The sequence below is a fragment of the Pantherophis guttatus genome, chromosome 4 (assembly GCF_059756535.1).
Source record: "Pantherophis guttatus breed Tessera chromosome 4, ASM5975653v1, whole genome shotgun sequence".
NCBI classification, from domain to species: domain Eukaryota; kingdom Metazoa; phylum Chordata; class Lepidosauria; order Squamata; family Colubridae; genus Pantherophis; species Pantherophis guttatus.
The window spans coordinates 48,634,991-48,749,748 of NC_142066.1; the positions used below are offsets into that span (position 1 = coordinate 48,634,991).

At 39.0% G+C, this 114,758-nt stretch overlaps 3 protein-coding genes across 5 annotated transcripts in view; all 3 read right to left on the reverse strand.

Annotated features, from left to right (window-relative positions):
- Positions 1–734: 734 nt before the first annotated feature.
- KCNH4 (potassium voltage-gated channel subfamily H member 4) lies at positions 735–71,264 on the reverse strand. 2 transcript variants are annotated; one of them, XM_034415664.3, is made up of 17 exons: positions 71,036–71,264; positions 56,343–56,576; positions 53,089–53,220; positions 50,844–50,971; positions 43,268–43,511; positions 39,494–39,651; positions 35,918–36,119; positions 32,783–32,977; positions 32,175–32,374; positions 29,985–30,234; positions 27,458–27,672; positions 23,703–23,741; positions 21,614–21,984; positions 18,730–18,836; positions 10,150–10,220; positions 8,533–8,564; positions 6,095–6,181 (listed from the first exon to the last, which is right to left on the reverse strand). In XM_034415664.3, coding segments are annotated over exons 1-17 (2,655 nt in total). In that variant the 5' UTR covers positions 71,112–71,264; the 3' UTR covers positions 6,095–6,180. The 2 variants fall into 2 exon arrangements, with proteins under 2 accessions (XP_087748236.1, XP_034271555.2); XM_087892110.1 differs by lacking the exon at positions 8,533–8,564 and having other exon boundaries at positions 735–6,181.
- Positions 71,265–73,692: 2,428 nt separating this feature from the next.
- On the reverse strand, positions 73,693–81,074 carry HCRT (hypocretin neuropeptide precursor). 2 transcript variants are annotated; one of them, XM_034415666.3, is made up of 2 exons: positions 80,263–81,074; positions 73,693–74,305 (listed from the first exon to the last, which is right to left on the reverse strand). In XM_034415666.3, the coding sequence occupies exons 1-2, from the start codon at positions 80,278–80,280 to the stop codon at positions 73,898–73,900; spliced, it is 426 nt and encodes a 141-aa protein (XP_034271557.1). In that variant the 5' UTR covers positions 80,281–81,074; the 3' UTR covers positions 73,693–73,897. The 2 variants fall into 2 exon arrangements, with proteins under 2 accessions (XP_034271557.1, XP_087750652.1); XM_087894526.1 differs by lacking the exon at positions 80,263–81,074 and adding an exon at positions 75,200–76,032.
- Positions 81,075–89,989: 8,915 nt separating this feature from the next.
- The window catches only part of LOC117664594 (inactive phospholipase C-like protein 2), a 53,872-nt gene continuing 29,103 nt past the window's right edge, over positions 89,990–114,758 (reverse strand). Inside the window, exons 2-6 of the mRNA XM_034415669.3 lie at positions 104,432–106,918; positions 101,686–101,895; positions 99,390–99,465; positions 97,725–97,834; positions 89,990–91,687 (exon numbers count right to left, since the gene is read on the reverse strand). Coding sequence (XP_034271560.1) covers positions 91,502–91,687; positions 97,725–97,834; positions 99,390–99,465; positions 101,686–101,895; positions 104,432–106,918 — 3,069 coding nt within the window. The 3' untranslated portion in view covers positions 89,990–91,501. The remainder of the gene's footprint in view (positions 91,688–97,724; positions 97,835–99,389; positions 99,466–101,685; positions 101,896–104,431; positions 106,919–114,758) is intronic.

A 114,758-nucleotide genomic window follows, 5' to 3' on the forward strand; every position in this document is an offset into this window, starting at 1 on the left:
CACAGCTGTCCTTGGTGGATCATCTAACGGCCGTGACAAGGGGGGCTTTTGCACAGGTTCGCCTAGTGCGTCAGTTGCGGCCTTTCCTAGACAGGGATGCCCTCCACACAGCCACTCAAGCTCTCATCATCTCTCGGTTGGATTACTGCAACACCCTCTACATGGGGCTGCCCTTGGGGTTCACCTGGAGGCTCCAGCTGGTCCAGAATGCAGCCGCGCGGGTTGTTACAGGAGCTTCCCATTACTCCTGTGCAACACCTCTCCTGCGCGAGCTGCACTGGCTGCCGGTGGCCTTCCGGATCCGCTTCAAGGTGCTGGTACTTACCTATAAAGCCCTTCATGGCATGGGCCCGAGGTGCTTGCAGGACTACCTCCTACTGGCCTCCCACTGCCCAGTGCATTCTCATAGAGCTGCCCTCCTCCGGATGCCGTCGGCCAGACAATGTCGGCTGGTGACCCCCAGGATGAGGGCATTCTCTGTGGCCGCACCGACCCTCTGGAATGGGTTATCCACCGATCTCCGGACGGCTCCCGATCTCCGCACTTTCCGCGCTGGCCTGAAGACATGGCTTTTTCAGCAAATTCCCTGACCAGCTATGAGGTTTTAACTTGGGGGATTTTAAATTTGGACTGGTTTTTAGTATTTTATTGTTGTGGTTTTTATTGTGTGAGGTGCCCTGAGTCCTATGGGAGAAGGGCGGCATATAAATTTTAATAATAAAAATAAAATAATAAATATTTGTAGTAATGTTTATGTTTCTTTTTTACAAGTTGAACACTTAACAAAAAGTACAGAATCAGTTTCTTGAGACACTATAAACTCATCTAGAATTTAGAACACAAGCTGTATACAATATGTCATTGTAAATTCCTTGTAGTCTGGTATAAACCACAAGCATCTTTTGGTAAGAGAAATATATCTCTAGCCTATCTTTTTTCTGAAGCCAGAAAGATTATTTTTGTTTTTTGTTTGGTCAGTTGGTTTAGCATAATGTGGTTCCAGCAATCTTTATTTCTCCATAATTTAAAGATCATTATTTGTTTTGTTCATTCTGATGGTTGCAGTATTAACATATCTAGAAGCAGTAGAGAGAAAAGGTTTCTCCCATTTAAAACTTAACTGTTATTAACTGACAGAGAAATGAAGAGGTTCATTCCCAGCCACAGAGGATGTTAGATTTAAGAATACACCAGCTTTTTTAGTAGCTGCTGAAGGAGCTGCTGAAGGAGCCCCTGCAGACACTAATTGGCCTTGATAACATCTGGCAGACCAAGACTCCCTTGCTTTTTTTTTAAGCACTACATGATTCTTTGAAAAGTGTGATTGAAATCTTTGCAGTGTTTGTCCTAGGTAAATGTGTTTAACATCAGGATGCCATAGCACTTCAGTAGAAGGTAGAATCAAATAACATAGGAGGAGATACAGAGTTCTTTTTAAAGGATTTTAAAAGGAAACAAGAAGCTCTTTCTAAGGTTTACTAAAATATTTAGCCATACAACTACATCTCTACATCAGAAGATGTCAAAATGTGATCCAGCATGTCAGTCAGGTCTTTGGTCGAGCTTCCTCTGGTGATGGAATCAAGCTTGATGCAGGGGTGAAATCCAGCAGGTTCTGACAGGTTCTGGAGAACCGGTAGCGAAAATTTTGAGTAGTTTGGAGAACTGGCAAATACCACCTCTGGCTGGCCCCAGAATGGGGTGGGAATGGAGATTTTGCAGTATCCTTCCCCTGGAATGGGGTGGGAATGGAGATTTTGCATTATCTTTCCCCTGCCACGCCACCAAGCCACGCCCATCAAGCCATGCCTACAGAACCGGTAGTAAAAAAAATTGGATTTCAACACTGGGTTGATGGGAGTTGTAACTGAACACATCTTGGCTATAGACACTATTTTATTCTCCTCCCCCTTGAAATATGAAAAGCTAAGTGGGGAAGGCTGTGTGAAAAAGAGCACACAAGCATGCTTACCTTTTTCCTTCCAAAAAAGGTAACATGCAAATTAGCTAGATTTACAACATAAGCTATGATTCTTACTGTGCCCCTCTTTTTAATATCATTCTTTAAAAGAAAGAATGTGAAGAGGACAGAATAGATAATATGTGTTCCATCACATGCCTGGTGGTATCTAAAACCTTAGGATAATTCTGGTTTGTAGAATTTATCCTTCCTGATAATCTAGTTCAAATGCAATAAACCTGCATTTGAGATATTCCAATTTGAGGGGGAAGGGTCACATCACCAAATATTGCTCTATTAAAAAGACCCACAGTCTCCCACAGAAAGACCCAAAGAGTCTCCTTGTAGTGCTTATTTTCTATATGAAACACAACAGTTTTAAGATGATCACCCAAGATCATTGTATTGCTTCGGTAAAACTTGCCTCGAATTTAAGATCTAGAGTTGGAAAAACAGTTCCAGGTATATTTACCATGCAGGGGATTTACTTCTGTTAACATTTACACAACTGACACATAAAAGGCAATGGGATCAGATTTTGAAATATGTAGAACTAAGTTGCCTAGTTCAGAGACGTAACAGCATGTAATGATTGTTTCCCATATTAATCTGTTACTTAGTTTAATTCAGTGGTGGGTTGCTCCTGGTTCGCACCGGTTCTATAGAACCTGTAGTAAAACCAGCGGGAGGCTCTGCCCACTGACCATGATGTCATCAAAACGCATGCAGCCCCGTCACAAACTGGTAGTAAAGGTAAGTAGAACCCACCCCTGGTTTAGTTCTATATTATTTTAGGGGCATTTTTTCATGGGATGAACCTATTTGCTCATTAAAACAGCTCTTTAGGATTCCTTTTCTCAGTCTGTCTCCATAAAAGAGCAGGGATGGTTGTAATACAGGATCTTTCTACTGTGGCTCCATATCTATACAATTCACCAGTAGAACTGAAATTCTGGAGTGTAAGACAGTGGACGAATTCCTTGGCTGAGTTGCATCTGTATCTGTTCATATGGGCAAGAAAAAATCCCAAAGATAACAGTGCACAAAATGTTTCAAATTTCAAATATATATTTTGGCTTTAAGACAGTTGCTTTGCATTTGAAACACACTGCCTAATCATTATGAGACTGTTTAAACATTTGAAACAACTCTTTAGAATGAAAACACTTCAAAGCTGCTCAAAGTTCCTAATTTCAAACATAAGCAACAGTTTCCAACATGAAGAAGTTCAATTTCAAAGTAATTGCCTATAGAAATAAAGAATATTACTTACTCATATATGATTATTTAGAAATAAAGAGTACTAATATGTGCTGATTCTACTAAAGGCATAGTTACTGAAATTAGTTGAAAAGCTGGCCAGCTTCTTTCTGTCTCCTTGAAATCTGCTCTACGTCACATCTGCAAATATTGACTGGGTTGATAAAGTACATAAAATAGCAGTTAGATTCTTATTATACTGTAAGAATCTAACTTACAGCATAGTATAGCATACTACAAAACACTCATTCAGTCCAGCAAGGAGTATTCATGGCCTATAAAGATAGCTCAACAATAGTTATCAGTGTTCACATCCCAAAGAGCAAAACAGGAATACAGGAGCAAAGAACAGCAATATTCAAAGGGCTCAAAATTCCCATTCCTGACAAACTTTCTTACTTAATTTTGTCAAAATAGCTTGTCTTTTTAAGGAAATGCTTTCTTGCTACTTAGTGAGACCTTAAAGCACTTAATATATACAACATTTATGTTGTGCTCTTAGAGGATTTACAATCAAATATCTTGTGATGGTTTATGACAACACTAAAAAAGGTGAGTTTTATAATGCTCATATTATTAATTAAGGGCAGAGGCTGACTGAAGCAGCAGTTTCCCAGGGCCAGCTAGAACGTGAAGTTAAATGTCAACCTTCTACATCATTGGCACATTGACATTGGATCAAGTCAGCCCTCTATTTTACTTTAAAAGTGTCTTTTAAAATTTACTGTGCTCAGCTTTTTGTAAAAAACTGGACACATTGTTTAATTGATAGTGAACTGTTTTGAATGTTTCTGAAAACAAATCCCACATGAATAAGAACTAAATGTAACAAAAATGAGTTGCAATGAGTCTCATGGAAAGTATCAGAGGATGATGGAATACTGGCCTGATCGTAGACATTAATGGTTATATGCCAACTCACATATAGATCTTTTGAAAGTAGATTCATGTGTAGGATTTTGAGCAGGTAGGTTCAGTAAAACAGAGAGTGCCATTATGTTTTCCAAAATGGAGCCACCAGTATCTGTTTTTGGCCTCAGAACTACATTGGTTATATTGTCTTGATGAAAAAAGCAATGCTTTTTGTGTGCCGGTGTGTATTGATTATATCATGGGACAATCTTAAGGGCAACTACTTTCTAGAATTATATTCTTATGTCAGAGAAAATGCAAGCTATCTATATCTCTGGCATCTTTTGTTTTAAAAAAAGCACCGTGGATTTGCAGTTTAAATGTGATGAACTGTCAAAATACATTAGACCCTATGCAGGGGACAGACTGATGTTTCCTAATTAACTATTCTGTTCTCTCCAGAGTGGAAAAAAGAGAGAGGCCAATTTCCCAGAATGACCTCCTCAGCAGATCATCTGTTTTATAACAGTGGTGTTCAGGAATTGAAAACAGAAATCAACTATAATTGCCAGAAATTTAGAAATCATTTGTATACCCTCACTTGCACCTTTAAACAAAAGAGAGGAGAGAAAAGAAAAAGAAAAGAAAAGAAAGGTCAGAAAATAATTTAATAGAAAAAAGCCTTTGGCTCTTACAGCAGTCTTGAAAACATGCACACATATGCTCATATAGAATAGATGTAGCAAAGATCTCAGACTGAAGTTTTTTTGAGAAAAGAAAATAGCAAACTCAAGAAATAAACTTGACCAACAAAAAACAAATCTGCCAATTGATATTAATTTGAATCCACTTGGAGAAGTAATTCTACTCTGAAATGATAGGAGGCTTCAGAGAGTGAATTTGAGGTGCTATTCAGAGTGGTAGTGGGGGCATTGCTGATTCATAGACCATAATCCATTGGAAATCCTTCCATCCAAACTTCATCAAAATGAATGTTCACTGCTCTAGTGTTATTGTTGTCAACTCACATTAGTTTCAATGAGCCTTGCACTGGTAAATTTCCTGGTGGATTATGTGACATGCTAAGTAGAAGAGTGGGGAGTTCATTTATATTTTCACTGCTTTGGATCAGTTTTATGGTCCCTTAATTCACATATATGCAAGAATTTGAATATGTATGTAACAACATGCCCATTGGCTAATGATATTAGTCTGAGGAAAATAAATAGAATGTAACTGTTCTGATTCTGACAACACATTCATAACATTACTGCTTTGAAAATGTATCTACAGGATTTCTGAATCAATGGTTGATTGCATAACTGCTATTTATAAGGATCTTGAAAACCAAAATATTTGGCTGTCAGTGATAAAAGAATAACTTTTAAAAAGAAATACGATAATAATAATAATAATAATAATAATAATAATAATAATAATAATAATATATGCATTTTAAGAAACAGGAAATTTGGTGCTGGTGGCTGTGAAATCTAGGCACCAAATATCCTAAAAGAAGAAGTTGTGGCAAAAGGCTCCTTGGCATCAATTAAAGCTCTCTGGGCTAGAGCGGAAATAAAAGTTTGTTGGTGGACCGCCCTGTCCTGAACAGGTGGGGAAGGAATTTTGGGAGGAAAGAGAGGTGACAGAATAAAACATGGGTGAGCTAGAATGAGCAGTCATATTAACTGTATGTCCCGAGTGAGGATCACCATGTTCCTTGTCAGCCCAAGGTTGATCTGTGGGACTTACAGAATCACAAGAGGTGGATCCCCTCCTCTCCTGGGGTTCAAAGAGTTCCATGTCCTGGGAGGCAGTAGAAGGCAGAGAGCTGGTGAAGGCAGAAAAATCAAGGCTCGAGGATGCTGGCAGGCTGGGGAGCATAGGCAAGGAGGAAGCCAGAAGGCTATGAGGTGGCAGGGAAACTGAGGTCCGAGAAGAAGGCAACCTGCTTACAGGAGACAAGGAAGGCGAGGTCTGCTCACAGCTGTGAAGACAGACTGAGGTAGGGTTGGAGAAAGATTGAGTGGTAAACTGGCCGTGAAGAAGATTCATGAGATGCTGTAACTCTTGGCTGAGTTGGGAAACTTCCCGATTCAGATTGTTTATCTGTAGGGAGGCAAGAAAAATAAACAGAAAAGCAACATCACCCAGAATCTTTTTGGGGAATGTCATCAAAGCATTTTTACAATATGATATATTGGAATGATTATTTTATGCAGCAATAGTGGAAGATAAGTAGCTTGCCTAAGATCTTTATATATTAAGGGTAGAATATATTCTTCAATATTAATTACTGCAATTCTTCAGTCTATCATGACCGTCCATGTGCATCTTTTGTATCAAAGAGGGAGGACTATTTCCTAGCTGAGCCACATGATCATGCTGAACACTTCTCAACCTCATTTTCTTCCTTCTTGATTAGTGAAATAGAGCAGGTGTAGGAGTAGATTAGCTACTGAAAAGCCGACAACAAGTCCTCTCCTGTGATTCTTTTCTGGATGTTACAATTTTATTTTGTTCTCCAGTGTCTCTTATAGTGCATCTAGATCTTACCTCCTGTCCTATCTTATTTATCACTGTCAAATATAAGATTTTATTTAGGCATACTTACACATGCATAAACTCATATCTCTATATATTCACTTAATAGTATAATATTTAGATTGTAGGATTCTGGTACTGAATTTTACCCCTGAAGTCCTTTTATTAGTCATTTACTCACTTAGGTTCTATTTTTAATACAATATTCTGCTGTTCATAATTGTATTGTACTGCAACAAATGACATATGATATCTTAGAAATATTTCAGATCTTAAGGAATTTTACTGTGCTTCTAGATAACTTCAAGCTTTCCTCTCTATATTGTGGCTTTCAGTGCTTCATTTTTTAAAATTCTTTAATGATGTTGACAGTTTAATTTGATAGTTAGTGACTATAATAAAGATAATCATCCATAGAATTTGTTTTTTGTCATCCAACCTTCTTTCTTTTAATAAAATTCAGTGGGAGGCAGATTTGGCCACTTGTCTTCCTTTCCTTCCTCTCGTAATCAAATCCAACTCAGACAGCATCCCTATCTGTTTTAGCCAAAGTTCCCATTTTGAAATAAAATAAGAATTAACAGAGTATACAGTAAAGACAAATGCTTCTGAGCATGTATCAAGGATCCTTTGCACAATCAGTCATTCAGTTAATTTCTCTGCAGAGTGGGAGAGTTCTTTCTAAAACTAATGACAAGTTAACTATACATAACTGTTCAAAAATTAAATGCTGCCTTCACTTTATGTTGCTTGATGATATTTGAAGGTGGCAGCCTGATCAAATGAAAGGGACAAACTTTAAAATAGCAGCTGATGATATTAAAGCCTTCAATCTAATCAATTCATACAAACACTCTCACTTTTAGGGATACTGAATGCATTTTAAAAAATTGTCTCCTTTGTTTTGCCACTTGCACCTGGCTATCCTATTCAACAGTCTCAGCATAAGAAATAGGGAAGGCAACCAACTGAGAGAAAAAAATGGGGTGTTGTGGGGCAATCAGTGCCAATGATAATTTTCATGTTCAAAGTCGAATAAAGGAGTCAAACACATTTTAAAGTTATACAATTATTAAATTCTAGACCTGGATTTCTATTTATGTCATTCTCTGTTCTGATGTCCGTAAGGCAATTATGGACAAAAGAACCCCGAGGAAGGAACCCTAGAAAGTGAGGTCTGGTGAAGATGTGGGGACTCTGGATAATCTGAGTTTTTCCATAGAATGCAAAACACAAAGGCAATTTAGAAAGATAATAGGGGGAAAAAAGGAATGGGCAGGCTCTGTTGCTAGGTAATTGTCACCGAATTTAAATTTTAATTTAAATTTTAATTTAAACTCTTACACCCACAGTCAGAAACGCCAACACAGGGGCTGTCTATGCAATTTACAGTCTCATCTTTCTTCATCCTGCCAGGGCAGGAAAAAAAATACAACTGATCCAAAAAAACAAGTGTTGGACACAAGGAGTAATCTTTGGGGAGCATTTATTTTTTCCACAGCTTCAGGCATCAAGTGAGTAGAAAGGAGGAGGAAGGACCTTAGATCACAGCTAGCTTTGCCATTAGAGAGAAGAGGCAACAGCCTCAGGTGGCAGGTGCCAAAAAGCAGCAAAAACTGCTTGGTTTTGCTTATTTATTGGTTATTGGAGCACTGATCTATCTGCATCTTAAAAATAGGCAAGAAAATGGTAAAAGAAAACCTATCCACTCTAGATGAGTACAAATAACCAAGACCAAATAGATTATATTCCAGAGTTCTGAAGGTGCTGCCAGACATGATCTCAGAACTACTGAACCATATCTGTTAAAGATCCTGGAGCACCAGGGAACTACCAGAGGATTGGAACAGAGGTGATGTGGTTCCAATCTTCAAAAAGGGGTGGATGGGGGAAACTAGATCCAGGAAATTACATACCAATCAGCTTGACATCTATACCTGGGAAGACCCTGGAAAAGATAATTAAGCAATGAACTGTAAACACTAGAAACAAGCAAACCTATTGCTAGAAGCCAACATAGTTTGTCAAAAACAGATCATGCCAGACAAACTTTATTGCATTCTTTGACAAATTACTGGACCAGTGAAATGTTGTGGACATAATTCACTTGGACTTCAGTACAGCATTTGACAAAGTAGACCACAACCTACTTCTTGGTAAGATAAAAATATGTGGGATAGACAGCATCACCACCAGATAAATTCATAACTGGCTGACCAACAACACTCAACTTGTAATTCTCAATGGAACTACATCTACATGAAGGGAAGCATGCAATGAAGTACCCCAAGATTCTACCATAGTTCCAGGACTCTTCAACATCTTCATAATCTATTTAGAGGAGGGGATAGAAGGGGAACTCATCAAATTTGTAGATGGCACCAAACTAGAGGGAAGAGCTAACCCTTTAGAAGAAGGATCTTGACAGGCTTGAACCCTTAAACAATAGATCCTATCCAACAAAATGTAATTGTACTGGTGAGAAAAATAAGATTTTACACTTAGTCAAGAAAAATCAAATGCACAGGTATAGAAGAGGTAGTACTTAGCTTAATAGCAGTGATTGTGAGAGGGATCTAGATGTCCTACTAAACAACTACTTAAGTATGAGCCAGGAGTGGGCTGTAGCTGCTAAAAAAGCCAATTTGGTTCTAGGCTACATCAACAGAAGGACAGTATTAAGATCACATGAAGTGTTAGTACCGCTTGTTGCTTTTTGCTGTTTATACTTTATACTGCTTTGGTAAGACCACATTTGGAATACTGCATCCAGTTTTGGTTACCACAATACAAAAAGATTTTGTGACCCTAGAAAGAGTGCAAAAAAGAACAACAAAGATGATTAGGGGGCTGGAGGCTAAAATATATGATGAATGGTTGCAGGAACTGGATACTTTAACTAAGAGAAGGACTATAAGTGACATGATAATAGTCTTCTAATATTTAAGGGCTGTCACAGAGAAGAGGGGGTGGGGTGTCAACTTATTCTCCAAAACATCCAAGGGCAGGACAAGAAGTAACAGATGGAAAATTTTCAAGGAGAGATTTAACTTAGAACTAAGCAGAAATTTCCTGATAGTGAGAACAATTAATCAGTGGATTGACATGCCTCCAGAAGTTGTGGGTGCTCTATCACTTGAGTTTTTAAAGAAGAGATTGGACAGCCATTTTTCCAGAATGGTATAGGGGTTGTACTGGAAGACCTCTAAAGTCCCTTCAAACTCCATTATTCCATTATTCTTTACTTGCCTTTCTATATTCAACTGACCTACTGTATTCTAGTTGAAAGAACTTGCTCTCATATCACTAGTACTAAACTAAGATTCACCTGGTAATTCAGTTAACTTCTGTTATGTGTAATGCATATATATCAAATTTCTCAGATGGTAAGGTAAATGCACTTTGCACATATGCAGAAGTATTTTCATTTCAAATGTAACTTCATACTTTTTACAGCAAAGTTCTGATACAATAAACAGATTTTAGGATGAAGTGTTATTGACTCAGTCTGCAAATTAAGGCTTGTGTCTTACCTCTTGATTCAGCTTTCTGATGTTCTGCTTTACCTCATCACTTTCGGTAGCTAACACGAGATTGGTCGGTCCTGTGAAAAAAATCCAAAGAAATGAGGGATATAATTGTAAATTGTTCACAGGTTGGTTTCTCTAATATCTCTAATATCAAATTAAAACTAAAGTGACTAAACAAGAAAATGAAAAGAATAGGGTCGGATATCATTTATATTGAAATGCAACATCTCTCACATTGCATTATGTCTCACAAAATGCAATGTACTGTGCCCCACTGACCAATGTGTCTGCTTTGTTTGACTACCAATAGACAACTTCAAGGCTCTTCCTGCTTCTCTTCTGGGCTTGAACTGGGTATATTTCAAAGAGATCAGCTTTGAACAAAGAACTAAAAGTAGTTCTTTTAGTTCTTTCTTTCCCTCTTGATACTGTAATGAACATCTAGGCATAGTTCATATAGTTGTGTTATGTTTTATGTTGTGTTGCATTGTTATTTTCTAAATTTTTATTTAAAAAGAATTATTCTAATTCATTTTAAATAAAAAATAATGTCCCAAGAAAACATAAGGCTTACACAGGAGATAAGCCTGGTTTTTTGGGGGTGGGGTGGGTGGTGGGGCATGGCATTATGTCAGCTTTGGAGGGGATTTACAGGAATATACAAAATTTAAATCTCTATGCAGGGAAGAGGAAGAGAAAGTTATAGAACCAGTTTCATTTCTGATGAAGAATTGATATTTGGGTGGAACACAGATAGAAGACCTTTCAGTTATGTGAGCCTCCTCCAGCAGCAAAAAACTGGTACAGGCTGGACAGGATGTCAAACATTTGCAAAGAAAAATTGAAGTCCACAATCCATCTATACATTTTTCTATATATTTTATAACTTGTTGCCCAGAGTCACCTTATAGGAAAGATGGGTGGCATAAAAATTTAACACACACACACACACACACACACACACACACACACAGAGTAAAAATGTCAAGCAAGTCAAACTGCATACCTTGATTTCACTTTTTTAATGGGGAAGAATCAAGATCATGCTGGTACTCTTAACAACAGAAGACCAATAGAGCACCAGTTAGGGGAAAGCTAGTTTATAGTATTATTATTTATATTTCCTATTTCTTTGGTAGGAATAATAGGGTAACCTGGCATTCTATCCTATTTTAAAGAGAGTAACCTGCCTGATGACTTCTTCTGTTTCAAGGGCAATTTAATCTAAATCCCATTGAAAGATAAAGAACCTAGAAAGGGAAACCAGGGCTGTTGAAGTTGTTCAATAGTGAAGACCTAGGCTGAATATAGACTCATAGATCACGTCCATAATTTTCCTTATTATGCACAGTAGTTCAGTTTAAATTATATCTCATTTCAAATTGGTATATTACTTGGTATTTCCATGTATTTATTTTGCGATTTTGGGGCACTGACTATAAAGAATTAAACCATGCTAGTCAAGAGTTCAGCAGCATTAGTTTGCAAAACAGCATCCCTAAAAGAATATAAATAATGTATCCTTCACTAGACAATTGTGAAACAGATTGCAGACTACTTTATTAGCTATCTTGAAACCACTGCTCTCCAACCCCAGCTTGAGCGCATGAGGTAATTCCTATCAATTAGCATTATCCATCAATGCTCATTTAAACATAAAATCTGCCAGTGTCATTCAGGCTATTGAAAAGGCATTGCTCAAGCTTCTTGCATTTCAACTAACATATAGTTCCACAAACGTCAATGGTTTATTAGTGCCAATTAGCAAGCAGGCTGCATAATAGCTAGGTCATCTAACAACAGTGCCCACTACCATTTTGGCTATTATTTTTCTATTTCATTTAACAATGGTAAGCTAGGAAGCCAAAACAAAATCATCCATTAAAACCTCCTGTTACCAAGATATACAACAGTATTATATGAGGTTTTTCCTGGAATGCTATTTAAATCAAAAGAGCTCACTCTGTGGCCGGGACCTTGACATAGGTTTCACAAAGCAACAGATGGGAGGGCAAGATTGAAAAAATAGGGCAATATTCACATTTTGTGGAAAAACAGGACTTTCCTAAATAAGGCCCTTTTCTCAAAGTTTTCTCAAAATTCACAAATATACAATCTACTCTGATGATTTTTTAGGACAAACAGTCAGAAAATGATTTCCTGATGAGAAACCAACAAGAAGATAATAAAAATAAATCAATATACTATTAAAACAAATATTATGCAAATAATAAACTCTTTTACATCTATTCCTTAAAATATATAATTTCATCAACCAGATGCCTTTTGATAGATGCTGTCTGATGATGCTTATCAAAAGCTTAGGTGCTTATATAAAACTAAACATGGAAACAGAGACCTGACATAAAGAGTTACTGACCAGTATCAGTGAGTTCCATACATATGAAAGGAGGAGAAAGAGAACTATTTATGGCTATTGCCCTTTACAGTGACTATGTTGAAATCTAATTAATGGGTAAAACTTGATGGAGGTTTGTGGCTGTGGAATTGGATTGTGTGATTTTTGATAAATTTATTTTCTATATGAGTAGTTCATTTATAGTGATCATTCATGAAAGTATAATTCACATTTTATGTAAGTTCCAAAAGGTTTTGGTCACATATTTGCTGTCGTTAGTTTATATTCAATTTCATTTGATTTCGTTTTGGAACAAATATGTTAGCTGGCTTTCTAGTTACCCCTCATTTTTAATATTAAAATTAAAAGTCTTTAACTTGCATTATTGCATTTTTAAATATGATTATAATTTTCTTCCCCTTTTTGTTGTTCACAATAGCAGCAAACACAGAGAGCTAGCTGAGTAAGCCAAATGCAATTGGCTATATATGCCTTTGGTTTCTCCCTTTCCAAAACAAATAGAAAGTCTTCTATTGCTTATTGTTTCCTCTTTTATCAGATCTGTACAGCAATGAGGAAAAGATTCAAAATCAACCAGATTCAGGTAACCCATTGTCCATCCAATTTCATTTTTGTTCTCCAATCCACTCTGCCTTCAAAATTACACATCATAATTTGATGACAAATTGCTGCTTTTGAATAAGTTGATTTTTCATATCTGTGGAGACTAAATTGAGACTCTGCTCATGGACTTTTAGGGCCTTTATGGATTTTTAGGGTTAAGTATTTCCACCCATACACTTCACCTCTGATGTCAATATAAGATCAGTATTATGCTTCTTGAAAACATCGGAGCCAAACTTTAGACAGAAAAAAATGCAAACCAAGTCTCATCCCACTCTAAATTTGCTCATACTCATATCAAAGCATGGATGTTTCTAGATTTGGGGATCTTCGCATTGCTAATCAAAATTATCTCTATAGACAATTTCTCTTTTTCTTATTAGGGGATTGGGAACAGGAGAAGTTGATAAAAAAAAGAAAAATGTGAGAGATTTTAAAAAAGGAAATTATTTCTTTTCTAAACTCATTTAAAATTCTATGACTGAGCTAGGACAAAAGAATATTAAAAACCTAGTCCAAAAATGTTCCATTTTATATGGATAGTTTAATAATTAGGCTTTTTCCAGAGTTATTAACTGTAGTTTTTCAATTAGTTCAGTTTACTTAATTGAAGCGTTTCTTATGGGTCCTCACCAAGAAAAGAAAACACAAAAAAAATATTATCTGTTCATATCTTAGTTTATATATTTTTTAATCTGAACTTGTCTAAAATATAAACTGTACAACATTTCTTCATTATAATAATATCCTATCTTTTGCATGTAGATTCATGTATACTATTGCCCATTTTGAGATGCAATATTTTTGCAAAATCTGAGGTATCCCAACATTATGCTGAACCTTTACAAATAAACTACTAAAAGACAGCTACCTGGAATTAGAATGACTATTTCAGTCCAGGGAAGAAATGCTGAAGATGACACTGTGAAAAGTGGAGCCAACATTTGCAACTAAGAACAGATAGCTGATGAGTAGGTCACTGCTTCAAGTTCTTCTGGATTAAGAGAGATCATGAGATCACCCAAGCTGTGCTCCTTATGGTTTTGAGGACACTGCAAGGCTCAAAGGATGGGATGAGATAACCAGGAGCAAAGAGAACTTGCCATATTTACTCCAGCCATGAATGTAGGCTTTCAAAGGACTTTAATTTAGCAGTTCTCTTTCTAATCATTTTTGGAAATGACCTGTTAATTGCTTTAAAGAAGTTATAAACTTTCAAAATGATATGTTTGGATATGTTTGGTGAGTGCCTTCTATCCCTAATAATTGCATGAGATGTATCTTTATAATCTTTAAGAATTTAAAATAAACAGCAAAAAGCAAGACAAGGTTTTGGTTAGTTTTAGTTTAGTTTAGTTTAGTTTTATTTGATTTGTATACCGCCCTACTCCCGAAGGACTCAGGGCAGTGAACAGCCACAGGATAAAAAACATAAATACAAAATTTAAAACTGAATAAAATTGAATTAAACAATTTGGCCGAAGACAGATTTAAAACACCCCAATAAATTAAAAACTAGTTAAAATTTACGTTTTAAAAAGGGAAAAAGGGGAAACAGTTAGGCCAGGCCAACCTGATAGAATAAAAAGGTCTTGAGAGCGCAGCGGAAGGTGTGTAGATCCGGGATCCTCTGTATCTCTGGGGGGAGCTCATTCCAGATAGTAGGTGTTCCCCCTAGGGGCCGCCAGTCGACATTGTTTGGCCGACAGCACCCGGAGGAGCCCCTATGAAAGCATACCGGCCGGTGAGAGGCTACTGGTGGCAGCAGGCGGTCCCATAAGTAACCAGGTCCTAAGCCATGCAGCTCTAAAGGTGGTAACCAAGACCTTGAAGCGCACACAGAAGACCACCGCAAGCCAGTGCAGCTTGCAAAGGAGAGGTGTTACATGGGAATGCCATGTCGCTCCCATAACCACCCGCACAGCCACACTCTGCGCCAGTTGGAGCCTCCAGGTGCACCTCAAGGGGAGCCCCATGTAGAGAGCATTGCAGTAGTCCAGGAAGGAAGTGACGAGGGCATGAGGGACCATGCGTAAGGAGTCCTGATCCAGAAAGGGACGCAACTGGCGAATCAGGTGAACCTGATGAAAAATCCTCCTGGTCACAGCTGTCAAGTGCTCTTCTAAAGACAGCTGTGAATCTGGAAGGATGCCCAAATTGCGAGCCCTCTCCGTGGGGGCCAGCGATTTGCCCCCAATAGTCAGTGATGGCACCAACTGACTATATCAGAATGTTGGAAACCACAGCCACTCGGTCTTGGATGGGTTGAGCCTGAGCCTGTTTCTCCCCATCCAGATCCGCACGACCTCCAGGCCTGGGACATCACTTCAAGGGCATTGTTGGGGTGGTCCAGGGTGAGATGTACAGCTGAGTATCATCAGCGCACTGATGGTACTTCACCCCAAAACCACGGATGATCTCGCCCAGCAGCTTTACATGAATGTTGAACAGAAGGGGCAAGAGGACCGACCCTTGCGGCACCCCACATATGAGGCGCCTCGGGGTCGACCTCTGCCCCCCTGCCAACACAGACTGCAACCGGTTGGAGAGAAAGGAGGAAAACCACTGCAACATAGTGCCCCCTACCCCTAACTCTTCCAACTGGTGCAGCATGATACCATGGTCGATGGTATCAAAAGCCGCTGAGAGATCTAATAGGATCAGGACAGAGGAGCAACTCTGTCCCGAGCCCTCCAGAGATCATCAACCAACGCGACCAATGCCGTTTCTGTGCTGTACCCAGGCCTGAAGCCCGACTGGAACGGATCCAGATACACCGTTTCATCCAGGTGCTGGGGGAGCTGTTGTGCAACCACACTCTCAACAACCTTCGCCACAAAGCGAAGGTTGGAGATCGGACGATAATTAGACAACACTGCCGGGTCCAGGGAAGGCTTCTTGAGGAGAAGCCTCACCACTGCCTCTTTCAAGGTGGCGGGGAAGTCACCCTCACTCAATGAAGCATTTATAATTCCCTGGAGCCAGCCTTGCGTCACCTCTCGAGAAGCCAGCACTAACCAGGAGGGACACAGGTCCAACAAACATGTGGTCACGTTCAGTCTACCCAGAATCCTGTCCACGTCGTCAGGAGTCACAGGATCAAACTCATCCCAGATAACATTGTTAAGACCTGCCTCAGTCCTCCCCCCTGAAACTACCCAGTCGGAGTCCAGACCTTCCCGAATCTGAGTGATTTTGTCATGCAGATACTGTACAAAGTCCTCAGCTCTACCCTCCAAGGGGACCTCCCACACTCCCTGGTGGAGCAAGGAGCAGGTCACCCTAAACAGGGCGGCCAGGTGGTTATCTGATAATGCAATAAGAGCAGCAAAATAATTACACTTTGCTGCTTTTATCGCCACTAGGTAATTCTTAATATGAGATCTTACCAGTGTTCGGTCAGATTCAGAAAGACTGGCCCTCCAACTGCTCTCCAGGCATCTTTTTCAGCGCTTCATCTCCCTCAGCTCCTCAGTAAACCAAGGGGCCAAGTGAGACCGGTGCCGGGTCAGAGGCCCAAAGGCACAACCCAATCCAAAGCTCCAGCGGCTGCCCTGTCCCAGGGGGCCACTAGGTCTCCAGTCGGGGCATGAGCCTCAGGGAATGGCCCAAGCTCCATCTGGAACCTATCAGGCTCCATCAGGCGCCTGGGGTAGAACCATCTTACCGGCTCTGGCTCCCTGTGGCAAGGTGCAGCAGTTCGAAGGTCAAGGCGAAGGAGAGAGTGATCCAACCATGACAAGGGCTCGATGACTATGTCCCTTATCTCGAGATCACTCAACCACTGTCCAGAGACAAAAACCAAGTCCAGCGTGTTTCCCCCCGTGTGGGTCAGGTCCATAGCCATCATGGAAGCCATGAACTCCTGAGCCACCTCATACGTCTCACCCATGGATGGCAAGTTAAAGTCCCCCATAACCATAAGCCTGGGGGTGTCAACTGCCACCACGGCTATAAAGTTGAGTAGCTCAGGCAGGGCTGCTGCCACGTGGCAGGGAGCCAGGTACGTGATCAGCAAACCCATCTGTTACAGAAAGTTTTGAACAATTAAAGGCTCAGAAAACAACAGAATGTTGGATTTTGAATATTAAGACTTTGAAATTACTTTTAAAGAATAAATGCATTTTTGTGGGAAAGAAAAACTGGTTTTGATATTGGAGACAGAAAAAAAACAAGCGACTTATAATGGAGTTCAGAGACGTTTTTGAGGAACTGCATTAGGACATTGAATCAATAGTGTCAGAAGTGTTATGTCTTCTTGAGAACAGTCTGTTCCCAAAAAAAAGTGCTGCAAAAAAAGATAGGCAACAAAATTTTGAGAATAACATGAACAAAAATTTGAACAAGAATTTGTCATTGGACATTTAAAAAATTGGATGCGGGTTTAAAAATTAAGGAAATAAAATTGACAATCACAACAACTGGACTATGTATTTTGCTAGACTGTTGAAAGTTTTGAAGAAATTTGAAACAAAAATTAATAATCGTCTGAATGGATTAAAGAGTAACATTGTTTTATGTAAAAAGAAGGAATACAAACTTGGTTTACCTGATCAAGGTTGAAATGAGGCATGTTATTCTGGGTGGTTCTTTTGTGGCATCTGGACTATAAAAATATTGTGATTGCTTATAGTTACCATGGTGTTTAAGATTCTTTTCCCTCTTAAGTTACTTTAAGGATCTTATTCTGAATGCATCTAAAATGGCTTTGTATCTACAGTAACTGTCCTTTCATTTGAAGTAAGGAATTTTTATGCATTTGTTCTCTTTAAACAGGAAACTATCACTTCTTGTCATGTCAAATTTCAGCCTTTTGCTTATTCTAGAATATTGGGATTACATTATGTCTTCTAAATGTGAATTTGGTTATAATTAAGAACTGAGCTATAGAATATTTATTTGAATGGACATGTTATTGAGAATGGTTCTCTTTGGACTGCTGATATCTGAAATAGAAACATGTTATCTGTTGGATTTACTTACAGTTAACATGGTGTTTAAGCCTATATCCCAGGGGTGAAATCCAGCAGGTTCTGGCAGATTCTGGAGAACCGGTAGCAGAAATTTTGAGCAGTTCGGAGAACTGTTAGCAGAAATTTTGAGTAGTTCAGAGAACCGGCAAATACCACCTCTGGCTGGCCCCAGAGTAGGGTAGGAATGGAGATTTTGCAATATCCTTCCCCCAGGAGTAGGGAGGGAATGGAGATTTTGCAGTATCCTTCCCCTGCCATGCCCATCAAGCCACGCCCACAGAACTGGTAGGGAAAAAATTTAAATTTCACCCCTGCTATATCCCTATATTACTTTATCCTAAACTCGTAGCATTTAAATTGGTTTTATATCTAATTGTCTTTCCATTTGAAGTAAGGGATATTTATGAGTTATAGGTATGGAGCCTTCTTGGAACTGCTGAAAGGACTGTGTTTTTAGACTGGAGATAGATGATATCATATCCCCAGCTCTTTATTGAGAGAGGGCTCTTTGACATAAATAACCTCTTTCAAATCAATGTTCCTCTTTGTTCAAAATGTGAACTTTAGCTTCCGATTTAGATTTTGCTTCTGATCTGTAAAAACCCTCTCTTCAGTTGTCAAGGTTACCTGGTAGCATAGGATCCTGCACCAAAGTCTGCTGGGGTCGTTCCATATTAAAGCTAAATGTTTGGGTCTCTGATGCTTCGCTGTCATCTTCAATGCCATCAACAATTCTAGAGAGGTGGGAACAGGGAATCAACCAAGAGTTATGGGACAAAAAATAAAGCTCCACATTCAAAAGCTCTTTCTCTATGAATAAGAAGTTGAGGGTAAAGAACAGAAGCCACCTTTCTCCTTCTTACTTCCTGTGTGTCCCTTATAACAACTGGTGTTCTGCCCTTGTGCACAAAACACACAAAATTGATTTTCAACTCAGCTCTGCATTGCTAATGAAATGGATAATATATTATCCAAACCTGCATAATATGTAACCCACTGAGAAAAAATTATTCATATGTAGTTGGAAAGCAGACTTTAAATGGGGGCATAGCAGGGGTGAAATGCTCTTGGTTCGGCCCAGTTCGGCCGAACTGGTGGCGATGGCAACGGGTGGTTCGGAGAACCGGTAGCGATGGCAGCTCGAGGTCCCACCCACACACCTAGTTGTTGTTACTTCCTGGTTTTAACCAGGAAGTAACCTGTTTTTTATCTTCTGCGCGTGCACAGAAGTGTTTGCACATGCACAGAGGATCGGTGCATGGACGTGATGCGCGCAGGGCACATGCACTTCCAAATCGGTAGGGAAGGTAAGCAGATTTCACCTCTGGGGCATAGATATACATATCCACAATGTACCCACACAAAGAGATTAAAAAAAAGCTAGGCAATGTTGGCCCAAAATATTTGGCACATGTGACAGAAAATCCAAATGGTTCACTTTTTCTGGCTAATTAAAATGGAGCATGACCTAAGCAGGAGTGTCACACTGGCAGCCCACAGGCTGAATGCGTCATGCCACGCCCACCACTGCTCCGCAAAGGGGAAAAACATCACGAAACAATATGTGACACCGTGACAGGGCGAGTTTGATACCCGTGATCTAAACGATAATTATTAACGAACATTATCATAAAGGGCCACCTGATCAGGAATGAGCTCAATAGGAGCTACACAGGAGCACCTAATCATCTTTTACTAATTTCAAAAAATGAAGTAAAGCCATAAATGGCTAATATTAGACTGGGTGTTGAAAAAAAATCCTTGAAAAAGTAAGTGTCATTTCTATCCTGTTGTCACTACTACCTTGTTGTCAACAAAAGCACACCAGCATATCCATAGATTTTTTTTCCTTTCTAGCATTTTGTCTACTACCATAGAGCAGGGTCTATTTTTGGAGGAGGGGCGTGTCAACTGAGTGTTGATCCTTTGTTTGCACCAGGAACTGATTGACTCGCTTGTTGGCTGAGCCTGGCATTTGGAGCTGAGAGTGATTTCCCAAAGTCACCCAGCCAGCTTTCATACCTAAGGCAAAACTAGAATTCACAGTCTCCTGGTTTAACTCAAGAAAGTATGTATCTGTATTTTAGAGAATGATATACAAGAGTATGCATGGCATTTGGCCAAATCCCAAATTTTGAGAAATAGCTTCATTTTTAATAGGCTCTGTCCAGATTCAACACTGAGCTTCCCTGGTTCTTTGTTAGTGATCTAGAAATTTGTACTGGAACAGATCTGAAAAATAATACCTTTTTTGCCAAGCTGCTCATATAAGGAAAATGTAAAATCAGAAGTGGAAGGAGGCAGAAGAAGTAGTATATTTCTAACCCTTGAGTAAGCTAAGTTATGAAGGAGTTTATGGGGGCTCTCTGACTATTCTTTATTAATTCTACCAGCCTGGAACAAAAGTGCTTAAAGAATATTGCTGCATTCTGTGGGATCCATATCAAACCATTAGCTTGAACCTATGTTCATATTCTTTAAATCCCATCAACCATGATATATTACTATCTACAGAAAATAATTATGGGTTGTTCATCATAATTTCTGAATTTCCTATACATTCCCTTCTGAGATTTAGTAGGTTCCTATTGAGAAGCATGTCTAATAATTGTTTTGGAATTGGGCAATGCCAAATCAAAACCAACCAACCAACCAACCAAACAAACAAACAAACAAATATATATTGTCATTTTCATACAAACTGCCAACTAAAACCATAGAAATAGAATGTGATAAAACCGTCCCCGATATATACAATTACATCATAAATAAACAAACAGATCTCCTGAAATTTTGAAGGCTTCTTAAGGGCTACTTCTGCCATATTCCATATTTATAAAAATCTTTCCCCCAAGGCATTCTCTTTTGATAACCCACTCCTAACAGTAAAACCTGCTTGTTCATAAAGATCTTGAATCTATCAAAATTAAACTTGACAAGCTTGATCCTTGCTGAAGGAGGCAGCTATGCCTGCAAATTTTCCCTACTTTTACTAAACAAATATGGACAGCATTCATGAAAAAAAAAATGCAATAAAACCCAAAGCTCATTCACATATTTAACTGATATTTGGCATCTTACATCTGGAGTGAATTTCCCTAGAAATTGAAATCAATTTGACCAAACTATTTTTTTAAATCTTGGAAGTAATAGAATTACTTAGATCACGGGTGTCAAACTCACAGCATCACATTACCATCACGTGATGTATCGTGACATTTTCCCCCTTTGCGGAGCTGGGGTGGGGGTGGTCAGCGCACAACGCATCTGGTCCTCAGGCACCAGTTTGACACCCCTGACTTAGATTTAGACCATGATTTGCACTTGGGCCAAAGTTTCTAAAACTAAAGAAATGTAAGGTGCTAGTTGAAGTTAAAACAGAACTTTGTATTTGGATCAAATCTCTTCTACATATCCAATCCACACTAATGGAAAGTAGGCTCAAGAACATATGGTGTATTATATTTATATTTAATGAGTTAAATCAAGAACCATGATGAGACCCTCTAACCTGGGACTGAGGTCTGGAGGCCTGTACTGTGTAAGAGAGGGAATGAGGAGTTTGTTAGGCTTCATGTCAATGAGCCCCTCACTGTCAAAATGTTGCTCCTCTTTACGGCATCGTGGAGAAGGACTGCGGATTTGGTTGCAGCGTACTGGAGACCGACAAGTTCTCCTCAGGGCAGAGAACTGACGCAAATCATCTCCCAGAAGACTGCTGAGAGAGCCCCGCCTTACTGGGCTGTTGAGGTTGGGCAACATGATTTTTCGACGTGTGATTGTGGCAGGTGAAGGCTGAAAGAAGTCTTCAGAGTCCTCACTGTACTCCTGGATGGAGGGTAGGGTCTTCTCAGAAGCAGTAGCACAATTTTGAAGATGAGGCTGGCCAGATGAGAAGAAGGAAAGTAATGGCTCAGGAAGAAGAAGAACTTGTAGACTTGTAGCCTATTTAACTTTAAATTCTTCTCTCACACTAGCTGGGTTCATAGAACATGCTCAAACAATTTGCTGATGTTCTAAAGATTATATTTGTTGACTTTGGATAGCTGTTGAGTGGCTTAACATGAAGTATTATCTAAACATAAGCCAAGTTGGATACTTTTTGATTCAGTATACTATGGAAACCAGAAAATGATTATTTGGTCTGAATAATCAGAACCCAGCTATTGTGAATATAAGAAGTGTTACCGTATTTAAAATACAAATAATCTCCAGTAAGCAATTTGTGCATGAAAATGCCCTTAGCTTTCAAATGTTCATTTATCATTATATCCCACTTTTTATACCTTTTAAAGTTTAGATATTGATCTTGGAAGGTTAGCCAGTTTTTCTTCCCATTTTATAGCTTTTTGGTAACCAGGATGAAGATAAATAATTGTATGAACAAAACTAAGACTAGTACATGAAATAAATTGATATGCCAATCCGATCTTGAAAAAGAATTTTTATGAGAACAAAAGCAAATTTGTCTTTCAAATTTTTATTTTGGATGGAAAGAATAATTATGGGCAATCAAATTTGAGTTATCATTACAGTACAGAATCCATTACAGAAATAGGATAAAAAAGATTCCATGTGTGAATGCCCTCATCTATGTAGGTTGTTATGAGAGGACATTTTCAGGATATCCCTATCCTGTTCATCATGTGTCACTGTTCATCAGTCTGGAAAATCTTCTATGTCATTCTTCTGCAATTGGGTACTCTTTAGATGCACTGAAACTTTAGTATGGATTTCTACAGATATGGAGTTAAATTCAAAGGCCTAGATAGGATTGTAAGTACAAGTCTCTGAGCCACAAAGTAAACTCAAATTACCCCTTGCCCCCAGAATGAGGCTAAGTAACCCCATAGTCAATGCGACTGAGGACAGGCAAAGGAAATGGAAGAAAAGAGGCACACCATTTCTTCATTCTTTCTGTCACCACAGATATATATACCTATGTGGGTTTCTCCTCATATCCCTAGTCCCCCAAAATATTGCTTCCCCTCTTTTCCTTGCTTTCTGCCATCTAGTTCTTGCTTCTAACTCGATTGCAGGAAATAAGATTTCAGCAACAGAGTGGTCAATGCCTGGAATGCTCTACCTGACTCCGTTGTTACAGCCTCAAACCCTCACAGTTTCAACTTCAAACTGTTTACCGTGGATCTCACTCTCTTCTTAAGAGGTCCGTAAAGGGGGCGTGCATAAGCGCACCAGCGTGCCTACCATCCCTGTCTTACTGTCCCCATTTATTTGTATTTACTTCCTTTGTTTATGTTCATACCTATACTTGTTATCTTGTACATGTTTGACAAACAAACAAACAAATAAGTTAGTGATAGCTGACTCTAGAACAAAAACAGATGAGGTAGTAGATATGGTAGCTCTTCCATCACTTGTATCCTCTTACCTACTGTATGGGGGCTCCAAGATGGTTATCTTTACATTTTCACTATATTTATGTCAATGTGCCTAAATACAAATTCTGTAATTTTATTAGACTATAACTCCCAGTATTCCCAGAATTTCATTCACATCCACATACTCCTTCAAATTCATCATAATCCAATGAAAAAAACTTTGCCTACTTTTTTTCCTTATCATAAACTTTAAGTTACCTGGGATAAACGTGGGGATCTGGTAAATCGGAGAAGCCCCTGGAAGAAAAACAAAGACAAGAACATGAAAAGATTTAATTAACTACTTTTCACAAACCTATTCTCTCTCTCTCTCTCTCTCTCTCTCTCTCTCTCTCTCTCTCTCTCTCTCTCTCTCTCTCTCTCTCTCTGGGGGGGGGGTTATGGAGTTTTTGGCACTAGTATACTATGAAATCTCTTTGTCCTTGCCTGCTTTCATCTATGTCTGAGTTATCAAACACAACCAGTTTCTTCAACACAAGCTACATCAAAGTCAGTGCTAAGAAATCAAACAACATACCAATGATCTTCAGGAGAGATCGAGATAATTTCCTGTACTGGTGATGCAACAATTGTCGCAAGAGATACTGTAAACTGAGAGCCATAGTGCATAGGCAGAGATGTCACTTATGCCAACAACTAATTGGTTTCAGTGCCAGGAAGCACAAGATAAAGACTCTATTAAACCATGTGAAAGATAGGAAGGAGGAACAGGCTCCGACTCTGTTATCCTATGTGCTATGGTTAAACAACTGTAGGTATAAGATGGGAATAGCAGCCTTTACAAAAAAGAGAATTGCTCTTTCATTTGGCTTTATGTTCTGTGCCATCTATCTAAAATAAGTCTGAGTTTAACAACCAGATTAAATGATGTGAAATTAGGGGATTAAGATTTATTGTAAATTTGGCCTAGTCAGGGGTAGGATTCAGCCGGTTCGGGCGAATTGGTAGTTGTGACCTGCGGATGGTCATAAAGTGTTATGCCGTCCTATTTAGCTACATTTTTAAGCCATGTGCATGCGTGCAAGTGCGCACATGAGTAAAGCGCTTGCGCAGGCTATGCACATGTGCAGAAGATGTGCGCGAGAGCAAAGTGAGCATGTATATGTGCATGCTCACATTTTTGATGCTTAGGCGAACCAGTTGTTAAATTATGTGAAGCCCATCTCTGGCCTTAGTGAACCCAATATCTACCAGCTGAACAGAGATGGCATAACTGGCCAACAGTACAACCATAAGATGCTAGAATATTGTTGCTTCAGGACTTTGTATAAGCAACACTTTGCTGGAAGTTGTTTTGATTGTCCTGCTTGCATGGAAATGTCAGATACATATCAAAATATAACCCAATTATAGCAAACACTAATCTTTGCCTGCTAATCCTGCTTTATTTCTTTCCTTTAGGCCAGCAGTCCAAACAAAAAGAAAATGTTTAAATGTTTTTTTTTAATTATTCAGTGAAAACAATTGATCACCTAGAATAGTACCTTATTAGTGAAGGTGGCAATTCAGACGAGAATTCTACTAATCCACATATTCTTATAGAGTAGAAGCAGCAACTATGATTTAAACTCTCCCCTTCCGATAGAGGTTCTGTTTGTTCATAATAATGTACTGTACACAGAGAGTTTCTTTGCTTTGTTGAATGAACCTAGATTGAAGTTGCCATAATGCTAACTCTACTCTTTCCCCATGTGCATTTATTCTAGCTGAAAATATGTCTTAACAGGATTTCTATATCGCCAGTCTGCCTTTTCTGCTTGCAAATAGACAGGTTTTCTCTTCTCTCACCAATTGCTTTCATTCCTACCCAATAGCCTAATAGTAACACTTTTCTGGTTGGGAGCACAAACATGTACCTTGTCATCATACCAGACAGGCGAAGGCAGAGAAGAATGTCCATATGCTATATTAAAATATTAGAAGGAGTTAGAAAAAGGATGCTGGCAGTTGTGAATTACATTATGTTGGTCCTGTACAACTTGAACTGTGGGGGAAAGGCCCCACTGATAAATTAAAAATAATCATAGGCTTAAATTTCTGCTTCAGAGAGGTCTAAAATATAACAACCTAGTTTTTAAGAAAGGAAAACTGACCTGACATAAAGCAAACCAAAAGAGGTTAAGTGACTTTTGGTTGGTTGACTGGTCCTGGATCAACCTGCCTGCCCATAATCTCCTGGTTGAGAATAGTCCCCTTGAGTTGCTAGTCGGGAGCATTCTTGGGAAGAAGCCTTCTCAATAACATTCTCCGAAAGGCAAGGACAGTACATGCTAGTACATGGGGGCATGCTATTTCTTTGCCTTTCAGAAGATAGTGTAAAATGTTCTCTTCCAACAAGCCCTGGGGGAAGAGAGGGCTGGTGATTTGGTGATAATTGCCTGAGGAGGAGTAGAATTAGTTGAATTATTAAGAAATGCATCTTTTCTACTTTGACGTTAGTAGGATTTCATTATTTCCAATGTGGATGTTTTCAATGGAATATATGGAGTAGGTGACTTATAAGAGAAGGAAGGAAGGAAGGAAGGAAGGAAGGAAGGAAGGAAGGAAGGAAGGAAGGAAGGAAGGAAGGAAAACATAAAAAAGTTTCCCAAATTCAAAATATGCTCATTGGCTGAAAACAGTTAAAAACTCTGTGCTAAATCATTTTGATGCAGAATAAAGGTATTAAATATTGCTACTTAAAGATAACAATAGATTGTCATCAGGACAACAGGCAACACACCACTTGGAATATCAATATATTAAGAGCAACTGCAATAAAATTCTATTTACTTTATGTATACTTCAAACTAGCTGAATATATATTTTCAAATACTCCTAACTAGTCCATATTTAAAACCTTCTGACTTATTCAGGGTTTTCTGATTGTCTATGTAAGACTTACTCCCATTGATTAGATAAGTGATTCTATTCTCAGCAAAAGTTTTTTAAGACCATGGGATGCAGAGTTTAGGTATTTCCTAGAAATGAATTCTAAATTTTCCTGCTGCATGAGAAATTTGAGAGTTAGATGTTCAGATACAGACCTTGTTTTGGTATGTGCAAATGTTCTTGTAGGTAAAATCCTATATCTTGCATTAAAAGTTGCAATTGTCAGATTGATTTGGAAACTCTTAATGGCAACGCAAGGAGATTCAGTACTTAAGGGCCTCAGGTCTTATTCCTAGATGACCAAGTCTCTCTCTTCCTTCACTCCTATGATTTCACTTAATTTAAAACTACCATTGGAGCTTTAATTAGATGGAATTTGTATAAAGTGTATGGCTATTTTCAGATATAGCAGCAACATCAAATGTGACTATGCCAGCCCTGTGGCATTCTTACCTCCCAAACAAGAGAAGAAAAGTATGCTTAACATTGTTTTTGAAATCCTTGGTTGTAGGTTCATTTTCTTACATGTAATGAAGTAATGTATTAATCTGTGGATGTTCCTAGTCTCTCTGCATCTGATATCTATATCTGTAAATTGTGCATGAGGAAACAGAGCGGGCTATAGATCCTTTGCTCTGGATAACATAACCAGGAGGGAATGGACTTCTATACTGTATGTAATTTCTTTCCAACATGTTCTTGGATTGTGAGAATAGCAACCAAGAATATGAACCGGAGAATTTTGGATGCTGAAATCCACATATCACAAAGTTGTGAAGGCTGAGAAACGATGGTCTGCATAACTATGGTAACCACACTGGAACTGACATGGAATAAAATCAAATCCCCCTTTCCTGTTCTACTTCCATAAAGCTGTAAAGACAAAATATAAAGGAAGCAGAGAACTTCCTTTCCATTATACATAGAAGAGCCCTTTCAGAGTGGTCAGACTGGAAGCATGGGTCCTAATGGCTTGGACAAAGAAAATTCCTGTAGAAGTCAAATGTTCTTCACTTGGAATGACTCACTCTGCCAGAATGAAGAGCTAGAGTCATAGGGAAATGTCATCCATACCCACCTACCTCAATCTCACTACCCTCACGTAGGTTGAAAGTGAGGTCCTGCTGGATGTCTGCCATGAACTTGGCAGAATATTCAGGGTACAACTCCAGAACCTCAACAAGTCCACGTAGGCTGATGTATTGGAGGTCACAGTAGGTCAGTGCCTTAACGTCTGCATTGGTCTTGATGACTTGGTCTTTACTGGGCAGGTCAGCACCAATAAGATCTCCTTTACCTACAAAAAGTCAAGGTTTGGGATATGTATGAATGGGTTGGGAGGCAGAGAGGCTATTGCAGCCTCTGCCTTTGTATACTCAAACAATACTTCAAAGTCATAGAATGACTGGCTCACAAATTATGCAAAGCCATCAAATAATTTGCTTAGTTTTCATTTAGAGTTTTGGACTATCCTCTGTAATATGTAAATCATGGTTGATGACTTAATGGAATGTGTGACCTTAGGCCACTGTTGCTAAAGCATTCCATAGTTAAATCACAGTTTATCATGAAGTATGAATGCAGACACAGTCTGGACCTTGGGACAAAAAATTTGCCTGCTGAAGATGGATTGTTTTGTTATTCTTTCTTTTTGATGTTTATAATAATTGTAATAGCTCTAAATTGCCTGTTTTCTTAGTTCCTACCACTCTTTTCTATAGCTAGGCTAAACAGATTTACATTTGTGGGAAATATTTATTACAATTTCATTTTTTACAAAAAAGAGGAAACAAATACAAGAAACAAGTTTTCCTCAGATAACATTAGTTTTTTGTTCCATGTAATAGATCCCCAAAGCACTAAAAACTTGGGTAGGAAAATTTGACCTTCTTTTATTGTACAGAACGCTTTCCTAAACATGGCTTCTTCCCCCACCTGGCTAGGAACTCTGGACATTACTCTCAACACATCTGGAGACTGCTGGTGCTGTGAATCAATTCTGAAATTGGCCTTTTGCTAGATGGTGACTAAGTTCACACATCATGCTAGCTACAGCTTATTTAATGAAGGTGTATTGAATAAGCACCAACGAGCCGGATTCACACATCCATTTCTTGAAACTATTGCCCAACAAGCCACTCAGATTTGCTCTTTTAAATGACTTTTCTAAAGCTAGACAGATTTCCCAAGCCTTGTTCTGTGAGTTCTTGTACTTGTTAGAGAATATAAATGTCTAAAATGGATACCCGGCACCCACTTGTTGTTTTGTTAAAGAGCTCATCTGTAGTTTAACCATTTGCTGAACTTCACTTCCCAGCAAACCAACTCATCATTCAATTACATTTTTTATGACTTTCCAATGGTGATATTAATATGCTTTCTCCTTTCCTTGAACTGGGACGAAAGTATATTGATATAAATTATGCTGCCAACATAGATTACCATAACCATAGATTAACAATAAACCAAGTAATTTTGCTGCTTGGACACAATTTTATGCGGGATAGCTCCAAAGCAGTCTCAACTGTGCTCTCCAGTTGTCACCAGCTAATGGGAAAAACAGCCACCTGTTGTATCCCTGAACATTGGGAATTGAAGCCTTACTTCTTTTCTATTTATCTGCCCTTCATTTTTGTTTTCTTCAAAAATATCTGCATCCTTCTGACAGGATTATCAGTCTCCTTTGTGTGTATGTGTGTGTGCAAGAGAAAGAGAGAGAGAGAGGGAGAGGGAGAGAGAGACCATACATCTGATTTTTTCCCCTTCTCTTTATATAGGAATATCATACTCCCACAAGTTCTATAATTTTGTCAGAGAAGTGAGAGTGTCCTGTAATGATATCAAACAACATTTCCCAGCCCCAAACCTGCCTGAGTGATCAGAAGAGCAAATTTGGAGTACAGAGCAGAAGAGCCCAAATCCAAGAGATCTCAGGGCTGTTTTGCTTCTGGATCATCTTTTCCTTCTCCCTCTTGGAATCAATTTCCTCCATTAATCATTTTCGATGGTTAAAAAGCCTTCGCACTCTCTCCCCTCCCTTATCCCATGTTTATGGAAGTCTTTCTCACTTTCCCTGCCTTATGATCTCTGAAGTGCATGCACGCACACCCAGAAACATAATATCAGATGTAGCAATAGAAGAATTGCTGGCTGATCTCCAAAGAATTCAATATTTCAGTATAAAGAAAAAAGAGATCAGGTCGCAATCAAAGCCAAAAGAGCCAACAATTGGACGTGGAGATGTTTCTGCAGCAGTCTTGCAGGATCAAATGAACATTGGACCTAACAGTATCACCTGCAACTCCCCCCCTCCCCAAGGATAGATAGTCCACATGGGAGGATTTTGTATCCAAAGAAGTAAGAATACATTGCTTCTACATTGGAATAATGGAATGGACAGTGGATTTAATGGACTTAATGAGAGGGAGGCAATGTCATGAGGAAAATGCCCCTGGGAAAAGGTTTTGTAAAGTGTCTTTGTGCTAAAAGAAAATAAGAACAAGCTCCAAATCAAGACCATTGTTTAGTCCCCATTGTTTCCCCACCCAAGATCTATCACTCCCTGCCCAAATGAATGCTGTATTGCTTACTCTTCTTCCTGGGTCTTACCCAAAATGGCCAGCACAATGTTGTCTTTGAGGACTTCAAAAGATCCTGAGCACACAAAATAATTTGCTTGCAGGGCATCTCCCTGACGTAGTAAATACTCGCCAGGCGCACAGAATGAGGTCTTGATATGCAGGGATAAAGCCCGTAGGCAGCCACGGCTGGCACTTTCAAACAACGGCAATTGTAGGATGTCCTTGTTCAAATGCATAGCAATATCAGCCCGTAATTCATCTGGGAAATCATGGAGGAGCTACAGAGAAAAGGTGAGAAGGAGTATGGAGTTTCATGTCAATTACTTTTACTGTTACACCAGTGTTTCTCAGCTTTGGTAACTTTAAGATGTGTGGACTTCAATTCCCAAAATTCCTTAGTGAGAGGACTGGGGAATTCTGGAAGTTAGAATCCACACATCTTAAAGTTGCCAAGATTGAGAAACACTGCTACTCTGTAATCTCCCATATTGCAAAGCTTTAACTTCCATTACTTCCAGCCTGTTTAAACTATTAGTTGCTCTCTCCCATCAGTTGAGGCCAACTCATTCATTTATCAATGAGATAATTGATAGGCAATTGTCATATTTTTCTGTGGCAGCTGGAATTAGATGCAGGTGATTCCATCATTCTTTTCAGAATATCAGCTAGATCAGGTTCTTTCTTTCATTGAATCATATCTAACAGATAATGTTTTAAATCACCCTTTCCCTTCCCATGTGGCCATTGCTGAGAGTTGAACATACACGCACTAGGTGGGAAAATCTGATACACAAATCATTGTTACTCTTTAAGAACCTGTTCTTAAGCTTGATGGGTTCTATTTTTCATTTCCTTCCACCTCCCTCCTTCTTTTATACTGAGAGGGAGCTTTTTTTTAAAAAAATTTTTTGCCTTTAATCCATTTTTCATATGACAGATGGGATTGAAAGTGCTTTAAATAAATAAATAAGGAGCAGCTGATTTTATTCTCCCTTGTGTGGGGTTGATGAAAACTATGAAAGCTCAGGGACAAAAGCATAAGAAATGTAAACCTATAGTCCAGAATCCAAGAAATAGGATGGGGAAAATGTGGATGGGGATATAAATATTGGAGTCTAGTAATTCATCATGGGGAAAAAATGGCAGGAAAATCCTGGACAAATAGATTACATTTCTGAAGCCAAGAAGAGAATAATATGTCACCCATTCATCTCTTCACCTTGAAAATCTCTTTGTTTTGGAAAGCCCAAATATCCAAAGAGATGTGAAGCAGGAATGATTAGATTTTGATCAGAAGAGGCTTGGAAGGGTAAAGCAAAGAATTTGGAAAGTTTTGACTCCTCAAAAAATAACTGAAGTAGGGTGCAGGTATGGGAACAACTATTCTGGAAGAAAACCTTTTAATTCTTCTTTTTGCTTTTTTCCTGGTCTAAAATCCCTCTCTCAAAAGACGCTTCCATTCCAGGAAAAAAAATGCAACATTTCTTCCTCCATTACAATGCTCTAAGCCAATGTTTCTCAATCTTAGCAGTTTGAAGATGTGTGAAGTTCAACCCCTAGAATTCTGGGAGTTGAAGTCCACACATCTTCAAACCGCTGAGGCTAAGAAACACTACTGAAAGCAAAATTAAAGTCTATTTTGCATCTTTAACTGGGTTAAATCCTGAGATATGACAACTTCATTTCTAAGCTTTTTGTCTTCTGCTTTCATTTTCTCTCTCATGTCTCCAAAATTAGAGCTTTGTTTAAATTATGCTTGACTCAGACATTTTTAAAAAGCCAAGGTTCAGGTAGTAACATTTTCAAAAAAAAAAGTTTCCATTATCCAGACAGGGTTTGTTTCACAGTTACTATAATGCAAACTGATAGTATAGTCTGGACACATTAAAGGAGGCTAAAGATTGATGTGCTGATGTGGGAAGAAGTTATTTTGTGCAAGCTATATTAAAATAAACCAGTGATGCACAAGATAAGTAGTGCCTTTCTCTGAATTTGTATCATTTCAATAGCAATCCTTTATATCCTAAAGATTTCACAATTACGGACTCTTCCAACCCATCAAGCCCTATTATACTGACTTGATATTTGAGATTGTGAAACCTGCTCCTTCCTGCAAATAAACAGATCACAAATTCAGGCCTCCACTGTCCTCTTTAGCCATTAGACAATGTTCTCTCCCAATCTCCCTCTAGAAAATTCAGTGAATGAATTGCCCCACCTCATTTGCATCAATGCCATTGTTGACAGACCATGTGGTCTGAAAATATTCCAGCATACGCTGCTTGAGCTGTTGGGGCAGGTGGTGGACACGGATGAAGTCCTTGAGATCCTTCATGCGGGTATGATAGAGGGAACGTCGTGAATACATGCGTTGTATGATGGCTGTCACATTGCCAAAGACCACAGCGTGCATCAGAGCTGAAGCAAGGAGGAGAAGGGAAGATATTTGGATATGGTGAATGATCCTTCTAATAGGAGCCTTGTTTCCAAGAGTTACAAGACCTGCTTCAAGGAAACCAGCCTTTAAAGATGACAAGAAAGCCCTTCCCTATTTTTCTTCTCATTGCTAAAATAAAGTTATAGAATGTTTCAGACTATAGAGGCTTAATTTAACCATTGAGATGCAACTTAATAGATCTTCCCTTTCTTTTCTTCTTTCTTTTTTTCTCACAACTGCCCTTGCATAGTTGGAATCATGTCTGAGAATTTGGGGAGTTGTTGTCTAAACATCTAACTTGGGAAAGATGGTTTTAGATGCCAGTGCTAAATTTTCTCATATTAGGGCAGAAGAGAATAAATGTATGTCTACACCGAGGATGTACTTACCACCAATGAGCATGGTGCAGATGGAAAATATTTTCTCAGCATCTGTGTTGGCGCAGACATTGCCAAAGCCTACGCTGGTCAGACTGCTGAGGGTGAAGTACAGAGAGGCAATATAGGCGCTGTGGATGGATGGTCCACCCACAGAGATGTTGATATAGGGGGCCTCAATTCGTTTGCCCAATTCATGGAGCCAGCCTGTTGGGCACAATGATGGGTTAATCTTCTTGGGTAGACAAGAGTTCAGAGATTGTATGGCTAGGGTCATTTTTAAAATTGAAATGTAATTTGTTTGCATTCATGCAAGACAAGCTAAACAAACCATATTGATAAAGTCAACATGTGAACACAGCCAAAAGTTTTACAAGACTACCCTAAATATAATAAGGCATCTTAGAATTTGAGATTCATAGAATAAAAGTCTCAGAGGTCTGCCCTTAACAATTTTCTTGGCAAAGCAGAATAGCAAGTTAAATGCTAGATCATAATTTTGTAAAAAAATTCCATACTTCAATTGATCAAAATGGGGAGGACTTTTATCATAATAACAATTTTGGCATGTGGCAGATTTTGACACACTCCCTGCAAAATCCCATCTTACTCTATAGACTATAGTAAAACTTTGATTCTCCAGATCACTCTTCAAAGACCGTATAGCAATAGCAGTTAGACTTCTATACCATTTCATAGTGCTTTACACATGTCTCTAAGCAGTTTACAGAGTCATCATAATGCCCCCAACATTCTGGGTCATCATTTTACCAATCTCAGAAAGATGGAAGGCTGATTCAACCTGGAGCCGGTAAGGATCGAACTCCTGGCAATGAGCTCATTGAATTAGCCTGAAATACTGCAATCTAACCATTTTTCTATCACAGCTCTTTTCTTTTTCTTTTTTTGCATTTTTTTTTTTTTTGCACTAATGAACCTATTTGATAACTAGGGCAAATGGTGAGACATAAATGAGGGGAAAAGTCTTCATATGTTGTCCCTATCTCCATTACTCATCTGGTATATTGCTAGTTATGAACGAGTTATAAATAAGCTATTGCTAGTCTCTGGGTTTCAGAGAGAATGGAAATTTCCTAGTCCTCTCTCCCTGCTTTAAGTGCCTTATGCTTTTAAAATCTAGAGTTTAATTGGGTTATAATAGCTTATTGTTGATTGTGTCCTGGTAAGGCTGTAGAGAATTTTATTTTGGACATTTTATTTAACAATGCTCTAACTTGGCGACATCATTATAAGGCAATACTTCTGAAAGCAAAATCTATTATGACAGCCTTGCTTCAATATTTTTACTCAAAATGAAGATTTGTGCATGCAATAATACATGTTTTTAATGCCAATATTGCATCTCAAATTTTATATGGAACTCCAGTTTGAATCAAATTTGCCAATAACAGCATAACACAACTGCAGGTGAATTTTTAAAAATATCTTTTAAGTGTCCTATACTATGTCCAAAGTCTGCTATTTTCTTGGAAACTGGACAATGTCCTTTGATAACAAAACTTGGTTAGCACTATTATAATTTGGTTACAAATATGTCTTTCTTAAATAAGGAAGAATTCTCCAAATGAATTCTTTGCAAATATGTGGTTTAAACAGGTGACTCAAAATATTAGTTAGACTGATAATTTTTTCTTCAGCGGTATGTCATCAGCACTTCATTGACCATGAATTGATTATGAAAACAGAGGCTATGGGATCATTCAGTATAGGAATTAATAGCTAAAGCCAGTGCACCATGTTCACCTGCAACATTTGGAAATAATTATATTTTTTTCAACTCCCTAAATATTTGAATAGCTTCTATTTTGTAGTAAACACAGAACATTCTTTTCAAAACTAGTTTAAATGTGTTGCCATCAAATATGCTATATGATAGATTTTTTAAAATTCCATCTTTCAAAGATTTTATCTCTGTAATGATGCTGATCCTGAAATGGTGGATCATTATTTTATTGTAATGTGAATTTTATAAGAGTCTCCAGCAGAACAGAACAGAAGTTATCTGTCCTGTTTAAAATTTAAACCAGGAATATGTAAAATGTCATTTGCAGATTAAAATATATTTATTTATTATATCTTTATCACACCTTTATTACTTTTAAGTATCTTGGTGGTGAACTTTCATAATACTCCTTCTTTTTCCCATTTTCCCCACAACAACCCTGTGAAGTAGGTTAGACTGAAAGAGTGACTAGCTCAAAGTCATCCAGTCAGGTTTCATACTGAAGGTGGGACTAAAATTCACAGGTTCCTGGTTTCTAGGACAGCATTTTAACCATAATAGCGAAATGGCTGTAGATTACAGCCTAAAATTAGATTGGCAACAGACAGATTTTTGACTATAAAAACATGGTTTTAGTAACAAATTAATGACCTGAGGTTTTAAGTGTGTAATATATTATTTATTAAATATTTTACTTGTTATTCAATATCAAGTTTAGATTATGTTTCCAATTTGCTTTGGGGCCTTTTGACCGTAAATAAATGAATAATAATAAAAGTTGCACCACTATTCATGGGATTCTATGAAGTGTTTTTGGTGTTACTGGTATTAATGTTCTTATGCTCCAAAGTTGCTTTTCCCTAGATTAAACTAAATTATATTGCCACTATTTGGCAGAAGCTTAGCAAAGATGGTTTAAAACCAGTGCCCTAAAAATTTGAGGGGCTATCATAAAGAAGTGGGGCTCAAATTATTCCACAAAGCACCAGAGAGCAGGACAAGAAACAATGTTGGAAACTAACCAAAGAGAGAAGCAACCTGGAATTAAGAGAAACTTCCTAACAGTGAGGACAATTAACCAGTGGAATAGCTTGCCTTCAGAAATCGTGGGAGTTCCATCACTGGAGGTTTTTACGAAGAAACTAGAGAGCCACTTATCTGAAATAGTATAGGTTCTCCTGCTTAAGAGGGGGCTGGACTAGAAGACCTCCAAGGTCCCTTCCAGCTCTATTCTATTCTAAATGTTACATTTCTTTCAAACTCTTTCAAAAGTTTAGATTCTAACTTGCTGGAGTACAGAATGTCCTGACTATGAATTCTGTGAAGAGATGTATTTGATTCTGTTTGGTGCAATGCACCAGGATTTGTAAGACAAGGGCTTCCCAATCATATCTTAAACTCACCAATGTCCCAGGTCACAGGGTCGTTGCTCTCCTGCCGGCCAATGACATACCAAATGCAAGCCATCCAATGAGCCAGCAGGGCAAACATGGACATGAGTAAGGTCAGGACCATGGCACTGTACTGGGAATAGCGATCCAGTTTCTGGAGCAAGCGGAGCAAGCGCAGCAGACGGACAGTCTTTAACAGGTGTACCAGGTATGTCTGGGAAAGGTAGGAAGAGAAAAACAGATTGACATAAAGGGACAGGCCACTGGAACATTCAGCTAAACTCCACCTAGTCACAAAACTCAAGAAGTGATCACAGGTCAGTAATATTATCATGCATAATATTAAACATTAATGTGGTGATTTCGGGTTGATGCATAAACTCAGCTACTATATTTTTAATCCGTAATTTATTGTGCTTGTCTAAGATTCATGGACTTGTGGGATCCAAACACTACTTTTTACAGTTTCCAACCCAATTTCATTTTACAATGTGCCCAAGCTCTTCTCAGGGATGGGTAAGTGGGAACAATGGCTTTATTTCTGGACCATGGCCCTCACAGCTCTTCCTAGTGGTGTAGCACGAATGGTACTACTGGACTAAAGCCAGGTCACTGTCATCTGAAAGACAAGGTAAAACTGGCAAGTTCTTGGAAAGTAAGATACTGGACATTACTCTTTTGCCCTCTGTGTTGTAAGGTTGGCTGGTAACCTCATTAGCCAAGAGGCTGTATTGAAGTCTTCAAGTGCTTGGTCTTGATCGCATGCATATCTCAACATGCCCACCAAAGAGTTGTACCAGAGAGAGATGAAAGATAAAAAAGAAAAGTGCATCCAGAGTGAAGGAGTTAGGTGAGATGTAGAATTTGCCAGAAGAGTTCAGCTGGAATCAGAATAGTGTCTAAAGTTGCTCTGATGTTCAGCTAGAGACATTTTGTCAGTTCAATGCTGAATTTCAAAATGTTCAACTTTTCTGATTTTTTTTTCAAGGCTTTGAGGAATATATAAAACTTAGGCTGCAATCATGGCTGCAATCATATTATTAAAGAAGACAAAGTTTTGCATTACTTTGCTGACTGGTTCTTGAGAAATATAAAAAACACTCTAAGAGCTTCTTGGATATGTGCCCACTTGATAGAAACAAGTGAATGTAGATGACCACATTCAATATATAGACAATGATTTATTCTCCTAAGTACTAATCATTCTGTAACCCAGACAGTGCAATTGTGAACAAGAGGGAAATGTGAACAATTCAGAGGACTTCAATTATGCAGAAAAATGTTAAACTAAAAGCTGACTAGTTTAATGCACATGCAACAATAATTGTCCCTTAACAAAATAAAATGGGTCAGCAGGAAGAATGATGTTTTTTGGAAAAGTGTGAGTGGGTAGTGTCCAATTCACTACCACTTGAATCTCATTTTAAGAATCATGTTTACATCTTGTGTCCAATTATGTACTTGTCATTCTAAATAAAGCAAACTGACCAAAGAATGTCCATTTCTTGTTCAGATAATGTGTTTAATTAGTATAAAAAGCCTCAGTCCCACATCTCCCCTAAAAGCAAAATCACCAAAAGTGGGACAGGGCTTTAGAAAGAGCAGATACCAGTATTAGAAAAGAGAGGGCTGCATAGTTAAAATCTAAACTGGAGGTCTGGGATTTTGCAAGAGTGGTAATTATTGTTTCCAATAGGGTAGCTTCATGCGACAGTTTTTCTTTTCTTTTCTTTTATAGTAATCTATCCCAAACCCAGTGGACTCAAACATCAAATGAGAGGAGAAGGAGGAGCCCAAATCTATTCCAAACCTAAAACATAATTACAAAAAAGCAAGGAAAAAACCCAAAATAGGCATCAACAGGCAGCTGTGACTGAACAAACAATGAAATAAAAGTTCCTGGCAGCCACTATTCCATCAGGTAGGTGCTATCATTTCTCATCTCTGCAGAGGTGAGAGACATTCAGCAGGCCCTTTCTGCATCACGTCTGGCTAAGAGAATTCAATTCTGGCAAGATGTTGAGAGGTTTAGATCATTTTTCTCCAACCCCTGAGACAGTGGTAAGGCTTTATATTGGCCTTAATAGCAGTAGATTTTTTAGCTACTTCTAATAGTAAAAATTAGCTGATGTATAAAGTACACGCCTCCCGCAGAACCTCACTTCCATATTCGCTAGCCAGACTCCTTGAATCTGAGTCTTTAAAATATATAGTTATCTGTCACATAAACTAATGATGAACTGATTTTTCAACTTATTGAAAAACTTCAACTTAAAATTTTCAATTTTGACATAGCCAAATTATCATATTAAAAGGGATGTTAGTAAATCCAGTCGACATAGAGATATTCTGAATAACATCATTTTAAAGGGGACATGAAACTTGTCATATCTAGTGAGGAGAGAATATGCCCAATGAGTATGAAATGCAGTGGGCTGAATGATAGAGGGAAGAATGAGTGAAATGGAACACACTAAAATAAAAACATGGCAGCAAACTGAAGGAACACCTGAGTGGGAGCAGCTGCTTGGCTGCAGATTATCCCTGTCATAAGAGCTAATAACATGATCATCTTTTCAAGAGCATTGCAATTAATGTCTGTAAGTACACTGTGTTTACTACTATTGAAACCTTTAACATGTTCAATGGATTTTTTTACTCGTGGTTTACTAGATATTAGACACACTAATTCAAACAATAGAAGAATGGATGGTAAAGGTGATGGAGTTGGTGAAAATGGCAAAATTGACCATTTTAATTAAAGAGAAGAATCCATCTAATTTTGTTCCTAGTGGAAAACTACCTATGGACTTTGTGCTTGAAATTGAAAAAAAACCCAAAACTTTAATTTTAGATTATGATGACTAGATTGATTTTGTTATAGAAATGGGTTGAAATAGAAATGTAAAGGAAAAGGTTGAGGTTATAACATTTTTTTTGTATTCTACTGCACTGAAAAAAGTTGGAAGTCACCTCACATTCTTCTTTCTTTTTCTTTGCCCCTCTCTTCTTTCATCTTTCTCTTTCCTGATTTTGTTATTTGCATTTTATCTCATAACAAATTTTAATAAAAGTATAAAACATAAAAAAGTCTTCCTAGATATTGATCCACCCTTCTTTATATATTTAGGATAGCAGAGAAGATCTTTCTAAATCTTTCCCCTTTAAAATGTAAATTTTAATTTGTTTTTAAAATTATTGGGTGTTTTAAATTTGTCTCGGCCAAATTGTTTAATTCGGTTTTATTCTGTTTTTAAATTTTGTATTTATGTGTTTTATTCTGTGGCTGTTCACCGCCCTGAGTCCTTCGGGAGTAGGGCAGTATATAAATCCAATAAATGAAATGAAAATGAAATGAAATGAAGATATTGGCATTTACTGTTAATTTGGCACCTTATCATGTGTAGGCCACTTTACAGGAATAACATCTTTGACCTTGTACAATTATAAAGCATCTGCTGGTGGCCATGTGGCTTAAAAGCTGGTGCCTCTGAATGGGCTTCTTTTTCTGGAAATTCACCATTTGGCTGGGGCCTTTCCTATGGAGTGCTTTTGCTCATTGCCAGGAGCAGATAAAGTATTACTCACCACTGGAACATTGAAGGCATAGAGGAGGTCAAAGGGCAAGGCTGCAATTAAGTCCACGAAGAACCATGTTGCCACATAGTGGAGGCAAATTGAACGTGTATCATAAACCACCTGGCCTGTTTCACTAACATATGTGGTCCGAAAGTTCAAAACAATATCTGTAAAAAAAAAAAAGGGGGGGGGGTGACTTATTTGCCAATACCAATTCTCCATGACATTATGTTCTACAGGAACATTTGATATGCAGAATAGGAATACAGAGAGCTATTTAGGATTCAATATCGCAAAGTGCTTTGGGGGTAGCTCTTTATACCAGTAGCATTTTTGCCAAGGAACACATGGCTCTTCTATCATTTTGCCCAAGTTGGTCCAGGAAACTCATAAGCTGTAGAAATTGGAATTTGTGTTTCTAGGAATCATAGCTATATACTGTATTTTCCGGCGTATAAGACGACTTTTTAACACATGAAAATCTTCTCAAAAGTCGGGGGTCGTCTTATACTCCGGGTGTCGTTCTCCTGTAACCAGGCAGACCATCCCGAAAGGCTCTAACGAGCCTTAAATGGCTCTGGCGTTCCCAGCTTTGCCTGCTAATCAGGCAACTCAGCTGGGATCGCCAAAGCCATCGATCCAAGCTCTGATGATCCCAGCTGCGTTGCCTGCTAATCAGGCAATGCAGCTGGGATCGCCAGAGCCATGTAAAAGGAAAACAGTTTTTTTCTTTTACATGGCTCTGGCGATCCAAGCTCTGACGATCCCAGCTGAGTTGCCTGCTAATCAGGCAACGCAGCTGGGATCGCCAGAGCCATCGATCCAAGCTCTGATGATCCCAGCTGCGTTGCCTGCTAATCAGGCAACGCAGCTGGGATCGCCAGAGCCATGTAAAAGAAAAAAAGTTTTCCCCCTCCAGCTTGCTTACCTTAGCTGCTAGTCGCAATGCTTGCCTTGCTTCACTTGCCTGAATCAATTCCATCAGCAAGCCACTCCCTACCTTCAATCAAGCAGGCAGGGAGTTGTGGACTTCAACTCCCAGAATTCCTCAGCCAGCAAAACAAAGCTGGCTGAGGAATTCTGGGAGTTGAAGTCTACAAGTCTTAAAGTTGTCAAGGTTGGAGACCCCTGCTCTATTGGGTAAGTTTTTTTCCCATTTGGAAGCTTTAAAAAAATAGTTAATTGGGGGATTTTTTAGTTGTTCTTTTTTAAACCTAGCCATTTAAAGTTTAGGAAGTTTTAAATTTAGTTTTCATATAAAAAAAAATTTGTGCAGCTTTCTGAGATTTAGTGTGTTTCTGTAGTGTTTCACTCTAACTACACAAACACACAAAATCTCACAAAGCTGTATGTGGAATTTTGTGTGTGTGAAGTGTGAAAGTTGTTTTTTTGGGCTTTTTGTGGCTGTATGAGGTTCCTGCTTGTTGCAGGGGTCATTTTGGGTCTAGCACAGCTGCTTTTACATTGTGGGTGGGCCAGTTGATGTTTTTTCATTTTTATTTGGTGTGCGTTGGAAGAGGGGTAGTCTTATACGGCGAATATAACCCAAACCCTATATTTTAACAGGAAAAGTCGGGAGTCGTCTTATACGCCCAGTCGTCTTATACGCCGGAAAATACGGTATCTTTGGAATATTAGAATTCAATTCTTGGCATATTGAAATTTTTTAAACATTTGTTTACTTCTCTATCAGTTCCCCCCAAATAGGGAATACTGAAAACATGGAGAATTGTGATAGTCTGAAGATTCTCTAACAGAAAAGCCTCACCAAGTCCAACACTTATATTCTATAGAGACATCCTGGCTGTTTGCGTTAATACTTGAAAGCATTATTTAATGGTCAAACATGGTACTGTATATTCCTTGGTGCTCTTTGAGCTAGCTTGTTTTCTTGCAGACATTTCATCATCCTTAACTAGGTAACATCATCAGTGCTAGTAAGGAGTGCTGTTTGCTGTCAATTTATTTTCTGGTGACTTGTCTGTCTGTGTGGGTTGGGGTGAGTATTGAGGTATTGCTTACTTAATTGTTGGTCTGAAGTTGACCTTGGAGCTAATCTATGATGATCTGCATGCTGATTACTGGTGGAGAGGACTGGAGTCTTTTTCTTTTTTTCAGCTGGTTGATTGTCTCTTTTGAATAGTCTACAGATGTTGTCACCTAATGAGAAGGAAGGACTCACTGGAGAACAGCCTAATGCTGGGAAAGATTTACGGCAAAAGAAGAAGGGCACGACAGAGAATGAGATGGCTGGATGGAGTAACTGAAGCAGTAAGCGTGAGCTTAAATGGACTCCAGAAGATGATAGAGGACAGGAAGGCCTGGAGGAATGTTGTCCATGGATCGGACACGACTTCGCAACTAACAACAATGTTGTTAATGTCTATGTGTCTATTAATGTCTGATTTGTCAGAGTGCCAGGTATTTCAAAATTCCCTGGCATTTTTGGATTTGGCCTGGTCTAGGATTGTCACATTTTCCCAGCTGAAACTATGGTTAAATTTGTTTATATGTTATGAATTTAAAGGATTTTCAGCATGTCTTCTGACTGCCAGTTGGTGTTCATGGATGCGTTCTGTCAATCTTCTATCTGTTTGTCCTATATAGTGGGTGTTGCAGTTCTTACATTGTATGTTGTAGGTGCCTCCTTTTTCTTTTCTTTTTTTTTTACTGGAGTTGCTGGTTCTTTTGGTTTGCTTAAGATGTTTTGGAGGGTTTTAGTTGGCTGGAGAAAAAGACTCCAGCATCTCTCCATCAGTAATTAGCATTCAGATCAGCATAGATTAACTCCAAGGTCAACTTCAGTTCAACAATCAAGTAAGCAATACCTCAATACTCAACCCAATCCACACAGACAGATAAGTCACCAGTAAATAAATTGACAGTAGACAGCACTGCTTACTAGTTAAGGGTAATGAAACTTCTGCAAAAAAACAAGCGAGCTCGGAGAGCATTAAGGAGCCCACATTTCAACCCCGAGCTACAAATATTCACCTTAATTGATAATATATTCCATTATAATGCAGGTATAGGGCCAGCGCATGGCTGTGCTAAGTGAATAGCTAGACAATTTTGATAATAACAGTGTTGTTCTGATCAGATAACACTGCATAATTTAATGATCTAACTACTTTTATTAAAAAGATAATAATTATTCAATTACCAATTTTGATTTTCTATTATATTTTACCCTGCATTACTGTATAGAGCAGGTGCAGGGTGATCAAAAAGAGTATGGCTCTGGGTCAAAATGGAGTCTCTCATTATCCATTTTGTGTCTGGGGAAGACAAACCATATACAGAGGATCTGGGATCCTTTCTTATTCCTCAGGTTTGACAGGTTTTAGAGGCAACATGATTGTCTTAAGTCTTGAAAATGCATTCAAACATTTACAATCTCTTTCCAAAAGAGATTCTGGCTCTATCCACTTTTGAAAAGTAGAATTTGACATGCCTCAAAAAGCTTGTTGTGATCCACTGCTGGGAGCTGACTGTTCCTTATTCTAGAACAGTGTTTCTCAAACTCAGCAATATTAAGCAAAATTAAGACTTCAGTGCCCAGAATTCCCATAGCCAGCAGGTTGGAAGAATTCTGGGAGTTGAAGTCCATACATTTCAATGTGGTTGAGATTAAAGAATATTCTAGAAATAAAGAATACTGCATGATTTGATCTCTGCTCTAGGAATATTGATGCCCATTTCACATGTCTGCCCAGGTGTGTCCTTTTCATACTATTTGTAAATATATGTTGGACTCTCCCCAACCCAGTCTTAAGTCCTTACCAACAATGAAAAGCATCTCGACTACAATGTCACTGACGATGGTGCTGCGGGCAGCTGTCAAGCTGTCTTCAGCGTCAGTGAAGCAGACATTGTAGGGAACAGTTACTGCCACATAGAAAGTAGCCAGGAGGATGAGCCAATCCCACAGGGCTTTGAACATGCTGTAGTGAAGAAGGATGAAGCGCGACTTCTGTACATAAGCCACTTTGTACTCTGGCACTGAGGGCTTGTTTTCATAGACATCCTGAAGAGGAGAAGAGAGGAAATGCAATTTCAGCTACCAACATCATCGTCATAAGCTCCTGAGAAGCCTCCTGGCGGTCTTACAATAAGCACTAGGCTGAAATCAGCAGTTTTTTCAGGAAGACATCTTCCTTACCCTGCTGAAAAATAGCCCCAAGTATGGCATTGTGTAATAATGTCATTCTCTGGAGCGGCTGGGGCCAACTCTGCTTGATAAGATTTTGTGTGAGAAGCAAAATAGGAGAGAGAAGAGGAGGAATAGAAGGACAGGATATAAAATAAAAGGACTCCCCACACACATTGTAGAGAGTGAATGGGGGTGTCTAGTCTTCAGGCTCAGTCTTCAGCCTCAGCATTCCTAAACATAGTTTTTAGAAAACTTTAGGAACAACAGCAGAGTCCTTGCAGAAGCATACCAAACTATAATTTCTATTGTATGAAAAAGTCAAAGTGACGTGGTGCATAGAATATAATCCTATTTTCTTTTGTGAATTTTATGTAATATAATTTAAATGAATTAACTTTAGGTTGTTTTTTTTTAATTTGATTTATATGCCGCCCTTCTCAGGAGACTCAGGGCGGCTTACAGTGCGTTAAGCAATAGCCTTCATACTTTTGTATATTTATACAAAGTCAGCTTATTGCCCCCACAAACTGGGTCCTCATTTAACCTACCTTAGAAAGGATGGAAGGTTGAGTCAACCTTGAGCCTGGTAAGATTTGAACCTGCAGTAATTGCAGGCAGCTGTGTTAATAACAGGGTGCTTTAGACCACTGTACTACCAAGTTTTTGTCTTAGATACGTCCATTTCTTTGTCTTGTTGCCATCTCTTTTATCATTAACATGGTATTCAAAGGGAAAAAAGTGGCCTTCACTATGAAAACTATCAGGCCATGTTAGAATGATTCCTCCCAAAATCTTAGAACTCTCTTCCTTTTACTGTGGCATGAGTATTTGTAAGTCAATAGGCTTACAGTTACAGGTGGACATTCATGATTCATATTATTCATTCATATATAGTAAATTCCTTCTGTGTTTCAGTAAAAGCTGCTAAAGTGATAAACAATAAAATTCGAAAACTACACAACTTGTACACAATGTGCACAACTCAGAAGATAAAATTATGATGAAACAAAACTTGAAATTATTAAAATGTTCCATGCGTCATCAGAACAAAATTTAAAACATTTTGAGCATGTCAGGAAAGCATTTGATATTAGTTCCTTGTTTCTTCATTTTTCATTCTAATTGGGTTAGCAGTCTATGTTGATTGCTACCAATCAGGTACCTTGCTGAAAAACTGACAAAAGACACTACTAGGAAAAAAATAGATAAAAATCCCAGGCAGCTCTAACTAAAATGACACTTCATTCTTGTTTTGAATTCATAGATCTAACATGTAGGACAAAGAACTATTTATTTCATATTTTTTTTCTATTAGCAAGTAGTTATTACCTCCCATCACGGCCATGGAAGATGAAAAACTCAGCCCAAACAAGCACTGAGATGTTTTTCAAAAATTACTACATAGGTTACTGCAATATATGCATTCTGAATAAGCTCCAGTGTTCTGCTGATATAGATTTTTCATAAGATTTTAAAATGAGAATTCATTTCATCTGTTAAAGACATCCTGGAGCTAAATGTCAGCCAGGTACAAGAGCATGAACAGAGGGAACACACAACCTCAGCAAAATAAGTCACACTAACATTTTACTGGCAATCTTCGTACAGCTTCTGAACACTGCCAACATTTATGTTTGAAGCACAGCAGTTCTCACACCTGCACACAACTTTGCATCTACATGCTTTTTTTTTTACAGGCAAATATACTCACAGTATGCATATGTGCAAATACATGCAAATACACTTTCAACTTCCCCATAGCAATTAGGAAAAAAAAAACTCTCTTACTTTCCAGGCAAACAGGCAATAGCATGAAACAATTAGACAGTTCTCTCTTCTGTGATTTGCTGGCCAGAGCACTCCAGCTGTGCTGGATGTGGTGTCTATGATGTGCAGCCTCAGAGACAGCACATCCTTTCTGACTTAGCTGAATTAGTGAGTAAGACAAGGAACAGCAACATTGGACAAGTGCAAAAGCAAGAGTGGTAGTGGCTGAATTCTACTGCAACCTAGGTGGTTCAGAATCTAACAGAAAGACATCGAGATGATCCATATGAGGTCTTCATCCAGCAGGAGCATGATGTAGATCCTCCTAGAAGAACTGGTAGAGATATATCTAAGCAAATCACACGAAGTCTCCTCCCCCTCCTATGCATCTCTCAGATGACATGAGCAGTTGTTCAAATAAGCCAACAATTGGCTGTGATTATCCATGTGTGTCTGCCTGTGCTTTGGTGGTGGATGAAAAAGACCAACTCTCAAAAGTAAGTCATGAAAGCCCAGCAATGGAATTTCATTTTAAGGAAGTCAAGTTGTTCCACCAAATCAACATTTAATGATGAATGATGGAATGTCACCCTATTGTCTGCCTTGAAGAAAACTTTACATCATGTAAATGTTATGTTTGCCAGTGGTTTACATATCAACAACTGAAAGAATGATTTAAATCAGATAAAAAGAGTTGTGGGTTTGATTTTGCTAAAAATGAATTGGAAATCTTACTGTGTGGTAGTGATGTGCATATTATTGCTAAGATTTATTAAATGTTGTTGAAATTGAATTTGGAAAGTGAACATGTAAAACATTGCATGATTCAGTGGGCAGGGAATTTTGGATATAATGTGATGCTTGAACAAAGGAAAAATATGAGGATGAAAGATTTAAAATTTATCCTAAACTATAATTTAAAATAAAAAATGTATAAGATAATATATTGCTGGTATTTAACACCAGATAAGTTATCCAGAATGTATAAAGGTATTTCAAATGAATGTTGGAAGTGTAAAGTAAAGAAGGAACTTTTTACCATTTATCGTGGACATGTGATAAAGCAAAGAAATTTTTGAGTAAGATTCATATTATAATACAGAAAATTCTTAAAACAAACATAAAAATGAAACCAGAAACCTATCTTTTGGTTTTAATGGAAAAAGACGAAGAAAAAAATTGGAACTTTGATCTTATATATGTTGACAGCAGCAAGACTATTATATGCACAAAAATGGAAGGACACTTCAATTCCCACTATGGATGAATGACTACAGAAGCTGATGGAGTTGGCAGAAATGGCTAAATTGACCGTTTGGGTTAAAAGAAAGAATATAAGTACCTTTGTTTCCACATGGAGACCGCCTCTGAACTTTGTGCTTGAAGTGGAAAAAAATGAAACTTTGATTTTGGATTTTACCGATTAGATTGATATGTTTTTATAGAAATGGCTAGTTTATATTATTATGGAAAAACAAAAAGTTGTGGTTCGATGCTTCAATTAGTTTCTTCTTTTCTTTTCTCCTCACTCCCCCCACACTGTGTCTTCCTATTTACTTTTGTATTTTGTATTTTATCTTATAACCTAATAAAAACGTTAAACTGAAAAACTTTACATCTTGCGTTATTGATTGGTAAACAATAGATGTACAATATGATACATTCATGCCAAGTTTTCTAACTTTGGTATTGGTTACACAAAACAGAAATGGGTCCATTATTTTGCTTTCCTTGGTTCATTTAGGCGGAACAAGACAGCTTATAATGTCAAGACTTAAGGAGACACACACATATGTACCTTGCTAAGTCCTCTGTGATCCCTTGTTGCTCAAGCAGTCACATGACAGCTCATTGGGTCAGAGGAAGAAGGTTTCAGGACATATGGAATCCAACTTGTCTGGTCTAGTATCTCTCTTCACTTCATCTTCCACTGAAAATACTCAACACTTTAGCCCTGAATTAACCATTTAGCAAAATAACCATATGCTTAGGGTACCAAAGGAAGTGGGCATCACAGAGTTTTTCCTCCTGGCTACTATGCCCTTAACTCTTTTCCTGCCACATTTGACTTTGGTCCAAGGACTTATAATTGTCCTTATTTGCTATGTTCAACTTTAATTTGCATTCTCTTCTTTGGCATGGTGAGTGACTAAAGTTTAAAAGTTTAGTTTGAAGGTGTTTTAGGTATCATATTTGTTTCCCTCTTATGGCATGAAAAGATGCTTCTTCAAGAGTTAACATTGTTGGTATGTGCTTAGGACATCAGCTGAACTCTTTTTTTTTTTTTTTGGTCTTTTAATGACCCCATAATCCCTTGCATCCCAAGATGGAGTTGGGGCAACTGAATGGAGCTGAGTGTCCTTCCTGTCACCAATGCAGAGTTTGTTCGCAGCAGATATATTCTCACAGTGCCCAGAGAGAGAAATATCTGCCTCTACCTCGGATCGAATTCACAGCCTATGATTGTGAGGTGAGAGCTCTGCCTCTAGGCCACTGTACCACTCTTTGAATTTAGATTGACCTGGCAGTATTTAAATAAGTTTTATCTATAAGAGTGCTTTGTGACATCTGTCATGCTGGTTAGTAAGACCTTGAGAATGAAACCTCCCAAACCAAGCTGATAAACAGATGGTCTTTATAAGCAACATTGCAAAAGACGGTAAAAAAGTGTTAGGAATACCCTGCACTCTGATGTCTTGTTTCAAAAATAAGACATTCAAAGCAGTTGATACATCATGTTTTAGACATCCCAATTAAATTTAATGAGTGAGAATCCACATCAAAGCAGATTTGTTTAACTTTCTGTGCAATCAACCAAACAAATTACATTTAATTCTAAAGGAAACTGAAAAAGGAATTAAGATCCAGTTTCTGAATTTAAGCACTGTTGTCAATGAATCTGAATTTTTCTAAAGCTTGGAATATCAATACTAATATAAATACATAAGATTCCTTAACAATGGCCTAACATGCCAATTTCCTCTATTGTTCAAGAAAATCACAGGTGAATGGTCCAGAAAGTTTAGAACATAGTTCCTTTTTTAAATAGAAGGAACCATTTATAGAAAATGCAACGTATTTGCCCATACCTTGCTGGAAAGAAATGGGCGAGTGTCTGCTATAAAGAAATAAAAGACTAGAAATAGGTTGAGAATTACAAATAACATGTTGCTCTGAAAATCTAAACCTTCTAAGTATATCTAGCTGCTTCTTCTCTAGGGAATTTGGTGGAGGCAGTATATTTCTAACCAGCAAGGAAAGTATTTTATCTGTCTCTTCATTGTTCAACTTGTATATATGTAAAGTGTCTTAAGTCACCAGAGAACTCCCTTCTTACAAAACGAACCAAGGAAATGATGAATTGAGAGCATTCTGGAAAATTTAAATATTTTAAACTGAATATGTAATATTTTTCTCTCATACACATTTTGTCCCTTCCATCCGTTTCTCTTACTTTCTCAATCTCTTGCGGTAAATATTTAAACAAGGAAAAAGAAAATGTAGTTGGCTATATGAGTTTGAAGTACTATAGTTGCAGGTTATTATATGGTAATTCATCAAGATCTAGTTACTGGCCATCTCTCATCTATGATGAGAAGGAAAACAAGGAGGGAAAAAAGGAAGGAAGGTGTGAAAACCAAGCGGTTACTTCCATAATAATAATAATAATATCTGGCTACTTCTTTTTTGTGTAGCTGCCAATCATCTCATATTACAGCAAGTATCTAAATATGTCTCATATATGAAAAGCAGAAGGGAACAGGATGTTGTTCTACTTTTTCTACTACCACTATAATACCTTGGGGGCCACTTTCTTTCTAAAAATTCTCTTCCAAAACTCTTTAGTATGTGCACACAAACTCTTCAGTATGTGCACACATTCCCTCACTGTGGATGAGGATCAGAAGCAAAGGTTAGCTACCATTATCAGCTTAGTATAAGTAAATACAGATTTTCTCATCGCAGAGAAGGGAGTTACCCAGCTTGTAGCTGGAATAGATAGCCTGCCTGCACAGCTGCTTAGGCAATTCTTCAACTAACTCGTCTCCCTCCCAACATCCAACCACTTCCCTCAAATAGATCAAAGCCTTTTAATCTGCCCTGGTCTTAGATCAGGAGGGAGCAGCTGTCAAGGCTCTCTGAGTAGGAAATGAGAAAAGCAAAAATCTGGATTGTTAGGTGCACAGGATGGTTTTCTAGCAGCTATCAGAATCCACCACAGAACATCCAGATGTATCTGGCTGCACTTCAATTGCATTGCCAGACAGCATGTCCATTTCTCTCTATGCAGTTTAGGACAAGACTTTCTCCATTCTGCAAACAAGCTCCACTGAAAACAAGAAAGAGCTGTAGAAAGGAAGCTGAAAATGCTGACTTTGCAATTTGCAGATGACTTTGGAATAAATGGTGCTGAACTTATGCCATCTTATTGCATCTCAGTGTAACATGGAATATATGGTATGGAGTACAACTATACCAAAATATCACTTCTCTTTCAGCCTGCACACACATATAAACACAAACAACTGGACCTGAAATTTAGTAATTTGTAGATGATTTAACTTAGGGATGTGATGGGAGTTATAATATAGCATATCTATAGGGTGTGTGGCTTGAGAAGGCTACACCAGTCCATCACTTCTATACAACACAAGTGATCTTAGTTGGATAGGAAAACCCATCTTGCTTTGGTGCCATGAAATGACTTTTCAGCACTGACTTTTAAGAGGAACCCCTGTGAAGTTCCTTTTAGTGCTGAGAAGGATTGCTTCCCTTCACAATGAACTGCTTTAGCTGTACAGGTTGCAGGTAAAAGGTGAGCTTTAGCAGAAGTTAAAGCACTTCTTCAAAGTGAGTCTTACTGCTATTAACCACACAACAGACCTTGTGGTTAACCCAATTTATATCTCCAAATTTATATCTCTTTGGGGTTTGAGTTCTGCTCAAAGAACTGGCCCTACATTAAAAGCTGTTAAAGAGCCTTTAAAGAGAATTGCTCTCCCCATCAAAATATCCTCGTGTCAGATAATCTATAGTGCTAACATATAACAGAGAACGCAAGCCATACTCTCATGGGCATCAAAATCTGCAAGATGGCAAGTACTATGTTATGCTCAAAGTCCTGCCCCTTTGTACATTCAGCACATTCAGAAAAGTGGTGGGGCTTGGGCTGCAATGCCAAACATGCCTTATTGCAGGTTTTTGATATGCACTGTTCCATAGACACTGCACTATCCTAGAATTTCCTCTCATTTTGACATTGGGCAATTCTAAAGAGATGAACCACAAAGTCCACAAAGTAAGATGATTTTTGGATGTGCTAATGGAAAAACTATGTGACTATCATCATGGTTATAGTTGAAAAAGCTTGGATTCAAGGAAGCCTTAACCACTCCCTTGCCCAGAAATACGGGGTAAGAAAGTAGGTGATAACTTTACACTGTTTATCTTCATCTCTGTCCTTTCCTTCTTGTTGAACTGCCTGGTGAGATGGTGCAAAGCACTTCGCCCTTGTTTCCTGGCCACCCACAAGTTGGAGCTCCTTGCCTTCTTGCATTGATGCTTTTCTGGAAAATAAAAAAAAGGAGTAAGACTAGAATTATGGTATCAATTATCAAACAGGAAGAGCCTTGCACATGGCTACGTTCCTTTAACATAGCCATTCTAACTTGCTTCCTTTTTCAACCAGACCTACCGTTGTCCCTTGATCTCACTACCTCATTCTAAAATGCTGATTTCAGAATTTTATCTGTCTCTCTGTCTTGTATCTCCTGGCCAGCTCTTCCTATCACTGAGAATTTCTATCAAGCAATTTGAGAAGGAACATTAACTTTATGTATTACATACATATTGTATATGAGCTAATTACCATGATTTTCCTAGCAGAACTCTAAATGCAAAAATAAGATCAATGTAACAACTGTATGTACAGTATATCTATTAAACTCAATGTACTATTGAAAATAGGTATCTTCCTTGAAACTATTTTGGTTAATGCACCCTTGTTGTTAAGGACCTGTATCAGGGGTGAAATGCTCCCGGTTCGGACCGGATCGCCCAGTCCAGTAGCGATGGGGTGGGTGGTTCGGAAAACCTCTGCCCCCTGCCCCCTGCCTCCATGCCCAGCTGAGCCGTGTGATCATCGGAGGCTGTTTTTTTTAACTTTTAAAACCATTTTTTCTACAACCTCTTCAGCCGAAAAAATGCTTTTAAAAGTTAAAAAAAAGCCTCTGATGATCGCGTGGCTCAGCTGGGATCATCAGAGGCTTTTAAAAGCATTTTTTCTACAACCTCTTCGGCCAAAGAGGTTGTATGAAAAAAAATACCTTTAAAAGCCTCTAGCTATCCCAGCTGAATTGCCTGATCGTCAGAGGTTCCTAAAAGCATTTTTTTCTGCAACCTCTTCGGCCAAAGAGGTTGTAGGAAAAAAAATACCTTTAAAAGCCTCTAGCTATCCCAGCTGAATTGCCTGATCGTCAGAGGTTCCTAAAAGCATTTTTTTCTGCAACCTCTTCAGCCAAAGAGGTTGTAGGGAAAAAAATACCTTTAAAAGCCTCTAGCTATCCCAGCTGAATTGCCTGATCGTCAGAGGTTCCTAAAAGCATTTTTTTCTGCAACCTCTTCGGCCAAAGAGGTTGTAGGAAAAAAAATACCTTTAAAAGCCTCTAGCTATCCCAGCTGAATTGCCTGATCGTCAGAGGTTCCTAAAAGCATTTTTTTCTGCAACCTCTTCAGCCAAAGAGGTTGTAGGGAAAAAAATACCTTTAAAAGCCTCTAGCTATCCCAGCTGAATTGCCTGATCGTCAGAGGTTCCTAAAAGCATTTTTTTCTGCAACCTCTTCAGCCAAAGAGGTTGTAGGGAAAAAAATACCTTTAAAAGCCTCTAGCTATCCCAGCTGAATTGCCTGATCATCAGAGGTTCCTAAAAGCATTTTTTTCTGCAACCTCTTCAGCCAAAGAGGTTGTAGGGAAAAAAATACCTTTAAAAGCCTCTAGCTATCCCAGCTGAATTGCCTGATCGTCAGAGGTTCCTAAAAGCATTTTTTTCTGCAATCTCTTCGGCCAAAGAGGCTGTAGAAAAAAAAAGCCTTTAAAAGTAAAAAAAAAAAAAAAAGGCCACGCCCACCCACCAAGCCACACCCACAGAACACTCACATTACCCCCCACCAAGCCACACCCACAGAACCGGTAGTGACAAATTTTAGATTTCCACCCCTGACCTGTGTGCTGATTACTGATGGCTTTACTTCTTCCTCTGATATAGGGGCTTCTTTGACTTAATCTAATCAAACATTTCCTTGGCTGGCATATTCTAATGGAGTTTCAGTTAAAAAAAAACCCAGTTAACTTAGCCTTTCAAATTGTTCTTCTGATTAGCCAATCAAAAATGTAGTTTGAATCTAGAATTTCCACTATTGTTTTCACTGGTGAGATGCACATAGTTCATAACACTTAAGAATTCCAGTATTTGAGAATATTTTTAGAAATGTATATTTTAATGAAGCATTTAACAGCAGTTTCATGACTTTTTCTTTAGTTGCAAAATAACAGGTAAATCAAATTAAAGGATTTACTAGTAAGCATTTGCAAAGGTTACATGAACTGAAAACAGGGTGATTATTTCATTGTATATTAATTCAGTCCCCTCTCCTTGAGATTGTTGTTTTGCCTCCAAACATCTTACCTTCCTTTTTTTCATTGAGATGATTCTTCCCATGATTCTTGGTAATATCTTTGAAGGAGAAGAGGAAAAGGACCACTTCGCTTTTCTCATTCTTGATAGGGACAATGTCCAGCAGGCACCAAAAGGCTGTTCCTAAACCAAAGAGGAAAAGAAATAATCTGTCTTCAAGGGTCTTTGTCCAGTCCACCAGTTCTGACAGGATGGGCAACTCCAGGTCCCCTCTAATCAGTAGTATCATCTTGCAGGGTTGAGGAAGCATGCCTTCTCTGTTATGGTGCCTGCCCTATAGAACAGGAATTCTCCCTCAAATTCAGAAGCCTGAACCCTCTTTGATTTCCAGAAAGCAATTAAGATTTGACTGTTGCTTCAGGCAGTAGAGCCAGGAGGTTACAGGAATCTGATACAGAACTGTTTGCGAAATTGTACAGTACAGTATAGGGTACCTAACTTTTCTTCCAAATGTTGGATTGTTTCTAATTTGTTTTTGTTTTGTGAACTGATATGATGATATGAATGCCTACACCAAAGATTGCTGTGAATTGGGATCATTCAGAACACTCTTTAGTATATAAGATGGGCATCCATATCCATGTACTTTTCCTGAATTAAAAAAAAAATGTAGTTGCAACTTGATCTTATTTCAAACACCGGAAAGTTAATCAAGTAGATAAACAGACATAACAACAATGATGATGATAAATCATTTTCTTTTAAGCCCTTTATTAGGACAATGGTCAGGTCTTTTTTTAACATCTATATGTATATAATTTTTATTAAAGATTTTTTTAAAAGGAAGGTTAAAACATACATGAGAAGAGCTTATGGTAGAAGTATATAGTCGTCAATGGCTCAGTTATTTACAATTATTAGAAAGATTTAGAGTAGATGAAAGAATTCATATATTTGAACACTGTAAGACTGAGTTTGAAATAGAATAGTGTAAATATGATGAATATGTAATTGCTAAAATTTGAAACAGAAGAACAAATGAAAGAATATATAATAAAGTGGGCTACAGTGTTTGGTTATAATATACAAATGGAAAAAGAGGAAAAGAATTGAAATTTACACTGTGTTATTTTAAAGAAAGCTTACATAAAATGATGTACCATTGGTTTATGTAACCAGCAAAATTGTCTAGAATGCATAAAGGCACTTCAAATTTATATTGGAAATGTGTTGGAAAAGAAGAGACATTGGTAGACATGTAAAAAAGCTAGAAAATTTTGGATTCAGAGGATTTTATACAATTGAAACCAGAGGTTTTTCTTTTGGGATTGATAGAAAAATTGTAAATTGGAAAAAAAAGTCAAGGAATTTTGCTGTTATACATGATAACTGCAGCTTGATTATTTTATGCACAAAGGTAGAAAGATTCAACATTATGCCCAATTGAAGATTTGGAAGATGATGGAACTTGTTGGTTAAATTGACTTCTTTGAAAAGACAATACTGTATGTTTATTGCTAACTGGAAAATGTTACTGCTAACACTTTGAATAACTCAGAAAACAATGAATTTATGATTTATGATGTTGATAATTAGTCAGAATAGATTATAGAAAAAAGAGATGTGTTGTCGAAAGAGAATACATTTATAATTGTACTAACAACTTCTGAAAATTGGAAACTATTTCTTTGATTTTTTTCTTTCCTTTTTACTTTTGTTCTTTTTCTTTTTTCCTTTGTTGAATTTTTAGCTTTTTTTTATTTCTTCATTTTTCCCCCTTTCCTTACTTTGTATTATTTTTGTGTGTGTGTGTGAGAGAGAGAGGAGGGGGGGAAGAGAAAGGTTGAGGTGTCTGGAAACTTGTAGCTACTTAGAAATCTAGTGAGAATCAACCTTTTAGCTGCAGCAATGGTCTTTTTTATAGGCATTTGATGACCTCATAAAATATAGATTACAAAAGAAAGGCTGCCAATAAAACAATCTCTGTCTGCCTTTCCAGATGTTTTTGGACTGTAATTCCTTTCAAACCCAGCCAACACTTTACTGACAATGGATTATGGAAACTGTAGTTAAAACATCTGGAGGGGGGCATCCTGCTGATCATTGCATATATCCTTCAACTCTAAATATAGCACAGAGGTGAAATAATTATTGGTTTTGGCACCAAAATGGATTAAGAACAGCAACACTGAGAATTCATTTCAGAGGTTTGCAAAGTCCAAGCTGCTTAGTGGCTTTGCCATTTAAGAAGCCACAAAACCCATCATCTCAAATTGCCTCTAAAAAATATGGGTATCCTGGGTTCACATTGGAACACTCTTTTGGCATTCCACTGGTAATACTTTGCTTCCTACAGTGTGGGGAAAACCAATTAATTGTGCATCCTGCATTGCCCTATTATATTCCAGGACACTGTGTATTCTTCAATTTAAATAATCCACTTATAGAGCATTTCTCCAATTCTGTCATCTAAAAGGATTTAGGTTCTACAGAAGCCTCCCAATACCAGTAGACAGGAACTCCACCACCAGGGATTTGTCTTCTGGCTTGCATTCCCAGACTCACACATGGAAGCTCCCATCAGCATTAGTCAGGGAGTTGCCCTTTAATGGGATTTTCCAGAGATGGTTATGGTTATGGAGCTCCTGAAGGCAAATCTACTTCTTCAGGCTTATGATCTAATGCAGCCTTAGTGGGAAGGGGAGAGAAATAAATTCTAAAATGCACCCCCCCAAAAAAGAAAGACAAAAAAGATCTGGAAACCTTACCTCCACCTCAAATGTTGGCAGTCTATGTTCTGCTTTGGATGTACTGTAGTTTCCTTGACAAGCCATCTTTAAATTGCTCTGCCCTTCAATGTTTACAAACCATTTCCCTATCCAACCTCCCTCCCATTCTATAGTTCTACAATTATATTATTATTATTAACCCTCACACAGTCAGCCAGATGTTCAGACTGTTGTTTTTTTTTTTTTTGCTTTGGCAAGTCACCAGGAAAAGCAGTATATGGGCTGTCAGGCAGACTTATAGACTAAAAATTTCCCTTTAAAATATGAAGGATAATACTTCGAGGATCTTGATTTAGGTAACCACTAACTGTTTCCGCAGTTGCAAAATTCATACAAAACAATGTACTGTGCTCTTATTTTACATATAAGACATAAAGAATTCTGCACCTCTGCATTCATGGCAAATGTGTAGGATTTATCAGATAAAACTTTGACTGATGTCCTTGAGTTCCATCCTGAAACCTATTGTTGTCATAGCCTCTGGAGAGCCATCCAGAAAGGCTTCCCAAAACTCACCGCCCTTCTTGTAGAAGCAGACTTCTGTCTGGTATTCCTGCTTTCCTTCCAACACTTTTTCAATGCATTGCAGAACTGCTTCACTGGTCTCACTGCCACAGAGGAAACGGCAGCTGCAGTTTTTCTGCATGACTTCTGTTCGGGCAAAACCAGTGAGGTCACAGAACCCATCTGAGCAATACACAATGGGGAAGCCACGATGTACTTGCGCGTTGGCCAGAAGGAAGTTGCTATCTGTGGAAGATATAGAAAAGAACTTGGCCCTGAATTAATATCGGTACATCAACTTGCAAATAGTTGAAAGATCAAGTGTTAGTAGGGATTTCAGTCCTAGATTGTTTCATGGAATGCTTTCTTCCAACAGGAAGAAACCTAAGAAACACAATTTCCCAAACCCATTGCCAGCTGTTGGCTAGATAAAGACTGCACATTTCATCATCAATACGTCATTTCTGATGTTATTGTTTCAAAACCTACAAAATTTGTGTGATGAGAGCAGGTGAAAGACATATATGGGTGCCGTGGGGAACTGAACCAACTGTCTTACTGCACTTCTTCCAGAGCTGGTGTTCTCCAGACGCAGTCAACTTACCCTATACTTCTGGAGTTCACAATATTGGAAAAGGCTATCTTAAGAACTGCTTCCAACCAGATATTTCATTAAAGTATGTAAAGAAGAAAAATATCTCTGAGCACAAATCAATGACCTTTGCCAAGGGTTTTCATGAGAAAGAGGCAAAGAAAACAACAGGGTGGCCACTAAAGCCCTATCCCTTTTTTAAAATAAGCATCACATGTAAAAAAAAAAAAAGTGAGGCAAGGCTTCAGTTGTGTTGGAGCAGTATCATGACTTTTTGTCCTCCTGCAGACGACCTTGATTGTTTTAATTGTGCCCTACCTTGACAAGCGTATAATTAAAGGACCCATTTTTTTCCCAACACACAAGGTCAGGTTCTCATCCCACCTTTGTTCTTCTGAAAAAATGCAGTGCTCAGTTCCTCCCTGGATAATACAATGAGAACACAGTCCAAATAATATTTGTCAAGTATTGAAACTTGCTGCAATTCTGTATCAGAAATCTACATGAATGATGTGGCAACATCATCATACATTTAATTAGAGAAACTTTTTCAACTGCGTTCTGCATTTTTAAAGTCAGAATGAAGGATAAAGTCTCTACTGCTATTTCTTTCTTTCTCACGGAATTAGAATTCAGGCCTGTTTTTGTTGTGTCACCTGCTTAGTGGCACTCCCAGCCTAGAGAATCTCCTCTGTGCTTGCTGGTCTCTAGAGGGCTTTTGACTAAATCTCTTTTGTTTACATTGGACATTTTGTCTCTCTGCTACTTGATGATGTTAAGGCTCTGCACTAATACACAGAACTTTGCCCATGCCAGCCATAGCTGTTGTAAGAAAAGTGGCACTGTAATCAGTGATGGACAGCTGATATTCCCTAAAAGTCCTATCCAACACATTTTAACAAGACATTGTGGAAATTAACAAGGTTGCTATTCCATGATGTTTAGAATTTTAGTCTGTAGGAGTCATTGTATAGAAATTAGCCCTGACAAAGTACTTCAGAATGTATAAAGATTATATGTCTTTTCAGAAAAACCTCTCTTGTCTTATAGAGATGCGGTCATGTCTACCACGTTTTATGTTATTTTGCCTGTCAAACTAGAGTCCATCAGTTCAGGGCTTCTGATCTTGACAGCTTTACTTAACAAAGAAAGGAAACCATGGGGAAAGATTGTTGGGAGTTTGGGAGTGTAATGTCACCAGAACAGAGACAACACCCAGTGCAATTTCTCTCCAAAGGAAAGCTTTAACTTATTGCAAAGGTCACCGGCCTTGATAGAAACTGGTATTATTACTTTTGTAAGTTTCAGCTTGCATGCTACAATATGCTTTGATGGTTTAACAGACATGTTTCTCTACCAAAGTGAAACAGGGCAGCCGGCTTTTAATGGTATTAATGGTAGCCCAGTGGCATGGAGATAGTCAAAAATGGAACTATGACAGTTCTCTCCTTCTGGGGAAATAGCAATTTTAGAATGGACCATCATTCTCTGCAATGCTCATAATGGACTGTTTCTTATTTTCAGGGTGACTTCCTATCCTCACCCAGGAAATGTGCTTGCACACACACACACACACACACACACACACACACACACACACACATACACACACACCTCCAAGGGTACATCCTCCCAGGCCTGCCCTGATGTAAGTGTCTTTGAATGTCATGGCTAACTGTACAGTTTGCTTCTGAAAAATTTAGTGATTGCTAGGATCAGATACTGTACACTTGTCCCTTCTGGCCATAAGAAGAGATGCACCCAGACTTGATCCCTGTCAGGCACTTGAAGAAAAATTGGGATAATGAATGAATTGGTTTGCATGTGGATATATGGATATGCATCCAAAGTCAAGGGGAAGATTCGTGCATGAGGCTTTCCTATCTTTTCTCTCTCTCCTATCCCCCTCCCATTCTACTTTCAAACACACATGCTGAGATGCAGGCTGAATGTTCAAACATTCAACCAAACCCTTGAAAGTCAGCACATATACTTATTCAGGGAAATGTGTGTGTCTTAGCAGATTTGTATTATTAAAAAAATACTATGCAGTCAAAGTGAGTTACAATACAAAGAAAGAGTCACATTCGCGGAGGACTAAAGGAAAAAAAGTCAGGGTGCAACAGTTGGCAACAGTTATCTAATTTTTTTTTATGCCCCTGGTAAGAGCATTGTGACCTTGTTGGAATCATGCTGAAGTGGTGTTAAATTGTGTTAGGCTCTGGAATTCATGCTGTTATTGGGAGAAGGGCATTCCTAAGATGAAACTGTGTGTTTTTTTTATTTCAAAAATTAGTAAGCCAGCCTGCTACATTTTTGGCCCTACCTGCTCATTCTACTGATTAGGGTACAAAACCCTATCTTGATTATCAGTACATTGAAAGCTAAAGTTTAACAAACTGTAATAATCAATGTGACTAGCTCTCCCCTGGATTATGTGTAAAACTCTCCTGCACTATGAATAAAAATTGCTTCTAGGTTTGCCAAATTCAAAATATCCAGAAAGCCCAGAAGTGGGAATGGAAAGCTGATGACTTTCCCAAGTATTTCCACCCAGTATGGCCAGCCGTATGGTTGGAAATAGATTTTTGAACACAGAAATCCCTGCAAAAAAGTCTTTTAAAAATACTATTTTAGTATTTAGTATATAGTAATAAATCATAGCCCCAAATTCAGGGGTACGTTACATTAGTAAAATATTGTAGATCAATGAAGAGAAAGTTTCAGAAGCCAAGAATAGACCTGTTTTGCTCTCCAATGCTCTAATGCTTAGCAATGCTAAAATAGAAAGATCTGTTCTACCACCATTATATTAGAATTAAAGTAGGACCAGAATCCAGCCCTGCATTCTGTCTTCTATGCTAGTCTCGTAATATATTTATTTATTTATTTATTTTATTAAATTTTTATACCGCCCTTCTCCTGCTAGACTCAGGGTGGTGAACAGCCAAGAATAAAAAACATCCAATACAAAATTTAAAATTATTAAAAGAATTAAACAAATTTTGGCCCAAATTTAAAACATCCCAACTAAAATCTGTTACAATTAAAATATCTAAGGGGGGGAAGGGTTACGCCAGCCCAGCTTGGTGAAATAGAAAAGTTTTGAGGCCACGGCGAAAAGCACGGAGATCTGGTATCCTACATATCTCCAGGGGCAGGTCATTCTAGAGGGCAGGTGCTGCCACAGAGAAGGCCCTCCCCCTGGGGGTCGCCAGCCGACATTGCCTGGCTGACGGCACCCTGAGGAGTCCCTCTCTGTGGGAGCGAACTGGCCGGTGGGAGGCTATCGGTGGCAGAAGGCGGTCCCATAAGTACTCAGGCCCTGTGCCATGGAGCGCTTTAAAGATGGTAACCAACACCTTGAAGCGCACCCAGAAGACCACCGGGAGCCAATGCAGCTCGCACAGGAGGGGTGTCACATGGGAGCAGCCCATCACTCCCATAATCCCCAGCACGGCCGCATTCTGCACCAGTTGGAGCCTCGGGTGCTCCTCAAGGGGAGCCCCATGTAGAGAGCATTGCAATAGTCCAGGCGGGAAGTGACGAGAGCCAGAGTGACTGTACGTAAGGAGTCCAGATCCAGAAAAGGACGCAACTGGCGAATCAGACGAACCTGATGAAAAGCCCACCTGGCCACGGCCGTCATATGCTCTTCTAAAGACAGCCGTGCATCCAGGAGGATGCCCAAGTTGCGAGCCCTCTCTGAGGGGGCCAGTAACTCGCCCCCAATAGCTAGCGATGGCACCATCTGGCTATAATTGGGGGGGGGGGGTAAGGAACACTCATAAGAAGGCCAGGATGTTCTCCATACACATTTTCAGCTTTGCACTCCCCATTCCCCCTACAATGGATTGGAGATATATTTGAAATGATGAGCAGAACTGCCCAATTGAGCAGAACTCAGATTTGTGATTTTTCTTCTGCATTGGGCAAAAAGGTTTCCCTCCCCATTCTATGCTAACCCAGTTGGGGTTTTACGCGAGGTCACTTCAGGTCAGGGCTTGGATTAATTTGGGAGGGGCAAAGTGTGTCTGTCAAAACATAGTTTGCATCTGTAGATAAGTCTAGTATTTGGCTTCCAGACTGCAGGATTAGGGGGATGCTTAAATGGTTGCGTATTAAAACATGCACTCTCCATGGTCCTGAACATGCTTCCATTCTCTCGCTCTTTCGCTCTCTCTCCAGACTGAAAGACTAGCTTCCTGGGTAAGTACAAGAACTGCAGCCCATAAGCTCTGCATTCAAGAGAACCCTAATGAACTTTCAGGCTGAATAACTAACCACTGGAGTTCTCCCAGAGGTCTAGAAATATTATTTGGGAACAATCAAAAATTATTTTACCATGACGAGTCTGATCAAGTTCTAATTCTTAGTTCAGTTTGCATTTTCAGATGTAATAATGAAGTAGGATAGCAAATAAGGAACTAGAAACACTATTCAGCTTCCTCTGAGGGAATGAGATATCACTGCCAGTCCTTAAAAACAATATCTTCCACACACTAAAATAATGTTTTATGCTTCGGATTTGTAGAATTGGTAATAGACTTGTACATAGTTAAGGCACAAGTTTTTTCCTTGATATTTGATAATCTTGTAAAAAAGGAAAGCACAGAAAACTTCGTAGAGTTCATCTACTCTAAGATGAACAGTATTCAGTCAGTGAATACTGACTGAAAGAATGAGGATGAGAGATAGGATGGATGAATTTATAGGATAGGATTTATAGGGTGTCAAACTCGTGTCGTCAGAGTGGTGTCACATAATGTATCGGGACTTTTTTCCCCTTCACTAAACTGGGCGGGAGCAAGACTAGCATGTGATGCATCTGGCCCATGGGCCGTGAGTTTGCCACCCCTGGTGTAGAACATGAGACAGCTGTCAAAATAGGGAAGTAGAATGTTTAGGTTGCTTTATGATAATTTAGAACTTAGTTTTTGACTTATTTGAAATAATAGCACCACTTTGTTCTCCACTACTCATGGGAGTATTGTGAGTAACACATTTTAAAAGGATGTAGGTAAACCGAAACATGTTTGGGAGGGGGAAGATTTGTGAGGAAAGGTTGAAGGGTCCGAGTAACTTTTATTAAGAGAATAGAAGATTAAAGGGAACCATTTTTCTTCAAATACATGAAAGATAATCACATTACAACAAGTCAACCTCATATATTCAAGTTATAGGTAAGGATATTAGTTAAATATTAGGAAGCAGGTCAACTATGGGGTCATAGTTGAAGAAAGGGATGATAGGTTCATGCTAAAGTTCCTCAAGCAGAAGCTAGTTTACTATTGGTGAGGCTGTTGCTCTGGGTGAGGCCCTTGTTGTAAGTCAGTGTTTTCAACCTTGGCAATTTAAAGATGTGTAGACTTCAACTCCCAGAATTCCCTCCTCCCAGCTTGCTGGCTGAGGAATTCTGGAGTTGAAGCAGTGGTGAAATGTACAGTTTGGCTTTGGGGGGGAGGGTTAATGTGACTGAGTGGGCGTGGCCAAACATTTTTTTTAACTTTTTTTTTTTAACTTTTAAAACCATCTTTTCTACAAACTCTTTGGCCAAAGAGGTTGTAAAAAAATGCTTTTAAAAGCTTCTGACGAACAGGCTACTCAGCTGGGATTGTCAGAGGCTTTTCAAAGCATTTTTTCTACAACCTCTTCAGCTGAAGAGGTTGTAAAAGCGGTTGTAAAAAAAAATGCTTTTAAAAGCCTCTGACGATCCCAGCTGAGTTGCCTGATCATCAAGAGGCTTTTTTTTCTTTTAAAAACATTTTTTCTACCACCTCTTTGGCTGAAGAAGTTGTAGAAAAATTGCTTTTAAAAATAATTTTAAAAAGCATCTGATGATCGCATGGCTCAGCTGGGCATGGGGGGGGGCAGGGATTTTTGCTACCGGTTCTCCGAACCACCCGCTGCCATTGCTACCGGATTGGGTGATCCGGTCCACACCAGGAGCATTTCACCCCTGAGTTGAAGCCTACAAATATTGAAGTTGCCAAGGTTGAGAAATACTGTTCTATATTAAAAAGAAATGGAAGTATATATTATACAGAACTCAACTAAGTAATAATTATGTACAAGTGAGATAACTATGTTTTTTTTTTTAATTTGATTTATATGCCGCCCTTCTCCGGAGACTCAGGGCGGCTTACAATGCATTAAGCAATAGCTTTCATACTTTTGTATATTTATACAAAGTCAGCTTATTGCCCTCACAAACTGGGTCTTCATTTTACCTACCTTAGAAAGGATGGAAGGCTGAGTCAACCTTGAGCCTGGTGAGATTTGAATTTACAGTAATTGCAGACAGCTGGTGTTAATCACAATGCTTTTAGTCTGCTGAGCCACCAGGCCCTGTAATGTTTGCACAGATTTATAGCAATTTTAGTGTCTTAGAACAGAATATTTTCTAGATATATCTGGAAAGACCATGGTTTGAACCAGGAACATTTTGCATGCAAGTAAATACCCTAATGCTGAGTTATTGCCCTTTTCAGATAATCTCCCCACTAGAGGATTGATCTGCTAAGCTTCAGCAATGGCATCAGACGGCAGAATGGATGATGTTTTGTCACGAAATGCAAAATCTTTGGTCAAATGTATGAGCAATAGCTCCCTTCTCCATGTTTATACTTCTATGGTTCTGAAATCTTTCCATTCTGTGTGATGAAGAGCTTTGTGGAATCTGGATGCTTTTGTTTTTATATTTGTTTTTCCAACTTTGATAACTCAGTTCCAGTATTGTATTTATTTACTTTGCATCTCTTTTTAAGATCCATATGGTTCTAATGGACAACTGAGACAGAGGGAACTTGACAAAAACAGGAGTCATATATTTAGATACCATCATAACACTTGTTAGGTCATGAGGACACGGCATTTCTGTGATGGGAGATAATCCAACAACAGCCATTCACGTCGGAAGGAATGAAATTTGTGAATTGAAAATCCTAAGCAATTGAGACTCAGGATGAATGAATTTCACAGACTCTGTGAAACGAATATTAATCTCTCAATATGCAGCAGCCATGCATGATCCTTGAAAGAGCCTCCCAATTACAGTGCATGTGAACAGTCAGTTTCACAATTTAACCATTCCATCATGTTCTGCTTTAACCAAAATATATAAGTTGGATATAGGAATGAAAAGTCTTACTCTACCTTACCTCTAATTCATTAAACATTAGCCTTTTCATAATCTAAACAGAAATACAAGATTCCTGGCTTAGTTCCAAAGTTTAGGACTAACCTTATCTCACTTATATAACCAAGAAGCTCTCTCTTCTAATCTTAGATGCCTGATGGCAAATATTTTATACTCACCAGCATTACTCTTCATTATTGACTTCTGTGTTCCTAATCATGAAAAGATGTTTGCTTAGATCTCTGCCGGAGCTTTTATTCCCATACTTGTCTGAACCCATTTTCAAATACAAGAGTCATACAAAAATACAAGACATAAAGTGAGTATATTTGAGTAAATATGCACTTTTTCTTGCACCATAATGCAAGAAGGCACCACACAATAACCTTTCAAAGTGCATTTAGGAACTGTCCAAGCTATGAGACCCTGTTTGCATTTTTTAATTTAATATTCTGGCTTTTGTTTGGGAACTCAAGACACTCTCCCCTACCTTTCCATAATAACCGAGTTGAACTGAGACAGAGTCACTGACAGGGGCAGCTTCCATAGCCAAAAAGGATTAGAATCTAGATCTTCTAGCTCCTATTCCGACAGCTTAGCCAAAACTATGTATATTTGCTCTTGTTTTCTTTAGTTGATAGGAATCCAGGTTCTTTTGGTAGCCAAAAGAATATGAAAACTAGATAGTGAAGGAGCTTACAAATAGAAACCATCACAGTTCAGTCCAGTCAGACACTCTTCATTTATACTCTTATACAATGAAACATTCCAAATATTTGTGAAAATTGCACATTGTTATGTGTCCTCTTATTTGCCCTAATTGTACAGTGCATTTTTGACCAATCACCTGTGCCCAGTTCTAGGTATATTATCATGCTGTGCATGTTCTTCTACAAAATTTAATTATAATACCCCTTTTTCACATATTTGCACCAGATTATTATGGGTTTAGTGAAGAACAAAGAGATAGATTATGATAAAATGCAGGATTTGGGGTTAGGATTGAGGATATCCAGATACCTTTGCTTAAAGAAGCATTTCCAAGTTAGTCTCCATAATAAAATGCTGAATTAGTTTTCATTGATCTTTTTGAAAGCATTTAAATCCTTCCCTCACACCCCAGCCCAATCCACACCATCAGAATCCTCTTAAGTGAAAATCCTCTGACCACAATATGGCATTTTAGTTGTTTCTTTTAAACCATGCATGATTACTACACCTTTCTTGTCTATTCCCATCTTTCTACCTAGGCAAAGCAGGTTGAAAGGAAGGGAGAAAAAAGAGACTAACCTATACTTAATTTAAACCAATGTCAGAAACTAGGAATGTATGGGTATAAAATAAGAAAAGAAGACCATTTATAGAACATGTAAAATTAAGTTTATTTACTACACCCCACACAAATTTATCTAGTATAATGAGGCAGACTTTTCATGTGACATAGTTTTAATCCTTACATTTTTACACCTTGGGGGTTTTGTTTGTTTGTTTGTTTTTAGTCTCATTTTAGTGTAAAACCAGCCTTTGCTGTCTGGGATTGTCTAATAATTCCTCATGTTAACCTGAAATGCAGAGAAATGACTGTGTTATTGCTAATGACACAAGCAAAGTGCTATTGATTTATACTTTTTCCCCCCTGCAAAGACTCCATGTGGCCTGGATATGTTACTTCTTATACCACATATGGAATAAGACGTTTACTTATTTACCTAGTAGTGGACGTATAATTCTCCAGACTATTTTTAAGGATGGAGCCCTGGTAAATTGTTTCAGTTAAATGAAACTTCATATAACTCAGCCTTTCCATGTAAACATGGAATTTGAGTTCAAGTACAATAAACTAATTGAAGTCAATAATTTATCACTTTGGATATAGATTTGCAGGAGAAAAAGGAGAAAAAATACAGTGACTGGACTGCCTGGAAAATAAAATCTAGAAAACTTAGAGTGAGAAAAAGAAACTGGAAAACTATTCAGCCAGAGCCTGCTAGGTTCTTTCCACTGCTGATTCTAGAAGTGCTGTTATATAAAGGGTTCATACCAGGGGTGAAATCCAGCAGGTTCTGACAGGTTCTGGACAGTGGTGAGTTTCAATTTTTTTTACTACCGGTTCTGTGGGCGTGGCTTGGTGGGCGTAGTGTGGCTTGGTGGGTGTGGCAGGGGAAGGATACTGTAAAATCCCCATTTTCTCCTGATCAGCTGGGGCTTGGGAAGCAGAGAATGGATGGGGGCGGGACCAGTCAGAATTTTTACTACCTGTTCTCTAAACTACTCAAAATTTCCACTACTGGTTCTCCAGAACTGGTCAGAACCTGCTGAAACCCACCTCTGGTTCTGGAGAACTAGTAGCAGAAATTTTGAGCAGTTCGGGGAATCAGCAAATACTACCTCTGGCTGGCCCTAGAGTGAGGTGGGAATGGAGATTTTGCAATATCCTTCTGCCAGGAGTGGGAAGGGAATGGGGATTTTGCAATATCCTTTCCCTGGAGTGGGATGGGAATGGAGATTTTGCAGTATCCTTCCCCTGCCACACCCACCAAGCCACACCACCAAGCCACACCATGTCCACCAAGCCATGCCCACAGAACCGGTAGTAAAAAAAATTGGATTTCACCACTGGTTCATATTCTAGTTGCTAAAGACATCTTATAGTAGGTTTACTATATCTGGACTACAGAAATCTGGATCACCACTACTGACATGCAAGGAATATGATCCAGATTTGTAACCCAAATATGTTGGCCTAAAATAAGGACCAACATATTATTAAGAGATTGAAAGTCTAAATTCTAATGACACAATTCTAATAGCCATTCTAATGATTGTAGTGTGAACTGTAATCTTCACACTATGGACAGTAATTTAAAAGTTTAGTTTTCGTTTTCAGAGAAATAATTCCTAGAGATGGAGACAGAAGATATGGATAGCCCAAAGAGTTCACTGGTATTTAAACTTGGATCCTCAAAATTGTAAAAGAACTTGTCAGCATTGTATAATTAATCAAGCAAGCATGTACACACTTAAGAGTTCCATTTAATTTTATAATTCTTATTTCCATTTAGACTAAAAGGAAAAAGAAGTTTAGTGCACTTATCATCATTAAAAGTATTTTTCTAATAAGAAATAATTAATGTAACACCACTCCTGCGTGAGCTGCACTGGCTCCCGGTGGTCTTCCGGGTGCGCTTCAAAGTGTTGGTTATCACCTTTAAAGCGCTCCATGGCATAGGGCCTAGCTATCTTCGAGACCGCCTGCTGCCACCAACGACCTCCCATCGACCCGTGCGCTCCCACAGAGAGGGCCTCCTCGGGGTGCCATCAGCCAAACAGTGCAGGCTGGTGACCCCCAGGGGGAGGGCCTTCTCTGTGGAGGCACCTACCCTCTGGAATCAATTGCCTCCAGAGATAAGGAGAATCCAAGACCTCAGTGCCTTCTGCCGTGCCCTTAAAACCTTCCTTTTCCAGCAAGCTGGGCTGGCCTAATTTTTTAAGTGTTTTTAAGTGTTTTGTTTATCATTTTTAATTAATGGGGCCAAATTTATATATACTTTTAATTGTATTTTAATATTTGTATTTGATGTTTTTACTTGGCTGTTCACCGCCCTGAGTCCTCAGGGAGAAGGGCGGTATACAAATTCAAAATAAATAAATAAATAAATAAATAAATACATGTATGGAATCATGGACTGAAAGACTGAGGCTGACACAGGAAACAGTGTCCAATAGGAATTGCTTGGATGTAATCATATATAAATAAATAGACTGTGGTTTATTTATACTGTGGTGGAAGAGAAAGCAGTTTCATGCCAAAGATCCTATGTAACATGTAACATGTATCGTGTACCATTTCCTACCTTTGATTCATGTACCAAGTATTTGTTAGTGAGGTCCGAGGTTTTGGAATGCATAATCAGCCTTTTAACTAGCACACAATGTTTCTGGGAAGTTCCATTAGTTAATTTTTCCTGAAAGCTAGAATCATGTAATGGTTAGATAATCTAGAATCAGAAAAAAGGAGTTCAAATTTTCATGGATTGATGTTCTATATGGATGGCAGTTCCTGATGTGTGGATTCTGTGCATCTTTATTTGTCCCACAGAGGACAGGAGGGATTTCAAGAACATGTGATTTCCATTGATAGATCTTGTTTATCCACTTATCCATTCCTGCCAATATTTGATACTAATATCAAGATAGCAGTATTTGATAGAATGTCAATTTGGTCTGGTGCTTAACGCACTAGGCTAGAAAGCAGGAGATCATGAGTTCAAGTCCTGCATTACCATGAAAGCCAGGAGGGTGACTTTGAGCTAGTTACTCTCTCTCTCTCTCTTATGCCAGTCCTCCTTACTTATAGGGTTGTTGTTATGGGGAAACTAGGAGGAGGGAGGTGTGTTGGATATGTTTACCATCTTGAGTTATTTGTAAAAATAATAAACACGGGATATAAATAAATAAAAAATAAAAATGCATCCATCAGTGAGAAGGAGGGCAGGAAGGAGGGAGGGAGGATCTTTCTATCAATCAACTTTTTTAAAAAAAGCAAAACCCAATCTTTCAATACTCCATCCATAAACTAGTAAGTCCAGCCCAACTACCGTATTTTTTGGAGTATAAGATGCACCTTTCCCCCCCAAAAAAGAGGGTGAAAATCTGGGTGCGTCTTATACTCCAAATGTAGCTCTGGCCAACTTCTCAAACGGGGGTTTCAGAGGCTGAAAAAAGCATCAGAAACAGAGCTTCAGAAAAGAAGCCCCCAAACAGAGCTTCAGAGGCTTTTTTTCTGAAGCTCTGTTTGGAAGGCTTTCAGAGGCAGGAAAAAGTTTTTTCTGAAATGGAGTTTCAGAAGTTTCAGAGGCAGGGGAAAAAAGCAAAAAAAAGCAAGGCACAGAGCTCACCACCAAGGAATCTTGTTGCTAAAATTCACCTCTGGGGACAGCTGATTGGGGGTACTCCGGAGGCGATCCACCTGCCAATCAGCTTTTTTCTTATTTTCCTCCCCAAAAACTAAGATGTGTCTTATACTTCCTGGTAAGTTAAATCCATTGCCCCTTCTGAAATTATATTATTTGGGGGGAATCTTCTGATGCTTCCAATGAATGGGATCTGCCATATTCTGTTTCGATGGCATCACAGTATTGCAGCCAAGATATCTGGTGGCTTATTGTGGGCTTGGCACTGTCCCTCAAAGCAACCTATGTCACAAGGCAAAAGCTGATCAAGGCCAGTCTAATTTGCTCCCACTCAGAAAAAGAAGCAGCAAACTTTCCTCTATCAAGCAAAACTGCCTTACCCCAGTAATGAAAATAAGTGAATAAAATGTCCGTCACCATCTGACACATAACAACCCTTAAGACTATTAAACCAAAATCTAATAATATTTCACTGCATCCTCATTATGCCACTTTCTTTTAGCAGGAATTGTGCAGCAATACTATAGTGTGAAATGAGACACAGTTTAGATACAGATTTTGATACTCTTAAGTATCTAGAAACTCCAAATCAGAGTCTCTAGAAATTCAAAGAACAAAAAGTTCTTTAGAGTCGAAAATTACAGAATAGCAAGTTGAAAAGTTCTTAAAACAAATGATGTGTGCAACTCGGTGCTCCCTCATTGACAGATTGCCCTTCCCTCTGCAGCTTTGGGCTGTTGTTTCACAACCTATGTGCCAGGTGCTTTATCAAAAAGAGGAGAACAGTCCATCCGTCTGTCCGCCTGTCCGTCCGTCTGCCCTTCCTCCCCTCCATCCCAAAGAGAAATTAGTACCTAACATATTGCAATGACAGAGGGGAAGGGGGAAAGAGGGGCAAAGTATTTTTAACTGGGGAGTCAAGACATCGTCTTTCATTCCATCATCTACCAGGAAAGAGGAGCTACTTTGCACATGCTCAGAGGCACTCTCCTCTACAGATCCACATTTCCTGGGTTTGAAAAGAGTAGGAGTGGCCTCAGATCAACATTTTGGGGCAGAATCCCTCATTCCATCCAGAATTCAATAAAATGGCTTATCCCACTTTGAACCGAATATACCAGCTCCCTTTTAGAGTGAATTTTGGAAGTTAGCCAGTGGTTCAACTGCTTTACTGTAAAACAGATTTGGAGGGAAAATTTTGCCGGGTGGGAAAAAGAAGACTAAAATGTTCCCTCTCCCCTCCCCAAACTAGGCTTGTCTAAAAAAGCCTTTTTTACCATTACTTCGGTCTCCTTTCACACATCTAAACAAACATAGTTTAAAGAAGAGCGCAGGTGTTCATGCGTGACTCCTAAAAACGCCAGTCTGAAAAGCCAAAGGAAGGAGTTCATCAGTTCATCTGAACAGTCAAAATTGGGGGCCAGTGAGGAATTTTTCCTACAGCTGCTGAGGCATACCCGCCCCCGAAAATATCGACCTTTTCCCGGGATGGGGGAGGGACAGGAGAGAGTGTCTCAGGTTGCCGCTCGGATAAAGACAAAGAGGGTTTATCGGTTCTTTGTTAACTCGGGAGCGGGGAATCGGGGTGGGTGGGTGGTGGAAACGGGCGCAGAAAGAGACGGCGCACAAAGCGGGACGGGAGGGCGCGGGAAGAAACGGTACGGAGAGCCCATCATTGTTCCTGGGATTGGTTGGGCACATACCTCGTACATCCCCCCCATCCCAAAAATCTCTTTCCTCCCCGCGCTCAAAGAGACGGGGAGAGGGGGAATCTTCAGGTGAGGTGGCTCGCATCCCCACCTGCCTGTCTCCTTCTTCTCAAGTGGAGTTTTAACTTTCCAACCAAGTGTAGGGATGGCGCGTCGGCGAGAGAAAGGAGAGAAAGCTGTCTGGGTGCGGAGGAAAGGAAGGGAAGGAGAAATCCAAGAGTTTGCCCCGATACCTCCAGTGAACTCCGCGAGGGACCAGGATGGTGTCGCAGATCTCTTCCACCAACCCTCCAAATACAACCCAGGCCAACGATCTCTCTTCCCGGTGAAGGGAAGTTTCAGAGGTCACTTACGTGTCCCATCGAACCTGTTTGCGATGTTGTCCAAGAAGGTGTTCTGTGGGGCTAGCAAACCTTTCATCACCGGCATCGCGGCGGGGGCACCACCATCGGCGCCCCGCTGCCCCCGCGGGGTCCGCTGTCCAGCGGCGAGAATCCAAGCGCAGCCGTGGAGAAGAGCGCAAGATGGGGCGGGTGAGACGCGCTGTGTCCCGACTGAGCTGGCGCGCTGGGAACGGCGAGGAGAAACAGCTGCCTGGGAGCTCAACGCCTCCCTCCCTCCCTCCCGGCTGTCATTTCCCTCCCTTCTAATCCCAGCCGTGCAATTAGCGGGCTGGCGCGGACGACAGGGCTGGGGAGGGATCCAGAGGGATCCCGCCCAGCTTTCAGCGCCCGCTTTACCTCGCGCGGGTTCCCACGAGCGGCATCTCAAGCGCTTCGTTCAGTGCACAGAGTGCAAACAAGGCAAAAACACCTTGGGCCGAATGGCTTTGACTCGCAATTAAAAAGAGCGGGCATCAGGTGATTAATCAGAGGATTTCTTCTTTCTTGAAAAAAAATACAGAAAGTGTTAAGATAAAGTAGAAATAAGAGACAACATGTGCAACAATGGACCCACTGACTATGGTAGACTTAACTTGGTTAGTGAATTAATCCTTTTTCTGAGATTTCAAGATAAATTAAAACAAGGGGCTGAATTTGCACACTAGGAACAAAAGAAGTTAAACTTCATGTTGTGACAATATACTTTTTAGGTTTATATGTGACCTATTTGTTCTGTGATCACAACCACATACTCACCCATCACCAATCAAAGAATGTAAGTTAGGTCCCATTTTTACTTGCAATTTTAGAAAACAGAAGGATAATAATTTCTGGTGCTGAATTTTCACAACCAAAATTGTGCCACTACTAAGAAATGTTTCTCTTTTCTTTTTTCTGAAATTGGAGTCTGGAACTCAGTATGTTACACATGTTATATACGACATATTATATGTTACTTACACATGCCACAATATTTTGGTTTTATTTGTTGTGTGAAAATTCAGACTTTGTGATTAGTTCAGGGGTATGCAACCTTAAACACTCAAAGAGCCATTTGGACCTGTTTCCCACAGAAAACACCGGGAGCCACAAAACCCTTCCCATGCCTGGTTATTTCTTGAGTGGCCACAAAACTAGCATACGTAGTCAAATTAAACATATGTTTTCTTCTGAAACTTTTTTTTCCTTGGCTTTATCCATGGTTGGCCTACCGGGGGTTGAAAAGCTCAATAAATCACGTGCCAGCAAGGGTCACACATTGGCGGCTGTGAGTGATATTTTGAGTGACAGGGAGCCACAGCAGAGGGGTGAAAGAGCCACATGCGGCTCCAGAGCCACAGGTTGCTGACCCCTGGATTAGTTTATGCTACGGAAGGAGGGCCTCACTGACTGCTGAAGCCTAAACCCAGCTTAAACACAATCACTGCATCCCTTCTTAACCCAAACCTGGTTTTCCTTTAGGAAAACTAAAAACTGACCATTTAGAGGATTTCCTATTCCAAATGTGTCTTTTTCCAGTATTTGTATCCCTCTCTATCCCTCTGGATTTGGGATTCCCACCCTCCCTTCATTAAATTCATTAAATTAGCCCAAAGACTCTTATCAAATTGGTTGAGAACCCCATGCAAATATAGTATCAGACTGCCGATAGCTCAATTCAATAGAAATATAATTGACTGCTTGCCCTAATGAATCTGGGGATCATGGTGCCTGCTGTCTACACACAGGATGCTGTTGGTTTGAACTATTGGCTAGAAACCAACTACTGCTCAATTTGTAAAAAGTGAAGAAGATGAAAAAAAGAAAGAACCTTCTATTCTGCTATTCTATGATTCTAAGTGGAACTATTTAGATTACATCAAAGTTAGCTTCATTTGGGCTAGGATTCTGCACAACAAAGAAGCCTCAAATAAGAAAGGTGTTCTTGAACCAACTTTGTATTAACCACAAAGATTTCTTACTTAGTTTGAATTATAAATTCCAGATCAGACTGCCGAGATGGTCAATCAAATATCTGTCAGCACACAAAAGAATCTAGCACACAAAGACATTTGGAGTAGCCAAGCTTTCTTTGCCAACACTGCCCTCTGGCTGCCAATGGCTGCCAACCCCATGAAATCATTAAAAAGCAACAGATCTCCTGGTCAGGCAGTCTTAGGCAGGCAGAAGCAGTTACTGTAGAGATAGATCACCAGAGCTCAAACAGTTTGGGAGCACAAAGATAACTGCGGTGGAATTTGCCTTTTTAAAATAGCTTAAAAAACCTTAGCATGAGCCATGTCTGGTAGATATTGAAGTGGTCACTCATGCTGGGTTAACATTTGTGATTGACAAGAAAAATGTTAAGGAAATCCTGCCTGGATGTTTGGCTTGATGAAGATTTATTTGGTAGCTTTATAGGCAATTGGAGGCAATACATCTCTCAGTATTGGAAAACAGACTAGGCAATCTGAGCTTTCCCATTGAGCGGCGTTGTGGCTCTAAGCAGCAGAAGAGAAAAATGAATTCTAGTCTTGTATATCCTTTGCATAAAAGAGTTTGAGAAATAGAAAGCTGGTCGAGATGGATTGTTGGTTGATCCATCAAGCATTCTGGGTTGAATTCACACAGATCTTTGGACAAAGCAGTTATTAAACACAAGAGGCTTTATTTGGAAGAGAATGTGGTGACAGATAAATGAAAGAGCTATTTACAAAATGAACAAACTGCACCGCTATCTTTGGACAGCACCTAGCACCTGGCTGGTGTAAAATAGCAACCAACAGCAGTGATGAGAGAAAGCAGGAAGGACTCATGCAAACTCTTGAAAAGGATTTCCTTATTTGCAATTTCTTAGTAAATGGGATTTACGGCATTGGTCTTCTGGGGAGTCAGGCAGCCCATGACTGGGTCAGGCTCTGCAGCATATGGGATGGGCATCATCTGGGAGATGCTGGGTGCATTCTTATTGAGGGGCAAGGGGAGCCCAGTCGCTCTCTTGCCCATTGTGAGAATCCCAGCAGCCTGGTTTTCTGAGCCATGCAAAAGGCGGTAGAGGCGGTTCTGGAAGCCCTTGGTGGTCATGGCACTGCTACGCTTGCCAATGGTCAGGATGCCGGCGGCATGGTTGCCTATCCCATGGAGCAGATCAAAGATGCGGCATGAACAGCTTTTTTGCCGGCAACAGTCTGGCATGGCTCGTTTGGCCCCGGCAAAGGAGCACAGCAGCAAGAGCAGGAGAACTGAAGCGGCTCTCTGAACCTGTAAAGACATGATCGAAGTGAGCACATTTTAAGGATAGGTCAAAGTTAGAGAAAGTGTAATACTCCAGAACTACATGTCCCAGCATGCCTCACTATTATAAAACCTGGTCCGCATGGATGAAAGATGTAAATTTCCATCAGACAAATAGCTAACAAATCAAGGAACATCCCCGTTTCTGCCTTAAAAATTATTCTGTTGTGTTGATTAAATCAGCAAGGTTCTCCTGGAATGACATTCATGAATATAATTAAAAATATAAATTGGGCTCACACTATTTAACCATGGTTTATTTTAAAGTATGTTTTGCTGAATAAGTCATAGTGGGTGGGTTCAAACCAGTGGTGGGTTTCAAATTTTTTTACTACTGGTTCTGTGGGTGGGCGTGGCATGGCTTGGTGGGCGTGGCAGGTGAAGGATACTGTAAAATCTCCATTCCCTCCCCAATCCAGGGGAAGGTTACTGCAAAATCCCCATTTCCTCCCAATCAGCTGGGACTCAGGAGGCAGAGAATAGATGGGAGCGGGGCCAGTCAGAATTTTTACTACCGGTTCTCCGAACTACTCAAAATTTTCGCTACCGGTTCTCCAGAACTGGTCAGAACCTGCTGAAACCCACCTCTGATTCAAACATTACACTGTTAGAAAGAAAGAATTACATTGTGGCTGGCTACAATGTGTGAACCAAAAGCACTGAAAGACTATGAGTGAACAGGAATCAATCTCTGGAACATGATAGATACCAAAGATTTAAGGAAATTTAGCTGAGAGGGTAAGAAAGGCAAATTTAGTTTATTAGGTGGGAAGGACTTATCAAACTTCCTTCAAGATAACTTTTTTTTTAATCTGCAGAGAGACGTCACATCAAAGCCATCAGTTCTAACTGAGCACTGACCCAAGACTTTTAGTTGCCTGAAATAGACTTGCTTCTATACCATGAGTCTGAAGCCAGCTGCTGATTTTGTGCTGAAAAGGAAGTGAGCAAATGGTTATATTATTTTACCATCATTAGAGTTGTATTCAGAGACAGAGAGAGGAATCTGAGATTTTACCTCTAGTTTAAAAAGTAACTCCTGGGTATTATGATCAGCTTTGACTAGCATCCGAGGTAAGTCTTGAGATCCCTGAGGCAGAAAAATCCTATAAACATCTCTAATAATAAAGGGAATATTTGCTTCCTGTTCATGATACTGAAAATGATTGACTACCTCACTCTGCCTAATAGATAGGGTACTGGCCATGAAGAAGAAAATAGTCTGCGGGAGTGGAGAGGAGAAGGGAGAGAATTGGATTTGATGTCTCCTGAATGTGTGTTTGTATATATATATTGATTTGCCAGATAGTTTCTAAATTAGGGACACCAGCATGAGCATCCTTGGGCTAAAATGTGGCTCTGTTGTGTTGATGGCATATTGACCAAAATAAACAGGAAATATCAGTGCCCGTTCTTGCTTTTCGCAGAGAATATTGCAAATGGCATAAGTGTAACCAAGTCTGCTAGCCTTCTCTTATTAAAAAGCCTTGTGCAAAACCCTTGATTGATCAAAGCTAGGATGGCGTTAAGAGGCCAAGGTGTATAGATCCATCTGATGATTTCCTTTATGAAAAATTGAGATTTAAAATATGGGGAATAAATGAAAAAGAATGTGAATTAGCAAATGAATGAAATAAAAATAGGTATGTTATGTGACTTGTGAAATTAAGAGAAAGAGGAAAGGTGTAGTAGACCTGAATGAAGTCTATTCTCATCATTTGAAAAATGATGAGATTTATGGAAGGTAAAATGTGGTCTTAAATTATAAACCAAAGGACTAAAATTATGCCACAAAGCATGAATGGGTGCTTTCTTGACTGTGGATGTGTTTGAAAGTAGGATTTTATAGTTCCATGCTGTACCCCAGAGAATGGGGATAATGAAACCACCAGGGAAGAGTTGTACGGAAACCATACAATATTCTCAATGAATTTGACCTATAGGAAAATGTTTTTCCACTACACATACAAAGTGATAAGTGAAAATGTGAGGAGAGAGTGCAGAAAAAGTGATCAAGTCATTTGGAGATTCAGACAGATATGCCAATGACTATTCAGAATTGAAAATAATAGTTTTATTATAAATAGAACTAAATCTGTAACTGATCAGATGTGCAAACTATTCTCATTGTAATATGTTGCATATCTGACTAGACCAGTGTTGCCTAACCTTTTCTGGATTGCTCACGGCTGAATGCAATGTGTGTGCGACCCCTGTGCATGCACCCTGCCCCCTACACATGCACATGCGCCCCCGCATGTGCCCCACCCCCATGCATGCATGTGCAGCCCCCTGGCCTGCCCCCATGCATGTGCATGCAGTCTGCTGTATGCCCCTAGCCCCCAGCATGGCAGGGACCCGAAGACCAGCTGGCCAGTGGGAGGCACACATGCTTGCACGTCAGAGTTGAACTAGGACGACGACTCGTGTGCTCACAGACAGGGTGCTGCATGCCACTTTTGGCATACGTGCCATAGGTTCACCATCACAGGACTAGACTCTTGAATGGCCTGAGTGACTAGAAATAAGTAACAAGCTTTTCAAAGCAATTAAACTGTAAATTAAAAGTTCAGAATAGGTTTTTTTTAGTGTTTTCCAGATATACAGGTCCTCGATTTACAACTACAATTCAGCCTAAAATTTATGTTGTTAAGCAAGGTAGTTCAGTGATTTTTGCTTCATTTTATGACCTTTTTGTCACAGTTGTTAAGTGAATCATGTGGTCATTAAGTGAATTTGGTTCCCCCCCTTGACTGCTCATAGAATCCTGGCATGTTGCAGTAACAATCATTAGGTCATATAAAGGTGAGAACGCCAGGTATCCCTGCTCTCCTTCGGGATATTCCCATTCATTTTCTCAGAACTCAATTTCTATCCAATAACACAAACAGCCAACTTATACTCTACGCCACCCACAGTACTTATTTTATTTTTATTTCTTTATTTAATTATCAATTTTCAGTACTCTCACTTGCACGTCTCTGAGCAGTTTAAAATAAAACCACAGAATCATATAAAAGCCATAATATGCCTGGTTTACATTTGTGTTCTTTGAATCACTCTTCACCACAAACACCATTAGAAAATTTTGCATGCCGTGGTTTTCCCTCATACGTTGAATGATCCATTTAGGCTCTCAAAGAGCAATTATAGCAACTTATTATTAAAGACTTAATAGAAGTTTTAGTCAGGTAGTTAATCTGATTTTGTGAGTTCACACAGTCCACTAAATTAGTGCTTCCTCAGCCTTAGCAACTTTAAGATTTGTGGACTTCAGTCCTAGAACTGAATAACTGAACAATCTGGGACTTAAAGTCCATACATTTTGAATTTTCCAAGATTGAGAAACATTGCACTAAACCATGCATTTGTCATTCAGACCAGGTTTGCTGACATAAAAAGACGATTGGCTAGTTTGTGATGCAGTATATTGCATATGAACCCAGTCTAGGCTAAAGCATACCATTTTCCCCGTGAAGCTGAAATGAATTCTGACAAAGAAACTTAAGAATGCACCAAGGAGACCAGAGAATATAGGATTGTAATAAGGTTGCTTTCCCTAATAATAATGCCCTCCAGATATGCTGCACTGTAATTCCCATAATTCCAGCCAACATTTCAATTATCCTTACTTTGGTTAAATTAATATGCATTCAGATTGTAACAAAGAGATACTTCTAAATAGGAAGAATTGGGGGAGTGGGAGCAGAAAAAAGATATCTGGATTAATAACTATTTGGAGCTTTTTGTTATTCTAATACTAATGAATAAAAAAAGGAGGATAACTACTTGTTATGGGTGTCCTTGCACTAATGACTTCTTTTCAAGCCTCAAGGTATCTCGCCTAGTTTTTCTTTGCTGCTTCCCAGTTCTATGATCAAGGTTTGAACAGGTGCCTTATGCAAAGCAGCCACTGGGGTTATTTTATGCAGTGTGAATCCAGAGAATTGCGTCTGATTGTACAAATCATGGGTAGGTTTGCCATAAGTATGTTCTGGGAACTAGGCCATTTTTTTGCATTTTATTTGCAAAAATAATTGAGGTTTCAAAATGCAGGTGGCAATAACTAGTCAGACGGATGGGGATATAAACCTTTCCTCCTTGATTTTAGGTAGAAATTCCCTATTGAGACTAATTTCATGAATTGGAGCAGTTCAGTACACTATGACCATTTTGTGTAATGGCTAATGAGATGCCTCAAGCTTATGAGTAGGATGCGAAAATCTGTAATAACCTCCACTTTGCATTCTCCAGCTCAAAGTGTTTTGAGTCATATCCTTCAGTGGAATGGCAACACTAGTAGCCATCAATAGCCCACATCAATTTCTGTGATCCCCTCTTTAAAGCGATTTAAGCCAGTGGCTAAAAGGAAAAAAAGAAACTCTCAGTCATTTCCTCGAATCATGCATAATTTCATCAATTGATGCCATACACCTGTAACTTAATCATTCATTTTTTGAAACTAGCAAATCTACCGGTAAATTGTAAACTTTCTCTGCATCAAAGGTGCTTTAACTCACCACTCCATTCTCAACTATTTAGCTTTTTTTTTTTTTGCCCCTTCCCCACCTCCAATTTAGTATTTTCTTTCTGATATCAGGCAGCCAAAACTCTTTACAGTTTTCCACCAGTGAATTTCCTGCAGTACTTGCAGCTTTATTTTCATTATCTATATCTATATCTATATCTATATCTATATCTATATCATTGGCATCCTTCATAAAATATATGGAGGAAAATAAAAACTAATTCAGATAAATATAAAGTAAGAAAAAGAGAAGAAAGGAAATCAAGGGGAGGGTAAAAGTATAAGAAATGAAAAAGTAAAAGAAAAATAGGAAGAAAAAGGAAGAAAAAAGATATACAGAAGTAGGTTCTAATCTTCTTTACAGCAGTTATACGTACAGTCATAAATTTACTTGTTTCTCTTTGGTTACAACATAAATCTCTTCTTTCTACAATTTACCCTGTCTAATCTTCAAAACCATAAACCATAAATTCATCTTTTTTTTCTATTTTACACAAATAGTCCGTAAGGTGTTTGCGGTCATTTACTTGCAGCTTCTTTTTCAGATGGCTTCATGTAAAATCTGGTATTGAATGCCCCAGCACCTTCTCCTAATCCAGATACATTTTTTGCCCAGATCAAGAAAGACCATTTTTACTGGTTTCTTTTTCCATCTTCCATCTGTCACTTACCCTGTTCAACCATATTTGCTGCTGTCCCTTTGATTGTCTTCTCAGGATTGTTTTTTCACGTAGGACAATTTCAATTTTTCTGCTAGGAATCCTGCTCCCCAGCAAATTAGTGATGGTCATCCTTCCCCATAATGTCTTTGCTGATTGAAAGTTACTTGACTCGGCTTCCTCATCCATTTAATCCAAGGTTAACATCAACATCCTCAATGTATATTTATCCAATGTGGACATTTCTTCTATCTAAGCTCTCTAAATTAATCTGAACAGAGATAATAGTATTGCTTTTCTTCTCCATACCCTTCTTAGAGCTCTGATGCAACCCAGAAATGAGAGCATGGTAGAAATCAAGAGCCACAAAGAGAAATTGGTTACTTCTAAACATAGTACAAGTTTAATATTATTCACTGCATCAATTTTAAATTGATTCAAACATTTTGAGTCTCCTAGGATTCTTCTGCCTACTGCGCATTCTATACAATCAGCAAGATTGCAATCTGCCATATAAGCCCAAGCCTACTGAAGTAAGTATTTTCAACATACAGATTTAATTTCAAATTGTATAGTAACATCAGATTGGTCAATTATTTTCCATTCCTTTCCAGATTAATCCTCAGCACTTTATGAAAGGTTGTTCAGTTTGCATCTCTCTTCAATTGCTTCTTTTAAAGCCAAGATAAACGTCTTCTTATACATTTTGGCCAATTAGAAAGGAGCACAACTGTTACCTTAATATTGTGGTTCATCGTAGTCTTGGTTTCTTCAAGGCCACAAGAGGACTCCTGATATAACCTTCCAGGGCAAAGCTCTAATCAAATGCTGGATGAAGATGCCGTTTTATAAGGTCAGGTTATGTGCAACAACGTTGTTCCTGTTTATGTCCTCTTCCCCCCTCCCAAAGTAAAATTTTCTCCACCGTCCCTCAAGATAGGGCCAAGGGAAAAAAAGCTAAATAACCTTTTTGTCTACCGTCTCTTAGAGACAAGGGGAGACATCTACCTGCTTTGTCATTTTTCCTCAACTAACAAAACCTACAACTGTCTGCAGAACCAAGCAACCACTTAGAAACCTACAAAAGGAGCTGTAGGCTAGCCAGAGATAATGAGACAGACTGTATTCGTAAGCATGGCCCCATTAGACTAATTGCCTCAAAAACACAGACCAAAAAGCTAGTCATGCCCTTTCCTTTTCCCAGTCTGGCACGTGGCATCAACATACTTCCACAGAGGCACATGGCTCTTCAGAGAATTGAGAGACCCCAAAATTACTTTGCATCATCCAACAAGAGTCTTAGAGTTTTCAACTTGAAAGGGACATTAAGAATGAGACAGTCAACTCCCCCTAACAAAAATAGAATCTTAAAAGTATACCACCTTTGTGACTATCTCTTTATGCATTGTGTTAAGCCATAATATGATTCATTTGGTTCTGGTTTAGTATGTTTTATATATTTATAACACCACTGTATATTGTAACTTCACTGTATATTGTAAATTATGGCTGAACACATGTGAACTCAGACAACTGTAATTTATTAAACTACCATTAAACAAATCAAGGGTTAATTCATCAAAATCATCAGTTTCCCTAACTTCAAATTTTTAAATGAAAAAAAAAAACCTTGATACCAAGTTAGCTCCTGAAAGAGTTGCATTGATGTGATACTCAAAGCTATAAATGGGTCATAAACCATAGCCTACCTGAAACACATACAAGCCCAGGATTTTTATTCTTACTTTTTCACAAGTAGTTACACTCAAACTGCAGTATACTCTGCTCAGGATTTACTTCTCCATGGAAGTTCTTCTCAATGTTTCTGTTGTAATTATATTTCATGCTCTGCAATTCAATGTTTTCCCCAAATTAACTTTTATTGTGACCAAATTCACTTTTGTGGATAGCTGCTTGACTGTTTATTTTTAGTAAAAGGCTTATTGCATAAATCTGATGAACAGTTTTTGCAAAAGTACTGTTAAAACTGAGAAATTGTATTATGGGAGGAAGGATTCAGTCATTATGACCCTCTTCTCAAAGTTTTCTTTTCCTTTCATCACTCTGAAATTCCCTCTCACAAAAAATAAATCTATTTGTATTTATTCTTTATATATAAATAAAACTAATCAATTTTCAGGAAAAAAAACGAAGTTAAAAGATTAATAAACAGAAAAAAGATTTGAAAAAAGAAAAAGCTCAAGAAAGAAAAAAAGTTCATGTGCAAGCAAACAAGAGGAAAATAAGAAAAAATACTTTCAATTTTCTTTGGTGTGGGTGTGGGTGTGGGTGTATATACACACGTGTATATATGTATACACAGACACACATATCTGCATTAAACTTTTTTTGTATGTATGTATGTATGTATATATATATATATATATATATATATATATATATATATATATATATATATAATTTTAAAATATACATCAACATCAACAGTTGATGAACTGTGAACAGTGTGGCGTTTGGGTGTCATTCATTTTGATACAAATAACAATAATGATGTTAATATTTGTTACATTAGTCAAATTTATGTAATCCTAGTGTTAATATACATGTTTGTATTAAAATATAATCCTTCATTTAGTTGTTCAGTGTTTCAATGTGCCATTCTAATGCCAATCACAATATTGTTTGAACATACATAGTAATGCCATCTTTCAACCTCTAATCTTTCCATCTAGCTATTGCTTTTATTCTATTATATAAAAGTGTGTATTCTTATTTCTACCTCTATTCTAGCTTTTAGTGAGGTCACCATTATATTAAAAGGCATACCCTTTCTATCCATCATCTCTTGCCTGTTTTAATGCTTCAATTCTTATTTGTTTTTTGGTTTGCCTCCCATACTCCTCTCTTAGATCTTTGCCTCTATCTACATCTACATCTTTACAATTCAGTCCAGATACTTCGCCCAAAATGTCTTTCCAAAACAGCGTTTACCCAGTTTAAATGTCCAATTTTCTATGTTTTAAAAGTTTTTTACTTTTCTCTTCTTAGTTCCTTTCTTTCAGGTCTGGAATTTTTTTCTAAGTAATTGTTCACCACTTCAACAGATAATTCTAAGAGTCTCTTTTCCTAGATTTTTTTTTCCTTTTAGGGTTGGATTCTAGATAAAAAAGAAATCATCTCACCCAGTTCCAACCACTGTTCATCTACATCACTCCGGCATTTTCTTTGTTGCCTTGGCTGTCCCAGCTTCATTGCAGCCATGATGGCTGCCTCTTCTCCTCATCGTGGATTGGAGAGAAGAAAGCCCTGAGTCAAGTAGGAGAGTTGTATCTCCCCGTGACTTGCAGGACACCCCTCTTTTCTTCACCACCCCTACAAGGTGGCTTTAGCTCCTTTTGGAGCTCTCCAATGGGCAGAACTTGGTGCGGGAGCACAGAGACCCTCTCCTCGCATCCGATCTCACTGTGACATCAGCTGGAAGTTCTCATTAAATGCTTTAAGATTAACATTTGTTTTCTATACACTCAAGCAATTCTAAGCAACAAATCCCAAAATCAAGTTTTCATTTCTTTCAGTTTCTCACAGAAAGTCCAAAAATGGAGTTCCCAGTGGAAAAAAAAATTGTCAAAGTCTTTTCTTTCATCAAGACTTTCCCGTCTCTGCCAATTCCACCAGCTTCACTTCCAATCTTCCATTGTAGGTAATTGTAAATCCTTCCACCTTCCATTTGTGTTTATTCTTGCAGCCCTCTCACCATACAAACCTGCTCTTCTCTTCCATCTGTTTCACACATTGCCCTTAGTGGACAGTTATAGACTGAGAGCTCTACCCAAGAATTTAATTCTTAGACTTTCTGCTAGTAGTATACTAGAACTGCTTTGCCTTCTAATGCTTTCCTTGTGATGCATTGGGAATTTGCTCCCAACTACCCCTAGTTGAGAGCACAAATAAATGCAAAGCACTAAGATCTAGTAGCTATCCAGTTTTTTGCATGCTGGAGCTGATGGCCCCAGAGGACAAGGAAGAACATGATACCACCATCCCAAGAAGGTTTAAAGTGTCCTTTGGAAGAAGTGGACAAGATTGATAAAGGAAAGCACCCACAATAGAGGAATAATTGGTGAAGATGATGGAATTTGTGGAGATGGTAAATTAACTTCTTTGATCAGAGAACAAAACAATAACTACATTTATGACTGACTGGAAGGCTTTTAGAGGCTTTTTGCATGAAATGGGAAAATGCATTTATTTGTGGCTTTGATAAATAGATTAAAAAACTAGGTAGTGAAAAGCTTTTCTTTTTTGTAATCAGATTGAGAGATAATTTTGTAATTGTGCTTATGCTGTATTTGTTGCAAAAGAGGTCTGAAGCTTATTTTTGTTTCACTTTATTTTGTCTTTTCACATTTCTTTTTCATTTCTTTGCTTCTTTTACTTTTTACTATTTATGTTAGCTTTTATGTTCTTTGTTCAAAAACATTGACAGGAGAAAGCCCATGTATGTTATATAATCATGGCATTCCAATCCTGAGTTTAGTTAACCACAGTTTATTGTATTACCACAATGATCTGGATTTGCATAACACATTGAATCATTCACTAATAGTTCAGTTTGTGTAACATGTTTGTTTAAAGGGGCTGGCTGGGCAAATACAGCCAATGCAACTGTAGGAAGCCCCCCCCCCGAGTAAAATATTCTTTATTCTTAATATTAAAAAGAAGCAGAATAGAATATTTCCCCTGAAGGAGAAGAGGAGAGACATTCTCAAAGGCAGAAAGCAGCCCCAGTCTTCCTGCTATAGGAAAACAGCTTCAAGCTGGAGCATGAAGAGACTAGTCTTTACGAATGGATTTTTTGTATCCATTTAGAAAGATTGGGCCACTCTATTCAAAAAGAGAGCAACCAGAAACTCCAAATAAGCAACACAATAGGCCAGGAGCCAAAGCTGACAAGATTAGCTCAGACAAACAAATACTAGGATTTGCATTTCCCCTTTTGCTTGTAGAGCCAGCCATGACCCCTATGTGACCTCATAGGAATATGGCAACAACTATTAAAATAGTAAAGGACATATTCTTGTACAGGATCACAAAGCCCCAAAGAATGTATAAAAGCCCACCTACTCTCAATCCCATTTTGTCAGCCACCCCAGAAACATGCTGCTGTCACTGAAGTTTCTGGCTACCAAAGAAACAGAGACCTTTTTTCCTGCAGCCTGCCTCTATTTCATTTCAGCATCTTTCTCCTGGCTTGGAACTGTACTTTATTTTAATTCCAACACAACCAAGAAATAATATGAAAAAGAAAACTAAGATCTAATAAACCCACTGAGGAAGAAATGTTATCTTTTCTCCACTTAGCTGTAACATTTCCCTCTAGTTTGTTGCAATCCTAAACACATCTTGTTTGGAACCTGGGAAATGGGGAAAATAGGGTAATACCAAGGAAAGTTAATCAATTATCCCCTATATCCTTTTCTATACAACCGTGTGCACTTCATTTTAGTTTTCATGGTAGGGCTATCATATCTGGACTGCAAAATTCAGGTATCCAGTCCTCCTCTTCCTGTTCTCTTCCTCCTCCTCTCCTCCCTCTCCCTATAGCCAATATATCAGCAGATGAGTGGGGCTCTAGATCTCTCCACATTCACATAGTATCCAGTAAGAGCTTCCACTTCAGCATATTCATTTTACATTGAGGCACTCCAATTGTCAACCTATTCAGGGTCCTCCAAGTAGTATAAGGAATGCCAGCCCCTTCAGCCATATCCTCCTTTAATGTTATTCCTGTTGCTGGTACTATATTTACAAAAAGAAGTCTGGATCTTCTAAGTGGCTCATTTAGTCTTCTATGTTCATTCATATATAACTAATGCATTAGCATAGAATTTACTGTCAGGATTCTTCACCATACAGACTATTAACAAGTTTATTACAGATGAACAGAAACAGCAAATGATCAGTCTAGGTCAGGTGTCGGCAACCCGCGGCTCCGGAACAGCAGGTGGATCTTTGGGCCCTTTGCTGTGGCTCCCTGTCGGGTGATCCCATCACTGGCTGGCCCCACCCCTCACCCTCCCTTCCCAGTCACTCCTCGCCTGAGAAGGTAAGGGCAATGGTGGCGGATGAAGACTCGCTCCATATTCCATAGCAGGAGCAAAGCAGCCCTCTACTTCTGGCCCCTGTTGGTCGCACACCTCAATTGCTCAGGGAGACACACAATTTTCTCTCTGCCCCAAGACACTAGCCCGGCCCGGTTGCAGCTGATGTTCCACATTGTAATGGGCTCCAAGAGGAGGAGATCTCCCCCATTGTGAAGCGCATTAAATTTAAGTCTGCTGCAAGAGCAGCGAGCAGGCCATGGAGGCAGCAAGAGCTGCAGCATCAGCCACAGCCAGGCCGGGCCAGTGTCTCAGGGTGGAGAGAAAGTTGCGCATATCCTCAGGTGATCAAGGTGCATGCAGCACCAACAAGGACCAGAAGAAGTGGCAAGTACAGGGCCACTTCACTCCCACTCTGGAATATGAAGCGAGTCTCCATCTGCTGCCATCGCCCTTACCTTGTCAGGCGAGGAATGACTGGGAGGGGAGGGTGAGGGGCAGGGCCAGAGAGAAAAAGAGGGAGAAAGAGAGAGATGAGAGGGAGAGATTGGAGAGATGAGAGAGAGAAAGAGAGAGAGAGAAAGAGAAAGAGAGAGACAGAGACAGAGAATTTTCTCTGTTTCCCAGAGAAAATATTGGGAGCCACAAAACCTGGGTAAGCATGGCTGGGAGGTCATGTGACTGGGTGGGAGTGAGTGACATAGAGTTGGCCATTCCCACCCAGGTTTTGTGGCTCCTGGTGTTTTCTTTTCCATGGGAAACTGGTCCAAATGGCTCTTTTGAGTGTTTAAGGTTGCAGACCCCTGATCTAGGGTGTAGGAGCAGCACAATATATCAAAAGGAACCACCTGACCCTCCCAGCAGGTCTATACAATAGTGCCTGGTGAAAGTTGAGGATTGGGACCAAGTAAATTGCCTTACAAACCTCCAGCAGTCAAAGGTTCCTAAATAAAGCAATAGCTTTTATAGAATGCCCTTTGATGCCTACTGAGACGGATTTAGCTGTGTAAATGTTATTAAGTCCCCTAAGAATTGTTTAAAGGTGGTGGGGGGAAGCATCTAAATGGATAACTGCAGCTAAATATTGAATGACTAAGAGAAGAATCATGACAATATTGGCCACAACAGAAGGATAAAGAACAATGACACAGCCACCAGATAACTCTTCTGATGTTGAACGATGGGAAGTAGGGAACTAGAGATTTGTCCAATTGGGAAGAAAGGGTACATCCCCTTCTGAGACAACGGCATAGAGCACACATATCTTTGCAACTGGCATGTATTTATGACTGTTGCACTATCCTGCAGTCATGTGAGGTCACCATTTCTAACCTTCTCAGTCTTCTGACAAGGAAAGTCAATGGCAGAAGCTAGATTTGCTTAATGACTGCATGATTTGTTCAACTGCAGTGATTTGCTTAACAACTATGGCAAAAAAGATCGGAAAATGGGGCAAAGCTCACTTAGCAACTGCTTTGATTAGCAACATAAAGGTTGGGCTCACTTGGGGATGTAAATCAAGGACTATCTGTAATTGGACCTGGTGCAAAGCTATAACGAGTATTTAACCTGGATGCCAAAAAGTCAATTCTTTAAATATAGAAAATATTGTGTACTACTGCCTGGTGAAACAATTATTTGGTTTGATGGCCCAAGCACTTTTGACCATGGGAATAAATTCCCGGTAGCTGAAGTGTACAGAATGTTGGGTACTGTGTGGAATATTCAAATATCACTTATGTATTTTGATGTCATTATAATGAGCCATCTAATTTGTCCAGGAGGCATTTGCCATCACTCATGTAGAAGATTTTGATTTGTCACCCATCAAAACAGATAAAATCAGGACAAAATACAAGGGGATAAGAAGAACCTTCCATGAAGGAAATATTTTACAGGTTCTTCAGGCTGAGCCACATAAAAGCTTAATCTGTGTTACAAGGCACAAATATAGAAGACTGAGGACAGTCCAGAAGCAACTTAGCAAGAGAGATAGGGTAACCATTTCTTGTTAACTTTTCCAGAAATGAAGGCAAGAAATGCTTTTATATAGAATTGTATGGCTTATGTGTAGTTGTTGTACTTACAAAGATCAAAAGACCACCGAGAAGGGAATATAAATTTCTAAAAAAAGAAGACACAGTAGGAGGATTACTTTATACAGGTTCCATAATACCTTTTCATAATGATTTCTTTTCTTTCTCAGAAGGCTTGAATTGGAACAGCATGGCAAGTAATTTCACACTGACGTTGTTAGGGCTAGAAAAGATTATGGAAAACATTTATTGGTCTATTAAGTTCTTCCAAGGAAGTAACGAGACATCAAATGTATGCCAAAGGAAGGATGTCTACTTATCACTGTGGAATCAAAGAAATTGTTTCTATCTCTGATTCACAGGGTAGAATTCCAGGTCTTGGGGTTGAGACAAGAACCTCATGAATGTAGCACAACCACTGCAGAGGTGCGTTTCAGCAGGTTCTGGAGAACCAGTAGCGAAAATTTTGCCTGGCCCCACCCCCATCTATTCTCTGCCTCCCAAGTCCCAGCTGATCGGGAGGAAATGGGGATTTTGCAGAAACCTTCCCCTGGAGTGGGGAGGGAATGGAGATTTTACAGTATCCTCCCCTTGCCACGCCCACAGAACCAGTAGTAACTGAATCAGTGGTGGATTGCCCCTGGTTCGCACCGATTCTATAGAACCGGTACTAAAACTGGCAGGAGGATCCGCCCACTGATCCCGATGTCATCAAAATGCTTCTGCGCATGCACAGAAGAGCGTGTGCACGAGCAAAGCGAGCGTGCAGCTCCGCTGCAAACTAGTAGTAAAGGTAAGTAGAACCCACCCCTGCACTGAATGGAACAAAACTGCATCTTTACTGAGGATGAAATGTATTTCTGAAATTAATATAATAGACTGAAGTGTTCCCTCGCACAATAAGACCCAAAGGTGGGAAGATCTATTCTGCCTTTCCTATTTAGTAAGTTGTTGTCAATGAGAACAAACATCCAAAGTATCTCTCCTCCCAAACAACAAAGGCTCCTAGGGTAGTAACGTAATGCTCAATTTTATGTGTTGGTGGAATGTTGTTCAAGTGAGCTTAAACTAGAAGGCCAAAATGAAAGGCTAAGCCTCCATAATTCTTGATGCCAAGCATCTCAAGAAGTGTTAAGTTTTGTTTGTGCCTCACTGTAGATTTTTGAAATATAAGGAAACGCACAACAAAAAGAAGAGAAAAGAAATTTGCTGAAAGAGAACTGAAGGGAAAGGTAGGACTTGCTTTACACACATGTAGTAGATGATGGTCTTAGAATAGAATAGCAGAGTTGGAAGGGACCTTGGAGGTCTTCTAGTCCAAGCCCCTGCTTAGGCAGAAAACCCCACACCACTTCAGACAAATGGTTATCTAATCTCTTCTTAAAAACTTCCAGTGCTGGAGCGTTTACAACTTCTGGAGGCAAGTTGTTTCACTGATTAATTGTTCTGTCAGGAAATTTCTCCTTACTTCTAAGTTGCTTCCTTCCTTGATTAGTTTCTAACCATTTGCTTCTTGTTCTATCCTCAGATGCTTTGGAGAATAAGTTGACTCCAGTGGTGAAATGTAAAATTTGTTGCTACCGGTTTTGTGGGCTTGGTGGGGGGGGCCGGGCATGTGACTGGGTGGACGTAGCCAACTTTTTTTTTTAACTTTTTAAAGCATTTTTACTACCTATTCGCCCGAACCGGTAGTAAAAAAATGCTTTAAAAAAGTTTTTTAAAAGGTTCTGATGATGTCACGGCACAGCTGTGATCGTCAGAACCTTTTAAAAACTTTTTTAAAGCATTGTTTTATTACTGGTTCGCTCGAACCAGTAATTTTTATCACTACCGGTTTGCCTGAACCAGAGCGAACTGGTAGCATTTCACCCCTGGTTGACTCCCTCTTCTTTGTGGCAACCCCTGATATATCGGAATACTGCTATCATGTCACCCCTAGTCCTTCTTTTTATAAGACTAGACATATCCAGTTCCAGCAACCATTCTTTAAATGTTCTTTAACCGTTCTTCTTCTTTACTTCTTTTACTGTTTCAGATATTGAGGAAGATACAGAGTTCTGGTTCTTGCTCTTCTGGCAACCTCAACCACAGCTAATTAATGCTGTTGTAGTATCTCTTTGATGTTATCTCTCCATCAAGATGATGGGTACCCTCAAAGCATTCTGTTTTAGAATGTTCCAATATGGGTTCTGTGCAGGTGCTTAACCAATATGCCTGAATGTTTAACACAGAAGTACCATGTTTATAATTCCTTGTCTAGGAAGCTATTGCAGTAGCTATTATTAATAAACTACTTTGATTCTGTTGTATTAGTGCAGGTTTCTAACATCAAGGATGACCCATTAGTACAAGGAACAGAACAGCCAAAAGAGAAGCTCAGGCTTTATTATCAACAAAATCCAGCCCATTATTTCCAGAACATGTCTTCTACGGTAGGCAAGAAAAAAGTACTACAACCTTAACTCCTCCTTCCAAGCCCCAAAGAAAAAGTAGAGACCAAGATACACAACCAAAATCCTGCTTTGCACAAAGGCAGAGCATAGTAATTTTCATCTCTACAATTCCAAATCTTGAAAAACCTTTGAAAAATACCCAGATTTAAAGAGTTGTGGATAATTTCTCAAGATAACGTTAAGCATTAACTTCTTTTAACTGAATTTTTCTACAGGAAATAGTGTGACTGCAATGAGAATACAATGGAAGAAACAGTGGTTTGCTGTTTTAACATTTGGATTTTGTCTTCATACGGATTTATGATCAACATAAATCATTGCAAGATTAACTGGTTTTATTTTCCCACTCTGACTACCTCATTTCCCTCCTTTTTGTCCTTGATTTTTTTGAGGGGAAATGAAAAGGGCAACCCTAAACTTCCCATTAGGAGAAGAATCAAATTCAACTTAGAAAACTTTAAGAATTCTCCACCACCATTCACCCCACACCCTTCATTTCAGCACTGCAGAAGGATACAAAACAAAACAAAACAACAACAAAACCAAAGACGACCTTCCTTTTAACCCAAGTGGTTCTCTTGTCTTGCCTCTCTCAGATGTTGTTAGACTGCATTTCCATTATCCTCAGCCACCCTAAACAGTGTTCATGGATTGGGGGAGATGTAGCCCAATGTTATTTGGAACCACTCCTACTTCTGCTGCTAAACTGTTCTGAGGAAAACTACAGATGACACTTCAGGGAAGGTGAAGTGGACGGGAAAGAGAAATTGTTACTATTGCCCTCTCAAGGAGGTCCAAATAGCAGCCCTCTCTCTCTCGTTCATTAGAGGAACTGCAACAACTCATAACCAGTAAGGCTCATGTTTGCAATAGATCTTCAACCAAGAATCCTTGAATAATATTAGATAGGAACTCCACTTGGGCAGTACCATCAGAGTCTATCGCTATTCTTGCTAGGAGACTCAAGCAAGGAACATGCCAGTTGCTACATCCCAAGCTCCCTTCAAAGGATCTGCATCAGGTCTACTTGCTGCTGTCTCAAGCCATTGGGAGATCTGTTTTTGTTAGCTATTGGCTCCTGAAACCCTGCTTAAATGCACACAGAGGTTTCCGTTAATTTCAGTGTGTCAAAAATGAGTCAAAAATCTGTAGCTTTCACCTACGCTATTTCCGAGGTAAAAACCATATTTTCTGTCACCTAAATTTTTCTTTTTGGGGTGTTTTTCTAAATCTTGCAATAAGGGAGCCCTACCTGTTGTTATAGACACAAATACTTGCAAATTGATTGATATTTTCTCATTTGCCTTCCCAGGGTTAAAGAAAACCCTTATTCCATGTAAGCACCTGCCACATTGTCTAAATCTATATATGGCAATCTGTGTCCACAAATCCCATTGGTTCCCATAGTCTTATAGCCCTTTCCAGTCAGGAAGATCCTGGCTCGCAGGCTCCTTCAGCTTCTGGGATGGGGTCAAGAACAGCTCGGTTGCGGAAGAGGTCAGGAGAGGCAGCTCCATTCCGCCCAATGCCACACGACTGGGCTGCATTGTGGATTTGCCATAGTGTATCTAGTGCTTCAGCCTTGGAGTGCTTGAGCAAATCAGCTTGGCCCTAAGGAGGGGGAGGAGGTATGAGAAAAGAACAATGGTTAGAAAACTTAGGAAAGAAAAATGCAGAACACTGAATTTTTAATTTCATTTTTTAGTCTGATGACTTGAAAAATCATCAAGAACATCAGCAAGAAATGAATGAGAAATATTTACAGTCGGGAATGGAACATTGCTCAAATATAAATTTTGTTCAGTGCAAGTGCTCCCCAAGTAATGTTCAAATCCTTCCTCTCCAACCTGAATACTTCAACAAACACTTCCATGGAGAGCTATGGTCAATTGGCTAGAGCACCAGGATAGAAACCAGGAGGGTGGTTCTAATCCAATGAGTTCTAGTCCCACTTTAGGCCTAAAAACCAATTGGGTGACCTTGGACCCAACTCACCTCATAGGGTTGATCCTGAGGGGAAATTTGGAAGAGGAAGGAAAATTAAATATGTTCATTGCTTTGAATTGTTTACAAAAATAATGAAAGTGGGATATAAATTAAATAAATGGATAAATAAATAAATATGCACATAGTGGATAACACTTGTATATTTCTTCAAAGAAGAAAGTGGAAATACTGCAAGGGGTAATTCTCAGGTAAGGCCCTAAAATATGCGTATTTATAATGAAGAGAATACTTCTGGCCATATGAAGAATGTTCTCCTGTGTATAAAATAGACAAAAGATTATCTGTATTAGCATTTCAAGTTTAAAGCTTGCATTTCATTACAGACATATCAGCAAGTTAAATACTGCTTCAGCTTTTCACTTTGCCTCTGTTGCCTGCTTTAAATGATTTGCTTAATAGAACTGCTTAAAAGAATTAACCTACAAATGTACTTTTTAAACTTAATCTTCAGACTTTAACAACCTGGGTAGAATTTAAATTGCAAACCTGTTCTGTGCATTGGAGACAGAAATTATGTAAGGGGCATCAAAAATACTGGCAAACAGAAATGTTCAAAGCTATGAAAAATGACACCAAAATGATTAAACGTGTCTTGTGAAATCATGACACAAGATCCACTCCATTATTGCCTATACATATATAAAGGGCAAACCTTTAATTCAGTGGTGAAATTCAAAAATTTTCCCTACTGGTTCTGTGGGCGTGACTTGGTGGTCATGTGACTGGGTGGACATGGCTTGGTGGTCATGTGACTGGGAAAACCAACGATCACATTTTACACAAAAATAACACGTAAGCTACACAACTGACTCACACACAATGCAAAAGCAGCTAGACTTCACACAAAATGGCCCTTGCAACAAGCAGGAACCTCAGAGAGTCACAAAGAACAAACTATCACACTTTACACAAAAATACCTGTTCAAGCAATAGGTAGTAAAAAAATGCTTTAAAAAGTAAAAAAAAAAAGTTCCGACCATCACACTGCACAGCTGATTGTCACAGCTGATTGTCAGAACCTTTTAAAAACTATTTTAAAGCATTTTTTTACTACCTATTACCCAAACAGGTAGTAAAAAAATGCTAAAAAAAAGCAAAAAAAAAAAAAAAAACACCTGTGCCACACAATCGTGGGACCTTTTTTTTTACTTTTTAAAGCATTTTTTTACTACCAGTTTGGGCGAACCGGTAGCATTTTTACTACTGGTTCCAGCGAACCGCCCAAAACCGGTAGCATTTCACCCTGCTTTAATTGCAATATATTAATCACTTCTACCATTATCTGTCCTTATATCATGTATGTCCTTCTCTATAACTTATTTATCTTTAAGTAATATTTGTTGCTACCTCCATCATGAAAATAATTCTAGGCAACATGCATATTATATTTCTAAAAGCTGTTGAACATATTTTTCAACTTTCATCCCTGAAGATGAAGTAGTAGACTTAGATTCAGTACAGCAACAGTGGTGGGTTCCTCCCGGTTCGGCCCGGTTCTCTTGAGCCGGTAGCAGTGATGATACGACATCACTGAACTGGTTCTGCCCCCCCACACATTATTCTTACCTTTTATTTGGCCCCATCCCCAATCTACTGCTGCCTCCTGAGTCCCAGCTGATGGCTAGAGGGAAAAAAATTGTTTAAACTCTTGCCGCAGGGCTTCAAAGGGCCACCCTACAGCTGATCAGTATTAAAAGAAAACAAATGAGTAGACCAGTGCCTGCAAAAATGCATGAGTAGATCAGTGCCTGAAAAAATAAATGGGTAGACTAGTGCCTGCAAAAAATAAATGGGTAGATCAGTACAGTTCTGCAAGCAGTTAAAAGCCTGGTAGACCAGTACCTCTGCTAAATCCTAAATAATTGTCACATGACCATCAAGCCACGCCCACAAAATAAGTCATGCCCACAGAACTGGTAGTAAAAAAATTTAGAACCCACCCCTGTACAGCAAGCCTGTTTCTCACCTGCTTTCAATACAATATCTTTACACTGAAATAAAAGTCTCTATTATGTGCAGTGAATGCTGTTAGAAAATGCAAAAAAAGAAAAAAAAACCCACAAAAAACCCAATCAATAATCCTTTCTGATAAAAAGAGAATTCCATGCAGTACAGTAATATAAAATGTGAAGAGTACAATGCCTGTTGAAGAAAACTATTGATTTATCTCAATGTTTATTTGTTCCTTCCGTTTTGACTCAGATTTGAACATTTGCCATAAGTGAATTTTGTCCGATTTTGATAGTGCATGTTATTCAGTTAGCACTATAAAATTATTCTAAATAATTTTCATTTTTTGTTTAGTTAGTGTGTTACATTTACTTTTAGCATAAAAATAGTTAAAACAGAATTATCTTTATTGTTTTAAATGTTGGCCCGTGTTTAGATAGCACTAGAAATGGAAAAAACAGCTGGCAACAACAATTAAGTATTGCCAAACATAAATTAAGGATTTATTAAGATGACATTAAGGATTTGCTACTTGATTTTTGAAAATTGAGAAAATAATCAAAACATGTAATGATGACAAACCCTTTACACTGGTTGGAATTGCATGGAATTGTAATTCTATATAAAAACGAACAACTCCTTCCTACTATAATGCTTGTATAAATTTGCTTTAGATTCTCTTCATACACTCCTAAAGAAACATACATTGTCTTCTCCTCACGCTGGATTTAAAAAGCAATTTTAAATTCTAATCTAATTGTTGGGGAAGAAAATAAAAGATTCCAGCGGGAAACATTTTAAACATCTAGTTCTTACATAAAAAAATATAACAAAACAGTACTCAACGCGTAGTCCTTAATGGTACTACATCCACATGGAGAGAAGTAAGCAGTGGGGTACCACAAGGCTCCGTCTTAGGCCCAGTACTCTTCAATATCTTCATAAATTACTTAAATGAGAAAATAGAAGGGGAACTCATCAAATTTGCAGATGATCTTAAACTGGCAGGAACACCCCAGAAGACAAGCTCAGGATGCAAAAAGACCTTGACAAACTTGAACAACGGGCCTATCAAACAAAATGAATTTTAATGTGGAGAAAAGCAAAGCTTTACATTTAGGCAGGAAAAATCAAAGGTGTAAGTACAGATTAGGTGAGAACTGGCTCAAAAACAGTAACTGTGTGAGGGACCTTGGATTCCTAGTGGATGATCAGTTGAATATGAGCCAGCAGAGTGTAGCCGCCGCCAAAACAGCTAACAAAATCCTGGGTTGTATAAACAGAGGCATAGAATAAAGATCATGTGAAGTATTAGTACCACTTTATAACTTCTTAGTAAGATCACACCAATTTTGGTCATACTATACTATAGTATATTAAACTATAAAAAAAGATGTTGAGACTATGGAAAAACTTCAGAGAAAAGCAACTAAGATGATCGAAGGCCTGGAGACTAAAACATATGAAGAACGGCTGCAGGATCTGGGTTTGGCTAGTCTAAAGAAAAGAAAAATTAGGGATGACATGATAACAGTATTCCAGAATTTTAGGGGCTGCCACAAAGAAGAGGGGGTCAACTTATTTTACAAAGCACCAGAAGGCAGGACAAGAAACAATGGTTGGAAACTAATTAAGGAGAGAAGCAACCTGGAATTAAGGAGAAACTTCATAACAGTGAGGACAATTAACCAGTGGAACAGCTTGCCTTCAGAAATCGTGGGCAGTCCATCACTGGAGGTTTTTAAGAAGAGACTAGACAGTCACTTACCTGAAATGGTATAGGTTCTCCTGCTTGAGCATGGGGCTGGACTAGAAAACCTCCAAGCTCCCTTCCAGCTCTATTCTATTCTATTCTATTCTATTCTATTCTATTCTATTCTATTCTATTCTATTCTATTCTATTCTATCCTATCCTATCCTATCCTATCCTATCCTATCCTATCCTATCCTATCCTATCCCATTCCATTCCATTCCATTCTATTCCATTTTGCTTTCTTCCTCAAATGAGTACATAAATATCCAGTGACCATCAGATGGCAGTATGTGCCAGCTTTAGATTCTAGGAAAAGCAGCTTGCAGGAGAGAGCGAATATTTGAATGCATTTAAAATGTTTGTTGTCATTTTTCTAAAGGACAACCACAGGGGGCCCAATTAGAATCAAGACATGACAAAGGAGAGATTAGTCTTTTCCAGGCCTGTGTAAGTCTAGAAAAAATCCCCCCTCCTAATCCTATGAATCTCACACCACTACCAAAAACAACTTTTCCCTAGATGAGCAGAATTTTCCTGGGTGGAAGTCAGTTTGCCGTTCTTTTTAATCCAGCCCATGCTGCATCTATAGTTAACAATGCGGTTGCCTCTTCTCACGTCACTACTCTTATTGTTTAAACTCATTATTTATTACTATTTTTTTTTAAATATATGGATGATCATATTACAATACATAAACAACCAATGCTTCTGGATCAATTAAAGTTTCTGGATGACATTCAAGAGCAGCCTCCTATATAGCATGTTGCAATAGTGTAAATGGAAAGGGACTAAGGCATGAGCGACCATGTACAGAGTTTTCCAGTCTGGGAATGGGTGCAACTGGCACACAAAATGAATTTGTACAAAATAACTCCAAAGCTAAAACTGCCATCTGCTTCTTAAGTGGGAGCTGTGAGTCCAGGAGAACTCCCAAATTGTGCACCAACTCTACCCAAGAGAGTGCTACCTCGTCAAGAGTTAAATCAGCATCTCTCCAGATTCTGAGGACCCAAAACTCAGAGACGCTTCATCTTGAGTCCTATCTGAGTCTTCCCAATTCAGAACCTCATACCCCCTTGGCGCTGGATAAGAATAGTATCATTTGTTTGCCCTGGAGAAGAGATGTAAAACCGTATTTGCACCCTATGCTGTTGAATGACCTTACCCATTGTTTTCCTGCAGATTATAGATAGGAGGGATATCTTGAGCAAGATTTGGGAGGATCATCTAGGAATGTGTTCTTAAATCTTTTCTGGATTTTAGTAGGCATGTTCTGGGAAGCATGCTTGGTTATGCAGCTTGATAATCATGCTGAGAATTACCAGAGTACTCTTATGGATACCCTGTTTTCCCCCAAAATAAGACATCCCCTGATAATAAGCCCAATCGAGCTTTTGAGCCCATAGCAATAAGGCCAAGTGCTTATCTCAGGATTCAAAAAAATATAAGACAGGGTCTTATTTTCAGGGAAGCAAAGTATATGATTTCTAACCTGAAAAGGGTTCCCAGAGCTATGTCATCCCAGTCCAATGCTTCATCTACCTGGAGAGTAGTGCAGATCCATGCCCATAATTGGTACACAGCCATTTGCCATATTGTTATTGATTAATAAAATTTCTATGGCTCTTCTAACAGCTGTGACGCACACAATGAAATGTGGAGACTTCTCATGAAGGACAGAAATCCACGCATCGACTTTTACAAAATATTATGGGCCAGAATGGGGAGACCATATTCAAGTATTTAAGTTACCCAATTTTTTTTTACCCTGTTCTGACTTCTTTTTAATTAGGAATGTTTCCTATTTGCCAACATGCTGCGGAATATATTTCACTTCAGATGTTTTGTGCATTCCTGGAAGTGTTTGTTCCTCTGCTTTATTTCTCATGACTGAAGTCTCAATGGTGGAATTGCAATAAACTACAGCTTCACATTACCTTGAGAACGGTGATGTTCCAGGCAAAACTTTCTAGAGCTTTTTGTAGCTTCCGTCCTTTCAGACCTTCCTTTGCCTCCAAACGGTGCAATTCTTTATGAAAGCCCACCCCTGGAGAAATACAAGAGCAGCACAAGGGATGAAGGAGAGACAAACCAGACAGTGTCAGAGGCTGCGGCCATCTCCTAATCAAATGATACGTCTTTGATTCAGGCTTGAAATGTTCTTGTTCCAAGAATGCTAACAACAGAATAAAAGTCAACATTGCCCAGCTATGTATTCTCACTTCACTATAGACCTATATAGGCTCTGTATTATTTTTTTGTAGTATTGACCAATGTAAATGGAATACTACATTACACTATACTATAAAGTGAAATGTGTATTTTCATTAAGCATTGTGGGGAGGGGTGAAATCTACTTACCTTCCCTACCGGTTCAGAAGTGCGACTACACGCCATCCTCACGTCCAATTTTTGATCCTCTATGCATGCGCAAAGCCTTCTGTGCATGTGCAGAGGGTCAAAAACGGGTTTTCACCAGGAAGTAACGATGTCTGGGCAGGTGGGCGGAGCCTTGCGCTGCAGCCGCTACCAGTTCACTGAACTACGGACCGCTGCTACCGGTTCGCGCAAGCTGGACAGAACCAGCAGGATTTCACCACTGATTGTGGGTACTCTTCCACTCATGCTACTTTAAATTTTATTGATTGTTTTTCTATATCCTGGCCTGCTCTAATTGATTAAGGAAGTTTGGACTGGTTATTCAAAACAAAGTTGAAGTAAGATCATATGTACAGTAGAGGTTTCATTTAGCAACCACTATGCTTAATGACTGAGTTGCCAGTTCCAGCTATGGCTGTTAAATAAGGACTATCTGTAAAACATTATAAATGCTATCTTTAAGGTAGAAATACTTCCTTAATATTATTTGCCATCACGTTGATGCTGACTTTTAGCGATCACAGAGGTAGACTTTCTTCAGGATAATGTTATTATTGATACCTCTATACTCAAACTACTAGGAAGTGGGCAGTGATGAAATATGCAGAATGACATTGCAACACAAACTCCATGGCTTATACACTTGTGTGCAATGCCATGAAACAAGTGCAACAGAAATAGATCTTGTGTTGCAGTGCCATGATGCACATTCCCCCACTTTGATATTTTTGGAGCTAGCTGTAGACATTTATGCTATTAACAAAAAAACCACACAGAAAAAAATAATGCACATAATAATATTGCTTTAAAAAGTATACTGAAAGTAGAGAAGGGAGAAAAGTTTAAAAAACAAGACAGCCAGATTCAATTCAATTCAAAATACTGATTATAAAGAGGCAATGGTACCAGATGGAATTTTCAAAACACCTTTCATTCAGAGATAACCAATTCACATGTTCCATTTGAAATGATGAAACAAAGAGATAAACCACAATATATCAACATGTGAAACTGATCATAATCCAACAGGTAATTGAACCACAGTGGCTCAATTCAAATCAGGCAAATGTGATGCAATTCTATACTTATATTCTCAGAAGGTAATGTAAGACCACACTCTATAGAAGTGTGGGAACAGATGTGATAAACTAGAGATTCTTAAAACATTAGAAAACATGGAACCAAGGAGGTCTTATTTACTTAAATATTATGCGATCATTTACCTGCTTGTTGCACCTGAATAATTTTGCCATGAACAGCATCAGCTGATTCAATTAATGTCCGGCTGGTTTGGATCATCTGGAGATTTAAATGTGGGAGAAAGAGAGAATGTGTGATAGTTGGATGGATTTAGAACAGCCAATAAAGTGTCCCAACCTCTCAGAGGCCCTTGGATCAGCCTTCCCCTTGCATTTTAACATTTATTACAGGATACACAGCATAATTTTTTTTACTTTTCTCAACCTTCGCAACCTGAAGATGTATGGATATCAATTCCCAGAATTCCTGAACTTGGGGAATTCTGGGAGTTAAAGTCCACACATCTTCAGTTGCCAAGATTGAAAAACAATTTTGTTACTTGGAGCCCTGATTCTCCAAGAGAAGATAAATGTGGGATTCAATTGTACTATTCACTGGGAGTTAAATGGCTCCTCCATAAGCACACTCCAACGATTTGCTTTTGTGAACCATTTCTGTTTCCACAAGTTAGTCTCTTTGTTAATTGCCCCTGTATTGTTGTTTTGGAATTGAGGGTTATTGTTACAGTTGGTTTTTTGTATTTTGGTAACTTGAAGAATTGTTCTGTCATATCAATCCCTTCTTTATGGACTATGTAAGCCAGCCCAACTTGAGCTTGCCACACATGTCAAATGTCAATGGAAATACAAGCACATCCCTCCATATATTTTTTTTAAATACTTCAAACACGAGATTAACTCCCCAGCTATGGTCTTCCAAATGTGCTGGAGAATAATTACCAACATTTCCAGCCTAGACTGCTGAAAATGATGGAAAATGTAGTCCAAGAATGGCTGGATTCACATAGCATACTATAGTAGTGGCCAAAATTGTGGAAACCTTTTGGGAAAAGTGTATTTTCTAAAACTAGCTAATAACTCCACTTTTTTTTTGAAGTAGTACCATAAAATTATATATCAATGGAAAGATAATTTAATCAAGAATGTAATGCAATAACATTTATGAAGGATTTGGAATTAGAATAGCAGTTACAGTATAAAGAAGAAAAGTGAAACACGTAGAAAAAATGAGATATATAAAAATTATCACATCAGTTAATTCTTAGTTGGGTAACCTTTAGCATGAATTACAGCCTTACAACGTATTCCCATGGAGTGAACCAAGTCTTTTAGTTCTGCAGCTGTTATAATGTGAAACCAAGATTGAATGATTGCTTCTATTAACTGGGTTTTATTGCTGGGTCACTTCTGACTAACAAGTTTCTTTAGTCGGCTCCATAGATTTTCAGTTGGGTTAAGGTCTGGGCTATTCCCAGGCCATTCCAGCAGTGGAATATGGTTATCTTGAAACTCAAAAAAAAAAAAAAAAAAGTGGTGTTATTAGCCATCAAACCTTTAAAATGCACTTTTCCCAAAAGGTTTCCACAATTTTGGCCATTATTGTATATCACATTTTGTTAAACATGCCACATTGATTTGGGTTTTCTAACAACAGGAAGGCATAAATGATAGTTCACAATTTATGGGTTCAAATAAATATTATAGCATAGTTTTTGAAACTTGTATATGTGTAAGAGTGTGATGTCTCTCACACACACTTCAAACTATACCTATTTTTACATACATAATATAGTGTCCTATTCATAACTTAGCACCATTTCTCCAAACTATCATATGTATTTCCCCATTCTATCTCCATGTGAGGGGGATCAGGATAAGAAAGAAAGACTAGGCCAAGATCATTCATTGATTTACATAAGTGGTCTAGCCCTCTTCCAAAGCTAGTTGTCCTCTTCCGATATTTTCCTGCCTCGTTCCCCTTGTCATTCATTAGATGCTTTCAAACATTTTGCAACAGGAAAAAATAATTTCCCATCTACCTTCCACTCTGCAAAAAGAATGCTGTGACCAACTGCCAATTAGGTTCTCCAAAGGCATACTGGGTAACAAAATGGAACTCAAGAATGGGAAGAGACAAATGTGCTGTTTTTTTCAGGAAGAGACTTTTTCTGGGCTTGATTTGGAGAGTTGTGCACATTTTAAACTCCCAATGAATGGTTGACAAGTATCTGGAGCTGCTCAAAAAGAGCAATCTCACGTATCCATTCTTGTGCTAGATTAATGTTCTAAAGACCAGTGTTCCATGCTTGCATGGGTCTACTACAAAATGACTTCTATTACAAAGGTGAATTTGTGGTGTAGGCAAATTAGGCAAACTCAGGCCAAGTTATCAGAATAGAGCACAAGTCACCAAGAAGAAGCAGCCAGCACTCACTGCAGTGGCCAGGACGACATCTGCACAATAACCAGTTGCACTCACAGTGTCATAGGCAGCAAGTACTTTTCTCAAGAGTTCAGGAACAGGCCCCTGGGTCTCCATGGAAGGATACTCTTCACCCAGGTTGAGGGTGACCGCGGGGGGATGGTCCTTCTCGCTGGGCTGAAGCCATGTGGCCAGCTTCAAGATGCATTGTTTGATGTTGGCGGCTGGTGTTAGGCCACACAGTTCTTTGAAGGAGACCAAGGCATTCTAGGAAAAGAAAAGAGGATGAGGAAAAGAGGATGAGGAACTGAAACTGGCTTTTTACTTCATTTCTCCCAGTCTATAAAATGAAAGTACAGGTAGTCCTCAGTTAATAACTACTCATTCAGTGACTGTTCAAACTTGCAACAATGCTGAATGAGTGGTACTTACAATCTGATCACCTCAGAGATCTGGCCATTGCAGTGGCCCATGGTCACATGGATGTCTACTGCGGCCTATTTTGCTAGCTTTTGACAAGCAATTTCAATGGGGAAACTGGCAGGAGGTCACAAATGGCAATTATTGACATCCGCACTAAATGACCTACAGTGATTCACTTAACAATGGCAACCATATCAGAATTGCCATTGGTAAGTGCTGCAGTAACATGACACTGCACTTTGTGGCTGTGTTGGTTAGCAATGGAAATTCTGGTCCCAATTGGCATCCTTAATTGAGAACTACCTGTAGAATCAAAGATATCAGCAGGGGCAAGAGGGAAACTACTAAGTAGTCAAACAGAATTAAAGAAAGGGAGAGTTACTGAGATTCATTTTTAATTACAGAGCAGGATCACTGATTTCAAGTATGGCAAAATTTAAATCTGATACACACATTTTTATATGAACTTTCCTGTGTGTTTGTGTTTATACACGTTTGCTTGTATTTTTATTATTTAACATATTTCTATACCACAAAGAACTTAATACTAATGTCATTGATAATTATATACATTTTCATCCAATTGTTATTGTGTAATAGTTTAGTAATTTATCAAGTTATTTAAAATTTCTGTGTCAATCTGTAAAAAAATGGGGCTTCATTTGTAGCTTGAATTCTTTTAAATATCTGGGAATAATTATTCCCAAAAATATTCTTTGTGGATGAAAATACATCAATATTTTAATCTTAGATGAAAAAAATCAACAAATAGTTAAAACCTAGTTATGGAAAAAGAAAAACGACTATTATTCAAGATTTATATATTTACTTAGAGGTATTCATCTGCTAATAGCTGCAAGTTATTTTAAGTAGATTGATAAAATATTTGGAATTTTTTCTATGACAAGGACAAACATATTTAATTTATGGCTATTCTGTGATGATGGGGAGCCGGGTCTTAACTTTTCTGACTTTCAGCTTTATGACTGAGCATGTATTTTGATTTCAATTTCTCCATGGAACATAAATGATGTTAAAAAAATTATGATGGGCAAGATTAGAAAGTTATTGTGTGATCCTTCTGATATCATAGCAGGGGCTTCCTTCTGCATTTAGCAATAGCCGTGTAGTATTTTAGGGCTGTGCTAGAGGCTGCAAGACACATTTGGAAGCTAGTGTGACTCAAGCATAATGTCAGTCTTTATTTGCATGACAAATTTAGACTCTGAAATCACCCCCGTTTTCAAATTGTAAATAAACCATTTATTGTTGCTTCCCAAAGTCATGAGTATTTAGGGATATGAATACTCTGGCTCAGCTTACTGACAATCAATTTTTAAATGATATGCATTATTGCAAGCAAAATCTGTATTGTTTACAGCTGCATAATGGCTGATTATTCAATTAAAAATATTTCTTGATTTCATAATTCAATCCAAATGAATTATGTCTAAGCAATATCTAAAGCTCCAAAAATAATGTTAGTAGGAGAATGTGTTTGAATGATTTGCAGCATTTTAAAATAAGCCATTAAAGAGTATTACTGAGGTCAGTATTAGTTATTTGCAAGAATTCTGGAATAAACAATCAGAATATCCCAAATTAGCAAATCAATGTTTTAAAGAATATTAAATATGTTCCTTATAATCTTAAGACAAGATAATTCAACAAAATATTTTCTTTCATATTTGCCAAACACTCCAAATAATTATTAACAAGGTGGTTCACTGTCATTTCTGCTATATTAGGAGAATAAAATGGATAAAAGAATATTTTCTCTTATGATATGGGCTTGTCACACTATTTCACCTTTCGGTTTTATGTCAATAAGTTCATTAATATAATATTATAAAGAAGCAACATTTAAAAATATGCAGTTTATGTGCTGGAAAGACTGATCAATATTCTTCTATGTCGTCAAGGTTTAATGTGCTTAAAAATGGGCTAAGTAGCTTTTTATATGCAATATGATGTTTGTGCAAGTTTTTTTATTTTTATTTTTTTTATTTTTTTACATTAATGAAATAAGAGTACTTTTTGCAAAAAAAAAAAAAAAAATCAGATCTATATTCAAAAGATTTCCCCAAAACTTCAAAAAAAATGTCAGTCTCCATCATCTTTATGCAGACCAAGAGAAAAGAGCGGTCTTGCCTTTAAGTCATTTTCCTAAAGCAAATTCATTTTTTAAATTATTTTTCGTTTTCGTGTGTTTCATCTTTACCATTTTGAAATGTTTCAGAATACAAACGAGGTACAGGAAATAAATTACTAGGCGGTTTTCCAGAAAAGTTCAAAATCCAGGGGGCACATTTTGCTCTTTTCCAAAATTTTGCAAACCAAATTCAGGAGCCTAAGTTATTGTATCCCACTATCTGGATACCTGCATATTCTCCCGCAGGTCTGTTGCTTCCCGCAATGGCTGAGTAGCTGTGCGAAATACTTCGTCAATGGCCTTGATTCCTGTGGCCTTAGTGGATGTGTATTCCCGCATGTGCCGTCCCTTACGCCCTGAGAGCCCCCGTCGGTGTGCTCTGCCTCCTCCCCGCCGGTTGGTGATGGCCACATGCACGAACAAAGTAGCATTGGGGAGTGGCTCGCCAGCCACAGACTGAAGAGGCACATGACGATAGCCTGTCTGGAGACACTCAAAGGGGATGGTATATTGAGCAATGAATTCATCCCCAATATAATCATCATCAAGCACCATGAACCGGAGAATTGCTAGTTCAGGGAGATTTACTTGAAACTCCAGGGTCTCCTCAAAAACAGGGTTATCTCCACTCTGCAGCACGGTCTTGGTGCGTTTTTCTGCACAGTCAGCAGGAATGCCATGCATCTCAACACAGACATATGGCTCTACCACATCTCCCTTGGCTCCAGATCCTTTGGGTTTAGGCAGATTCTGACCACTAATGACTTTGAGATGCAGTAATTGGGCTGAAATGCCAGGTAAGGTGTCCTTGGTGTTTGCACTGAAGTAGGAGATCTCCTCACGCATAATTGCTGGGCGGAGCACATAGCCACAACCCCCATTCTGGCGGAACCAGCCGGCATTCAGATCTATCATGAGGCCAGGTGTCTGGTAGTTCATGGCCACCATCTGGCAGCCACATTTCCAGAAGTCCTGAGGGTTCATGTTGCTAGCATCAATGCGCATGGGGCTGGGATAAACACGTGACAGGAAGCGCTTGTTGTAGGCCACAAAGTCCTCTGGATCCTCATTGGCATAACGTCCAGCTTCCACCTCACTGAAAGAGCACACTTCCCAGTAACACTGGCTCCGCCGAGAAGTCTCAAAGCTTTGGAAAGACACAGTCTGACACAGGCTGACGAGATCTGAAAGTTCACGGCACAAGATGCGTTGGGACCGGGGATGCTCTCTGTCCCGTTCAGAAAGTGGGAGGCCTAGCTCTGAGGCCTCATCATCATCAGATACATCTCCCTCACTTGATTGACAGTTTGGAAGAAGCTTCCGGCTTTTTATGAGGATGTATCCCTTGAGTGTTTCTGGAGATGGCAAATAGGTTTCATTTGGGTTTGGAGGTGTCAAGTACAGCTTATCCCCAAAAGACTTCCTCAGATACTCAGCCACGAGCCTCTGTTGGGCAACACAGCAGCGCACTGAGAGACACAGGATAAGTGGAAACCTGGAGGACTCAAAGGCATGTTCAGCAACAGCAGCCACTACCCTGGAGAAGGCCAAACGGCTCCCTGCACCAACCACAGGCTCACCAGATGAACCATCACAAACCACAAGTTCCAAGCTACGGCAACCAGCCTTAAGGGCTGCCACATAACCTCCAATGTCTGAGGTGGAGCCTCCCCAGAAGCAACTGTCCTCAGCCAAGCATGCTCCATGTGCAGAGCTAATGAAGTAATGAGAAAGTGGCTGAGTCATGTCCTGGCACACCTTCCGGTGTTGTGGGTCAAATATGTCACAATCAGCTGAAAGGAGGTAGCGAGTGAAGCCATCAATGGCCAAGTAGCCCTTTTCCCGACCCTCCTTGGATGGCTCGTATTTGGCAATGATCTCCATGCACATCTCTTCAGTTACTTCTTCCATACCCTGCTCTGCCTCTAAGAAACTCATCAGATCCCTCAGACCCATGTATTCTTTATTGCTGGAAAACTGAACCAAGAGGAAAAATACCTCAGGCCTCGTACATAGCTCACAGTATGCCTTTATGAAGATTTGGCAGTTCACCTCCTCTCCAAGTCGCTCACTGGCTGCTTTCTGGAGCTCTTTGAACTTTAACTCAATTGTTGAGGCCTTCATGCCAGGGTTGAGAGCACGAATGAGGTGCACAGCACGAGAAACTGGGATTTGACCCTCTTTTTCTAGATCTGCAATGTCAAAGACAGAATAGATCCAGGAGGTGCGGGGATTTGGGTAACCTGACTCAGGAGCCTCATCCGGGGTGTGCTTCCCATATGAGGCCAAATATCGCAGCCCCATCACCCATGCATTCACCACATCAGCAGAACTTGCCACAAGGTCAAGGGATTCATAGTTCTCTCCATAGATTATGGAGAACGCACATTCATCTGGGAACTGGTCTGAGAGGCCATTGGAACGCAACACAGGAGTCTTTTTCCCAACTCGCACTTCCCTGACTGACTTGATTTCGATTTTGGCTTTTTCAGAGTCCTTCTTGGAAGGTTCCCAGTGCATGAAACGTAGGTCTGGGTCCAGCACAAAGAATCGGCTGTACATGCGGGAGTTAGAGCGCACTTTCTTCATCTCACAGCCCTCCAGCATGAAAGAGATGCAGGCAGCTGTGCTGTTCAGCGTGCGATTGCTAGGCATGGTGCTGAAGGAGACCGTCTTCTTCTTCTGGGGCTGCATACGGCGCTGGCGGGTTCCATCCTGCAAGAATAGGAAGGAGAACAGATAAATCAGGAAATGCAATGGAGGGGGTAATGCCTCATTTTTTTTTTTTTTTTTATAAAAGGGGCAAAACAATAAAAAAAAGATGAGGGAGAAAGGGAGAAATGTCTGGTTTCATTCTGAATTACATCTTCCTCTATGGCTTCCTATTATAGCAATGTTCAAGTATGTCAAGATCTTTTTGGATCCTGAGCTTGTCAACACCTCGTAAGACAAGCTCAGGATCCAAAAAGATCCTAACAGACTTGAACAATAGGCCCTATTCAACAAAATGAAATTTAATGTGGAGAAAAGCAAGGTTTTACACCTGGGCAAGAAAAACTAAAGGTACAAGTACAGATTAGGTGAAACCTGGCTCAAAAACAGTAACTGTGAGAAGAAGCTTGAAGTCCTAGTGGACAATCACTTAAACATGAGTCAGCAGTGTGCTGCAGCAGCCAAAAAACCTAATACAATCCTTGGTTGTATAAACAGAGGCATAGAATCAAAATCATGTGAAGTATTAGTTACCGCTTTATAAAGCCTTTGTAAGACTACAACTGGATGAATATACATCTAGTTTTGGTCACCATATTACAAAAAAGATGTTGAGACTTTGGAAAAAATACAAAGAAGAGCAACTAAGATGATTAAAGGCTTGGAGACTAAAACATATGAAGAAGAGCTGCAGGATTTGGGATTGGCTAAAAGAAGGACATGATAACAGTATTCCAGTCTACAAAGAGCAGGGGGTCAATTTATTTTCTAAAACACCAGAGGGCAGAGCAAGAAACAATGGATGGAAACTAATCAAGAGAGAAGCAACCTGGAATTAAGGAGAAACTTCTTAACAGCAAAAACAATTAACCAATGGAACAGCTTGCCTTCGGAAGTTGTGGGTGCTTCATCACTGGAAGTTTTTAAGACAAGACTGGACAGTCACTTGTCTGAAATGGTATAGGATCTCCTGCTTGACCAGGGGGCTGTCTAGAAGACCTCCAAGGTGCCTTCCAGCTCTGTTCTGATTCTGATTCAATGTGCCTTAAGCCAGAGTGAAGAGATTACCTCAAGGAAAACAATATAGAACATGCAAACCATAGAAAATGAAGAAATAAGGAGATTGTGAATGGTTTTAAAATCTCTCTGTTTGGATATACATTACAAATGAAGACAAAATGCTTGGCATATTTTTTCTGTTGCTTCACTGAGGTTGAGAGAACCATGGAAGAGACCCATTAGGCAGGAAAGGAGAAGCCTGCTTTTTCCCAATGTGATTATGTTTAATGTTACCTCATTAGATAAGGCCTACTCCCAAGATACAGGGGCCAAATAAAGCCCATTCCTGGTGCTAAATATACCTACATCCGACCATTCTGCTCTTTCCCTCCCCTTTTCCTTCCTGATGGTTCAACCGGAAGACCAGTTTGGGGGTGGTGGGGTAGTGACTGGAATTGACAGAATGGAGTGGAAAATAATAGGCAGGATGGAAGAAGAAGAAGAAGAGGAGACAGACGACAAATCTGAGAGTTGATTTCTCAAAAAAAGATCCTGAGTTACAAATCTTACTAACGCTTAAATCCTAAATATTATATTGTGTTGTATGTAATGCGGACAAAACCACACCAATCTTGATTTGGGATCTACTTTACTGTGAGGATTTTTTAATTCATTACTGAGTTGCTTGATATATTATTAGCCTTATACATTGAATTAATATTATAATATTATATTATATTATTACTGGACAGCAATTTTTTTCAGTTTTGCTTCCTGAAGACCTTTTGGTGACTATGGTAGACCCCTTCAAATTGAACACAAATATAATTTCGGAATGTTTGCATCTCATGGGAATCTTGAGAAATATGAAATTAACTTTTAATGACTCTAATGTATTTAATCACATAATGTTTCTGACATGCTGAATGAGTTCAACAGAGCTAAAAGTGTTTTGCTGGTGGTTTGCATTTATATTCAATGTCTGATGAATTTTGCTGCTGTGTCCAATAAGAGTCAGCCAGCACTGATGGATTGTTCTGATATAGTTTTTCCATTGTGGCAGTGCCCTGGTAAAACCTTTCATTATGTTCATTACCCACTGCACCTGGATTTTAGGAAAGGAGTCCAGTGTGGATGCAGAAAATGAATCTTCAGTGAATGTTGCACTTCGTGATCTTGTATGCTGTAAGAAGTCTGTCAATCAGCTAAGTGTGGTTTGGTGTTTTGTAGTTGCCCAGAAAGTTCTAACATCCTTGAATGCTTTCCAGGCAATTTTCTCTGATCCCACTAATAGATCATCAAACTGCTTGTCATTAATGAGGTATCTGATCTGTGGATCAACAAAAATGTCTTTCTCAATCTTGGCATCAGTTATTCTTGGAAACATAGGAAACAAAAATTTTCGTCAGTTTTGAGTTTAATATGAAACAGAGGCAAAAATATCTTTGTCAGGTCAACAAATGATTCATGTCTCATGTTTTTCTGTCCTGGAGCCATATTTTTTCAGAGTGGCCATTTTTTTTTTTTTATTGTAATGCAACTTTTTTGCACGGCTGTCCCATTTGCTTATGTAACTTCAGTACCTGGTATATCCAAGTTGCATTCTAAGCAGCAGAGCCACTATCTTTAGGTCTCCACAAACGTTTCAGTTGTACTTGATGTACTGGATGTGTTTTAACAGCAGTTCCATGTCTTTGTATGTTCTTTCCTGTGTAGCCAACAGGTACTGAAGGATGTACATTGTCATCGTGTAAAAACAGAAGATTTCTATAAATCAGTATATGATAGGTTAAATTACAGGTTATTTTCATGATTAGCAGCTGAAAATCCGTAAGATATGCCCCAAAGTGTTCAGGAAGCATAATCTTTGTTGTCCAATACTATATTATTATAGTATTTTATTGTGATTTTTTTTTACCGGTAGCTGCTTTGAACTTTAAAAAAAAGAAGCCACAGGTATATTTTAATATATATTATAATTAAACAACTTCTCCCCATGTAGCTTTGAGCTATTTGTTGAAGAGCATCAGAAAACACTGTCCACTTGTCAGAAATATCCCTGTCTGATGTTTTGAAACCCTCTCGCCAAACACTGCAAAGAGAGTAACAAAACATAACAGAAAAGGAGGGGGTGTTTGAGGGTCTTTTTTTGCCATATTTGCTAAGGTTATTTCTTTAAATGCTACAGACATTATCTGCATGACACTCTAATTTTTTTTCTCCCCACTCTTCAGCCATCAGAAAATAATACAGCATAAAATCAACTGCCCCACTGTTAATCTTTGTCTTGCCATTGTAACTGAAGTTCTCGTGGTTTATTCTTGTTTTAGGTTTCCAGAATGTATTAAACAGATCCTCTGACTTAGTTGTGAGCCACTTTTCTGAACATCACCAGTTGGGGGAACCATCCACCAATCACACTGTTGTGATTGGCAAATAGTTTTGAGAGATGGCCAGACCTGCATGCTTTAGCATCTGTCAAAGCCAAGGACCTCTGTAAGCCCACATATCAGATAACGAGTGGGATGGGGGATGGGGAGTGATGCCTGATAAAGTGGGAATGCACAGACTCCCATGGATCAGTTATTTGGAGGGTTGCTTTGAACATGGGTTTAAATTAAAACTGCACACAGATAAACAAACCATGAGCCAGGTTTTTTTTCAAATCCAGAGAAAGATTTTAACTCTCCCTCCCTATTTATCCATATAACGAATCAATAGACTGCACTGAGTTGCCAGAGGAGAAGAACCAGAAGCAAGGGGCACAAGCCTATAAGCATCAGCCTGAAGTGACTGATAAGTATAGGACTCATCTCATCCCTCACATTGACTGTACCACTACAAAGTTTGGCAGATTGTACACACCGTAAACAGCCAGATGCTATCAAGGGGAAAACAGTAGTTTAACTCTAGTAAAGCTAACTGGGCTTAAAGCTGCTCATATCATGGGCACATGGAAGAATAAAAATATTGCCAGAGAATGTTTATAGCATCATAAGGTAGAAGTGGGAAAGACTTTAAGCTACATTTAGCATTAATTAGGCTGGGAAATAAATTTGCCATTCATTGCCCAAATCAATCGAGTTATCTACTGAGTCATTGGATTTTGCTCCTTCGTTGTGGAGATATCCCAGCAACTTAAGCCCATGACAGTCCAATGGGCTCAGAACTTCTCTCTCTCTCTCTCTCTCTCTCTCTCTCTCTTTCTCTCTCTGTGTGTGCGTGTCTGTAGGTGTAGGGGTTTTTTCTTTTTCCTCTTCTTTTTTCCCTAAATAAACTGAGCCTCTAGGAAGTGAAAAATGTAGGTGAAGCTACAGAAGCAGTGATTCATAAGCAATTTCCACTTTACAGTTATTTTGTCTTCCCTTTATATCTCATAGAAATTGCATTTTGTTTTATTTTATATTCTAAAGTAAAAGCTAGAACAAGTCAGACAAAAATAAAATGTTGTGGAATCAACTAAATATACATAATAGTAAATTAAAAAGATAACGCTTTTTTTAAAAACTGCTCCAAATCCAGTGGGAGACAAACTCATTTTGCAAAAGGAAAATACAACAAATCAACACATTTCAAGGACAGAGATCAGCTATTCAAATAATTCAGTCCAAGGAATTGTGATTTAGTCACCAACTAGACCAGTGGGAGATGGATGGGTTTAAAAGGAACAATCAACTGTTGCACGTTATACTGTGTTTGTATATATATCCTATCCAAGGTAGATATATATATTTGTATTGATGACAAAGCTAAAATATCATTCATATTTATATAATAGTCTAAAATTCAAGTTCAGCCAGGCTCAGGCTCCATATTTTCCTTCCACACAGTTTCTTAAGGTTGTTGAGCTTGCTCCCCATTTTCCAAATTATTTTGTTTTCTGACCCACTCCGAAGATCTACAATAAACTACTCAAATGTGCAAAGGTCACAGGGGAGCACTAATCCAAACAGTGGATTTGTTTGTCTAGAGGATATCCAAGTGTCTCCTTTACACACTATGTAGTAAACTGATTACAGTCTTGCGAAGTGTTGCAATAAATATCTTGGTGCTCAGGGCTGGGATAATGGAATGTAAGAAAGAAGCAATCATTTCCAGCCATTTCAATCTGACTCTTTTGTGAGCATTCACTCCACTCACTCATTCCTTGGCCAGCAGAGAGAGAAAAATCCTATTTATTTTAGAGTTAAATTGATGCTAAAAAGCCGTGGTTCAATCCAATATTTACACACCCATCAAGGCAATACAGGGCTTTTGACCACCAAGTCAAACCTAACTGGGCATCTTTAGACTGGACTGCAAAAACTTTGGCCTGAAGCTTTCAAAAGCTGTTAACAGTCAGTGTTAACGTTGCTTTGCTAGATGGATTTATTTTATTTATTAATTCAATTTCTAAGGCTACCCAGTTGCAAAATGATTCAAGGCAGCTCAAGGATGCAAGGCAGTATACACCTAGGGAATGATAAGACAACTATTCAAAAGGATAAAAAATGCAACAATTTGCTAACATAACATCTGGATATCTGGAAATTAATGGTATTTTTCTTCTGTTATATTTTTGACCGCTGGGCAGCATTTTCACACTGTGTAATATCATTGTCGGTAAACAGGGAACACTTCCAAATTCAAATCAAGGTTCTGATGATGGCTTATAAAGCCCTACATGGCCTAGGGCTGGAATATTTGAAGGACTGCTTCACTCTTATTTATTTATCTATCCATCCCCTCAATACTGAAGGGAAAAAAATGTTGTGGGCCAATATGTTCCTGATGGGACCTAGGAAAATAGCCTTTCCTATCACCTCCACTGAGGTGAGACTGACCCCAACTTTGCTGACCTTTTGGAAGAACCTGAAGACATGGCTTTGCCAAATAACTTTGGGATCTGGTGACACTACTAGAGAACCAGCTAAATTGCTGTCGTTTTAGGAAAATGAATGAGTTCTCCCATAGGTTACTTTTTTTTATTGCTTTAAGAGTTGTATTGCTTTTAATAATTCTTGTACGGTTTTGTGAATGCTTAAGCTGGAAAGACTTATGGCTATTTAATGAGTGTCTATATAAATTTAATAAACAAACAAACACTGTGATACACCCATGCCACAGGACTTGCACAAAGGCCAACTTAATAAAGTTTTAAGTTGGCCTTAAACTGATTAAAAATGCTCTATGAATGAAGCTTTTCTTCTTCATACACACAGCATATGGAGCCAATGTTCAACTATGATTAATAAGCAAAAGGACAAAACTGGCTGCTCTCCCAGATTGCAATTGGCTGCTGAGAGGAGAAATTTATTAACAGGAAAACCAGAGAGCCAGTGCTGAGGGCCACCAGAAGTAATGCCCACCTTCTTTTCTAAACCTGCCACCCTCCCTCATTTTCTCAAATCACTGTGATTGCAGCTATCAAACCCACCAAACCTGTTCTAACTGTTGGCAGCCAGACACCAGTGATGTCAATGGGGCAGAAAGCCAAGCTGATTTTTTTCAGATGACATTTCACTTTTCCATCCTGGGAAAGAAACACATGAATATGTTAGTAATGGGTTCCCAAGATCAGAATGGACAGGTGAAATTTTCAGAGAAAAATGACACATATCTCTAGAGGTGGGAAAGGCACTTTGGATCTGTGTGCTAGATGTGCTAGATTGGAGAGATGTAGGTTCAAAATATCCATTTAGCAATTCAGTTCACTACAGCAGGCAATTTTCACCCAATCTTTCTTTCCTAGCCTAACTTGCCACACATGATTATTGTAAGGGTAAAATGGGGACATATGGAAATGTAGAGTTCCTGGAAGAAAGGATGTGAATACATAATAAATAATAAGGTGTCTGTTTCTCTGTCTCTCCCTCCCTCCCTCTCATAAACTTGGCAATGGTCTCAATGGTCTTCCTAAAAACCTTGTCAAGGCAGTCACCAGGAATCAACAGTAACTAAGGTACACGTGTACATGAGCACTTACACACACACACACACACACACACACACACACACACACACACACTCATCTAGACAACCTGTGCCCTAAGATCAAATCTGTAAATCTTGGTTGGTCTTTAAGGTACAGAATTGGTGTCCACTATACCCTCTTTTGTCACCATATCGTACATCTTTATTGTATTGGATCGGTTTACTCCCTCCCTCCCTCATGTACTGTGATTGTGACTGTGTTCCCAAACATACCAACCCAAGAATCTGAGTTCATGAATGCACAGTCATTGCTGCCTCATCTGAAACACCATATGTCCATGCCAGGGGTGGGTTCTACTTACCTTTACTACCGGTTCACAACGGGGCTGCACGTACTCGCTTCGCTCGCTCAAATGCGCGCTCTTCTGCACATTCACAGAAGCGTTCTGATGATGTTGGGGTCAGTGGGCGGAGCCTCCCTCCTGTTTTACTTCTGGTTCTATAGAACTGGTCCGAACCAGGGCCAACCCACCACTGGTCCATGCCCCAAACAATTACAAAGTTGGCTTGTTTATTGTAGTGCACTGAACTCTCCCTTTAATTAGCTTTTACACAGTTTTAAAAGTAGGCTTCCAAGTGTGAAGAAGCCAGCTTTCCCCAGTTTGGTATAATGCAAAATATTAACATACAGTTCCTATCATCCTGACTGATAATGATGGGAAGAGCAATGTAACACTTTAGTGTGTGTGTCTGTATATTTATGTGTGTAAAATGTTGGACTAGTCAAGCTTCCAATGAAATGTCCCATGAAATAAAATCCAAGGCATCCATTTTCCATTAGAGTCTATTTATTAAGAACATATCAAATTAGCAAGGACTTGGTGCAATTCCGACTCTGACCCAGATCAGGAATTACACGCAGTAAAAAGCA

Coding starts and splice junctions, on each gene's coding strand:
- KCNH4 (XM_087892110.1), bottom strand. CDS start 71,111: ATGCCGGTGATGAAAGGTTTGCTAGCCCCACAGAACACCTTCTTGGAC. Junction 56,577..71,035: donor AAACAGGTTCGATGGGACAC/GTAAGTGACCTC, acceptor TATCTTCCACAG/ATAGCAACTTCCTTCTGGCC. Junction 23,742..27,457: donor GTGAGGGTAGTGAGATTGAG/GTAGGTGGGTAT, acceptor TTTTTCTTCCAG/GGGCTTCTCCGATTTACCAG.